Here is a 135,979-nt window from a genome sequence, read left to right as displayed (position 1 = left end):
GGGGGGGGGGAATACCATCTTGGGGGTCTGGGAAGACTGATGGAGCACTGGACAGAAGGGAATGGAGGACAGGGCATGTGGGTAGACATCTGGGGGAGGGCGTTCCAGGCAGAGGGAACAGCGAGGGACAGTGTTGGGGCGGCTTCATGTGCAGGGGGAGGGGTGGGGTGGGGCAAGGTGGGCAGGGGCTTCTACCCATGGGAGGGGCTGGGGATTTGATTCTAAGGGCCCTGCCAAGTCCTTGGAGGGTTTGAAGGGGGTGACCCGATCTCATTAGGTCTTCCCAGCCACCCCCCTGCCAGCAAGGAGCAGTGCCCCCGAATTGCAGTGGGGAAGCTGAGCTCTGAGAGCATCCCTGAGCAAGTCTGAGGCCTTTGTCCCAGGCTCTCGAATCTACCATTTGTGTGAGGTGGGGGTGTGTGTGCAAGCTACAAGCCCCTCCCCAGGGGACCACAGTCCGTTAACCTGGGGCTTACAGACTGGCTTCCACTACTCGACAGACATATTTAGACATTACGCCTGTGGCCAGAACCTTGCAGGGGCCAGTACCAGCCCTCCGTCAAGAAGCTGCCAGACTACGGAGTGACAGAAACTAAACTGTGTCACCATCCGGGGGGCAGGTGCTAGGGAGGGTCTGCAGACAGAGAAGGCCCTGAGCATGACCCGTGGCCATCAAGGAAGCCATCTAAGGCAGGATGCCTACTGAACCCTAAAAGCCTAATAGCGCCCAGCCAAGTCAACTGTTAGAAGGGGCCTGAGGGGTGCAGAGGGAGCTCCAGGCAGAGGGAACAGCACACAGGGAAGCTCAGAGGCAAGCACGCGCAGGTCGTCTGAGGGATCCCAGATGGGTGGGCCTGTCATGTGGGTTGGTGGGGGAGCAGTGATCACAGATGAGCCCAGAGAGGGCAACCCCTTCCCCACTCTGGAGCTCAGTTTCCTAATCTGTTCAGTGGGTGATCAGAAGGAAGCAGGAGACCAAGGACGGGAAGGGGCCTCGGGCTGGTTGGGCAGGTCCCGGCTGGCCCACTCGTCCCTCCTGCCTTTGTCTCAGTGTGGGAGGCTCTGATCCAACAGCCCAGACCAAGAGAATGGAGATACAGTTCTGTTCTCATCCTTCTGCTCGGGCCTCTCAGCTAAGCACATTTACAAAAATTAATGACAATATTGCTTTATGTCCTTAAGTTGCATTTTCTTTGGATTAAAGAAAGAAGTAGAGGAAAAGAAGGGAGGGAGGGAGGAAAGAAGAAAGAGAAGGAGGCAGGGGAAGAAAAAGATTTGGAGATTTGGCTGTCCCCGGGACAATCCTGTTTCAGCCCCAGTCCCCAGCATCACACAGGAGGGGCTCAGGAAAGGAAGGCTGCCCCGGTGAGCGGTGAGCAGAGGAGGCAGCAGGGAGATCCGGCTGGAGGTGTGGTCCATGGTCTCAGGACAGACTGGTAGATCCTGGTATCCCACTTGGCCCAGGGCCCCTTCCAGCACTGCGGCTTGGCATTCTTGCAACAACACTGAGGTATGAGGTGATGAGTGCCTACTCTGTGCTGGCCTTAGACTGCATGCTTTCCATCTGTCATCTGAGCATGGAGAAGCAGGCATTACTGGCCCCATGTCATAGGTAAGGAAGCATGAGGCTCAGAGAGGAGTAGCGACTTGTCCAAGATCACCGAGCTGGCAAGTGACTGAGTCTGGATTCAAATCCAGGCCTCTCTGTCCCCAGGACCTGTATTTTCAACCACGGATAATATGGCCCCTATAAGGGACCAGATTAGGGGCATGTCTTTGAAAAGAGAAGAGCAACCAAATGGAAAAGCTGGAGAACTCAAGCAGTTTTCCCAACATACCGCAAAATTCCTCTCTGCCTCTAAAAAGTCCTGGATTCTCTTAGGGCTTCAATATGTTCATCTGTGAAATGGGCCAATAACCCTGCCTGGCCTCCGCCCCATCTAATGTGAGAATCCTGCGGGCGGGGCCCAGCCTCATGAGTGTGATGGCCGCTCCTGATTCCCTGAGAATCGGCCAGGATTGGGGGTTCCAGGAGCAGCTCTGCACAGCTCTGTGTAGCCCGACACAGAGAGAGAATCTCCAGCAGATTCCCCGTTGAGCACAGAGCCTGACGCAAGGCTCGATCCCATGACCCTGAGATCACAACCCCAGTCTAAATGAAGGGTCAAGACACTCAACCAATGAAGCCACCCAGACACCCCAGCACAGCAGTTTCATAGCCTGTATAATCTTATGTAGACGCGGCCGGAATTATCACTACCCTGTCCACCTTGTAGTGAAGAAATCTGCAGCTCGGAGAGGCAGAGTGGGGTGCCCCAGGTCACCCAGCTGCCAAGTCCCTCGCACCCCGGTCTTAGGCATTCCAAATCTCTGTGGCTTCGCACACAGCTCTGTCACGTGCTCTTCTACAGGCTTCTCCGCCAGCTCAGGTCCCTCTGGCCTCTCCAAGGAGTCCTCCAAGCTGCGGGCTTCCCCAGTCAAGCCCATCCGTTTTTCTTCTGGGAGACAAGGAAGGGGATCGGGACTCTCGAGATGGAATGGAAAGCAAGGAGCAGAGTGACAGGGCGATCTGAGCACCTGCCCCCTTATCCTCACGTGGCTCTCTGGCAGAGGTCTCATGACGGTTGCGGGGTTGGGGTGACAAAACCCATAGGACGGGAAAACTTAGATCCGCAAAAAGGTGAAATGGCTTAATGAAGGAGCTAGGACTTGAACCCTGGCTTTCTGACTCCCAGTGTCATCCCCTGGGCATTGGAGGGGGCCGTACTCAGAGAGCTGACTGTCATCTCAGTATTGATTTGGACTTCTTGTCCAAAATGATTAGCTGATGCTGACAGGAGGGTGTGATGCAGGCCAGGAGTGATCAAGGGCAGGGCATGGTCCCCAGCATGATGATGTCATCTATCTCTGCCTCTCCGTATCAAAGACAGCAACTTCTTAGGAATACAAGCAGCAAGTGGTTTGCTAACACACATAAAATATGGTTGGGAGGGCACTAGGTGAGTAAAACTAAGCTTTAAGTCTGACTTCAACAAATATTTATTCAGATCTGAATTGATATCAAGAAGTAACAGAGAGACGCTCTGATTGGATAAGTGTGGCCAAAGCTCTAAGAGGTTTGCTACATTCCCTTATTAATGACTCGAATGGAGGCACGGGGGAGGGGGGACAGCTATTTATTCATCTAGGATAGACAAGGCATCACATAGGGGGTCTTTGGTCATGAGCAAAAGAAAAGGATTCTGATTAAAGAAAAAAGTGGAAGGAAATTTAGTGGAAGGAGAGGGAGTAGCTCAGAGAGGCAAAGGCAAAGCTTGGAAAGGCCACCACCCTAGGCAGCTCCAGGATCTTAGAAGGGAGAATTGATGAGCACGACGCTGCTGTGGGTGGTCCATGAAGGAAGGACAGATGCTGAGCAGTTAATCCAACGGAGAACCCTCCAGGTGGCTAAGATGTTGGCCAATACCATCCAAAGTCCCAAAGAAGCACCTGCAACTGGCAGGTGGGACTGGACTGAACAAGAAGTCATTTTGCAAAGGTTAACTTCAAATTCTTCCTTTGCTCTGAGAACCCAATCTAGGTTGGGGCTATCTGGCATCCCGTAACCTAGAGACAAGATTGGAATTGCTCTTTCAGAACTTCTAGAAGGAACCTGCAAATAAATTTGCACAGGAGTGCAAAGACAGAGATGATCAAGGAGCCACATTGGCATTGTTTCTAGAAACAGAATGCAGGGGATAATACCCACCATTCACTAGGGACCGGTGAAATGCATTAAGCCGTTATGAATAAGGCAGTTCTTTTTTTTTTTTTTTAAGATTTTATTTATTTATTCGACAGAGATAGAGACAGCCAGCGAGAGAGGGAACACAAGCAGGGGGAGTGGGAGAGGAAGAAGCAGGCTCATAGCGGAGGAGCCTGATGTGGGGCTCGATCCCATAACGCCAGGATCACACCCTGAGGCGAAGGCAGATGCTTAACCGCTGTGCCACCCAGGTGCCCCTAGGCAGTTCTTTTATGATTATGTGGAAGAATCACCAGGAAATACGATGTTAAGTGAAAAGTGCACATGCAGGGCATAGAGGAAGTCGTCATATGTGTGGAGGTTGGGGGGTGGTGCAGATTCATACGAGCCCGTAAGTACCGAGAGAATCCACATCGCACTGTCACAGTAGTGGCCTCAAAGGAGGGGACTGCACGTCTGGGCAGACAGCAGGAGGAAGACTTGTTTTTCACTGTATATCCTGACATGCTGTTTGAAAATTTTCTGTGCATGTTTAAAAAACAACACATTTTATGGGGCACCTGGCTGACTCAGTCAGAGGAGCATGCAACTCATGGTCTTGGGGTCCTGAGTTCGAGCCCCACATTGGGTGTAGAGACCACTTAAATAAATAAAATTTTTAAAAAATAATAGATAAATAAATAAACCCTTTTATTTGGACTGGTTTTATTTATTTATTTATTTATTTATTTATTTATTTATTTAAGTCTTTATTAATTTCACAGAGAGAGAGAGATCGCACAAGCAGGGGGAGCAGCAGAGGGAGGCAGAGAAGTAGTCTCTCAGCTGAGCAGGGAGCCCGATGCAGGGCTTGATCCCAGGACCCCTGGATCATGACCTGAGCTGAAAGCAGAAGCCCCACTGGGCACCGCACTTGGACTGGTTTTAGAGTTACAGAAAAATTGCAGATACAGCATGGAGGGTTCCCCTATACCTGTCACTCAGTTTCCCCCTAGTTACCATTCATTACCCTTGTCCATTTGTCAAAACTCAGAAATTAGGGATGCCTGGGTGGCTCAGTCGGTTAAGTGTCTGCCTTTGGCTCAGGTCATGACTCCAGGGTCCTGGGATCAAGTCCCACATCGGGCTCCTTGCTCAGCGGGGAGCCTGCTTCTCCCTCTCCCTCTGCCTGCCACTCCCCTGCTTGTGCTCTCTCTCTCTGACAAATAAATAAAATCTTAAATAAATTAATTAATTAATTAATTTTAAAAAACTCAGAAATTAACATTTGGCACAATACCATTAATTAAGTCACAGAAATTATTTGGATTTTACCACTTTTCCACCCATCTCCCTTTTCTGTATTAGAATTCCATCTGGGATACCATGTTGCATTGAGTTGTCTTCATGGTCTCCCTTTAGTTGGTGAGAGTTTACTAGTCTCTCTCGCATTTCATGATCTTGACAGTACTTTTGAAGAGTACTGGTTACGTATTTATAGGATTCGTGCACATATATATATATATATATATATTTTTAAGATTTTATTTTTTTGACAGAGAGAGAGACAGCCAGAGAGAGAGGGAACACAAGCAGGGGGAGTGGAAGAGGAAGAAGCAGGCTCCCAGTGGAAGAGCCTGATGTGGGGCTCGATCCCATAACGCCAGGATCACGCCCTGAGCCGAAGGCAGACGCTTAACGACTGAGCCACCCAGGCGCCCCTCGTGCACATATATTTTTAGGATTTTATTTTCATTAAAAAATTTATTTATGTATTGAGAGAGAGAGAATGGGGGAGGGGCAGAGGGAGAGAGAGAATCTCAAGGAGACTACTCACTGAGGATGGAGCCCGATGTGGGGTTCAATCTCTTGACCCTGAGATCATGGCCTGGACCGAAATCAAGAGTTAGATGCTCAACCAACTGAGCCATTCGGATAGCCCTAGGATTATTATTCTTATTTTTTAAAGATTTATTTATCTGAGAGAGAGAGCGAGAGAGCTGGGGGAGGGACAGAGGGAGAGAGAAACTTAAGCAGACTCCGTGCTGAGCATGGACCAGTGTGAGGCTCAATCTCATGATCCTAAAATCATGACCTGAGACAAAACCAAGAGTTGGACACCTAACCAACTGTACCACCCAGGCTCTTGCCCCCAGGATTATTTTTAAAGATATTTATTAAATACAAGAAGAAGGAGGAGAAGGGGAAGAAGAGAGAGGAAGAGAGAAACAGAGAACAACAGACAAGAGATATGGAAAGAAAGGAAGGAAGAGAGAAAGAATGAATAAATGAAAGAAAGAAGAGAAAAAGAATAGAAAGATTATGGGGTTTCTCTCAAAAGAGAATTTTGCTTGAGGCAATAGTGGATGTGGCCTTCAAGAAAGCCACAGTGATGCCAGTCTGACCCAACAGCTCTAGTCACCTGGTTCCTGGGCTAGTCTGAACGGATGTGTTAAGATTTGTCTCTGTGATACTGCTCATGATAATAGATGCAAAAATCCTCAACAAAATATTAGTAAATCAAATTCACCAGTACATTAAAAGGATCATACATCATAACCAAGTGGGATACATCATTTTAGCGATGCAAGGATGGTTTAACCACCACAAATCAATCACCCTGGTACACCACATTAACAAAACAAAGGATAAAAATTATGTGATCATCTTAATAGATGCAGAAAGAGCATTTGATAAAATTCAACAGCCATTTATGATAAAAGCTCTCAACAAAATGAGTATAGAGGGAACATACTCATACTTCAACATCATAAAGGCCATATATGACAAACCCACAGCTAACATCATACTCAAAAGTGAAAAGATAAAAGCTTTTCTGGGATGCCTGGGTGGCTCAGTTGGTTAAGCATCTGCCTTTGGCTCAGGTCACAATCCCAGGGGCCTGGGATTGAATCCTGATTTAGGCTCCTTGCTCAGTGGGGAGCCTGCTTCTCCCTCTGCCTGCCACTCTCCCTGCTTGTGCTCTCTCTCTCTGACAAATAAATAAGTAAAATCTGGGGGGGGGGGAGCTAAAAGCTTTTCCTCTAAGATAAAAAATAGGACAAGAATGTCCACTCTCACCACATTTATTCACCATGGTATTGGAAGCCCTAACCCACAGCAATTAGGTAAGAAAAAGAAGTAAAAGGCATCCAAATTTGTAGGGAACTAAAACTGTCACTACTTGCAGATAGCATGATATTATATGTAGAAAATCCTAAAGACTCCACCAAAAGAACTACTAGAACTAATAAATGAATTTGGTAAATTTGCAGGATACAAACTTAATATACAGAAATCTGTTGTTTTTCTATACATTAATAATGAACTATGAGAAAGAGAAATTAAGAAAAAATCCCATTTACAATTGCATCAAAAAGAATAAAATACCTGAGGATACATTTAACCAAGGAGGTGAAAGACCTGTATTTTGAAAACTATAAGACACCGATGAAAGAAACTGAAGATGAAACAAACAAATGGAAAGATACATTATACTCACAGATTGGAAGAACTAGTATGGTTAAAATGTCCATACTACCCAAAGCAATCTACAGATTCAATGCAATCCCTATCAAAATACCAATGGCATTTTTTTCCATAGAACTATAACAAAAAAAAGTCACAAGAATGTAATGTACAGCATAGGGAATATGGTCAATAATGTTGTAATAAGTTTATATGATGCCAGATAGTAAGTAGACCTATGCTGGTGATCATTTTGTAACATATAAAAACATCGACTCATGATCTTATACACTTGAAATGAATATCATATTGTATATGAATTATATTTCTATTCTTAAAAAAAAGAATTTTCTCTGTGGGATGACAAAGAGGGCTCCTGGCAGCTCCAGTCTTCCTAGTTCTTTTTTTTTTTTTTTTAAGATTTTATTTATTTATTTGACAGAGAGAGACAGCCAGCCAGAGAGGGAACACAAGCAGGGGGAGTGGGAGAGGAAGAAGCAGGCTTCCAGCAGAGGAGCCTGATGTGGGGCTCGATCCCAGAACGCTGGGATCACGCCCTGAGCCGAAGGCAGATGCTTAATGACTGCGCCACCCAGGCACCCCTAGGCTTCCCCAGTACTTATTGCCCACAATCTCAGAAGCAGAGAGGGCCACTCTGTGGCTAATTTTAGGTTAAAATCCTGGAGAAAGCACTTATTGGCTGAGCTTGGGTCACATGCTCATCCCTGAGCCAATCATTGTGGCCAAGAGATGCTGCACTCTCATTGGCCAGCCAGGGATAGGTCTGTCCCTGGACTGATAGTAAGGGGGGTTGCACTCCATGAGCTGCGCTAGAAAACATTTTTAAAATGCACCGTGTTTTATCGCTTTCTCATGCAGGGGCAGGAGTCCCACGCCCCTGGGAAGCCAAGTAGGCAGGCTCTCGCATCCCTGATGTGAGCAGGTAGGGGCTACTGCCTTCTATGTGGGGCCCCACGTGTCTACTATTATGGGTCTGCTGACCTGTGTGCCTGCCGTCATCAGAATCAGGCTCAACACGCTCCATCCACGGAAAGTCCCAGCCTCCACTCACCCCTTGTGCCTCCATCTCTTCTCTGTCACCCCCCCCCCCACGCACACACACCAAAATAAAAATTAAAAGTTAAAAATGGAGTGTCTTGTTTGGAATCTTCACCACTATAGAGGAAAGAGCTTGAAGATTAATAGCCAATAAGGAACAGAAATGTTGTGTCATAGGACCACTATATTTAAATAGATTCTATGTTTTTCCAGTTGCGCATAATGCCCTAGGGAGGAAAACTGATGAAGGCCATTGAAACTTGTTTATAAGGTGTGATGAGATCTTTGGCAGAAAGGCATTGTGTAATCCCATGCAGAATGATCAATTTACTGATCAATTTAGTAAATAGTACAAGCACAAAAGCACGGAATTGTCAAAAATTTAAATGCAAACTGGAAATGAGGTTGATGACCATTATTGTTGGGAATTTGGGTACCGAGTGATGAAAACCCAAGTCAACCAGCTCAAAGAGGAAAGGGAGTTTATTAGAGTGGTGGGCATTGCTGCATACCTCCCCAGCATCTGTTCCCCTCCCATAACTTCAGCCCCCAGCTCCAGGGGTGAATTCCTCACCTCGTGTTCCCCACAGTTGGCTTGGGAATGAGTAGGCAATCCAAGTTCTTCTGATCGTAGAAAGCCTTGAGTATTGGTTTGCCGGTTGGGAGAAAGAGATTGCTTCTGGGTGGTGTGGCTACAGATGTGAGACATCGATCTTCTACAGCCAATTTGGAGCCAGTCAACACACCAGCCAAGGAAAATGAGGACATGCCTAGGAGACATATGGCATATGTGAAAGAAATGGAGCCAGAACCTTGATCATACTGCACCTGAAGCCCTGACTCTGGAGATTGTAGTTAAATGAGATAATGGATTCCAGTTATTATTTAAGCCACTTTTGAGTTTGTTTGTTTGTTTGTTTGTTTGTTTGTTTTTAATCAGAATAGCTCCAACTGATGATTGGCTTGTGTGCTAAAAAGTCCAGAGGGAAAGCTTCAGGTGTGGCTGGTTCAAAGTGTTCAAATAACGTCAGTAGAAATCAATCTTTTCTCTCATCTCTGTGTTCCCTTCATTCTCAGGCTGAGTCTCCTGGTGTGGAGCTGCTCTAGCCTTGCATCCCACTAGCTCAGCAACCTAACGGGAAGAGAAGCTTCCTGTCTTTCAATGGTTTCTACAAAAACCCTGGGCTTGATTCTTTTTTTTTTTTTTTTAAGATTTTATTTATTTATTTGACAGAGATAGAGACAGCCAGAGAGAGAGGGAACACAAGCAGGGGGAGTGGGAGAGGAAGAAACAGGCTTCCAGCAGAGGAGCCTGATGTGGGGCTCGATCCCAGAACGCCGGGATCACGCCCTGAGCTGAAGGCAGACGCTTAACGACTGAGCCACCCAGGCGCCCCTCTTGTAATTTTCTATGTGGTGTTTCAGTTTCTGCTCCTGTTCATGATTCCTCTCTGCCCTTTTAGACTTCCAGCTCCTAGAGGGGGAGTAGCTTCATCTCCGTATCTTAATAAGTACTGCTAACATCCATCCCGGGCTGATTAAAAAACAAAATTCAACCGAGTAAATTTAGAAGATCTAACGGACTTTATTAAATGATTCATGAATTGAGCAGCACTCTGTCTAGAAGGTAGAGGGATGCTTCAGAGGAAGTGTAGAAAACGGAAGGTTCTTATAGGGAGGAGGGTGGAACAAGAACGTTACAAACAAAAGAAAGGGTTGTTCCAGGCAAGACACCTTTCCTTAGGGGGAAAGATGGGGGGGGCGGGGGGGCTCTTATTATTCAGATTACTTCATCTTCCTTTGGGAGGCAGGGTGGAGGGTCCCTGTGACAGATTATCTCATTGGTGCTTATCAGAAAATTCCTTTTTTTTTTTTAATTTTATTTATTTTTTTGACAGAGAGAGACAACCAGTGAGAGACGGAACACAGGCAAGGGGAGTGGGAGAGAAAGAAGCAGGCTCCCAGCGGAGGAACCCGATGCGGGGCTCAATCCAAGGACTCCGGGATCACGCCCTGAGCCGAAGGCAGAGGCTTAACGACTGAGCCACCCAGGCACCCCCAGAAAATTCGTGATTGATAGGTTTAAGACATTTCTGGGGTACCTGGCTGACTCAGTTGGGGTTGTGAGTTTGAGCCCCACGTTGGGCATAGAGATTACTTGAATATATATATATGTATATATATATATATGTATATATATATATATGTAGTGTTATCCTCTTCCAGATATATATACATATATATATATATACATATATGTATATATATATAAAGACTTCTAATTCTGGAAGAGGATAACACTACAATTATGTTAGGTATTAAGCCCTGGCTCGGTGACTTGGCCTCACCCAAGTAATGCCATTTAGGGCCTGTAGTTTCTCTTTTTAAGAGGGTTTACAGTTTCCAAAGCATTTCCTCTTCTGCTTTTTCATTCTGAACCAAAGTGCAATCCCATAAGGTGGGAAGGATTCAGATCAGGAAACTGAGGCCTCGGGGGAGCAGTGACATGGCCAAGGTCAAGCAGCAAATCAGTGGCTAAGAAGTTAGCTGTTTCTAGCTGGCCAGTTAGCTGCTGGCTAAACCGTTCTGAATCTAGAGTTCAAACCTTTGGTGAAGACCCCTGGGACCTCCTTCTGCTCCTTTACTAGGTAATTCTGTTACAGGATTTCCTTTCCTTTAGTGCCTGGCGTCACACCGCTTCCAAAAATGAAGACGTAGTCCAGATCGAGCGTGGTGGGCAGCAAAGCAAAGTTTATTGAGCGATAGTTATTGTGCAGTAGTACAAAGCTCCCGAAGACGGAGGGGACTCGAGAGGGTTGCCACCAAAGTTTTAAGTCTAGGGGTTTTTGGGGGGCTTGTCGGCAGGCTGTTTTAATCTGAATAACCCTCCCTGCTCCTGTCATCCAATCAGGTTTTTGTCATCTACCTGGTGGAGGGCTCCTTCCAGGGTGGTGTAAAATCCTTTTAAGGGTGGTTTCCTCTTAGGGCGGGAGGGAGGGGGTAGGGCTCTTGTGCCCGCCTGCCTTTCTTAAGACTCTGCTGCATTAATTCTTTTCATTCAGCATGCCCTCCTTCCCTAATCCCAGACTTCCCCTAGCCGGCACAGCCATCTCGATGCTTCTGAAACACCACTCTGACCGGCCCCAGTCACTGCCTCACTATGCATCTGGAACCAACCTCCAAATCCCAGTGAAAGGACTTTACCTCCATTTTGACCTCAAGCGTTCTAACTGATTAAGTTCTTTCCACCTTATCTCTTACCTGCAGCAAAAGACCCCTCAAAGCATCTCCTGAGGGAACCTGAAACTACCCCCTCAAGCCATAAGGACTGCCCTGAGCTAGCAAGACCCCACCCCCAAGACCAGGACCGACCTGATCTTTACTGCCCGCCTGCGGGACCCACCGACCTTTGTCCCACATTTTCCTTACCTAAACCTGGAATTATTTTCAGCACTTTGGAGACAGTCTTTGAGAAGCTAGTCGTCTGTCTTCCTGGTTTGGCCTCAATGAAATAGATTCCTTTCTTGTTTGACCTCCACTCATCTCCCTGCCTTTGGATTTTGTCAGCGGTGAGTGGTCGAACCTGGTCTGTTTGGGACCCCCGGAGCCAGGTGCTCGTGCACCCCTGCGCCCCAGCCCTGTGCCCTGGGACTGCTCTGGGTTTAGGCACAGTGTCTGGCTTATCCTGCAGCTTCCTCTCCAAGACTACCTCCACGCTCTGGACCATATCTGGGTTTGAACCCCAGCACGGATGTCTGCTGCCTCTGTTTTCTCATCTGTAAAAGGGGAGTAGGACTGCTGACCTTAAGGGCTCATTGTGAGGGTGAACTGAGAGAGGGACCATGAAAGATGGTGAGGTGCTTCACATCGCAAAGCAGGGCGGGAAGGAGAAATGACTTGGAGGAATGCAGGAATGTCCCTCCAATGTTGCACTTGGGTGGTGGGCTTTCTGCCTCAGGGGGCTCTCCTCCACTCCCCAGCCTGACTCAGTCTCCTGCTCTCCAATTTACTTCCTGGTCTTTGCTTAAGCTCATCCTTCTCTCTCTCAAGTCTATGTATGTATGTATGTAATCTCTACACCCAACGGGGGGCTCGAACTCACAACCCCAAGATCAAGCGTTGCATTGCTCCTCTAACTGAGCCAGCAAGGCCCCCCTCATTGTCTCTTTATCTGTATCCAGGTCTCTTCCCAAAGTTTGCACTTTTTATCTCTGTGGCTACACAGACTTGCTAGCTGGGTGGGAAAAGCAATGGGCTCTACACGCAGAAAAATCGGGCCTGGATGGCCAAAGCCCTGGCATCTCTCCAAACCTCAAATTCTTGTCTACAAGATGTGGACAATAAGACTGCTTACCTTGTGGGGCTGTGGTGAGGTTTCAGGCCAGCCGCTGTTCAGTGTGGTACCATCGAGCCACATGTGGCTATTTAAGTTCATTAATAAAGTTAAATAAGGTCTTAAAAATTCAGCTCCTTGGGTCACAGCAGCCACATCCCAAGTGCGCACACGTGGATGGCACGGCTAGAGAACATTCCCATCGTTGCAGGAAGGTCTATCAGGCAGCACTGACTCTGGATAAAACACTGGAGCCCACACTGGGCACCCACAGAGTGTGGGCATAATTCCTCTGAAGTTGCAAACTCTGAGAGCAGGGGCCGGGATTTCATGGAAAGCTCTCCTCTCCCAGAAGGTCCAGCAAAGAGTGAGTTGCAGCTTACAGGGAGTGTTGGACTGATTGAGGGCCTTCTCCTAAGGAGGGGGGCAGGCCAAGTTGAAAACAGGGAGCTCAGGCTCCTGCCACAAGGCTTAATTCACTCTCCTGGTGGAGAAGGGACATTGGGCAGTGGGAGGGGGTTGCACACCATGGGGAGGAGTTTCTAGCATCTGGAACTAACATCATTGGACTTTATAGAGGAAAAATGGCCAGGTGGCTTTACAGCTGTGTTAGTCTCTCTCTCTCTCTCCCCATCCCCCTCCTCCCCTCTCTCTCCTTCTCTCTCTCCCATTTTCCTCCCCTTCCCTCTGTTTCTCTCTTCTCCCCTTTCCTTTCATTCTTCTATTTTTCCCTGAGAAGGGAAGTCTAGATCCCAGCTTGGAAGAACAGAAGGGAGGTCTTCATCTATCGGGCTTCTTCATAAGGACGAGGAATATAAGACTCAGAGAAGTGCACTGACTTGTCTAAGGTCTCTTAGTAAGTGAGGACAAAATGGGACTCATGGACACAGCTGCCCTGAAACCAGAGCTGGGCAGAGTGTTGATGTCACCCGGGGCCTCCTCAGAACACAGGCAACAGGGATGGTGCTGTCTGCCAAACCAGCGAGCCCTGAACCATAGCCGACTCTGCTGTGAGGGGTTTCTGCTGACCCCAGCCTGTCTGGAGTAGGTTAGTCAGCTGTGAGGTCCCAGGAACCTCTCCAAGGTCTGCCTCTTGTCCAGCTTTGTCTTCGTCTCCTTTTGAGCCTTGCACAGAGCCTGGCACATAGCAGGTGCCTCGCGGGCACTCGTTGAACTCAATGGAAGGGGCATTTGCTGTTGCTCCTGTGAGTTTGAGGACATGTGAGGCGGTGAGTCTGTAAATTCCTCACGTGAGGATGACGGTGAGCCAAGGGCTCCACATTTTTAGTGTAAGGATCCCTCTGGCAGTCTAGCAAAGCCGATGCATCCCTTCGCAGAATAATTTTCGAGTGTGTTTTATTGAAGTATTAACACACATACGGAAAAGTGCACCCATCTAAAGTATACTCAGGGAATTTTCACAAAGCGCACACACTCCTGACCCCCGGCACTCAGCTCAAGAAACCGAAAGTGACCAGCGCCCCAATAGACCCTGGCCCCTTCCGGGCTCCACCTCCTGAGAGAAGCCCCTATTGGAATAATGTTCTCAAGCGCATATTGCAAGGGTGAGAACGGAGTTTCAGCGCTGATAGAGCGCTCTGTGTCCGTGCCTGGGCGTAGTGAGATGGGGTGGGGGGAGAGTTGGGGGGGGTCTGAGTGAAGGCTGCCGAGTGCGTGGGTTCAGGTAGGAATTTGCCAGAGTTTGTGGGCGGTTGGGGGGGTCGTCGACATGCGTGTGTGGAGTCTAGGAGGGGATGCTTGAGGGATTCGGCGGTAGGTCGTGGGGCACCGCGCGAGCGCTGGGCACTCTGCGTGGGGTCGTAGGTATGTGGGGGGGAGGTCGCGGGGGCGGGGCCTCGGCGGGGGCGGGGCCTCGGCAGGGTGGAGGGGCGGGGCCGGCGGGCGCGCGCACGCAGCCGGCGCGCCCCCTCCCGGCGGCCATGTTGGTTGGTGTGTGGGTGTCAAACGGAGCTAGACACGGCGGTGGTGGTGGCGGCGGCGGCGGCGGCTGCGGCGGCTCCGCAGGCTCCGGTCGCTCCCGCCTCCCCAGCGTTACCCGCGGCCGCAGCCGCGCACCCAGGCAGGCTCGGAGGAGCGGAGGTGAGCCGGGGCCCACGAGCTTCGGGGGGCGGGAGAGGGGCCCCAGGGCGCGGACCCTCCCCTCCCCAGGGCGCGGACGCTCTGTCGGCACGGCTCCCCTCCAGTCAGCCCCCCAGAGCATGCACCCCAGCTGCCCCAGCTGAGTCCCCACCTCAGGTGGACCCCTTTCTTTCCAACCAAACCCCGCCCCACGGGCTGGAGGACGGCCCCCTCCCCATCTGGATCCCTCTTTCCGCTGCAAGGACCCCCCCCATTTCCCTATCGGGGGGTTTTCCTTTTACATCCTCGGAGTCAGGGGCTCCTCTTACTCCCACTCCAGATCCAGGAGCCCCCTCCAGGCCCTCATCCTCTACCTTTCAGTTTGGAACAACCCCGCCCAACCTCCCCAGAGCACTTTCCTCCCCTCCTCGGGCCAGGCGCCCCTTTCCTCCCGAGCCGAGCCCGATCTCCCTCCCACCCCCATGCACAGCCCAGCCCCTGTTTCCTCCAGGAATCGGGGGAGGGGTCTTCTCTGTCCAGGATCCCATCCTGTCCCCTCCTCTCCTTCGGGCTGGAGCGGGGCCCTTTTCCCTCCCCAGGGACCAGGTTCTCCCTCCCCACCCCGACCCCCACAGCACAGCGGGGACGGGGGCGGCAGAGCCTGGCTCCAGCTGCCTTTTGTTCCGCGTGGGATGGCAGAGACCCCGCCCGGCGGTCCCGTTCGGCTAATCCGGGTGGGTGAATGGGTGCGTGGGGGCCGGCCTCTTCAAGGAGACCCTTGCTCTCTCTCCCCTTGGGGCGGCTCCCCCTGAGCAGAGCGCGTTGGGAGAGGCTGGCCCTTCCTAGAGGAGTCTGTGCCAACAGGTTTTTGTTTGCGACCTGAAGTTGGCCCAGTGGCTTTGGGGGGGCGCGGGTAGGGAGTGTGAGGGCAGCTTACTCTCGCCAGAAACCCCAGCAGGGGCCTGTGAAAGTCCATTCCGCCGCCCAGTGGCACGGCCTGGGGTCCCTTCACTGTTTTGTCCTGGGGACACATCTGAAATCTGTGCTTTAAAGAGAGGACGAGGCTTGACCATATTGGGGTTCAGATGGGGGACACTGAGGTCCAGAGATGCAGTTATTTGCCCAAGGTCATGCAGTGATATTGTGTCACTGCCAGAGCCAGAAGCTTGGTCTCCGGGGTGCTCTCTCCACATATCTTAGGATTTTTTTAGAGAGGTGCTCAGGATAACACCCCCTCCCCCCTTTTATTTTTAACATTCACACAAGATAATGGGCAGGAAAAGATGTGAAGTATGAGTTTTTCCTTTCTACCTCCAAAAATGCCCTGTGAAAGAAGAGGTTGGAACAGGAGGTTAAAACGATTGAAAAAGGTGACTTTTAATTACCCCCCCTCCCAATTACGTAAGATAATGAAGATTTGGCAGAAAACATGTACATCTTGGTAGCTCTAGATACCAGATGATAGGTGCTGGCAAAATCATATACTGAATCCTGCACAGCAGTGATTGAGTTTGCACTGATAATTAAGTTTTCATCTGTATTTAAATGAACCTCAGAAGGGACCACGGTTTTTTTTCTGACTTGTTCTTGTTCCAGTGATTGTATTTGGGATGAGTGGTGGTGTTGGAGAAGCGACCAAGGTCTGCTTTTTTCTCTCTCTGTATTTATACTTTTATATTTTTAAAGCTTACTGGTTTCTTTAGTTTTAATATGGGTTTGGTCATGTTACCCCTGGGCTTTTCTTCTGTAAGCATCGAGTGAGATAGATAGTGGCTAGTAAAGAGTTGGGTAAAGTGCAAATTATTCTAAGACATGATTCAGGATTGTATCCCACAGGGCCCTGGACCAGGAGCAAGTTTGGATGGTCCTGTGGGATGTACTGATATCTCCTGGTTTACACAGGCTTTTTTGCCTCCTTGAACCTTGAGTTTGACAGATGGGGAGTTTGGTGGAGAACTCTCTCCCAGCCAGGTGTGTTGTGTCAAACACGGTGGCCCATGTGCGAAACGTAACTTGCAAGTGGTGAAATCTAGCTTGGTGTATGCAGCCTTGAAAATGGCCCATCTCTTGTAAAAAAGCTCTTGTAGAAATATAATTGATGCCTCTTAATCTAACTGTCTTCCATGGTAAGGTGCAGATTTCCTAAGAGTTGGGATTCTGGTAAGAGTGCTTCAAAAATAGATGAAGGGTTTTTAGGACTTCGATTTGTTTTAATGGCTTGGGTCTCCTTGAACTTAAAGAGTGGGCTTGCTTTTTTTTTTTTTTTTTTTTAAGATTTCATTGGGAAGAGGGTTGCCTCCAGTTCTTTGTGGACTAAAGTGCCAAGAGATTTTCATGCATGGAACTGTCATTTTCATACCCTTGGGAAACACATTAAAGTTTTTAAGGCTTTTTGGCAGTAGTTCTTCCAGAACCTTCCTGTCGGATTGATGACTGTGGTGGTTGTCATTTCATGGCAGGAGTCCCTGGCCATGCTGAGCCTTGCAGAAATGAAAGGGCTTGCATTTGGGGAACTTGAAGTTGGGGGGATATGAGGAATTTTCTAGCTCAAACCCCGCCCCCCATTTGTCTGCTGAACTTTCTATTCATGTGTTCAGTTTAAACAAACGTCTTCTGTCAAGCCTTTGCCGGCCAACGGCCACCAGTGTTAGGGTCCCTCAAACTCTTCTCTCCAAGCCTCACCTCCCCCAATCTTTTGGAGCACTTAATCACATGGTGTCTGTATATGGAGCTCTTGTGGCGCTGTGACGTCTTCGAGGCCAGTCTTCGTTTACTTCTCCAGCACCCTCCTCAGTCCCTGACCCGTGGTGGGTGCCCAGTACAGGTGTGGGATGTGAGTGAGTAGTCTGGGGGCCGAGGAGCAAACTTTCTTGATCATCTATTACAGGCTTCCCTGTTCTGTCTTGCTCTTGCCAAAACCACCAGCAGTCCTACCTCATATGGGTGTGTCATGTTACATGACATGTGGGTGTCATCAGCCACAGGCATATTATATATTATCCCTCTTCTGCAGTTGAGGAAACTGAGACCGAGAGGCTTCAGTCACACAGCTAGTAAGTGATGGGCTGGGATTCGAACGGGTTTGTTGGATTCGAAAATATTCTTAACACCTGCCAGCTCCTTTGAGAAGCCAAGTCTCACAGAGATGAGGAGACTTCCTTCAAGGCAAGTTGACAGTGGACTGAGTGCCGTGGGATGATGTAACTAGGGCTGTCGAGGGTGGGAGAGAGCACATTTTGTTCTTGTCAGGTGCATTGTGAAGTGACTGTTTATGTCCATCTGTTGAGTTTTTGAAGATTGACAAGCGTTCTGATAACTTTGTCAATGGAATTTTCTTTGGTCTGATTTAGCTTGTCCAGGATGCCTAAAAATAGAAACTTAGAAAAACAAATAGAGTGAAATAAGTGTCAGGGCCCTTAAGTCAGTGTATTCTGTGTAACCCATCTATGGACTTTTTCACTAGATCTATTTTCCTGTCATGTGGTTAAGTTTTTTTATGTCTTGAAATGCAAAGTTGTGTCAGCAGACTTTTTTTTTTTTAACGTAATTTCATTTTGTCTTCATATCAACATATAACATAGGAAAACAACAGGGGCACCTGGGTGCCTCAGTCTGTTAAGTGTCCTACTCTTGATCTCAGCTCAGGTCTTGATCTCAAGGTCGTGAGTTCGAGCCCCACATTGGGTTCCACACTGGGCGTGAAGCCTGCTTGAAAAACAACAACCAACCAACAACCATGTAACATGGAGTTACTCCACTCAACTGTGAGTGGAAAAATGGAGGCCCAGAGAGGTTAAGTAACTGAGGAACTGGCACAGCCAGAAGTCAAACCAAGATCTGTGTGATTCCCAAACCTGGCTTCCTACCCCAACAGGTCCTGTATAAAGACCTTCAGTGTTAGGTGTACTCATTTAAATTATAGGGTAAACTTGTGATCTTGAAAATCTCCACCAAGTCTGTGTAGAAGGCTAGGAATGGTGAATGAGATTACTTTTTTCTAACCTAGGATCTGTGAGAGCGCTGTGGGTTGAATGTCAAGAGTTTAATGAACCACTTGAACTGACAGACGCCAGATTTAGGGTTAGATTAAAAAAACGGCCTGCCTCCTTTGAACCAGATCCTCAACATTGTTAAAATGCTCCGTGTACATGCATTGGATTCTTCCTGGTGACTCATTCCCAGCATCCCCAGGTACTGGAACCTTTGTGCCTGGGCACCGAAAAGCCTTCCTATGGGTCAGGGCTGCACTTTGAAGCGCCCTGGAGACAGAACAGGTAACTTCCTTCTCTCTCGATTCAAAGCAGTGCTAGGCAGCGGGTGCACAGAGGGCTGTAAATGAAGGGACTCCCTCCCCCGCTTCTCTTCATGGCAGCCCCGCTGCTAAATGGAACAGGGAAAAAGCAGGCTCGTCCTGAGGGATGGCTGACCGTCTAGGGCTGATGCATGATGTGGATTTAAAAGCATCTATAATTAATCACTTCTGAGTGCAGGCTTCATCCTTCCTCTCACTCCCACCCCTCTTAAGCTAATGTCATCGTTGCATCCCGGTGGCTCAGGAGCGAGGGCACCAAATGGTACAGACAATTCGGCTACAGAGGCCATGTGAGAACTGGCTTTGGAATCAGATGTGGGTACAAATTGGTCTCCTGGCTGGGTGTCTTTGAACACTCTCATCACTGAGCTGCGTTTTCCTCGTCTCTGAAGTGGGGCTAATAATAACCATCTTGCAGAAGAGACTGGTGTTTCTCAGACTCCAAGTGTGCGTTGGAATCACCCAGAAGTCCTGTCAGACACATTGCCGGCCTCCATCCCCAGAGTGTCTGATTCAGTAGGTCTGGGGTGAGGCCCGAGAATGTGCATTTTCAGCCAGTTTCCAGGTGCTACTGATATTTCTGGCTCAGGAACCAGATCTGGGGACCCTGGCCCAGAGGACTGAATACAGAGGGAGTTCCTGACTGTTCTTGGACACTCAAACACAGTGGTGCTTTTCTGCCCCTGAAATGCGCCCGAATTGCTCAGAAGATGATGGCATGACCCTTGGGAAGGGAGTTTGGTTTGTCAAAGAGATGTTTTCACTTTTGTTCTTACGTGATCAGAATTGGGACTCTGGTCCCAGGCATCATCACTGTGTGAGTTAGTCGGGATGTGTTCCTTCATGAAGGGGCTGTGAGACGTCAGTGCCCTACGGAGGGGCAGTAAATCTAGGATTCTGTTAGAAAAGCCGGTTCGTCGTTCCCACACATCAACAAGATGCCCACTGTCAGGGCTTTTTAGAAATGCAGCTGAGAAAGGGCAGGGCACCGGGCCGCCTCCCGTGAGGCCATTAGGGATGGCCACTGGTGTTAATGGAAGTCACTCCTCCTCCCTCCAGTGGTTCAGATTGATCTAATATTCTTTGGTGTTTACAGTGGGGGGGGGGAGTTGTTTTCCACCAATAGTAATCATCAGCTTGTCCATCAAAACCAAACCTGTGTGTGTGTGTGCGCGCGCGCGTGAGAGAGAGCTATGCGTGCACCCTGACAGTTTCTGAATGTCTTCTGTGGGCCAGGCCATATGCTACTCTTTTTAGGTATAATATTTAATTTAATTTTCATTATGATCCTGCAAGGTCACTATTTCTCTTTTTGCATATGCGAAAGCTAAGGCGCAGAGGGGTTCAGCAACCTGCCTCAGGCCACACAGCCAGTAAGTTACCCCAGCTGGTATTTGCTGCCACCTGTGACAGATTCAAAACCACAGTTTTTCCACTACCTCACTGTGCAGCCGTGCCAGGTGCTCCCATTGCCTTGCTGCCCCCTCAGCACCCCGGGAGGTATGCATTTCACAGATGAGCAGACTGCGGCTCAGAGGGGTTAGGCTTGTTCACGTGCAGCCAGCCAGTCCCATACCTGTCGGGTTTGGGAGCCTCATGAAGCCGTTTCTGTGACAACCCCTCACCTCCTCGTCGGGGCCACGGAAGGAAATTCAAAGACCTCAGTCTGCCTGGTTGCATACAGCAGGGACCTGGGAGGACCCCAGCTGGCTTGGCTGGGGAGGAAGTCTGTGTGGGCTGGGAAGGGTTTTTGTGTTTGCAAAACTGTGTTAAAATAATTGCCCAAATTGCTCTGAGGAAAGGGCTCATTTCTTTTTTACTCTGTAATCGTGAAGCTCTGCACATTGGCTCTGTAAACATGACACGTGGGAATTAAGGACTAAAAAAATATCCCGGTTAATGCTGTTGTTAAAACGTGATCAGGTTCCTACGGAAGAACTCGATAGTCTTAAAAAGTTCTATAAATAAAAATATAAAGTGTCTCCTTCCTCAGGAGGCAATTAACACATGACTTACAGCAACTGGGTGATTTTTCTGGTCTTAACAGGGTATGTGGAGGTTGGGGTGTGATTACTTTCCCAAGGTTTGCAAATTGCCTGCAGCTCCCAAGCCAAGGAATGGTAAACAGCTATGTGTCAGTACCTGCCCTGCACGCTCTCTCGGGAGGCCCTGGAGGTTTGGACTCAAATTTGTTGTTTTGTAAACTCTTTAAGGCTGAGGGGAATAAAGCGTGAGAGCTAGAAGTTGGCTATTCAGTGTCTGCCCCCTTCCCCTCCTGCCTCCCTCCCCCCAAAAGTCATAGCAGTGGAGGACTAGTGACGGCCTGAAAAGTCAGATTTTTACTTGAAAGCGACCTCTCCGTGAGTGCCTGTTTGGTATCTGTTGCTGTCCTGGGGTATAATGACTGTACTTTGGGTCCAAAAATTTGGGAAACACATGACAAGGGGAATAATTTTGATGCCACTTTATGAGAGGCAGTCCAGTTGATGTAGATGTATGGGCATCAAATCAAGGACGATTTCATGACATTAGAGCAGAATATTTGAGGTTGGTGTTGGCCTGGAAAATATGCAACATGTGGTCTCTAGTCAAAATGATGGGTGTAAATGAAATGCCATATTTCCTGCCACCGATTGAGAAGACAGAGTTAACATTGGTGAGACAGTTGGTGGTTTGCTGAGCTGTGATTTTGATTCTTTGTCAGGGCATCGAGAATGGAGAAGAATCTGGAAGGGTCAGGGAAGATGTCAGGGAGAAAGTAGGATTTGAGGTGGACCTCAAAGGACCGGGAATAGGGTCCGGGTACAGAAGACAGACGGGAAGGCATTTCAGATGGGAACAGCAGGGGGCAAAGCTTGGGGTGGGCTGGGGCACCCGACATACACAGAAGCAGTTCTGCATGGTGGATGCCTGCTGGGAACAGTGAGGACTAAGGTGGCCGGATGGCCATGGCCTCTAATGAGGCAGCGGCCCTGGGATTTGGTGGTGTTGGCAGTAGGGAGCTCAAGTGTTTGGGGAGGGGCCCTGTGGCAGGGCCTGACCGGGCAGGTTGGTGGGACTGGATAGGTCGCAGTTCCAGAAACAGCACAAGGTGCGTGTCAGCGCGAAGGGAGGTCCTGGAGCCCGGGTCTGTTCAGGGAGAGGCAGGTGCCCTGGAGGCCCTGGTGCTGGCTGGGAAGTGTGGATGGGACAGCCTGCGAGCCTGCAGTTTTTATCCTTGGCTGCACCTGGAGGTCACATGGCCTGGAAAGCTTTTTAAAAATGCTGGTGATGGGGCCCCACCCCAGACCACGGAGGGAGAGCCGGTAGTTTTTTTTAGAAGTGCCCCAGATGATTTTCAGGGTTTGTGTGGGCTGACAAGATGAACTGTGTGCGCAGGGGAGCCTCTGGGAGTGTCAGGGATTAGAAGGTGGGAGAAAAATGGGAGCCAGAAGCCTGTGCAATGATGAGATATGGGGTGTTGGGCCCTGAGCTACTGTAGAGTGACTGAGGACCAGCTCCGGGAAAGAGGGAGGGGGCACCAGAGAAGGAATCGTGCCAGGGAGTAGTGACCCTGTCCGGGGCTGCTGAGTTTGCCTTTGAGCTCCTTTGCCAAGGGGGGCTGGTGTAGCCCAGAGTATAAACCACGTGAAGGCAGGAGAAGAGATTGTGCCCCACCCATTTGGTAATCCTCCTTCCCCCGGATTTTCAGCCAGGCCTACAGAGCAGGCACAGCGGGTTTTTACCTGGTCCTTCGAGCCTGCGAGCCAGATTCCTTCCTCCGCCTCGAGTTGTAATGAATGCAGCAAACACTACTTATAAACCTTAAAACTACATTTCTTCAAAGTAATTCTATTAAAGATAGTTGGGGTCTAGAGTACCCGATTGAGGCAGATTCACTTTGTTAGTCGAAGATCAGAAGGAGAGTTTTACCCGGTGCATTTAATGCATATCACCGTATAATAATTTGTGATATTTTCAGAAAAAAATTAGCTTATAGTTCAATTCCTTCCATCTTTAGTGTTTATTGAGCACATATGTCCTAATGCCCTATAGGTTGGGGATGCATGGGTGATGAGATGTGAGTTCCTGCCCTTGAGTAGCTCATGGTCTGCAGAGAGTGGCTCTTGACAGAAAAGTAATGGCAGCCCAGGGAGGGAGGTTAAAAAGTGGTATCAGATACCGAGAGTGAATCGGGGGGTCAGAGAAGACTTCAGAGCAGATGATAGGTAGGTAGTCTTGAAGGAAAAGTGGGAGCTCCAGGGGACACTGACGAGAGGCCTTGGGGCCAGAGAGCAGCGCTGTGCTCAGGCGGAAGGGGCAGGGGCAGGGGCAGGCTCGGGCTGAGCATGGCGGGTGTGGAGGAGGAAGGGCTGGATATGCGGCTGAGCGGGGCTCTGAGTCGGGACGTGGCTTTCACACAACCTTTTGGTGGTTGAGTGGGCAGTGCTCTGGTCCTCCACTTTGCCTCTGATCAGAGCAGCTCTGCTCCTCTCTGAACGTGGGAAACTAAAAAGAGGTCCTTTGAAAAGTGTTCCTCTGCTGTTTAAAAAAAACCCAAAGTGATCTCATTGCTGTTGGTGCTGGGGAGTCACTGAGCAAGAGAGTGCCCTGTGGGCGGCTGGCAGGGAGGGCCGGGAGGCTTCCCCGGGAGCTAAAAAGCCCTCACGTCTCTGTTTGCAGAAGAAGTTGAAGTTGAGGTTTCTCACCCCTTCCACCCTCTACTTAGGCCAGTTTCTCAGGTCCTAGGGTGAGGTCTGGGCCCCGTCTGCATCTGTCTGCGACTGCAGTAATGTGGCTAACAGGTCGTTGGGAATGGAACTCCTTACACTTACACTCAAGCAGCTCTCATTTATTTATTTAGTGAGTGAGTGAGTGAGTAAGCTTTATGCCCAAATGGGGCTTGAACTCATCATCCCGAGAGCAAGAGTTGCATGCTCTACCCACTGAGCCAGCTAGGTGCCCCAAGCAGCTCTGTCTCTCCAGAAATCCCTGGAAAATTTTATGAGCGGGCTGTGAAGATAAGGGACCTAGTAGTTAGTTAACCCTGGGATGCGTGTCAGAGAGCTGTGCCAGGCTCTGTGCTGAGTACCCAGGGGATGCGCCGCCCGCAACTCTCTTTGGAGTAGACTGGACAGAAGTGGTCCACGTGCCCCATTCGTCCCGCAGACGTGTTTTGTTTGGGCTGTACTGTCCTTTTTAAAAGAATTAAAGTGGGTCGCTGTGTTAGTTTCCTGTGGCTGCTGTAAACAAGCGATCACAAACGCAGTGGCTTAAAACAGAAGTCCACCAGTTAGAATTCCGACACAGGTCTCAGGGGGCTAAGATCATGGTGTAGCCAGGCCTGTGTTCCTTCTCGGAGGCCCTGCGGTAAGATCTGTTTCCTTGCCTTTTCCAGCTCCTGGAGGCCGTCCACGTTCCTTGATTCGTGGCCTCTTTTGTCTTCAGAGTCGCAGTAGCTAGTCCTGTCCTCATACCGCATCACTCTGACACTGACATTTCTGCCCCCCATTTCCACTGTTAAGGATTCCTGCCATTACGTGGGGTCCACTGGATAATCCGGGCTCCTCTCCCTGTTTTGAGGTCAGCTGATTAGAAGACTTAATCCCATCTGCTACCTTAATTCCCCTTTGCCGAGTAACTGGGATTAGGATGTGGACGACTTTGGGAGGCCATTATTCTGTCTACCAGAGTCGCCAACATGAAAATCAGGAGATCTTACATAGCAATCTCCAGACTTGGAGCTTCATTGACAAATCAGAACACTTGGCAGCCAGGGGCCTGCACTGTTGCCTGGCAACAGTGGGTCAGCGCCAATGTCGGCGCCATCTCTGGATGGGGTTTCGTGTGCCAGTTCTCCGCAGCCCCCACCCCTCCCATGATGCCTCCTCATTTCCCTTCATTGCCTGGGCCCTGCTCTGGAGACCAGGGCCTTACACAGCGTTAGTCACGCTAGCGTCTCGGGTTCAGGGTGGTGGAGCTCGCCAACCTCCCTGTTTGATGCCCTCCTCGTTGCCCTCCCCGCTTTAGACGCTTGTCTCACACCCTCCTCTGCCTGGCACACACCCGCACCTCCTCTCCATGCCCCCCTCTGTCTGACCCAGGACTCTACATTCCAGAGCATCTCTGATGCTATTTTAGGTGGTATTGTTTGTACCGTAACTCCTTGTCTCCGGTCTTCTCCTTTCCTGGCACCCAACACTAGTATGTTCTGGTGCCTTCCATTTGATGTCTTGCATCAGCATTTATGAGAAGCAGGTGTGTATGATGCACCACAGAGCAGTAGCCATCACAAGTCAGGATCACATGACAAACATTTAGTCGAGCACCTACTACAGGCCATGGACTTTTCTAGATACTGGGAACACAACGGCGGTGGGGGGGGGGATACCTGCTTGGCCTCCCACCCCATCTCATTCTCGAGGAGGAAGGAGGAGGAGGAGGAGAAACAAGTGGACAGACAATTGCAATTTTAACCTATTGCATGTGGCGAGAGCCTGGCAGCATCCTGCTTCCTTGGGGCTGGGAGGCGAGCTCTGTCTGCGGTGGTGGGGGTTCCATAGCTCTGTTAAAGGCATTTCAGTGAAAGATTTCCTTGTTTCCTGACCCTAGCTGATAGCTGAATTCTGGGCGGGCATCTTGGAGGCCTAGATAATGTGTTGGTTTGCAGTGTGAAGGACGAGGTCAGATGACTCCATGTGTTGCTGCCTGGCAGTGTGAGCTGGGGCTCTGGGTCTTCTCTGAGGAGCCCTTTGTGTGGCCTCTTGGGGATGGGCCTGCCCGTGACCCTAAACTGTGGGGCGCAGGTGGAGGGCACCAGGTGGAGCCACCAGAACTTGACAGCCTAAGGGCTCCAGTACTTCTTTCAGCTGTTCAGAGCGTTATCAAGAATATTGAAGATTCGGGAACTACTTGAAAACAAAGCAAAACTTTTCATTATGGAGAACTTCAGTCATATAAATACAGTTCAGTGAGCTTGCTCCTGTCTAGGATCCTTCCCCCGCCCTTGGATTATTTCAAAGCAAATCCCAGACTGACTTCCCAGATAAGTGCCTCGATACGCGTCGCTAGCACTAGTACGGACTCTCGGAAACATGTTTGTAAGAGAAGACTGATCACCAGCCATCGTAATTTTGATTTTTGAATGCTCTGGGGTTGAAGCTGACTTTCTGCACGTGTGGAATAATGATCCATCTTTATACAAAATCTTAATGTGGGTTGAATTTTATTAGCACTTCTGTTGGGACAAACGATATTTATTTTTTTAAGGTTTAATTAAATTAATTAACTAATTCATTAATTTGTTTATTTCGGAGAGCAAGTAAATGTTCACGTGCAGTGCAGGGATAGGGGCGGAGGGAGAGGGAGAGAAAGAATCCCAAGCAGACTCCGTGCAGAGCATGGAGCCTAGCGTGGGGCTCGATCCCACAACCCTGAGAACATGACCTGAGCCGAAATCAAGGGTTGGACGCCTAACCGAGTGAGCCACCCAGGCATCCCGAAACAATGAGAATTTTGCTATTTTAATGTTTTTATTGTAAAATGCATGTAACACAACATTTACCACGGCTAACCATTTCACAGCATTAAGGAGTCAGTGGCATTAAGTACATTTACTCTGTCGTGCAGTCATTACTGCAGCGTAGTTAAGAGTTTTTTCATCACCCCAGAAGAAAACCTGTGTCCATTAAGCAATTGCTCCCGTTCCTCCCTCCCCCAGCCCCTGAAAAAGGACCAGTCTGCTTTCTGCCCCTCGGATTTGCCTGTGTTGGCGTGTCATGTGCACGGTGTCTTATGTACATGGCCCTCGGTGTCTGGCTTCTTTCCTTTTGCACAGCGTGTTCCAGGTTCAGCCATGGGGTCACCTGAGTCATTCCTTTTTATGGCTGAATAGTATTCCATTGTGTAGCTGGACCACAGTTTGTAGATCTGTTCATCTGTTAATGGACATTTGGGTCGTTTCCACTATTGGTGATTGCGAGTACAGTTACCACTTTACCCTGTCAGTGCTTCCTTTGAAATGTGCTGATACGACGCATGGATTGAAAAGAAAATGTCACGAATAAGGGGGCAGGAGGGTGGTTACGTATTGAATCTGTTGATTTTAACAACTTAACAAAGAACTTCTTCCTGAAGTAATTGTACGTAACAGAAAAGTCTACTATGTGTAAGGGACTCAGGGGTCTCTTCTGCTATTTTTTTGGTTTTGGTGGCTGTGCGGCCTGCTTACCAGGCAGCCATCTGGGGGGGGGGGGCTGCTCTTAGACCTGAGAGACCACAGCTGTGGATCTGAGGGTGGGCGGTGGCCTTTCTCTGCGTTGGCATTGAGGGAAATGCTTCACTCGGCCCCTCCTGTGTTATGGGGACAGACTGAGTGTTCCTGGTGTTTTCATGAGTCACTTCCTTTATTTCTGTACCTCAGTAAACAGAGTCTGTGTCCTTGTGTTGTCATGACAAGGGGCTGGAGTTCCGGGTGGCAGGTTAGGTACGTCGTAATGGAAAACGAAGTGGATTTAGTAGCGTATTGTATATGTAGACTGATTTTAGTTAGGCTTTTACTTCTAGCGAGGAGTTAGAGGGCAGCCCTGGGAAGTCTGTTGCTGACTGGTGGGTACCCTTCGCAAGGGCTGCCCTGTGGGGTGAGAAGTGGCACGGGCTCTCGTTGCATCATGCTGTGTGTGTCCTCTGGAGGGTGTCAGGGAGGCGTTCATCTCAGGTCCCAGGACAAGGAGGAACTTCTGTGAATCCGCTTTATTTCTATCTTGTGGGCGGTGTGGATCCTCTTTGCTTTGGCCATCAGGAAGCTCAGCTCAAAGTCAGTCGTTCGTGCTAGCTCTGGTGTGGCCTGTACTTTGGGTTCTAACCCAGCCTCCCCCCTCCCGCCCCTTTTCTTTCCTTATTGCCTGGATTTCTTGCTTTTCATTGTGATCTGGGTTTCTCTAAGCCAGTGGTTCTCTACTTGGGTCCTATACTTTGTCAGAATCACCTGGGGAGCTGCTTCTTTTTTTTTTTAAATGCCAGTGCGCATGCCCCACTACCTTGTTTTAATTGTTCTGGGAGGGGGCCTGAGCCTAAGTATGTTTCCAAAGCTCCCCAGAGATTCACATGTGTGGTTGGGAACCTGCCTGCTTCATGCCATTTCACGATTGTTGAGCAAACAAGGCAGGGATAAATAGACAAAAAGGATGGAGTCTGGGAGGACAGCCTACCCCAAAGTAGGGTGGTTTCAGCTCAGAGAAGCTGAGTAAAAAGGATTATGTGGCTTCCAGTGGTTTTCCTGCGGGTGGAACCAGTGGGAAAGCTCCGAGGGACTTCTCTCTGTGGCCAGCACCACAGAAGCCTTCACTCCTAGGCCAGGGTTGGGAGGAGCCGCTGGAATTTTACTCTGAAGATCTCAGGCCTGCCTCGGGGGGAGGACAGCTTTGTAACCAGGGCTTTGGGGCCATTCAGGACTCACGTCCCATGCTTGGGACCTAGTTTGTGCTTAGTTCTGATTGTGTCTCCGTCTGCTCTACCAGAATAGACTATCTGCAATATAGTATTTCCAGGCTGGTTTTCTTTTTTTGTCCTAAGTCTCGGAGAATGTTTAGGGTGCCTGTGTTAATGGTCATCAAGGACAGTTTGGAAGTGGGAAAGACCAAACTCGAACTTAACCTGTGGCCTTGTCACTGTAGCCGCTGTTAGGAGTTTGGTTTGTTTTCTCTAAGTTGTCTGTTCGTTTAGTACCCAGGGCCCAGAGCTTTCCCTTGAACGGCCATGGTGGGAAGAGGTCAGCACTTCCTGTGATTTCTTCCTTCCTCCCTCGCTGGGGGTGGCGGGGTGTGCAGCCCCCAGAGGCGCCGGGAGCCCACGAGGGAACTGTCTGCTTTGCCTGATTGAGAGGGATGATTAAGGTGGCCGTGGAGGGGGGGCGCTGCTGGTGCTGAGATGGGGAAGCGTGGACGGGAAGTGGTCAGCAGGCAGGTGGACTTCAGAGCTGAACAGGGGAACCAAGGACCAGGAGCACTGCGTGTACTTCAGAGCCTACCAGAGAGGGGCAGACCTGCCTCTCTGGGCCTCAGTTTCCCCATCTATGATGTGCATGAGAGAGTAGGCCTTCCCTATGCCTAACTGCTGTCTTCCATTCTTGGGGAAGAGCAGTGGTCAAGTTGGCAGCTGCTTTGTTTGCTGAATGTGTCTTTTCCCTTTGGTGATGCTGAGCCCACAATGAGATGTTGGTGAGGTGGGTGGCGGCCTGTTCTTACCACACCGTTGACTGCCTTTCTCTTCAGAAGTCCCCAGAAGAGGACACAGGCCAATTCCGTAGGAAATGTGTTTGCCTGAGGTTCACCAGCTCACTCTGATTCAGCCCAGAGAGTGGGTCTAGGTGGTGGGTCAGCTGGTTCAGTTCACGGAGACCCGTGACCTGTCAGTGTCTGGTCATTTCCCTCCGGGGCCCTCGGCATTGGCGCCTCATGGGGACAGGCAAAGGGGTTAGGTGGTCTCCCCCCGCTGGGGGCGGGTTCCTGATTCTCTGCCCACCAGTGTTACGCACGCCTGACCGGTTACTGAGCCAACCCCAGTGAGAAGATGTCCGCTTTCCCACAAGACTGCCTATCCCGGGAGGAGGGCAGGCCCTGCTCTGTGCTGCGTCCTGCCCGGGGCCTGGTGGTGGCGGGTGGCATGGGACAGACTCGTCACTTTGAGGTTTGCATCTGTGTGCTGCATCACACTACCCGCTGGTGGATGTATAAGGAATCTTTTTGATAGAAATTTAAAAGCTATTATGAAGGGGTTTTTTGTTGTTTGTTTTTTTTTTTTCAAATTGGAAGAAGGAAGTCCATTTAAAATTTGGAAAGGAGAAAGTTGTCTTCTTTAAGAGACAAAACTCATTCTGTAACCCCCGGCTTCTGAATCGAGCTCTCAGAAATGAGATTTCTAAAAAAAACTGCCCTGTGAGGCTCACGGAAATATGATTTAAATCGGTTGGGCTAAGGTTGCTGTCCTTCCGGGGAGGTCGTGTGGAAATACGGTTTTGCTGCTGTTGTCCTTGAAGACGAGAGAGTGCACTACCTTGTTGATTGGTCGTCTTTTGAGCACTGAGTCACTTCAGAGGGAAATTTCCAGGCAAATGAGTATCACCCCTTTGAGGGCCAAAGCCTGTCCTCACTTGCAGGTTTTGTTGTCCGCTTGTCCCATTAGTTCCCCAGGGACAGAGCCGGCTGGGCCGAAGGTGGCGAGGAGGGCTGCTGGCGGGCAAGCTTGCTCACTGATGGGTCCTGAGGTCAGGCCTCCCCTCGCCCTCGAGTGCCTGGAGGAAGAGTCCCTGTTCTCTGCCACAGGCATGCAGGGCCCATCCCTGAGTGGCCCGCGTGCTCTCTTCTGGCCTCACCTCTCCCTGCTCTCCTCTCTCCACTTGCCATGCTGGGGACGGAGCCGTTCATTTTGCTCAGAGTGCACTCTGCCTGCCGCTCGCCACCTTGACCGCCACCCCCTTGCCGGTTCTACACCTGGGCTTCCATTGTAGGGTACAGGCTGTGTTTCCCGGCTCCCCATGGGGCGTGTCACGTGAGCTGTCTGCAGACTGGGTTCTGTCCGATCAGTCCGCATCCCCCAGCACTCCGCTGCTGCCTGGCTGGGAGCTGGGGCTGAGGACACCCTTGCTGCACAAGTTGTGGGGCTCATGGCTTCTTGTTCTTCCCTCCCTTCCCTTTGCCCCTGGTGATCGGAGGGAGACCTGCTCAGGGCCATGCATGGCGTGGGGTAGAGGTGAGAGGGTTAGGAGAGGGGAACAGGGATGGGGGGGTGGGGGTGCATGGATCTCTGGGCAGTGCAGGGGAGAGTGCAGGTCAGAAAGGGTATGGACAGCTAGGACAGGCCACCAAGGGCCATTTGCGGCCTTCCAGGTGTGGAAGCTGCAGAGCCTGGGAGAGACCGCTGCTGGGCTAGCTGCTGGTGCCTGCCCTTCAGCTTTCCTCTGTCAGTACTTGGAGAATCGTCATCATTCTCTTTCAGCTACATGGTATTCCTTTTTTTTTTTTTTTTTTTTTGGAGGAACAAAAGGGGTTTCTCTTGTTTTATTTTGTTTTCAGTCCCGTCCCCTATGCAGAGTCATTCAGGTTGTTGGCGGCATCATGTGACTGCGTCCAGGAACCTTACTGTACATCGTTTCCCACACGTGCAGGTGGGCCTGAGGGTCGCGTCCCTGGGGGCACAGGCTGGGGCAGAGGGTAACACGTCTGTGGCCTTGATAGGTTTTTGCCGACTTGCCCTCTGCAGGGGTGGTCCCATTTTGTATTTCATCAGCAAGTACGAGTGCCCGTTNNNCTACAGCCTTGCCAAGAGAAGGTGTAGTCAGATGTTTGGATTTTTGCCAACCTGACAGGTGTCAAAAGTATCTCCATATAGTTTATTTTTATTTTTGTTTTTTTGTTTTGTTTTGAAGATTTTATTTATTTATTCAACAGAGATAGAGACAGCCAGCGAGAGAGGGAACACAAGCAGGGGAGTGGGAGAGGAAGAAGCAGGCTCACAGCGGAAGAGCCTGATGTGGGGCTTGATCCCATAACGCCGGGATCACACCCTGAGCCAGAGGCAGACGCTTAACCGCTGTGCCACCCAGGCGCCCCATGTATTGTTTTGTTTTACTGGCTGCTTGAAGTTTATTTTCCACTTGGCGCAAGGCACAGGGTTACAGGGTGTCAGGAAGGCTTGCGTGTGGCTTGGATAGTAGAGTGGGCTTCTCTCCACTTCCTTTTTGGTGTTTTGCTATTTTGATATAAAAGAACCCAACTGCTTCTGCTCAATGTAGTTTTAATTTGCATTTTTCTGAAGTGTGAGCCGATCATGTCATGTGTTTAAGGACGGCTTATATTTTTGTGTGGACGCTTCTTTTCCCATTTTGAGGGGGGATTATGGCTTGTTTATTTCTCAGTTTCTGTGAGCTCTTTAGTCTGTTGTGTTGTGAGTTGTAAAGATTTCTCAGGCTAGGAATTATTTCGATCTAGCCAGATTCTCTACGTATCTCCCTCCCAACGCCATCTCCTGCGTTTAAAGATTCAGACTGTGGCTTGGGACAGAGTCTGGTCTCTGTTGGGACAGAACAACCTTGGCTTCCTTCCAGGATTTTAAGTAAATTGACCACAGACACGTTTTCAGCATGAACATACAGTAGTGTGGAAGCAGTTCAAGTCTGTATGGGGCCGAGCCACTTGATGCCGTGGAAACAACCAGCCCCTCACGTGTCTGGCCTGACAGAGCAAAGGCTTACGTCTCCTCATGCTGTGTGTCCGGTGTGCGTGGTCGTCGTCGTCACCCAGGGGCCCAGGCCACTGGAGGCACCGTTTGTGGTGGTGGTAGTGGTGTTAACGGCTTTATTGATACATCACTTACATACCGTGTGCAATCCGCGCAATAAAGTTCACTCGTTCGAAATAACAGGTCAGCCGTTTTTTGTATATTCACAGTCGTGCAACCGTCAGCATAATCGTATTTTATTTCCTCACTCCCCGAGACACCTCCTACCCGTTGAGCAGTCATCCCCTCTCCCATCTTCCGTCAGCCTCTGGCCGCTGTCAGCCTCCTTTCTGTCTCTGTGGGTTTGCCCGTTCTGGACATTTCATATAAATGGAATTCTACAGTATGTGACCTTTTGTGGCTGGCTCCTTTCATTCAGCGTGTTTTCAGAGTTCTTCGTGTTGTAGCACGTATCTGTACTTCATTCCTTTTAAGGCTGAGTAATATTCCATTTTATGGCTACACCGCATTTTATTTACCCATCGTCTGTTGACGGACAGAGCTGTTTCCACTTTTTGGCTGCCGTAAGCAATGCTGCCGTGAACGTTGGTGCACAGGTCTGTGCGTGGCCACGTTTTCCTTTTCTCTCGTGTACCAGGCCTCCGCCATCACCCCCATTTGGGAAGGGAGTTTGGAGAATCACACACTGGCTTTTAAAGCGCTTGACAGAAAAACGCCACACGTCACTTGTAGCACATTTTATTGGCCGATGCCATGACTGACCTTAGAGGGGGTGGGAAAATGCAGAAGGGCTTCACCTGGAAATACTTGGCGCGTCGCACTCAGTCCTACAGAAAGGAGCCATGGGCATTCGTGGGACCCAGGAGAGCGAGTCCGTGGGGACAGGTCAGGCGGGAGCTCCAGGGTAGAAATTACCTGGAACTTCGGGTCAGCCTTGAGAGCTGGTCAGTGAGAAGACCTCCGACCCTCCCAGGAGCAGCCTAGGAGTCAGCGTGCGATGCTGGTGCGGGAGAGGAGAAAGGCAGCCTCCCCGGAGTAACCTCCAGTCGGCCCAGCTTTAGGCCTGGGTTCGTCCCGAGTGTTCACAGGTGTTGTGGCTCGGTGGAGGGGACGCAGACCTCACCCCAGCTCACGCTCCCTTCTCACCTGTAAAAGGGCTCCCCTGCAGAATTCTGGCACACAGTAGGCACGGAGTAAGTTAGAGCTGCAGCCGAGCCTGCGGTCGCCGAGTGGCCGTCCCCTGGCCGTCCCCAGGCCTCTGGTTCATGGTTTTCCTTGCGAGGCATAAATGTGCTGAAGGACTGCCCTGTTCTCACGGCCTGCTTATCCCCAGGGTGGCCGAAGGAGGAGGAGGTTGGTGGTATTGACGTGGCCGATGACTGTTCCACAGCGAGTAAACAGTTCTTTCTCAGCCTGTGGCGCAGCACATTTCTCAACTGGAGTGTGTTCTGGGCCCAGCAGACACGGGGCAGATTGGTGTGCGCCCTCGGCCCTCCGTGCTGGAAGCGCACCCATTTATTATTTTTCTAAACAAATCAGGACAATGGCAATGTAAGCATTGTTTGAACAAAAGTGTTTGGCTAATGGAGATAAAACCAAAAGGAAAATAACAACTTTAATTTCTTTTTGGCTTTTGTGTTTTGACATTTGGCAGCATACTTTAATCTTTGAAGAATTGAAAACGTGACATGGTTTGCAGACTGCTGTTTGTTTTTGCTTGTTCAATTTAGTGTGAAATTGACTCAAAAATCCCCCCCCCCCAACTTGGTCCTGTTTTACTCTTCCTCTGGGTTGGGGGCAGGTGGGCCTGCTGAGCATGTGGGCAAGCGTGGAAACCAGTAGAAGCAAAAGCTTTCACCTCAGTTCTCACAGCCTATGTCTTGTGGTATCTTGCGGGCTGCTAGTCCCATTTTCCAGAGAAAACCGAGAGTCAGTGAGGGGACCAAACAGTGGTGGGGAGAGCAGCCATTTTTCCACTCTGCCGAGCCGTTATTTCCAAACTACAACATCGACAGGTCGTGTTTTATATTCTGTCAGAACATCTGGAGGTTTGGCGGGTGTGGGGGGGGTACGGAGAGGAGCACAAGATGGGGGGGATGCGTGTGAGCAGGTGGGGCTGGACTCGGTGCCCTGTGGACTCGTTCATTCCTGTAGCAGATGTGTGCCAGGCGCCGTGCCAGGCCCTGTGAGGCGGGCAGCAGTGTGGAGACAGTCGGGGCCTGTGTCCCCCGAGAGCTGCAGCCCAGAGGTCGTGGGAGGAAGGAGGGAGAAGTGGAGGGAGAGCCGGAAGCCCGGGCGGGCAGCAGGTGGCGGACCCTCCGGCAGAGGTTCCCTGGTGGAAAGGGGAATTGGGGGCGATGGACTGTTTGGCCCTGGGACTGGGGAGGAGGTAGCAGGTGCCCCAGAGGTTTGGGCCATGATGCGGCAGGTGTGGGAAGTTCCGTGTGGCCTCCCTCGCCAGGGTGTCTGAGCCACTCGTTGCTGTCATTAGGAGAAGGCCTGGTTCTCCCGGTCGCCCACCGCTGCTCGCGGCACCCGAAAGCATGCTTCTTGCCACATCCTCCGGACTCTTCTCTGTCCCTGTTGGTGAGCATCATTCCCTGAAGCTCTCCTCCCCCGCGCTCGGGGGTGCTCCTGTGTCTCCTCCCCCCTGCCCCCCGCACTTGCTGGACTTCGCCCAGTGACTGGTAGCCTCCTTCTGAGTTACGTCCCATTCCCTGGTCTCCCCTGTTCCCCCCAGGTCCTCTCACGTGCCCCTTCCAGAGGAACATGCAGACCCCAGTACCCTCTCCCCAGCCCTCCGTGCCAGCTGCCACTCGGCCTTCTTCATGCTTCATGCCTGTTTGCCAGCACCTCCAGCTACATTTGGTTGTTTGAAATAAAACTACCGGTTCTGCCTCTTTCCTTCTCCTGAAACCTGTATACCTTCCCACCTTTGTATTCTATTAAGGGTGCCTCTGTCTTCCTGGCTACTCCCACCCCCACCTGTCGCAGCCCGCACTGACATGTGGCCGTCAGGGCTTGATTCTCCTGTGCTGTGTTTCTGTCTGAGGTCTCCTGCCCTGTCGTTCCCTGCTGCACCCACATTCAGGCCCCAGTTCCCCTCATCGCCTCCCTTGGGGGTTCTAAGTGGTCTTCTGTCTCTGTCACCCTCCCTTGTCCCCACCCTGGCCCTCTCACCCTGTGCTGCTTCGTTAGGATTCCAGAAATACTCCTCTGACAGCGTCATTCCTCTGCTCCCAAACAAAACAAAAGCCAGCTTCCGTAGCTTCGCTCCAGCAGTATTTCCTAAAATAATTTTAAGTGGTGCGCAGTTGAACGTTACTCATTTTAATAGTTACCTTAGAAATGCCTTACTACTGTGGCAGTGGAGAAAGTTCAACATTGAGTTACCATGCGAACCAGCAAGTCCACTCCTCAGCGTATGCCCAGGAGAGCTGACACATACGTCCGCGCACACTTGGACACAGATGTTCATAGCAACACTATTCATAGTAGCCAGAAAGGGGGGAAAACAACCCAGACGTCCTCCAACAAAGTAGATAAATAAAACGTATATCCATACAGTGGAAAATTATTCAGCTGTAAAAAGGAATGAAGTACTGATATGTGATGCGACACGGATGAACCTTTAAAATATGTAAGGTGGAAGAACAAGACACAGGACAGAGGTTGGATGGTTTCCATGCATATGAAATGTCTGGAATGGGCAAAGCCCTAGAGACAGAACGTCTTAGAGGCCAGGGGAAGGGGCCGTGGCTAGTGACTGCTAACAGGTACAGGGTTCCTTCTGGGGGTGTTAACCATGTTCTGGAATTAGCGGTGGTGGTAGTTCAGCTCTGTGAATATACCCAGTTGTAAGTGTGAACTGAACACTAGAAGATGGTGAATCTTATGCTCTATGAATTGTCTCTCGAAAACGAAACAAGCAAAAAGGTACTCGCCCTTCCAAAACGCCATAGCAGTGATCCCTGATTTCATTATATGTTATTGAAGTGGGTATTTGAGTTTAAAAGTAAATGGATTTTTAAAGTTTATTTTTTATTTATTTTTTAATTTTTAAAAGATTTTTATTTATTTGTCAGGGAAAGAGCACAAGCAGAGGGAGAAGTAGGCTCAGCCCCCTCTGAGCAGGGAGCCCAGTGTGGTGCTCGATCCCAGGATCCTGGGGTCACGATCTGAGCCAAAGGCAGATGCTTAACCGACTGAGCCACCCAGGCCTCCCAAAAGTAAATGAATTTAAAGAAAAATGGTAAATGGACAATAGTACCACGCACGTATAGTGGAAGTTAAATGAGACAGTTCCTTTTTTTTTTTTAAAGATTTTATTTATTTTTTTGACAGAGATAGAAACAGCCAGCGAGAGAGGGAACACGAGCAGGGGGAGTGGGAGAGGAAGAAGCAGGCTCATAGCGGAAGAGCCTGATGTGGGGCTCGATCCCATAACGCCGGGATCACGCCCTGAGCCGAAGGCAGGCGCTTAACCTCTGTGCCACCCAGGTGCCCCAAATGAGACAGTTCCTAAGACCATCCCTTGCACACAGTAAGTGCTCTGTGTTAGCCATTATTATTATTATTATTATTATTATTATTATTATTATTATTATTAGGGGGATATGGCAAAATCTTGAAAGTGAATAACCACAGTTGGCAAATCCAGATTTCGTAGTGTGCTGAATGAGGCCTTGCAGCCTCTGCCATCCCGCCCGCCCCCCACGGACTCCGCACTCCCACACACCCCGCTGTCTCTCCGCTCCGCCTGAACAGCCTTCTCCCTCCGTACCCTTGCTCGTGCCTCTCATTCTTCAGCAGCATCGCCTCAGATACACCTGACAGATCCCACAGCCCGTCCTGACCTGGTTGGAGCACCCAGTGTGCAGTCCGCCTTTGCTCTACCCCCAGCCCGGACCAGAAACCGTGTCTTGTGCTTCCCTAACAACCCGCCTCCCTCCCCTGGCCCGTGGGCATCGTTCTTTACACACTGAGTGTGTGAAGAGTACTTGTTGAACCTGGTATCTGCTCAACCGTGACTATGTCTGCTCTGTAACGATAAAATGAGATTGTAAATTTGGGCAGCAAAAATATTTTTAAGATCTGCAGAGAACTTTTGCGCACCCTGTGAGTGAGCGGAGCCGTTCTACTCTCAGGAACATACTCTGGAACAGCTCTGCACATGTGCGCCAGGAGACACACAGACCAGACTTCAGACGTCTTCATGATGGCAGGAATTTGGAAGTAGTTCAGATGTCCATTGACGGGAAAGCGAGTGGGTACATTGTTACATAGGAACATGGAATGGGTGGACCGCAGCTCGCCATACGGAGCAATGCGGATGAGTGGCAGTACTGAATGACAAAAGCAACTTGTGGAAGACTGTATATTATTTGCTTTTAGAGCAGTTGTGGTAAAATGATCTTTTTTAAAAAACGAGGGACTGAAGAACCCAGAACCCGAGCTGTGTGCCTGAGGTGGAGGAAGTAGGGAGGGGAGGGACCCCTGTGGGTGGGCATTGCGGTCATGCCCTAGGCCTTGAGGAGAATGGGGGGGGGGGTCACAGGGGCTCCTTTGGTTTGTGCCTCACATGTGCTTTGCACTTAATTCTTTCATGTGCATCCAATAGTACATAATAAAAATTTAAGCAAACAAGAGGAACAGCAAGAGGACATCAGGGCTGGCTCAAGCTTTTTCTGGGGCTAACTCTGACATTTAAGAGTTAGAAGGAACATTTCCTCCTAATATATCCAGTCAGTATTGCAGAGTAAATAAAACACTGGGAATGTCTCCAGCAGAGGAGGAAGGAGGGAAATAATATTTTTATTCTGTACCAAAAAAGGAAGTTTACCTTTCAGCATTGAGACCCAGTCTTCTCTGAGTGGTATTTCAGATAATGACCGCAATTTCAAAGGAATAATGCCGACTTCTTAGGTTTCAAGTTGATGTGACTCATTTAGTAGGAGACGTGGTTATAGCCACGGAGACATCATTTCTTAAGGATGTGAGTTCTGAAGAACACATTTTTAAATTTGAATTGTATTTTATTTATTTATTATTATTTATTATCTTTTAAGTAGGCTCCACGGTGTGGAGCCCAGCTCAGGGCTTGAACTCACAACCCCGAGATTAAGACCAGCACTGAGATCAAAGAGTCAAACTCAACCGACTAAGCCACCCAGGTACCCCTAAAGCACATTTAAAAAAATAGTTTTGGAGTTTCTGTGGTATTTCCTGGACTGATTTCGTTGTATTGCGAGCCTGTGGAACCTTACACATTTCAAGGGGAAGCCTTTTTTGAAGAGCATTAAGACCCCTTTCCTTGGTTGGTCATGCTGGTAGGAGCTGGGAAGGCCAGGGACTGACCCTGGTACAGCGTTAAACTGCTCTGGGCCTCTGGCCTCGGTGTCTGCATGTAGGTGAGTCCTGAGGCCCTTCCAGCTCCAGCACCTTTGCCCCTGCTCGCTGGCGTGGTGAGCTGGCTGGGAAGAGGACCTCCAGCTGAACGGGGGTTAGGAAAAGAGCTTTTTTTCTGCCGTCTTCTGGCCTCTTCAACATGTAGCTGGCCTCTTCAACATGTAGGAAGAGGTGCCCTGCTAGACTTGCAGCTTCAGCGGGGACAAATTCATCGCTGTCATGACTTGGGGCGCTGGATTGTCTGAAGCCAGAAGGAATCCCAGAATGGGCCCAGATGCCAGAGGTCTGGGATCAAATCCTGGTGCTAACCCTGCTGGCACTGTATCTTGGGCCAGTTCCCGAGCCTCTCTGTGCCTCAGCTTCCTCCTCTGTAAAATGAGGGTGATGATAATCGCTCCCTCTAGGGCCGTTATGAAGATTTCATGAGGACACGTGTCTGGTCTTAGAACATGCGCGGCATATGGTCAGGCCTCAGTATTTGCTGGCTTCTCTTAAAGAGCCTCTTTTCTGTTGCTATTCTGAGGCTATTCTATGACAGTTACTAGTCGGAGACCTTTCTTGGAAATGCCAGCCACAAAGGGGATGAGCTGGAACGGTGACTGTGTTTAACAGGTTGTCTGTGTGGTCAGGAAAGAGGTAATTATGGACCTGCCTACCCTGGTGGACTGTAGCCACCCAGCACACTTTTCACCAAGAGGCTTCTGTGGGCTTTCCTCTCCTGCTTTGGAAGTCCTTTTTGAGTTGTCCTTAGGGACATGCCAAGTAACATCCTTATAGACGTCCTCCCCTCAGTGCTGCCAGGGAGAGGAAGGAGATACTTGGACACCGATTATTCGCCAGTGTCTCCCTAGGCAGCCGCTCACTGCAGCTGACAGGTGAGCTCATGGACCGGCCTCGGGTCTCCCAGCCGGAAAAGGAAGGATGTAGATCCGTATGGTCGGAATAAGAAGCCCCTGTGGGGTCCGGGCTCAGGTGACTCTCCGCTCTCGTGGGGTGAGCATCCATGAAGCTCCAGCATGGCAGTCCCTGTCCCCAGGCGGTTTATCGGTGGGCAGTCAGTAAGTGGAGGAGGGCAGCTGTCTTGAACTCCTGTGATAGTGAGCAGAAAGGGAAACGGGACCTGGGAGAATGGCCCCCGGAGTGTTGTTAACTCTGGTGGTCTCTGAATAGACACGACCAGGGATAATTTTTAAAGTTTTCTTATTGGTTGCCCCTGTGTTTACCCAGTGCTCGCTGCGTGCCAGGCTGTGTTCTAGGCACAGAGGAGAGCGAGGTGAAGATAGGCAGGACCCTCCTCTCACAGAGGCCAGGGGGGCACAAGAGATAAGCAGGTGCACAAACAAGAAAATGCCCGGTAGAGAGTGGGGCCCTGCTGAGAATCGAAGCTGGTGACGTGACAGGGCGACTGGTGGTTCTGGGGAAGCGATGTGTAAAGTGGGCTCTGAGTGAGAGAGCCCGTCCAGTGACGGTCACGGGAAGAATGCAGGCAGAAGAGGCAGCAGGTGGGTAGAGTGTGTGGCAGGGGCTGGTTTGTGGCACAGAGGTTTCTCTGAAGTGACAGGGAGCAGATTGTCCCCATAATGAGGACAATGATTGGAGAAGAGGGTACAGCACGCAGTGGCACAGAAGAGTTAACCTTTGAGTCTCATCCTTCCCCAGAGTAGCCGGGTCCAAGTTTAGGATAATTTGGCTTCTCCTTTTTCTCCTTTTGCAGAGGTGAGCCTGTCCTCTGGTCTCTGAGGCTCTGGCCTGACCCCCTGGCTGCTTGGGGTGGGGGTGGGGCCCCAGGCCCAGCCTTGACGGTCTGCCCACGTCTGCCATCACTCCCTGACGTCTGTGGAAGTAACTCCCCCAGCTGCCCACAGAAATCTGCCTCCTTCCTTCCTAGCCATGGCGAGGGGAGTCCGGTAGGCCTCCCAGAGCAGCCGGTGGAAGGGTAGAGGTGAGCAAACCAGTCATTTTCCTCCTGGCTTTGCTTTTGTACTGATGAGGGTGGAAATACCTGTTCCATTTCCCTCAAGGCTCCTCTTGGCAAGCATCTTGAGCTCCTTTTGAGAAAAGCGTTAGGTCACTGCTTTGCCTGAAACCAAGTCTGTGGGGTCCTGGCCGAGGGGACCTCTAGCCCACCGTCGCTTTGCCTCTGCTCTCTCGCTGGCTCCTCAGGAGATGGCGGCAGCCCAGGACTTAGTGCCATCACGGTGACCAGCCAGGGCTAAATTAAGCCCGAAATCATGGGAATTCTAAATTTTCCCATGCAGCTCTGCATTTTTTTCAAATGTCTCAAGCTGGAAAATTGTACTGGTCAAAGTGTGATCCACAGCTGGGCCTGCCCCATGGTGTGGGGTGGGTGTGGATAGCCGTCAGAAGCCCCCGTTCTGCGGTTCGCAGTCCCTGGGTGGCATTTCGGTCTGTTATTAGTGGATATTTCTAGTAGCAGAGTCACGGCGTGTTAGAAATAGAGACTCTCTAGCCCAGGGGTCACATAAAAGCTGCCTTCCTGGGAAGAGGGAAGGGTTCTGAGGGCTATGCTTCACACTTCAAAAGGCCCATGGGAAGCCCTGCTGTTTTTGCCCGCCAATGAGCCCCCCATAGACCAAGAGAGACATCTGCCACGAGGCTTGTGGCCAGAATTCTAGCCCGGCAGTCAGTGACCTATGACTGGGGCTGGCCAGAGCTTGGGCTCCCCATGACACTATGGCAGGGCATTGAGCCATTTGTCAGAAGGAGGGTCTTGGGAATTGAAGGGTTTAGGGAGAGCATCTGGTCTGCCCCATCATTTTAGAAGCGAGGAGCCTGGTCACTGGCTTGCTTGGTGCCTCAGAGTGGTCACAGCTCTGGACCTATGTCCCTCGTTTCCTATCTCCTGATTCTGTGTGTCTACAACACCACATTGTTTGCTTTCTGGCGTGATTTTTTTAAGAACACTGTCCATGATTGGTCATTTGCAAAACTACTTTGAAGAATAGAAGAGAGGTGGGGAGCAATAAAGAATTCTTTTTCCATATATGTGATATTTATGCATCACCTTGGTCCAGCCGTCAAGGTGTCTGATCCTGGACCTTGCAAGAGAGGCACAGCTCGACACACCCTGTCCCTAAATCAGGGAGTGAAACTAAGTGGCTGTGTCAGATGGCCAGCGTGCAGCCAGAATGACCAGAACAGGTCTCCTGACGCTGGTTCCCATGATGCATACCTATGTGTGTGTATGTATACATGTATATTTATATTTATTAAAAGGCTTTGCTTTTCTGAGAGAGAGAGAGAGAGAAAAAGTGTGTGTGTATACGCTAGTGCACAGCGGGGTGTGGGTGGGGGAGAGGGACAAGCAAACTCTGCGCTGAGCGTGGAGCCCAACACGGGGTTTGATCCCATGACCCCAAGATGATAACCTGAGCCAAGAGTTGGACGCTCAACCGATTGAGCCACCCAGGCGCCCCCCTGGTTCACATGATCTTTAAACATTTCAACGCCTATGTAATGTGCACCCACAGGCTGCTCTTCTCGGAGACTCCGTGCTCGGGGCACGTTGGTGTAAAGAAAGGTGAAATTCCTCGTGTTCTCGCTACTTCTCCTTTTGGAACAATTCAGAACACATAAAGTCGCAGGAGGGTGTCTCACTTGTTCTAGTGACTGTCGGATCCTGGCAGAGGCCGCGGAGCAGGCTCTTTGCTCTTTGTGGGGGGCCCTCCTGCCTCGTGGGCCACCTGGAACTGCCCAGCATGGGGGCGGGAGTGTATAACCTCCACCTGGTGGTAGGTTAACAGACACCTCCTCGGGGTTTTCCTCCCCAAGAAGGGAGCGAGGAGAGGTGCGTGGGCAGTTTAACTTGACCTGCTTTATCGTTTGGAAGTCAAGTCTAAAATGTTTGTTTTTCCTCCGAATCCTTTTAAGTATATATATGAATTCAGTGGATTTTTTTTTAAGTCCCACTTTTTGGATGGTGATATAAAATTTGATTTCTGCATTCAGTTAGTGAAGAGAACATTCTTTTTTTTTTTTTTTTTTTTTTTTTGGCAGAGTGTCACCGTTTTTCTGGTGAATGTGAAGGGTGGTTTTTTTGTTTTTGTTTTTGTTTTGTTTCTTCCTTTTCGTTTTTCCCCTCTGCATGAGCAGTGGCTGTTAGGCTCTGAGTTACTGCTAGCTTGGCTGAAGCAGACTCATAATAGTGCTTTCTCTTTTGGTCTGAAATGATTACTGTGGAGAAGAATGTGGCACTGTCCATATTGTCCTAACTGGACCGTTGTCTTCTGGGAAGCCAGCTCAGTTTGGTCATGTGAGCTGTGGTCTCAGCCACCCCCTGACTAGGGCTCCTTGTGATGGTCGTGGTACCCTTTTCCCCAGTAGGAAGATGGAGATGTTTCCTCACTCATGGATTGCACGCAGAGGAGAACGAAAGCCAGCTAATCAAGGCTTGCAAAGTGTTTCACAAACTTAGTGTTTATGTGTGTCATGCGGTGACACCATGGCACTCGCTTCAGAATACCCGGATGTCACCACAGGAGCTTGGTCAGAGCGTCGCGTCCCCTCAGCGCTGCCCCCCAGGGGCCATGTGTTGGGAGTTTGAGCAGTCTCCCCAGGAGCTTCTGGTAGGTAGCAGGCAGTGGGCCACACTGGCGGGACGCCGCAAGAGAGGGGGCAGCACCCCTTCCCACAGCTCTCCCTGTCATCTGCCCGGAGGAAAATGGAGTACATATGAAGTCACGAGAGGCCGCCAGGCACAGATAGTGTGAGCTGTCATCTGGGGTGATGATTTCCTGATTGGTTCACTCAGTGACATTTATTGATTTTGACAGGACTGTCACAGTCAATATTGGTTGACCCGTGACTGGTTTTGGGGAGTCGGGAGAGGTAGTTGTTGCTCTTGCCTCATAGCTGGTCTTGACCCCTGACGAGGGTCCCGGATCCCTGAAAAGGCACTGCCAAAACCTCCTCGGGGCTGTGGCGGAGACGGCAGCGGACAGGGTGAGTATCCTGCCTCGCGTCACAGAAGCACAGGGGCCGAGAGACCTGCGGGCTTTGAGCAGGGACCCACCTGGGCTGCCCTGAATGCCGGAGAGGGCCTCCTCGTTCTGTCATGATTGGGAACTCTATTCGGAAGGAATTTCCCCACCCAGTCCACAAACTACTGGAGCACATTTGGATGGAATTCTTCTTGCCTCCAGGGGCACCACTCTGGCCTTGGAAGTTTTTGTTTGTTTGTCTAGTTTTGTTCTCTTGGCTCTTTCATTCAGCCTATTTCCAGTCTCCAGTGTCTTTTGAATTCTGGTTGTGTTTTCAAACGTGCCAGAAGGTTTTCTTCCCCGGCTTGCCCCCTGCAGAGGTGATGATCCAGCTCCCGATTTATGGTCACCATCCTAAGCCGCTCTGAAAAACAGTGATGGGCAGACGTTGGCTGGGATGTCTGCATTTTGAGGAGTGACCAGCCTCCCTGGGAAGGACGCAGCTCCTGGGTCAGCCTGAGGCGACAGGCCAGGTGTGAGCGAGGAGAGTCTGGTTGGTATCATTCTGCTTCCACCTGAGGCCTGCTCGGAGGCTCAGGGTGTCCCCCTGGCCGTACTCTGGTGTTGGGCTGCTCTCAGGCTCCTGGCACGGGACACATTGCTGTAGGTCACGGACGACCACGTTGGCTCTGGCTGCGGAGATGTGCAGAAACGGCTTCAGGTGCAAGCGGACCCAGAGGTTCCAGCCATGTGCTGTCTCGCTCCTTCTCCTTCCCTGGCTCGTTGCTTTCTTCGGCGTCGCCTGTAGACTTAGGGAGTCCCTGGGCCTCTGGTGGCTTCTGGCAGCTCGCCCAGTCCTGATCTAGCCACCCGGGGTGGGGGGGTGCTGTGGTACTCTGATTGGGCCTGCGCCTGGCCGCCTCCCCCATGGAAGACCAAGGATCTTTCTGAGACAAGGGGATATGGATGTTGCAAAGGCAGAGAGAGAGGATTAAAGAACCTTTTCTAGTACTGGGCCTGACTGTAGAAAAGTGAGTGGTTTCCTTCCATACGGGAGAGAGACTGTGGCCTTTGATGCGGAGTCTCTGGAGCCCCCGAGGGCCTTTAGGAAGGCCTGACAGAAATGCGCATTGCCCGTGGGGAGAATTCTCCAGGCCAGCTGAGATGTTCAGTTTCTTCGCAGTTTCTTGGATTTTATCAGCTCAGTGAGGTTACTAGCGGTCGTCGGCGTTTATCAGAAGCCTCGATTCCTAATAAAATGAACGATTACTACAGTTTTGAAACAGGCCATTCAGGGCTGAGGCTGGGGGGGGGGAGGTGGGGGCCCCTGGTCATTCCATCCAGGGAAGTAAATGGATTTCCTGCAGCTCCTGTGCAGAAGAATGTGTTTGCTTTGAATAGAAATCCCAACCTGTCTCCATTCAGAAAATATTTAAAGTTGTAATGGAATTGTACAAACGTTATCACTTGTAATGAAATAGTTCTGAGTAATTTCTGATGATAGAATTCAGGTGTTAATGTTTTAATTTTTTTAATTTCTTATTAGAGCACGGGTGGGGGGGGTGTGGAGAGGGAGAGAGAATCTCAAGCAGGCTCCACGTCCAGCACAGAGCCCGTGTGGGGCTTGATGGCACGACCCTGAAATCATGACCTGAGCTGAAATCCAGAGTTGGACGCTTAACCAACTGAGCCACTGAGGTGCCCCTAGAACTCCATTTCTGAAGGCATTTCCAGTTACTGACGCTCTGATGGCTTTTGTCCTTAGTTGTCAGTATGTCATTTATGAAAATGAGCCCCAGCCCTTCTTCTTTTTTTTTTTTTTTTTTTTTTTTGCTATCTTGGTCTTAAACCTTTAACAAAGTGTATTTTCTCCCCTCATTTTGGCAGCCCCCACTACCCCCCTTCCTCCTACCTCCCCCTTATCTGAGCAGAAGCTCCTTCGTAAATGGTTGAATGTTTGGGAGCTGATCACAGCTTCCCAGGCTTGAGTGAAGAGCCCAGGAGGTAACACATGGTCCTGTGCTGGTTCATTCAGGCTCAGCAAGCTGGCAAGGGAAGAAAACTGGCAGATTGAGAGGGCGAGTTCGGAAGGCGGAGCATGCACACAGTTCCGAAAAGCAAGACCAAAACAAAACTTAGGTTCTGGAAATAGCACAGGGTGTATACTTGAGGATGGAGTGTGTTCAGGCCTGGCTTTTGGGAGCGAGTGTCAGATGTTTGCTGGGAGAGGAGAGGTTTAGGTGTTGACAGCCCAATCCTGAGGTTGAGGGGGAGAAGTTTTAAAACGGGAAGAGCGAGGTCTGAGGTCCACGTGGACAAGTGCAACGCAGCTGCCTGGGAGAGCCTCGTGCACGCACAGCCGGGCCTGTGGTCCTGCCGCCCACTCTCGTGTCCCCGGCTTCTCTCACGGCCGGAATTGGAAATGTCAGTCTCCAGAGTCCCCAGTGAGGTGCATCACCCAGTTGGCCTTGAAAATGGTTTCGTGGAGGCGCCTTTGGTGTCCTTTCTCCTATCGGGAATTTCTTCTCCCCAGATCTCCCCATTCTCCCGTGTGCCCATCCTGAAAGCCGCTCTCGTCTATAGCTTTAAGAAAATGGCAGGCAGCCATTCAAATTCTATAGGCTTTATATATTTTTCTGACTGTAAGCAATGTTTTATTACCTCTTTCCTTCTTCTTAAAGCCTAAATATTTCAAAGAGACTGCTAACCGATGTCTTTGCAAGTTGAGCCTCTTAGAGAAAACCCCTGCCTTGGTCTGTGCCCCGGTTTCTCAGTTGTTTGGAGTTCCTTTCTCAGCCTCTGTCTGGCAGGGCAGAGGGCACTCCGGGACTTGATCAGAGGAATTGGTGCCTTTTCTTTGCCAAAAGGCCCAGGAGGCTTGGTGGATGCCCTGGCTGGGCCTCATGGCCTCTCCCTGACCTCTGCCAAGGAGAACACTGGGTCCAAGGTGGCTGGACTAGAAGAAAGGCAACAGAGCCTGGGGCATCGTTTCTCCCTCAGGAAATCGTTTTCGTTTTTTTCATTCTATTTCCAACTGTTGGAGGCCTTTTCACCAGGAGGACCATTTGCTGTCATGCTTTTCGTTAGAGCTGCTTCCTGACCTGGAGGAGGGTGGCCGGGGACCTTTCAGCGGTGGATCCCAGCCCCTCCTGCTCCTCAGAGGGTGGGCCGGTCGTACCTGCTGGGCACCAGCTGGAGTGACAAGTGGAAGTGCCCGGCGGCCCCTGGCACGTCGTAGGGCCCCCGGGCATTAAGTACACCTGAATGTGACTCCCGATTCGGATGAGTATTTGCACTTCAGGCCAGGCGATGTTCATTAAAAACCAAAAGTGTTCTCTTTCTGCTGCCGGCCGCAAATGTCGCTGTGAATGAAAAACCGAACGAAATCAAATGTGCAGGTCACCGTGAAAATTTTTATCCCTGGTCCTTTGACAGGCTTTAGAGGATTTCTGAGAGCTGGCCAGATCCGTGGAGAGGCGCAGCATGCCTGCCTTCTGCTGAAGCCCTGTTCTGTGGCTTCAGATGGAGACAGAATTCTTGGCATATTTGAGGCTGGAGAGAAGGCCTTGTCAGCCATAGAAGATGTATTGAGTGTCACCAGGATGAAATTTTATGAGCTGTCGCTTATTTGTACGGTCATATGTGATAAGTGATCACTGCGTTTCCTGCGGCTCTTCCTCTCCCCCCCCTTCCTGACCACTTTTGTTTACTTATTTTTTTGATATTCCTTTTTTTTTTTTAAAGATTTTATTTATTTATTCAACAGAGATAGAGACAGCCAGCGAGAGAGGAAACACAAGTAGGGGGAGTGGGAGAGAAAGAAGCAGGCTCATAGCGGAGGAGCCTGATGTGGGGCTCGATCCCATAACGCCGGGATCACGCCCTGAGCCGAAGGCAGACGCTTAACCGCTGTGCCACCCAGGCGCCCCTATTTTTTTGATATTCCTGTTGCGGGTCTGAGGCTTCAGATGAGGAAGGAGGGGGCCATGCATTGTTTCTCTGGCAGAAGTAACACAGCAGCTTGGTGGAGAGGAGGGCCACTGCAAGAGGAGGGAGGAGGTGGCAGCAGCACCGGCACCCCACCCCCACCCCCCACCCCTCATGATTTGAGGTCCTCAGGTTCCTCATCTCTACCTTAACCTGGAGGGTTTTCATGAGCATTAAGTGAGGTAGAGCCTGGCCCAAGGCTGCCTGGGCTCCTCCACAGCCAGAAGAGCCCAGAATCCATGAGAGACTATGGACTCTGGGAAACAAACTGAGGGCTTCAGAGGGGAAGGGGGTGGGGGACTGGGATAGACAGGTGATGGGTATTAAGGAGGGCACGTATTGCATGGTGCACTGGGTGTTACACGCAAATAATGAATCATGGAACACTACATCAAAAACTAGGGATGTACTGTATGGTGACTAACATAACATAATACAAAATTATTATTAAAAAAAAAAAAAAGAGCCCAGAATCAGCCCAGCAGCAGGGAATGGGGGATGGGCAAGGGGCGGGCACTTGCTTCGTGTCCAGAGTCTAGCTGTGCTGCTCTGTCTTGGGCAATCCCTGAGTCTTCTGGACCTCAGTTTCCCATTTCTATAGATGAGGAATAATCTGCGTTACCACTTCCTCCCACCCCTCGGGTCTGCTCAGCTTTGAAGACATAGTGGGAGTTACTTCTGGCAGAAGCTCCTTCCTGTGCCTGCCTTTGCAGCCTCCGACAGCCAGCGGAGGTGGTTGTCATGGCTTTGCGTCCTCAGATCCCCTGCGCTCGCCTCTATCCCCTGCTGGACTGTGGCCTTCCTGAGGACAGGGACACTGTTTTTATTCTGTTTCGTAAATTTATCCAACAGCATTTATACCCATGTCAGGTGCAGTGCTGGGTGCTGGGTAGTCACTGGTGAACAAGACCAAACTCATGGACCCAAACCGACCGTCAGAGGTGTGGACCTCACTCAAGCTCAGTAAATGTTTCTTCTCTGGAGAGAGGGGATTTGGGTTTGTGGCGGAGGGCTTAATGTGTAACCCTGGCCTCAGTTTTTTCCCCAGCCGGGTGCTGGAGACTTTGAAAGCCCTGGCCTTGGCTGTGCTCTGCAAGAGTAGTCGGAAACCTTTAGAGATCCAAAGTCAGGAGAAAGTGTTCACAGAAAATGTCCTGGGCAGGTAGAAGCACAGTGGACCCAAGCCAAACGCTGAACAATTTTAAAGGCATAGAGAAGGCATTTCAGGGGCACCCGGCTGGCTCAGTCGGAAGAATATGTGACTCTTGATCTCAGGGTTGTGAGTTCGAGCCCCACGTTTGGTGTAGAGATTAGTTAAGGGGGGGGCATAGATAGGCATTTTTTGGATAAGATACACCTGAAATGAGAGGCTTTCTTGCTCCTGCAGACAATTTAAAGTTTGTCAGGACCGACTGCCCCCAGTGTTAGGATCCTTCTGCCGCTGCGTGAAAATACAACCGACAGAAGAGCGATGCTAGTGGAAGTGTTTTGAAAAGGAGAACCAGAGTTATAGTGTTTACTTCTTGTCTGCCAGAGGCTTGACCTCCAGTTTAGATTTTATTCACATTAACTTGTAACATTGATTGTGTTGTAATTTTGAAGAGAAGGTGGGTCTCTTCCCTCCTAGGCTGGCTGGAGCGCGTGCGCTCATCCCCGCCCCCTGGCCCCGCCAGACCTTGTACCTGCCTTTTACGGAAAGGGCTGGGCGGGGGCCTCCTACTGTCTCGGAGGAGCTCATGCTACAGGGAGTGTGTTTCTTTCTTTCTCTAGGTCATGGCTTCTGGCTTCTCGGACCTGAGGCTCCAGCCGAGGAAATGACTGTCAGGGATCTGGCTCCACGCCTGTTACGGAGACTGAACCTTCACAGGGCGAGGACTTGCCCAGCACAGGAACGTCTCTCTCTCTGAAGGGCTTTCTTTACATTTGTCACAAAGACCGTAAAAATGGCGACATCATCTATCAGACGGCAGATGAAAAACATTGTGAACAATTACTCGGAAGCTGAAATAAAAGTGCGAGAAGCCACGTCCAACGACCCGTGGGGCCCGTCCAGCTCCCTGATGACCGAGATTGCCGACCTGACCTACAACGTGGTGGCCTTCTCGGAGATCATGAGCATGGTGTGGAAGCGCCTCAACGACCACGGCAAGAACTGGCGGCACGTGTACAAGGCGCTGACACTGCTGGACTACCTCATCAAGACGGGCTCCGAGCGGGTGGCCCAGCAGTGCCGGGAGAACATCTTCGCCATCCAGACCCTGAAGGACTTCCAGTACATCGACCGCGACGGCAAGGACCAGGGCATCAACGTGCGCGAGAAGTCCAAGCAGCTGGTGGCCCTCCTCAAGGATGAGGAGCGGCTGAAGGCTGAGAGGGCCCAGGCTCTCAAAACCAAAGAGCGCATGGCCCAGGTCGCCACGGGCATGGGCAGCAACCAGATCACCTTCGGCCGCGGCTCCAGCCAGCCCAACCTCTCCACCAGCTACTCGGAGCAGGAGTACGGCAAGGCCGGGGGGTCGCCGGCCTCCTACCACGGCTGTGAGTAGTGGAAGCGCTCCCCACCCCTTGCCAGACACTGCTGGGTACAGACACGGCAGCGCCGGGTGACGGGTGGGGGGTTGCCCTTGGGCTGAGCCAGAGCTCGCATCTGTCCTCCGTTTCTCCGCTTTTGGCAGCCTGGACAACAGTGTCGGTGGTCTGCACCCACTTACAGTAACAGGGGGGCGTTTGGTCCCTTGGCTGCTTTGGGTCAGGGGCCTCAAGACCCTCTGCTGCCCCGTGGTCCGATTCAGTACCCGGGGCAGGGCTGGAGCCGAGCGATTGGCCTGCGGCACAAACAGTGGGGAGTTGACCGCATTTCGTATGCAGGAGGAAATGAACGTTCCTTCTTGAGAGCCTTGTTTCTTTAATCTCCTATTGGATGTTGTTACCATGACTGGGCTGCCGGTTCGCTGTCCTTCAGCATCACGGGAGGGAGATGGGAGGTCTCTGTCTCAGTGAAAGAGGGAGAAGGCAGAAACCTCTGCAGGTGTCAGTGTGAGCGAGGCCTCCGCTTTCAACATGGAGATGAGAGCGCTTGGTGATTGGCTTGCATGGCTGGGTCTGCGCTGGGTGGGGCCGCTCTGTTTTCTCATTTTTGCATGCGGGATTCCACGGGGTCATTGCCCCACATTTGGACGAGATTTCAGGGAAGAGAAGTGGAGTTCAGGGCCTGACAGAAGCTGGTCTCTGTGAGCCGTGTGGGCGTCCTGGGCATTCACTTAAAGTGGTCCCGGGAGCGGGCACCCCTGTGCTGTCCAGTGTGGTGTCGACCCGGCGGCCTGTGGGGGGTGGGGGTGGGGGACGCACACATTGTATCTTCTGGCTAAAAAAACAAAAGTGCAGGCCCCCACACCCCCTTTCTTTTTTGGAATCAGTAACACCGTGTCAGCATAACAGCACATTTTTTTCCTTTTTTTACGGAGGTTGTCACCTGACAAACTCCCGTTGGTCCTTTTGAGTCAGTGGCTGTTACCAGGCCACAGTCTACCGTTTCCTGCGCGCAGGCTTTAGTTTGACACCGTACCGCCACCAGCAGCGTTTCGAGAAATGTGTCAGCTGGGAGATTTGCGGACCAAAGTCAGACTTCCTGCCTCTAGGAATTCCAAATTCTTATCAGTCTTGGAGAGGTTAGCATTTTTCTCTTCCCAGTGCTAGTTATTGTTGTTTCCCTCCCAGTTTAAACTGCTCTGTTGAAGCAAAGGTTGTGACCTTCATGAAACCACCCGAAACGGAATGTGACCTCCGTCTCCGCCTGGGCCAGGTTGCACTAAAAAAATGAAGATTGCCCCATAAGGAGTGAAGTTGTCTGCTTCTCTCATACAGCCTCTCCCTGCCCCAGAAAGGCCTGCTGTGGGTTGAGTGGGTCTCAGGCTGCCTCTCTGGGAAGGTGGCAGCATCTGCTGTCCAGCCACGGGCAGTTGCCCTGTGCTCTGCAGACCTTCTGCGGTCATTTTTCTCAAGAAGCCAGAGGATACAAAGCAAGAGCTGAAACAGCGTCCCATTCATCGATAGCTTGTGGGACGGTCCAGGTGCCGGAGCCGGGGGTCTGGATCAGGCCCCAGTTGCGGGTCCTGCTGGCTTCTGCCGGGCTGCCGGCTGCTGCCACGGTCCCAGCTCTCAGAGTTTCCGGTTCCCTTGGACCTTGAGCTTGAGCTGCATGTGCAGGGTCAGAGTGTGGTCCGCAGGCTGTTCGCCACCTCAGCGCATCGGGCTTCTGCCTCGGCCCGCCCTCTGCCGCTCCCACTCCCTCTAATGGCGTGTCTCTCTCTGTGTGTATGTGTGTGTGTGTCCCTGCCCGACAGCACCCGAGGCCTCGCTGTGTCCCCAGCACCGCGCAGGGGCCCCGCTGGGTCAGAGCGAGGAGCTGCAGCCGCTGAGCCAGCGCCACCCCTTCCTGCCGCACCTGGGGCTGGCCTCCCGCCCAAATGGTGACTGGTCCCAGCCCTGCCTCACTTGTGACCGCGCAGCCCGAGGTGGGACGGCGGTTTGCTTTTCTCCTTCCTAGAAATGCTGGGCAGCTTGCTGGGGGTGTGCTTATTGGGTCCAGTACAGCCAACTCTCTCCCTGTCTCCTCCTGGGCCTCTTGGTCCAGCCTCCCGTGGACCCAGGGCCCCTGTCTTCCTTTCTCGCTAGGTGCTCCCCTCTAACCATCCTGTGTCACTTGCTAGAAGTTCTGCTGCCATTTGGGCAAGGCATGGGGTGATTGCCCATGCTTTCCCTGTGTCCCCACGCCCTGAAAAATTGGAGGGCGTTCTGCTGTTGGCCAGACCCAGGTGTGGTGGGGGCCGGACACCACTTGGCTTGTTGAGCCAGAAAGGTGCGGTTTAAATCTCACAGTGCCGGGCAAAGCCGAGGGCCTCGGTGGACAGTTGTTGAAAGCCATCATCCTTGATGCAGTGATATGTGCCTTGATGAGGACAAAATGGGATTGTTCTTGCTTCTCAATTAACTGCCGTCCTTCCAGAAATCCCCATTACCGTGGTAAACAGAGAGTTAGCTGTACTGTCAATTCTAGGTCACAGTGTTAGAAGATAACCTAATTCAATGGGTAACTAAAAGTGGGGCTTCTCTTTTGACTAATTAATAATGTATCCTGGTCAAGAGTCTACAACTGTTGCAGGTTAAACTGAAAACGGATTTTTTGCTGTTGCCTACAAGAAAATGTTCTCAGTCTAACCCAGCCCCCAAGTGGGGCCCCACTATAGAGAAGAAAGCTGTCGGTTCTCTTCTGCTCTTATGAGAAGGGGCACCAACGAAGAGCCTTTGTGTGACTTCCCCGATAAGGTGGCCAGCCTTTATTCAGCCCTGGAAACAGTTCCCATTCATTCATGCCTCATTAATATTACAACTTGTTTGACTTAGGTATGTGTGTGATCACTGTATTTAGCTCTGGGATCTGTTCCTTTGTGCTCCTGTCTTCCCCTCACAGTTTTATATGGGATTTTATAAGGAGGACCAGCTTTGCACTGCAGAGAGTGCAAAAGGTCACAAGTGTGTTTTGAAAGATCATCCAGAGGCCCTTGCGTTACACACCATTCTTCCACCAGATCTCGGGGGCTGTTCTCAGCAGGTTCCCAGTGTTCCCCAGGACTCCGGGATCCAGTCAGTAACTGGGAAGGTCTGTTTTGAGTCTTGGGCCCACTGGTGGCAAGTTGGCTTTCCTGGGACATTTGCATATTAACCTCAGGCCCACCCGCCTCAGCTGCTGCCTGCGCCCCCCACCCCACCCCCGCCGCTGTGGCCGGGACCACACCCTGTGCCACCAGGCCCCTCTTGCTCCCATCCGGTTCTTCTTCACCTGGATGCCTCCCCTGCACACAGGTCAGGCGGGTGGATCCAGGTACACAGCTCTCGTAGATGTCTCTTCTCATTCGGCTCTGGTAGAAATGAAGGATCAAAACGGGGAGGTCTTTTTTGACAATTTCTCGTGTCCCAGAAGAGTTCTGGGTAGAGTGTTAAACATGGTGTCAACATTTTGTACTTCAGCTGTTGAGCGTGGACATCCCTCTCTGTATCTCACACCCCGCCCGCCCTGGAGGCTGTTGGGGGGCACCCCTGGCCCCTGATGGCTTTCTGTTCTTCCTTAGCACCTAACCAAGTGTTCATTGTAAGGTAAGTGCCGAATGTATGCACACTGGCAGATCTCCTTTGTGGCAGTGGAGGAGTCAGACGGACACCAGCCGTTCCGGAAGTGGTCTCGTGAAATGCAGGCTGTGATACAGGGGAGACGTATCTGAGGGGCACCCTTAGGACCCCAGGCCCTGCAGGGGAGGCCTGGTGGGCACGGGTGCAGACTCGGCGTGGGGGAGGGAGGCAGGCTGCTGAGAAAGCCCCTTCATGGGAGAGCAGGCGCTGTGGGGAGGCTCCTCACGCCTTGGCTGCTGTTCTGACCCACAGTAATCATGATGATGTTTGAGGGGACCTTCCTGTCATGTACCATATCCATCTGATCCTCCCTGTGCCTCCTCCCTCCCGTTTACCTCCCACACACCTGTAGATCTGACCTTAGAAACATCTCAAATTCTGTCCCTTCCTGTCTGGTTCCATGACCTCAATTCAGTGTCCGCTTTCTGATTGGTTTCTTTGCTGTTAGCCTCTCCTATTCGTGTCCACCTTCACCCTGACAGATGATACGCTGCCCCTGGGTCTTGGAGAGCTCTAGATTCCAGGCATCTCCCAGGATCTAGTTCACAGCCTTTGACACAGCAGACAATGCCCCTGATGGTCCTTGGCTGGCCTCTGTCAGCTAAAGTGTGCTCAGGTCTGCCTGGAGGGCAGTTCCCAGGCGCTCTCTGTGAAGCCCGCCTGGGCTGCACTGTGGCTCCCGTGTTCCCTTGTTCACTCAACAAGTGTGTATTGAGTTCCTGTTTTGTGCCTAAGTGCAAAGCACAGAGCTGTCTGCCCTGCTCATGGGACAAAAGACAGTAAGCCTAAGACATGATCCAGCATGTTATAGGACGAGTGCTCTGGAAGACAGCAGACAAAAACCAAATGACCCAGTTGAGCGTGAGGAGTAGGGAGGGTGGTCTGCAGTGTTAAGGAGGGTGTCTGGGTAAGCCTCGTTGAGAAAGTGATGTTGGAGCAAAGGTTGAAGGGGGGGGTGAGGAATGCGCTGTGTGGAGGTTTGGAAGAGCATTCTAGGCAGAGGGTGGGAGCAGCATTGCAAAGGCCCTGAGGTGGAGTGTGTTCAGGGGTGTTTGCAGACGAGGAAGGCGGCCAGGGTGGCTAGAGCTGAGTGAGGCACAGTGCTGGAGAGGTCAGGGCAGGGGTATGGCAAAGGGCAGGCCCGGGGAGGTGGAGGGCGGTTTCTCAAACTGCCTCTGGCGGGGAGCGGCTCTTTCAATTACTGATGGGCTCAGACTGATACTTTTGTATCAGTATTTGGATGTTGAAGCAACGATTGCTCTAAAGGTTTCTAACTACTTTCTCTCACTGTGCTTTCTCCTCTGGCTGTGTACTGGACGGGGAAACTACCCGCCTTATCCAGGTGGGTGATGGCGGGGCTCTGGAGGTCTGGGGGGTTCTTAAAGGAGAGCCAACAGGCTTGCTGGAGGACTGGACGGGGGGAGAGAAGAGTTGAGGACTGCCAGCTGAGCCACTGGGAGATGGGTGGCTGTGAGTGGAGCAGGTCTGAGCGGAGGCGAGGTGATGTTCTGCACAAGTCAGAGTGTCTACTGAACACACAGGTGGAGGTGTGGAGAAGGTCTGAGAAGTCTAGGTCCTGGGGGAGAATTCTGGGCTGGAGAAGCGGTCACCTCTTTGGCCTCACCTGGCATTCACGTTTCCTGCACATTCTTATAATCCCTGGTGCCCTGGCTGCCCTCCCAGACCAAGGCTGGGCCCTGGGCTTGCCTCACTTGGCTGCCCCCCATGATTCTGGCAGGTAGTTGGTGCTCAGAACTGCTGTGTGCAGGGGAAGCTGTGGGGCCCAGGGAAGGCCTTTCGGGCTGAGAGGTTGGAGTTTGCCAGAGACCACAGACAGGGCAGGTGGCTTGGGTGGAGCCAGGTGTGAGCCACCTGCCTGTTACCGACCCCACCGCCCACCCCGGGCTCTGTTCTCCCCTCCTACATTCGGTGGGGCTGTTCAGGACATTCAGCAGGCTATGGAGAAATTGCGGAAGTTCTTGGGACGGTGGGAACCACATCAAAGGTGGCATGGTGGGGGGAGGGGAGGGAAGGGGGTTAGTCCTTGACTCCAGGTGGAGACCTAAATATAAGATTGCCACTGTCCTTTGTCCTGCACGCTCCAGAGTCAGGGCTGGACCTCCCACTCCCCTCATCTCTCTCCTGGGTTGGCCTCTGTGGATGGAGGCTGGTGAGGGAAGGAAGGAGCGCCCAGTCCGTCAGCCCCCAGAACCAGGGCCACGCTTGCTTTGCTACACGTTCGGTGCCTTGGATTGCTGGGTGGGAGGCTAACTGCCAGCGTTCCCGTTCTTAGAAAAGGAAAAGAGAAAGGAACAAGGAAGCCAGAGAATAGACATCCTCTTTGCCCTCTGGTTACCTCACATGAATCGGAACCCACCTGAAGTCCCAGAACCAAAGTGGGCAGTCGCGTGCTTGGTCTCCAGTGGCCGCTGCCATCTGCGACCAGGTCCTGGGCTGTCCTGATGGATCCGCTGTCTTGGTGACCCCTTTGTCCCTGTGGCTGGTACAGAGCAGTCATCTGTGGTGTGGCTCGGCTCTGCTCCTGGGAGCGTGTGCGGACCTCCCTCAGGCCAGCCCTTCTTTTGGGCTGGGCACCCCTCACGCAGGGCTGCACCCCCTCACACGCTGTGGACAATGATTCACCAAGTGATTACTAGAGATTACGAGCATTTCATGTATTTGTCCTGCTTCGGTCTAGAAAGGATTGGAGTTGGTCTCCAAAACACACACAGTACCAGAGGATTAAATAGATACAAGGAATTGGGGCAAAAGGAAAATAAAGGTGAGAAAGTAAGAGAAGGCCAGACTCACACCTGAGTACCGGACATGGATCCAGATCTGGCTTTGAATTTCTCAGCCAGCAGCACCAAACAGAACAGTTGCCCTTGAGCGGCTGGGCAAGAGTCTAGGATCCAGAAGAGGTGCAGGGAGGCCAGGCGCTCCCTGTGCGAGGGGAGGGCGGGCCTGAGAGCAGCCTCTGCTGGGCTTCGAGGGGAGCCCCGGGTCCTGACTGCGTCCCCACAGCAGGGCCGCCCAGCCAATCCTGAGCCCCACTCTGATGGCCTGGCCTGAGTCCAGGGGAGCTCATGGTGTCTCAGGGTGGGGGGACGGCACGGCTTCCTCCCTCCCTCCACAGTGCTCAGCCCTTCCTAAGCCCATTAGGAGAGTCTGAAAGCTGCTGTGTGCACCGTTTCACATGTGTATTTGGGAAGAGCCCAGAGGCCTAGGCCTTCCCAGAACTCTCCAGGGAAGCTGGTTCTCCACAGCAGGGAACCTCAGGGGGAAACCAGAGTCACTGGGGCCCCAGTCCTGGCAGCCAGACTATGGGAGTGGAGCTGGAGCGTGTAAACACCTGTACACGCACAAGAGGACGTTTTAATGCGGATTAGGCAGCCGAGAAAGGGAAGCCTACGTAGGTAAGCTGTTTGTGAAAACTTGAGGATGTGGGAATATATGATAACAATATATTATTCCAGCGTGTCCCTCCTGGGGAGTGGACTTGGAAGGAGCCTAGGTCAGCTGAGGCCTCCTGAGAGTGTGGGAGGGGGAGGGGAGCAAAGCTCCAAGGTGCGGGGCTGAGTGACACCGCCCAGTAACCGGGTGGGGGGGACACACCCAGGGCTGCGAGGGCGGTGCTGGCTGACAGCCAGGTAATTGCCCAGTTTCAGGAAAGGCCAGGGACAGCCCCCGGGTGAAGAATGTTCCCAGCCCTCAGGGGCGTTTCACCTGGTGGCAGGTAGTTTTTCCAGTGGGATAGACTAGGAATCTGGTGGGAGATGGGGTCCATTTGACTTCCCCTTTGCTGGGGTAAGCGTGTTCTGTAAGTCATGGGACCCCTGCACCTTAGGCAGGCAGGCAGCCCCAGGGGCGGACAGCATTAGCTTAGTCTGGGGTTAATCTCTTCAAGTGCAGATACAATCACAGACAGTAATGGCAGTAGTCGGAGGAGGTGACCGTGTTACTGACAGCCTGTCTGAGGGTCAGACCCTGAGCGTGGTTATTCTTGCCCTGAGGGCTGGGTCCTTAGTGGGGTCTGAATGTGCCTGGTGAGGCTGCCGCTCAGGTCAGTTGCTAGAAGCAGCCAGAAGGCGGACCCATCACCCCTCTGCTTTCCCCTGTGACTGGTCCATCTGCTGCCCCCACTTGCCCGAGGACACAGGTGGGGCACGTTGTTGATAAGGACCTGGAGATGAACTTACCCAAGTCCACTCTGTCACAGTGGTAAAGCTGGAATTCGAACCTCGGTTTCCCACAACTCTAATACTCCTACTTTCCAACAAAAAAGTGATGTTTAAAGCGTTCTACAAAATAGGTGAACAAACTACGCCTCGTGCAGTTTTAAGATTGTATGGCCCATCTTACGTAATGCTTTTTTCTTTCATGGTTTTTAAAAGCAGGGAAACCTCTTTAAACTGTTACGTAATGGGGACCCAGGTTTTAAGGAGCCCCTGTGATTGTCAGCGTAAGATGGAAACACAGCTCTCCAAATTGCTGATTGGGGATTGTTGGTGAAGGGTCAGTGTCGACCTGTGCCATAGAAAGTTGAATTACGAGCGCAATATTTGTATCTGTCCATTTGTCTCTAAAGCCACCTTTGTAAGGGGCGCCTGGGTAGCGCAGTCGTTAAAGCGTCTGCCTTCGGCTCAGGGCGTGATCCTGGCGATCCGGGATCGAGTCCCACATCAGGCTCTTCCGCTATGAGCCTGCTTCTTCCTCTCCCACTCCCCCTGCTGTGTTCCCTCTCTCGCTGGCTGTCTCTCTGTCACATAAATAAAAAAAAAAAAAAAAAAACTTAAAAAAAAAATAAATAAATAAAGCCACCTTTGTAGTGCAGGTAAACAGAGTGTTGTCTGTAAGCTCTCAGTAAGTGGAGTATGAAACAGGGAAAAGGAGGTTTAAGTCAGGGTCGGTAACAGTCACGCGCTGTGACAGTGTCTGAACCACGGCTGCCCAGTGGCTGGTTTCAGAGAGTCAACCTCAAGGGGGCATGTAAAAATCATGTAAGTAAAAATAAGAAGGAGGCTCTAGAGACAGATTTCCCTTGGTTTGGGAAAAGAGACCGTACCGTTTACTTACAGTCTCTGCAGATGATGTTGCTCTCTCTGATTTTGTCTTCACAGTATGTTTTGCTATCTGAAATTATCACTCACTCTGTTTTCTGTGTCCCTGCACGAGAACGCACTCCAAGAGCAGGAGCCGTGTCTGTGCTCAGTGCCCAGTGCCTGACCCGGGAGAGGGGTTCAGTAAACAGTTACTGACTGAATGGATGCTAAGTAGGATTTTATTTATTTGAGAGAGAGATTGGGATCCAGCACGAGCAGTTGGAGGGACAGAGGGAGAGGGAGAAGCAGACTCCCCGCTGAGCAGGGGGCCTGATGCGGGACTGGATCCCAGGACTCTGGGATCATGACCTGAGCTGAAGGCAGGTGCCTAACCTACTGAGCCACCCAGGCTCCCCTGAACAGATGCTGAATAAACCTTAACTTTTCTTTTCTTTTCTTTTCTTTTCTTTTCTTTTCTTTTCTTTTTCTTTCTTTCTTTCTTTCTTTCTTCTTTCTTTTTCTTTTCTTTTCTTTTCTTTTCTTTTTTTTTTTGTAGTGTTTCTATGTGTTGTGCTCCTCTTTCTTGGTGTCTGCCCAAGCGTGAGCCTTAGTCTCTTGGAAATTCATTTTATGGACTTTCCAGGAATAAAGAAACACTTTACATATTTGTGCAGGTTCTTGATGCTTTAACGTTGAGTTTAGCAACAGTATAATTTGCAGTCGCTGGTTTTTGTTCAGTAATAAAATGCTGTTCCTCATTTTGCCAGCTGCCTTTTCTCTTGTCTCTCAGCCATCTGCCCTCAAGCTGGCTGCCTAGGAGCTTTTAAATGTCCCGGCATGTCCCAGAGCCTGGGCCACACGTCTGACCAGTGACGTCAGAACCCCTGGGACGGGCCCAGGCTTCACAGTGGGCGGAAGTTTCTGGTGATCGCAGTGTGCGGGCGCCACTCCTCCAGTGGTCTGTCCGTGTCAGCTTTTGTCGAGCTGAACCCTTCTGTTCCTCCCCTCTCTCCATCTGATGCCCAGTAGCAGTGCCCTTTCAGAAAGTTGCAGTCAGCAGGCGATACTTGGCCTTTCAGCGGCTCGAAATTGATGTTGCCAATTGAATCTGTGTCCTCCCGCTGACTGCCAAGCGGGGAGCTTAGTCCAGCCACGGGGAGTAACCGGCCCCCTTGAGACCAGCTCACTCGGTGGCCCACCTCTGCAGTACTAACTGGTAAGCCCAGTGTGGACGTGAACTAAGAAACTGCTGGTTTTTTCATTATAAAAGTACTATGTAGAAAGTAACAGAAAGAAGACAAATGTCCTATAATCTTATTTCACAAAAACGGCTGTCCTTCACATGTTGGTGTATTTCTTTTTGGACTTTTTTCCAACCATTTTCTTTTCCAGGATTGCATACTCACTAATGCAGCTTTGCATCCCTGCTTTTTTGTCTCATAACCTTGTAACGGGAGCATTGTCTCCCTTCCTCCACCACCCTGTAAACATTTTAACAGCTGCACTCGGCCTTCCACTGGGTGGGGCTTCCTAGCTCATCCTGGTCTGATGCTGGACAGGCCTTCACTCCTCTTGCTCACACCAAACAGCTCAGCCGTTTTTGGTGCCAGGGTCCCTCTACCTGGACCATGAGCATGGGAGGTTTCGAGCCCCTGGTTGGTGCGGTTTCATTGGGCCATCTTTCCATGGGCAAAGCACACAGGTTCGTAACTGGGAAAGGAACTGAAGGCCAGATCAGGACCCACATCCCCAAAGAACAGCTGACAGATCTGGATCACACGTCTGAGTAGTGTTCTGTGAAAATAGAACAAATCTCATGCTTTGTATTATGCAGACAACAGGACAAGATACAAGTGACATTTACAACCACATGAAATTTGCAAAGCACATTTTTCAAAACATTAAGTTTTTCACTTGCTCATTTCCTAAGTCCATGTGGGCCTGGAGCAGCGCTGAGTAGCGAGGGGCTCACAGCCACTGAGGCCTTGCCCTTGGTGGGCTTCCAGTTTAGAAGAGGCAGACGTATCTAGGGTGCCCCAGGTGTGGTGTCTGGGAGGGGGCTGGGAGGTGTTTCAGAGCAGCTGGCCATCGGGCTGTTCTCACACTGCGCCTGGTGCGATGAGGCAAGCTCGCGGAGGGCTGGGCGGTTGCCGCAGGGATCCCTGTGCAGTGGGGGCAAAAGAGGTTGCCCTTCAGCTGGCCCTTGCTCGGAATTCCCATGAGAAATAGGACAGGCAGTCTGATCTTTTCACCCACCTTTCTGTGTGCATTTTCCATGTCGCTGCATAGTCAGCCTTAGTTTTGCAGGTTAAATCTTGGGTAGATTACTTAACTTCAGCAAGTTTAAGTCTTTGAATTGGTAAACTAAGGGTAAGGATTGTCTCTCCTGGATTATCGTGTCAATTACCAGTGCTGACATACGGTTGCCCGTACGCCTTGCACAAGGGAAATGCTCCCTAAGTGGATCACTTATCGTTATGATCAGAGTTGTTGTCAGGTTCTCACCAGTGTAAATAATGCCGCGGTAAACTTGGTTGCAGAAAGCTTGCTTTTAAAAGGAGCCCTTAGATTCAGTGTAGATTCAGTGTAGAGTTCCCAGCAGTGAGATGAACGGAAAAGGTGTGCGGACATCCTTCTGTCTGAAACATTACAGGTGCCTTCTGAACAGAGCATGCCCGTTTGCGGTGTCCCTAGCTGTGGAGGACAGTGCTCAGTTGAAGGCCGCAGAACCTAACGTGGGTACTGCAGTTGTTTTTAAGATCGTTACAAATTTATTTTTTTTAAGATTATTTATTTTAGAGACAGCGTGCCCACACGAGGGGGGGAGGGGCAGAGAGAGGGAGAGAATCTCAAGCCCACTGCCCGCTGAGTGCAGAGCCCATCATGGGCTCGATCTCACAACCCTGAGGTCATGACCTGAGCCGAAATCAGGAGTCTGATGCTTAACTGACTGCGCCCCCCAGGCGCCCCAGATCATCACCGATTTAATAGATGGAAGTTACTATCAGAATACTCACTTTAAAAGAGAGAAATTCCATCTTGTCGACGTTCATGCCTCACCCTGGGCCTGCTTTCCTCCACGGGGACCAAGTGGGCCTCCAGCCCAACCCCCCCTCTCACCCCCGAGCTCCTGCCCGGAGAGCTGTGGGCGCCTGCAGTGCTCTACCCAGGGAGTGACTCTCAGCACGACAGGAACGACGAGACCCCTGGGAAAACAGTAATGAGAAAGGACCGCTCCTTCCTGCACCGCACAAGCTGGTGGTCCAGTAATGGAGAGCATTTAATCTGCAGCCCAGAGAGAACAGCACAAACTTGCCCTTTTATTTCAGACAGAGGATGGGCTTTGAATCCTGCAGACAGATAAAAGGACTGCCTTTTGTCTCTGCTCCGCCCTCCCCCAGCTCTGTCTCCAGCCCGGCCTGGACAGGAACGTGGCCATTGTTTTGGCCGTGCCTCCTTCTGTCCCGGGTTTCGGCTTCTGCCTCTGAACGGAGGTCGGCAGCACCGCCGTCTCAGGGTACTGGTAAGGAGCGAATGAAGTGCGCCCTTGGAGGTCACAGCCGTTGCTAGTTTTTACTGGACACTCAACTTGAAAACGAGCCAGCAGGTGTTTGAACTCTTGCTGTGTGCCTGTAATGAAGCTGATGTACCCCTGCCTACGTGGAGCCTTGGGCCGGGCCAGGTCAGGTCGGGAAGATGGCCGGACTGCAAACAGGTCCGCGGTGTAGAATGCATAAGTACGGATTACAGAGGGGCAGACGAAGGCTGCGCGCTCCAGGTGCCAGAGGTGGTGGGAATCGAGCTGGCAAGAGTCCTAGTGGACCATCGGGGAAGATGTGCTTGAGAAGGCAGCATGGGAGTGGACGCTGGATGAGGAGTTTCTCTTTCCCATTTGAGGAACAGCGGGAGGGGTACAAAGGCAGGAAGGAGCTGGAGGCTTCTGGGAACAGAGCGGAGGCCGGCAAGCTGGGGTGCCTGGGAAGAGGGTGGGCTCGTCAGCAGCCTCGGGGAGTCAGGTCAGTCCTGGAGCTGAAGAGCGGCGGTTCCTTTCCCTGTGTGACGGAAGTGCCCAGGTCCGTGTGTACAGGCAGGTGGTGGGAGGACCCCGAGGTTGCACGGGGAAAGGCTTTGACCAGGCCGCATAGAACAACAGAAACAGATTGTCTCACCCGTCTGGAGGCCAGAGGTCCAAGATCAAAGCATCGCCAGGCCCACACCCTCTGAAACCTGTAGGGGAGAATTCGTACTTGCCTCTTCCTAGCTTCTGTTGGTGGCCGGCAGTCCTTGGTGTCCCTTGGCCTAGCAGCTACGGCACTCCAGTCCCTGCCCGCCCCCCCCCCCGCCCCGTCCTCCGTCATACGCAGCCTCCCCTTGTGTGTGCGCACGAGCACTTGTGCTTGCACCTGTGGCTCTTCCCCTTCTTGTAAGGACACCAGTATTGGATTTAGGGCCCAGGACCCTGCTTCAGGATGACCTCATCTTAGCTAATTACATCTGCAGTGAGACCCTATTTCCAAATAAGGTCATGTTCTGTACCAGACTTCACCGGGGCTTCTTGAGGGACTGAGCTCTGCCCGAGGCACCTACTCTCAGTACTGAGTCTGCCCCTTGCATCGGCGGCATCACCACGCCCTGAGGCCTGCTTCGGCTGTGAGCTGTGGGCCAGGCTGGGCAGGGTCCACAGACACTCTCCTGTGGCCTCAGGCTGGGCAGTCCAGAGCATTTTCAAGTATAACAGAATCTTAGTTCAGTATATCCTGAATCCAGCCACTGCTCCCCTCCTGCAAAGCTGCCATCCTGGCCCTGCTCCCACCGTCGCTCCCTACGACCCGTCAGATTGCATCACCGCTCTGCTTAGACCCACACCCGCCGAAGCCCCTCCAAGGGCCCCGAGAACCACCTTGGCTCTTCCATCATGGCCCTTTGGGCATCCTTGTCCTCTACCAGCCTCACAGCCTCTGCCCTCCACCCCAAGTGAAGCTCCCACCTACTTGGCCTGGCCTCCTTCCCCGACTCAGGCCTCTGCTCCAGTAGCTCAGAAGGGCCTCCCCTGGGGCGCCTGGGTGGCGCAGTCGTTAAGCGTCTGCCTTCGGCTCAGGGCGTGATCCCAGCGTTCCGGGATCGAGTCCCACATCAGGCTCCTCTGCTGGGGAGCCTGCTTCTTCCTCTCCCACTTCCCTGCTGTGTTCCCTCTCTCGCTGGCACATAAGTAAATAAAATCTTAAAAAAAAAAAAAAAAAAAAAGGGCCTGCCCTGACCTCTGCACACAGAGCCAGCTCTCCTGCCCTGGAAACCTCCCCCCCACTTGCTTTATTTGCATATCGTCTCTCCTTACCAGTGCACAAGCTCCAGGAGAACAGGGACTTTCCTCCGATCTAGAGGAGTGAGGGTCATGGTGTCCATTGAGTGTTAGGACTGAGAGTCTACCTTTAGGGTGCTGGGCAAGCACGGGATTTGGCCCTGAGACTTGCCTTTGAATTCTGCTCTCTGTGAACGAGTCATTTAGCCTCTCTGGGTCCTAGTTACCTGCCCTGTGAAAAGGGTCATAATAAAAAACAAGGCCATAAGGGTCAGACTTTGTCTCTCACTGGCTGAGTGACCTTGGGCAGGTCACTTCACCTCTGAGCCTCAGCCCTGGTCTGTCAGTTGGACTGAGGGTTCATTGAGATCCTAGGGAGAGCTGTAGGAGTACCACGTGCCAGGCGCTGGTCCAAGCGTTTTCCACAGATTAGGTCTTTGGATCCTCACCAACTCTAGGAGGCAGGTACTCTGTCTCCATTTTGCAGATGAGAAAACCGAGGCTCAGAGGATTCCCTGCCTAGGCCGAGGTCGCGTGATGAGAAGTGGCAGAGCCCAGATCCGAACACAGGCATTCAGACCCGCTCTCCACGCTGGGCTGCGTCTCATGTGGAAAACACTCAGCCCAGGTCAGGCTGCAGCCAAGAAACGCAGCACACACAGCAGGGATAGACGTGCTTCCCCGGGGGTAAGTGTCGGAAATGCACGCCCACGCATATCCACACGGAGTAGGCATTAAACGGTTTTCTGGGTAGAATCACAAGAAAATGTCAACAGCTGTTTCCTCTGGGGAGAGGGATGGGGGCAGGATGAGAGGTGTGGCTCCCACTTCCTTTTATGCTGAAGCGTTTAAAAATAAAGTTACGGGCATCATCACGTTCCACCCGTAAATGTTCAGTATGTGTCTCTTCGTGAAGGGTGGGTGACAGTGCCCTCATCACACCTCACAAAACCCACAGCACCAACGCCAGCCGGTACCCAGGCCCCATTCAAGTCTCGTCTGTTGTCCCCAGCGTGTCTTGCAGCTGATTCCTCTAAACTGAGATCCCCTGAGGACCACAAGTTGCATCTGATCATCCGTCCCTTCGGTCTGTCTGCAGCAGATGCTCTTTTTCTTGTGATCTTGGTATTCCGAGAGACTAGGCCAGTTGTCCCATAGAGCGTCCCTTGGTCTGGGTTCGTCCGTCCATCGCACTGTGCGGTGTTTGGCGCCGTCCTCACCCTGTCGTTCTGTGAACCGGGAATCCATCTAGAGTCTAGATTGGAATCAAATCAGAGATTTTGCCCGAACTGTCTTGGGAGGTGGGTGATGTCATGCGACAGGCAGAGGGTGGCCACAGCTTGGGGACCTGTAGTTTGTCAATCTGTTGTGAAGTCACACACACACACACACACACCCTTTGGTCTGAAAGTGATCAGAGTGTGGTGGTATTGGGTACACTTCTCATCTTACACCTTTTTGGCTTTTCTAACCATGTATTTATATTTTTTCTCTTTTAATGTTACCTGGGGTGATCTGAACTTACTTTCTCATAATTTGCCTGATTTGAGTGAAAGCAGCCTTTCCCGCACCTCCCTGTGAGGAGGGGAGATGAAGATCTGGAGGTCTTCTGTGGGAACAGGTTTTGGAGGCTCGGCTCTGGCCAGACTGCTGGGTGGGGGTGGCCAAGGTTTCATTGCTGACTCCGGAAGTGGTCCATGGAACCACAGGAAGATGTCACCGCATTGAGAAAGATCCAGTAAGTGCTTCGCTGCAGTTTGGTAATGAGGAAGGAACTTAGCTGGCCGGGGAAGCGGTCACTGGAGGGCGGAAGCTGGCCCTGGGCTCAGTATCCGCTCCCTAGCTCCTCCCTCGAAGGACCACGGCCCCAGTCCCGTTCTCACAGAGGGCTAGGAGGGGCCAGGGTACAACGGGGTACCTATTCACGGCTGCTGCTGTGTGAGGTAGAGAGGGGGAGTGCCAGCCAGCTCTAGCCCCTAGGTAACCTGGGGGTCATGGGATGGGGCAGAGAGCAGTGACCTGGGGCAAGGCACATTTTCCGGGGAGAGCCAACAGTGTGTTGGGCGCCCGTGACCCCTCCCACAGACCCCATTTGTCTGCATTTCACAGATGTGGATACAAAAGCCCCGAGAGCTCAGGCCACTTGGATGTGGTCTCACTGCTAGGAAGTGGTGAGGACAGGATTTGAACCTTGGCATGCCTGTCTGCTCAGGATTGTAAATGGTGGCAGCAGTGTTTAGATCCAAATGGGGTCTTCTCGGGCCCCCGAGGCCCAGCGACCTTCCATTCTTCCCAAAGTGTCAGCTGTGCCTTGTGCGCCCAGCATCGGCCAGGGACACGTGGAGACCAGGTGCTCACCTTGTGTGGGGCTCACAGACCAGAGAGCTTTATCAGAAGTCACGCTGGTCACCACACAGAGCCTTTTGCTGGTCAGGTCCTGTCCCACAGTGTGTGTTCCCTTTAATCGATGTGATTGCAAACACTGCATAAGTGCTTTCTAGGAAAATAGCACAACGGCCCGAGAAGAAGTGATTTCCTATTTTCCTGTTACCTTGACTGCTTCGATTTCTTCTTTCACAGTTGCCCAAGATTGGCCAACCGAAGCATGTTTGTTAGAAATCTTGCAACCTTTGCTCTGTAGGAGCACATTTGGGAAACGAGGTCCTTCCTGAAGCCCGGGGTGTGGGCACGCACACTCGGCCTGGCACTCCCCGGCACGGCGGGACGGCGTGAATGCCAGACGCGCTCGTCTCCCTGCACGGGGAGGTGTGTCTTGGTTTTCCCCTTAGCTTGTGTTTGGAGGGAGTAGTTGGCTTTTACAGGCTTCCTCTTTAACCTTTCCCCTGGGCCTTCTCAGCCAGGATAACAGGCCGGAGGGGATAAAATTGAGGCCTAGCCAATGTTTCTAATTCTTGGCCACAGCAAGTGAGGACTTTTGAGTTCCTCCAGGTGGGATCCGTAGTCAGAAAGACGTCTCAGTGGTAGGAGAAGGGTGATGGCGCCTTTGCCGCTCTGCTAGTGATTAGCCTACACTCACAGTTCCTAGTCTTCCCTCCGGAAGGTGGCGGGTGCAAAAGCCTCGCTCGGCCACTTGCGTCTTCCAGGGGTCCCTGTGAACTGTGGACCTGCAGCCCCTCTGAGCCGGGCAGGCTCAGGTGGCCACAAGGGTGCGTTCAGGCCCATGTCACAAGCACGTCTGTGTTCACTGTCATGTACGTGGGTACAGCGGGCCCTTTGTGGGGCCGAGATGCTGTCACTGAGGCAAGAATGTCTCTGCCGGAGTCGTCCCTCACAGCGGAGACCGCTGTGTGCAGCTCAGCTGATACTGGGGCCGGTGGCTGTGAATCCTGCCATCTGCAGAACTGAGCTGTACATCCGTTGACAAAAACCACAGCATTTAGGGGAATACCCTTTGTCTTTAATTTCCACATTGATGTGGTAAGCTATTTCCGTATGTGCTGGCTACACATTATTCGACAAGCGTCAGTTACGGCAGACAGGGACGGGTACATTTGCATTTGAAGCTAGTCTGGCCTTGCAGATGTGCCGAAAGGCTCAGAGGACAAGGGAGGCTCATTTCTCTAGAAGGTCCCTGTTCAGAGCCCCTTCCCATTCATCCCTGGCCGGCCTGAATCGGGCCCTGTGCCGGTGTAGCCAAGTGACAGCTTTCCCTGCCAGGATGGGGCTCATTTTTCAGAGCCCTGTTTCGGGCTGTGGGATGGGATACGGGTCGTCTTTATGTACTCCCCATTTCCGTGTGGCCGTGAATGGAGGCTGCCGAATGTGCCGTGTTCGTTACACACAGGGTTCTGTGAAGCGAGCTTCCGAGATGATGGGGAAGGAGGCTGGGAACAGGCAGGCAGCCTGAGTGGTCAGCAATCTGTGTGGGAGCCCCAGCCCGCTGAGAAGAGTGCTCCGGAACAGTTCCCGAAACTGTGCGGCGTCTTTAGTCTGCAGTCTGGGTGGTGATAGGTACCCTGGCTTCTAGAGTACAAGAAAGCCCGAGCAGACCTAAGCCTTGGGATTGGCACAGGGGAGGCTTCCGCACAAAACCTGCGGCAACAAAAATGTACTTTTGTCTTGGTGTGTTAATGAATCAGATTATTAAGGTGGACTTGACATTTTCTTGCCATCTAGCTCTATTTTTAAAACAAATACTTTGGAAAAGGTAAATGTGATATTATAAGTAGGCTGGGATTCAACTTGACTTTTCCTTTTTTCTTTCTTTCTTTCTTTCTCTCTCTCTTTCTTTTTCTTTCTTCTTTGTCTTGTTCATGTGGCTTAGAGTAGATGTGAGGCAGTTGGTTGCTGGCTTTTTTCCCCCTGGTTCTTTGAGTTGACAGCAAATCATACAAATACACTGTACCTCACGACACAGGACTGTTCTGGATGAACTCTTCAGAGCTGTATGTTTCGTGCCTTTGTCAAAAACACTGTGACAAAGCATCGCCTTTCAGTCTCCTGCCCTGCCCAGCCCTTTGCCCCTTGCAGCCTTGCCTGGTTCTCCGGTGACCCTAACTATATCTCACTCTCTTCTCCTGTTTTGTTCACAGTAGCGAGAGCCTCACCGACTAGAAACCTCATCTTTCAGGAATCATTCCTGACCTTATTTGCTTTCTCACAGAGGCAATCCTAAGAACAAGTTCAGATTGGAGCTTTAGGCAGAAGCAGCATGTGGGTGGGTGAGTCCTGATGATCGGGTTTGCTGGAATGGACCTAATGAAAGAAGGAAGAAAACTGACACACAATTAGAGCATTTTCGAACCACTACCCATCTGCCATGAAATTGAATTCTCCCATCTGTCTGTCTGTCCATCCATCTCTGCGTGCTTCCATGCATCTCTGTCCAGTGGGTATTTGCCAGCCACTGGATGTAATGGGGAGAAGACAGGCGTGGACCTTCCTCAAGGAGCGTACCTTCTGGCATGATCTACCAAACTGCAGGATAGGGGGAGTGACCAAGGAATTGGCCGGGTGAGCTGAGGGAATGGCGTGCACGGAGGCCCAGAGGGAGGATGGAGTGGGGAACCGTCGGACACAGTGGGGCCTGGCTTTGACAATTTCAGAGACACTGTGGACCCTCTCCTGCGGTGGAGGCAGAGGTGGCCCCGTGCTCCCAAAGTTTCACGTCCGGGTTCTGAGACCCCCTACACTCCCTGATGCACAGAACATTCCAGTGGCCGTGTAAGCCCCCGCGTTTCCCGTCTGTGGGGCCCCGCCCGGCGTAAGTGTGAACGCGTAAAGATGCCTTTCCGGAATGCTTGTTGCATCAGCCAGGCGTTCACATCTCATCCCTTCAGTAAAACTGTCTTTCCAGGAACTGCTTACAAGTGTTGATACTAGCTAACTACTTACAGCAAAAAAAAAAAAAAAAAAAAAGTTTTTCCCAAGTCAGTGTATAGTTTTACGTAGAAAACAAAAACTTTCAGGGTTGCTGCAGACACATTTAGGCTTCAGTTCCACGGTCTTTGCCACCCTGAGATACAAAGTGAGATTCTTAAATGTTGGTGGGAGTCTTGAGTGAGCTGCTTGGCCCACAGATGCCCTGTGCTTGTGTGAGTGACACTCTTTGATCCAGCTGTTCGAGAGCAATACCTCTGATCTCGTAAAAAAAAAAAAAAAAATTAGTTTCTCTCTTGGAAGCAGTGCAGCTCTGAAGTGAAGACGAAGGTTCTCATCCTCTTGAGGCCAGACCTGCGGCCTTGCCCCCAAGGCCTCGCCTTGATTGTGCTGGCCGCACGCCTTATGTCCCTGAGAATGCCCGTTTGGTGTTAACTGGGGTTTAACCCGGACATACTCGCAGAGCTTGCCTGGAGGGCACCCACGTTGTCGGGCTTTGTGGGTGGGAGATGGGGGCGGGTGTGGTCTGACCAGGTCACCGTGAGCACGAGCCTGTCGGGTGCACGCGGTGACTTTGCCTTTCCCCCCACAGCCACTTCTCCACGGGTGTCCTCCGAGCTGGAGCAGGCCCGGCCCCAGACTAGCGGAGAAGAGGAGTTACAGCTGCAGCTGGCGCTTGCCATGAGCAGAGAAGTGGCCGAGCAGGTTGGTGCCAGGCAGGTGTGATTGCTGGCTCGGGCTGGGGACTAGGGGGGCGTGGGCAACAGGGAGGGACAGTGACAGACACAGGCCCTGGCCTCAGTGTTGCCCGAGATGGGACGTGGCGTTGCCACCACGGTGTTCTTGCCACCCACTGCCAGGGGGGTGAACTGGTCAGAAGTGCTTCCCAGAAACACTTGTGTAGACACAGCCTCGTGTCATGGTCCCTTCGCACAAGCCTGGGTGTCCGCAGCCCCCTCCGTGAAGCGCGTGTGGGTGATCAGTTGGGCTCAGCCCCCCGGGGAAGGCGGTTTGGTAAGACAGATCCACAGCATGTGAATGCTGGAAACAAAGCTGGGAGGACAAGCTGCAGGTAGGAAGAGCCCTTACTATGTTCCGATGACGGAAGTGTGTGGAGTTTTAATTTTCTTTCAGTTCCTGTTTTTCTCTAATAATCACACGTTACTTTAACTTGGAGAAGGAGGGAAAGGCGTATTGGAAATGACCTTTCAAAGCTGTCGTCCCTTTGGTCCCAGCGATCAGGTCTGTCCCTGCTGACCTTGGGTTAGGGAGGGGAGACGGAGTCAGGGAGCACGAGGCCCTCGAGGTCATGTGCCGAGACAGATACCAGGGATAGTTCCACGGCAAGTGCAGAGGTGGCTGTCCCGGCATGATTTGTGTCGCTCTCACTGGAGACATCCTTAAAGCTCAGCCGTGGTGGACAGCTTCTCTTACAGCCCCTCTGTTCACAGCAAGAAACGCACAGCCATTAAGCCGTCCCTGTGGATGCCTGGCTCTGTCACTGACGGACAGCCCGGGGACAAAGGGCAGGAATGCAGGGGCAGGATGGACAGTCGGAGCCCATTCTCGTGCATAATTCATCTCTGTGATTTATCACTTTATAATAAATAAAACACAACTGAATTTCTAGTTTGTGATAATGTAAAAGCTTGGACAACACGGGCTTCTGCATGTGGTGACTTTGCCTTAAATAAACATGAATTAGATACAGGTGACCCGTGAACAACACAAGTTTTGGGCTGTGCAGCTCCACTTAAGTGTGGATTCTCGTCGGTACATATGGTCCTGTAAATCTATTGCCCCTTTTTTTTTATTTTCTTAACGTTTCTTCCCTCTAGCTTACTTATTATAAGAACACAGCATAATCCCACATACACAGAATGTACACTCAGCGAATTACTCCTGTTCCAGTCAACAGTTGGCTCTTAGTAGTTAGAGTTTTGAGGAGTCAGATTCATGTGTGGATATTGACCGATGGGGGTTCGTTGGTGCCCCTAACGTCCGTGGTGTTGGAGGGTCAACTGTGTAATGAATCGGTTGTTTGAAATCCTAGCAGTAACGTGCAGCGGTAGGTGATTTTCACCCTCTTCCTGATCCCTTTCTGGACTCTCAGGCTTTTGTATTTTATAGGGAGACGTGGTGCTTCTATACTTAGGATTATAAAGCCATTTTCGTTTTGAGGAAAAAAGCATTTCAGAATTAGTGTTCCCTTTCCCCAACTTGGCAGTGCCTGTGCCCCCTTTGCTCCCCCGTGGGACTCCCAAACCAGGGAAGCCACACAGGTGGGGGGGGGGGGAACGAACCCTCTGGGCTACACTCGAGGGATAGAAGAATAACTGTTCTCCGGGTTGTTTTCCGATCTTCCTTTGCAATAATGCGTACTCTGATTTTGTGCGTCCTGTTCCTGGCCGACCTTGCTTTGTTCTGCACAGTGATGTTATTACAGTCCCATTGTCCTCTGCAGGAAGAGCGCCTCAGGCGGGGTGACGACCTCAGATTACAGATGGCCCTAGAAGAAAGCCGAAGAGACACAGTTAAGGTTCCAAAAAAGAAAGAGGTAAGCGCCCCACCGGAGAGGTCAGTGTTAGAGACGGTCCCACTGCGGTGACCCGCAGAGTACGGCGCCTTCTCAAGTACTCCTCCGTGATGAGCATGAGTGAGGGGAGGGCGTGATCGAAAACACCCCCGCCTGTGCGGTTAACTCCCAAGGCTCTCCAGGGACCAGCCCGAGAGAAGATGGGCACGGGCGAGGGGCCTCCGTTCCCCCACCCCCCGTGAACGGGCACGGTCTAGCCGTGCGGTCAGGTGACTGTTATGCAAGCCAGGTGTCCCGTGCTTTGGAACAGATTCCTGGCACAGGGTAGGGCTCAGTAGTGCTGGGCTTCACTGCCGTCGTCAGCCTCACTGGTGCCAGGCTGCCTGCGTGGGGCCTGAGGTGACCAGGACGTGGTTCTGCTCCCAGCAGGCGCCTCCAGTCACAAGTCAGGCCCCCCTCCCCTCACGGGGCCGGGGTTTCCGGTGGTCTCCCAGGTCATGGTGCCACGGGGTCCCTGACAGCAGCTCTGGTGGCTGTGGGAGTGGGAAGGCAGGGCAGGGCCTGGGAGAGGGGGCCCTGGATGATGGCTGGCAGCTGAGGGGACAGCATTCTGGAGAGGGGCTGCAGCCGGGGCACAGTCTAGGTTATCCTGGAAAGCCCTGGGAGCTGTTTGCAAGTGGGTGGGGCATTGGGCCCAAAGTAAGCAGCTCCTGGTGGGTAGATCCGGGGCTGGAGTGGGAAGTGGTTCTGTGGGGCGGTGGGCTGGGTGGGGCAGGAGATGGGAGGGGGTGGGGCAGCTCAGTTTCCTCTTGGCCCCGCCCAGAGGGCTTCTAGTCCCAAGAGGCAAGGACGGTATTTATGGCTAACGTGGATATTTGCTGTTAACTGTAGCGAAGTAAAACCTGTCCCCTTCTCTTTGTCTCACAAGCATGGCTCCCACCCACAGCAGACCACTCTGTTGGATTTAATGGATGCCCTCCCCAGCTCAGGCCCTGCTTCCCAGAAAGCAGAGCCCTGGGGCCGGTCAGCCTCAGCTAACCAGACAAACCCTTGGGGCGGGCCGGCGGCCCCAGCCAGCACTTCAGACCCCTGGCCACCATTCGGTAAATACCCGCCTCATTTGTCTCCCGTGCCTGCCTGCTGGATGTGTGAAGGGCCGTAGGGCCAAGCTTCGTGCTCTCTGTCACCCGGTGGAGGGGGGAGTGGGACAGGTCTTTGGCGGTGAGTGCCCCAGGCTTCTCCAGTCCCCGGCTGTAACATCCATTTGGGTCCTCCAGACGACTGTGGTACAGTGCCCTCCTGTTTTGAATGGTTTTCTGCTTTGGTAGAGGGAAAGCTGACTTCCTCTCTGCTTCCCACACGCATCAGAAATGCCTTGTCCCTCCTCCGGGACATGTGTCTAGTCTCTCGGCCTCAGAATTGCACCCAGCACCCCAGGTTAAGAAACTGTAATACGCAGCATGAAACCTGTCAGTCAAGTTGCCGTAATTAGCCAGCAATTAGGGTGTGTGTGCTATGACGGCTAATGAAAATGTCCATTTGCTATCATTCTTCTTACTTGTTACTTACTGCAACAGTAAGTTCATTGACTAGGCTAAGTGGATATTTTAAAGTTCTGTTTAATGCCAAATGTGAATCTGTGGGAGGAGGTTTGCAACATGAGTGTGGCACAATCAGTTTAAGCTGGGTAGAAATCTTGGGCGTAGGGTTTCCTGATCGCTGGACACAGGGCTTGGCCTGCGGGCTTGGTGATGGCTTCCAACCCAGCCCGCTGCTCTGGGAGGCTCCCTCTGGGTGTTCCGAGCCCTGCCAGCCACGGTTGATCTGTCTAGGAACTTGCAATTGTCAATCTTGTGGCAACTTGCCTGTATCTCTTTGGGGTCTCTGTTTCCCCAAACTGGAACCATCTTCTGTATTCAGCTCAGTTCCCTGGATGTTTGTCGAAGTGTACCAAATGCCAGGCTCTGTCCTGCTATCCGGGGACCCAGACACAAACAGGTAATGATCCTGCATTCACGGTCCTGGGCGGGTGTGGGCAAGATGGGAATACCAGCGTCCTGGGATGGGGCTTAGTTCAGGAGGCTGGTGGGCACGAGGCAGGTAGGAGGCTGGTGGGCACGAGGCAGGCATCTCGGAGGAATCTGCAAGGAAGAGCAGGTGACCAGGCCACAAAGAGGCAGGGGTGTTCCCAGCAGAAGGCTGGGCTTGTGAGAGCCTGAGGGCATGCAGTGGTTTGGTGGGTGCAGAGACAGGCCATGGGGATCAGGGGCATGGGGTCAGGGTCCTGCCCACTCGGGGCTTGGCAGCTGTGTCCAGAAGGCCGTGTCAGCGCCAGATATCCTTTGGCGATGCACTTGGCTTTGGGGACCTGGGCGGGTCCCCAAACTCCCTTTGTCAGGAGCCCTCCGGGCCTTGGGGCAAACTGGAGGCCAAGTGGCCCACAGGTCTCGCCCACTGAAAGCCAGTAGTTGCACAGCGTCCAGGAGCTTGGCGGTTCACGTGGCTGTGGCCTGTGTGCTGTGGCCCCGGGGAGTTTGTGGTCTGAAGTCTTGCTGAGCATACATGGGGATTGCGAAGGCAGATCTTCTGGAAATGCCCACCCGGGGCCCTTTCCAGACAGTGGCTTTGACTTTCATGTTAAGTCTGAAAAGTAGTTCTTTTCGTAATGTGATGGCGACCTTGAGTTGTGGGTAGGACGTTCTTCAGGAAAGACTCGCAGTCCCTTTGAAAGTTGTGTAATGGGTCATTAGGCAGATGGGACGTTTTTCTAGTGCCCAGGAAAGAGTGCAGTCACCCTAGGAGCCAGGTGAGTTTAAGATTATGCTGAGTCAGTGGCTGATGGGACGTGGTTGGGGTGGGGCCTGGGGGTAGAGGGCGGAAGATAGACTTTCACTGTCTACCTTTTTTTACTGTTTGACTTAACTTACTGTGGATATATGTTACCTGGCCAGGGGAGACCAAATTTACGACTTTGCAGTGAACAAGGTTAGCTCCTCCCTTCCTTTGGCTGGTGGACGGTGCTGTGCCCCGGAACTGGGTGTCTTGATTGAGCCAGAGACTTGACCTCCTAGGGTGCTGGGGAGTCTCCTGGTGGGTGAAGCGGGGCCACCTCCAGCTGTCGGGGTTGTCACACAGCTGCACACAGCGGAAACCAGGAGCCAGCCAGAGACACGGACAGAGCCGAGGAGACGCAGCTGGCGCCCAGTGGCCGCCGACTGTCGCGTGGGGATGCTGCTCCATGGGTGGATGGTTCAGTAGTTCTTAGCCACTCACGGTGTTGTGCAACCGTCACTACTAATCCCAGGACATTTCCATCACCCCAGAAAGAAAACCCGTTCCCACTGAGCAGTCATTCCTTGTTGCCTCTCCCTCCAGCCCCTGGCCACCACCGGTCTACCGCGCTCTGTCTCTGGATCTGCCTGTATCTGGATATATCCGATACATAAGGAAGTCAGACATGATGTGGCCTTTGTTTCTTTGACTTAACAAAATGTTTTCAAAGTTCATCCATGTAGTAGCGTGTGTCCCTACGTTGTTCCCTTTTTTGGCTGAATAATATTCCATTTTATAGATAGACCACATTGTGTTGAACCATTTAGAAGTTGATGGACATTTGGGTTGTTTCCACTTTTTGGCTACTATGAATCCAAATTTTAAAAGAGAAGATTGAAACCTAGATTTTCTAAATCTATTTTTATTTTTATTTTTTTTAAAGATTTTTACTTATTGGACAGAGGGAGAGAGCGAGCGAGCACAAGCAGGGGGAGCGGCAGACAGAGGGAGATAGAAAAGCAGGTTCCCGCTGAGCAGGGAGCCTGATGTGGGGCTTGATCCCAGAGTCCTGGGATCATGACCTGAGTCGAAGGCAGACACTTAACCAACTGAGCCACCCAGGCGCCCCTCGAAATCTGTTTTTTAAATGTTGACAGTGAAATGAATTTTAGAAATTGAGAATGTGGTTGGGGCTGATTGAATATATCTACAGGTGGCCAATGTGGTTTGTGGACTGCTAGTTTGCCATCTCTTGCCTCTTGCCCAACCTGGAGGCCTCTCCTTGGTTCTGACGCACTTGGCATTTTAACCAGTGACTTGGAGAGAAAACGGGACACCAAAGCCCAGAGAGGCTGTTCCTTCCTCTGGGGCCACACAGCAAGTTAGGGGCCGGTTCAGTGCTTATGGCACCTAATCCTGGAATCGTCGTGCCATCTTGGACTGCTGCAGAAGCCTTCCGTGGCCGAGCATGTCCTGTAGAAGTCACCGAAGATTCTGGCATTGAGAGGTGACCGGTGCTAACATGTTAGCTTCTTTGCTTCCTGGTTTTTCTGGGTACTTGTTTGTAATAGTTGAGGTCGTATTGTATATACAGTTTTGTAAGTAGACAGAGGTATTTCCGTTCGCACCATGTGATGAGCATCTGCAGGCGTCCTTAGAGGCTCCGGTGGGGCAGTGCTGGGCTGGAACACTGTCACCCAGCAGCCGGTGGCCGTCCCCGGGGGTGGTGGAGGTGGTGGCGCCGTTGTGGCGCTCCACTTCCCGCAGCCCCGCAGGAGGTGGCCTCGCAAGCAGCTCCTGAGTGTGCGGGAGCGTGGTCACAGCGCCTTGAATCTTCCCAGCCTGCTCCAGAGCGGGACGCGGTGTCACACTTAGCGACTGGTCTCTCATAAAACCTGTTCGTGTGTGTTTTCTGGGCCACCCCGCTGCCCAGAAACACGTTCATAAATTTGAAAACTTGAGAGAGGCTCCGCCCAAGCCCTGATAGTTGCACCCTCTGGATGAAAGGAGCACTGTTTTGAAAGCCGCTGTTTGTAGCCAGCCCTGCCATTTCCAGTTCCTTCCAAGCAGCACGGGGGGCCTCTTGGCCAAGTGGGCCTTGGGAGGAAGTGCCGAGGGCTGAGAGGAGGGCCGTCGGAGCCCGCCAGGTCAGCGGGGCACTTCCTCCTCTGTTCCAGACACACAAAGCAGCCACCTGGTAAGAGAGGGGCCCACAGCCCAGTGATTCAGAAGGCCTTGGCTGGCGCAGGCCCGCTCGCTGCCCAGGCCGGGACAGAGGCCGGCTTCCGCCCCAGTGGCAGCAGGTGGTGCTGCTGGTGTCTTGGTGACCCCCGCCACTCAGTTCTGTGACCCCGTCATGTGACGGCCCCCTGTGCACATGAATATTCATGTGTGAGGCTTCGGAGGAGCCCGGCTGCCGGGTGAGGGGCCCCGGAACACGTGCTCCCTATGAATGGGCCCACAGAGGAGGAGGCCGGAAGCCGCTTGATCTTTCTGCCCTGGGTTCCATCCTCCTTTGCTCTCATTCACTTGCGCTTTCAACAAGCATTTATTTATTGGGGTTGTGGCGTGGCCCGGGCCCTGTCGAGGACGTGGAGGACAGAGCACAGAGGCGCCTTGCAGCAGAGCTACTGTCCATTCATGGAGGAGGAAAGCGGAACACCGGGCCCCAGTGGCTGCGCTGTCGGCCGGTGTTCACTGGGGGGTCGTCTGCCGTGTCAGCCCCGCCACTGCCTGCTTTCCCACAGGCGAGCTTAGGTGGGCAGTCAGCACCCGTGAGAAAGCCCACATAAGCCACGTTACCTGACTTCCCCGGGTAGGTTTGAGGAGAGTGAGGGGCCACGGTGTGTAGCCTCCCGTGACTCCTGGCCCACCATGCAGCAAAAAGTCAGCACGGTGGCCTGAACGCTCATAGGTCCCCAACCTCCACCCGTAGACTGGAAGCCTGACGCAGCTCCCCGAGGCTGAGCTGCTTATCCATGGTCGTCTGGATGACTGGCCAGGGTTTGAACCAAGGGCGTCTTTAATCCTCAAGAGCTCTCTGAGCAGGGACCGTGCTTTACCATAAGCACGGCGGCAACATGGGCGGGGGTGCTTTCTAGGCCAGGGCGTGCTAGGTTGTAGGGTTCTTGGCCGTGCTGTGGGTTTTGTTGTTTCAGCGTATTCTAAAAGGGAAGCAGGGCCCGTTGGAAGTAACTGAGGGGTCAGAAGAGGCTCCCGAACAATCAGGGTGGCGTTGCACAGCAGTGAGGGGCTCTGTGTGGAAGCCTTGCCTGCGAGCCCAGGATGATGGAGGCTCGGCGTCATGGCCACTGGTGGGGGAGGTGTGAAAGTGCGTGCAGTGTACACAGTTTCGGCTGTCACAGCGTTCGTGTGGAAAGAGCGTTTCCCGAAAGATCACAGTATTTTGTTTTGGCTCTTAACTCTTCTGTGTTTATCAGTTGGGGGGGAAACTAGTGTGTTCAGACCCTTGTTGTCTGAGAGAGGGTCGGGATGCAGGAGCAAACCCTCCCTTTGCGTATGGCACGGCAGGGATGCAGTTGCTGAGGGGGTGCCTGTGTGAGGCCAGGAGGGTAACGGCTGAGGCCTGGGGCTGCCTGGGTTCCCGTGACCTCCTGATTCTTTCTTTTTACTTTGTGTCAGCACGTGATTCAGATGTCATGCTTGGGAAGACACGGTCCCCCCGTCCACAGGACTGCCTCACCCCGTCCCATGGTCACCGGCTGCCCCTGACCCCCATGCTGATTGCAGCAGATACATTCTTGTTTCTCTCGCAGAGGCAGGACTTGGGCCTCAGCCTGCTGAATGCTGGCCAGATGTTGCGCGGATAGAGCAAGGTGACTCCAGGGACCATGTGTGGGTGGGAGGCAGGGCTGCTCCCCGCCGGGTGCCTGTGTGCCTGAGCTTGCCCTCCGATGCTGGGCCCCCACTTCCGAGAAGGCGTAGCCGGGCGCCTGAGTGCTGCAGGAGCTCAGTGGTGCTCACACGTCCCAGCTGCCCATTCTAGTCACTTGGGAGCTTCTAAGAATCCTGATGCCCGGGCCCTCCCCAGAGTTGGTGTATGTGAAGGGAGGAGACGGTGTATTTTCCTGACATTCCTGCAGAGATGCCTAAGGACAGCCACCACTGCAAACCACTTCTGGTGGCCCCTGAACGGCATGGTGAGTGAAGCACTGCCAAATCTAGGCGCTGGTCTCTTCTCCGCAGTCCTGTTCTCTCCCAGACACTGTTTCTACCACGTCGTTCGCTCTGGTGGAGATGCAGAACCGAGGCCCTGTGAGGCGCTTTGTTGGGGCAGAGCAAGGGCCTGTCCCCACTGCGATTCCAGCCGGGACCAGTGTCACGTCCAGCAGAGCTGGGCCTGGGGAGAGCAGTTGCCGTCACGGGGAGGTGGCTCTGTGTGCGATTCTGCGAAGACCAGGTGGAAAGGTCAGAGCAGCTTCTGGAGGGAGGTGGGTGTTTCTGGAGGCCTCTGGAGGGTTGTGGGTTTGAGGCAGCAGCAGCAGAAGTCCCTCGTCCACACAGGAGTTGACAGGCTTACGTGTTCCAGGGATGGTGGGAATGAACATTGCAAGTCAGAATCTTCCTTGGCCGGTGTCCAGCTCACGGCGTTGCTGTGGTTTCAGTGACAAGTCTGGGAACTAGCAAAGGCAGCCCTGTCCTCCCCTTCCCTGTGCCCCTCCCACTCGCTGTCAGCCAGAAGTGAAAAGACAGTGAAGGTGGCAGCTGATAGAGGCTGGACAGACCAGCTCTGAAGCCACTCAGCATCTCAGGGACCAAAAGAGATAAAGCCGGCACAGTAGAACACCTAGCAGAGGGTTCATGTCCCTGAAAGTCAGGGACAGTCCTACCTGCATGTCCGTCCCTGCACGCGGCTGCTAGGGCTGCTAAGGGGCATGCCTGGGAAGGGGGCCCAGGGCCCTGAGTCCTCCTGGAGGCCTGGGGAGCATCCCTTGGTCTTCTCTGAGACTGGCAGTCACCACCCTTCCTGCTGCCCTCTCTGAGCCTCGGAGCTCAGCCAGGTTGTCCCAGGTGCTACCCTCCCACCTGCAGGGGTGGGGCTCACCTGTGCCCTGCTGGAGATCACAGCCCAGGGAGACTCTGAGGCAAATGAGTGCTCTACAAGAAAGCGGAGCGATTCCAGGAGTTAGTGAAGGCAAGAAGAGCAGGAAAGATGCAGGGACTTGGAGGCCCAGAGGCAGGAGGCGGTGGACATGCCCTTGTGTGCATCTGGGGGGCAGTGGGGACGTCAGTGTGGCTGGGGAAGCACAGAGGCAGAATGAGGACATCTAATACACATTCTCTTTGGAGTTCCAGGAGAGTTTTAAGTTTGAAAAGAGTGCGATGGAGGGTTTTTAGGCTCGCGGCAAGGAGCCGCTTCTCAGATACAGGAAGCCTCGTGAATCGTAAGCGGGATGTAATAAAAGAAATCCCCACCCGGGCGCATGGGCAGGAGACTGCAGAACACCGTAGGAGAGCATCCTAAACCCACAGGGGTGGACAGTCCGTGCAACAGGGGCAGTAGGCACGCTGGCAGCTGACGTCTCAGCAAGGATGGCATGTCCTGAAGGCCCGTGGGATAAGGTCTTTGGGGGGCGGGCACTGGAAGAAAACCCATCCGTCTTGAATTCCCTCCCTAGTGAAATCCTTTCTTCCAAGAACGGTGGTGAAATGCATTTTAAATCTTGAAACACCAGCAAAACCACCGTGGTCCTCCAGGATTCTGTACTCACTGAAGGTATTCTGCAAGAGGAGGGTAAGATGCAACCTTACAGGTTAATAGATTGATCCCAGCTTCTACTCGAGGCTTGGGGGTTCGGGTTATTCTAGCTCTAGCCAGGAGCCGGCCAGGAACCCACTCAAGCAAGAGATGCTGTAGTGCCCGGTCACTTAGGAAATGACAGGGCTTTCGGGAATTCCGTGCCAGGAACGGGGTGCAGGGACCAATCTGCAGCTGGCACGTGACTTCACCAGCAGTGAGAATGGGACGCAGTCCGGGCAGCACGGCTCACGAGGTGCTGGATTTGTTGTTCCCAGGGTCTGGAGCACACCCATTCTGAAAAACTCACAAAACTTGGATCACATGCTGGGCATAAAGGCTAGCAGCCTCAACCCCTTTCTGGAAATTGAGAGCACTGGGAACACATTTTCTGACCACAATATCCTCAACAACAAAAAGAAAACTAGAAAAACTCCTTACACTTGATACTTGAAAAACACTCCTGAAATCTTGAGTCAAAGAAGAAATGACAACGCGAACCAGAAGTGTGGAGAACCAAAAATAATGAGGTAAATAGTTTTATTTCAGAAGTGCTGGGGCACCTGAAACAGCGTGAGGGGAAGTGACAGCTTTCGGCGTTTACATTCGTAGCGTTGCCACCAAAATAAAGTGGAAGAAATGAAATACAGATAGGAACAGAAATTCGTGCCTTAGAACACAGACACGTGGTAGTATCCACAAAGACAGATGCGGGTATTTAAAAAGAGTAATAAATAAAACAGACAAATTTCCTGGCAGGATTACTTTTAAAAAATAAAGTGGGGGCGTCTGGGTGGCTCAGTCTGTTAAGCGTCCGACTCTTGACTCAGGGTCTTGACTCTAGACTCAGGGTCTCAATCTCAAGGTTGTGAGTTAAAGCCTCATGTTGGGCGTGGAGCCTGCTTAAAATAAAGAGGAAAGACACAGATGCTATGAGGAGTGAAACACAGGAACATAGTGCCAAGATTGCCCGTGGAGTAAGAGGCTATTTGATCAACTGTATGCTTACAAACCTGAGAACTTAATTAAGGCTTAGAAAGAAAACTTAGCAGAGCTGACCAGAGCACAACAGAAAACCCCAAAATAGGGATAGTGCTGTAATCATTAAAGGCACTGAGTCAGGACTTAAAAATCCTCCCCACCCCACAATCCACCCAGAGGGCTTTACTGGCAAATTCTAACACCATTCAAGAAACAATTCCACCTTTATACAAACTCCTTCAGAGGGTAGGAAAATGGGGAGTGTCCCTGCTGGTTTTACGGGACTCGCATAACCTCAACACCAAAACCAGACGGGACGTACAGGGTGAGAACAGACCTGCCAGGCCACCCTCAGTTACGAGAACAGACGCAGAAAGCAAAAGAAACAATTGCAAATCCAAACTGAAAAACACACAAAGAATACAGTACCTCGTGAGAAACTTGGTTCGCCCAGAGCAGGTCCCGAGAAGACCTGTTCATGTGCCATATCACAGACCAAAAGAGAAAAACCATGTTGTCATCTGAATAGAGCCCGAAACCGGTTGGTAAAATGTATCAGCCATTCATTGCAAAAGTGTTAGCAGACTTGGGGTGACGAGGTGTTTCCATGACCTGATAAAGGGCTTCTAGAAGGAAGAAAAGCTGGAAGTGGTAAACGCAGCAGCTGTAATGTAAAATGGATCCTGAAGAGCGAGACAGAGACACTGACTTAGCACTCGGGCTTTGTGTTGGGTCCGGTGGTCCCAGCCAGCACAGGGAGACAGGAAAAGGGAGGAAAAAGCATAAGGACTGGGAAGAATTAGGCCATCGTCGTTCGCAGGTGTTATGATAATGTACATAGACTATCCAAAAACTTCTCGTGTGACTGTTAGAATGAAGGGTATCAGAATTCTAAGAATAAATAATTTGCATGAATTTTAATTATTAGACTTGAGAATTTAAAAAGATTGCTGGCCCAAAGAATCAGTGTATAAAAATGGATTTTTTTCTTCATATGATAAACGAATAAAAATGAAATTTTAAAAACACACCAGTCTCAGGGCACCTGGGTGGCTGTCAGTTAAGCGTCTGTCTTTGGCTCAGGTCATGATCCCAGGGTCCTGGGATCGAGCCCCGCATTGGGGAGCCTGCTTCTCCTCCCTCTGCTGCTCCCCCTGCTTGTGCTTTCTCTGTCCAAGAAATAAAATCAAGTCCCTAGAAATAGATTTTACAGTTGTATGAAGGAATTCCTTATGGAAACAAAGGATAAAATAAAGATTTTCACTGAAATCTTTCACTGAAATCTTCACTTAAATTTTCTCTGATTTCTTTTTCTTTCACTTTAATCTTTCACTTAATTCTTTCATTGAAATTTTCACTGAAATCTTGCACTTAAATCATTCACTTAAAGAAGGACTTAAGTGAATGGAGAGATGTCCTGTGATTTTGGTTTTTTGGAAGACTCGCTATTACAGTGATAACTTCAAACTGATCTGATATTCAGTGCAGTTCTGAACAAAATACCAGCAAGGTTTTTTTTTGGTAATTTTTAAAAAAGATTTTATTTATTTAGGGGCACCTGGGTAGCTCAGCTGTTAAGCGTCTGCCTTCGGCTCAGGTCATGATGCCACAGTCCTGGGTTTGAGCCCTGCGTGCGCTCCCTGCTCTGCGGGAAGCCTGCATCTCCCTCTCACACTCCCCTTGCTTGTGTTCCCTCTCTCGGTGTCTCTGTCAAATAAATCTTAAAAAAAAAAAAGATTTTATATATTTGCCAGAGCACAAGCAGGGGGAGCGGCAGGCAGAGGGAGAGGGAGAGGCAGGCTGAGCCCGGAGCCCGATGCGGGGCTCAATCCCAGGACCCTGGGACATGACCTGAACTGAAGGCAGACGCTTCACTGACTGAGCCACCCAGGTGCCCCCCCTGCAAGGCTTTAAATTTTTTTTTTTTTAACTTGACTGACAAGATTCTTGTTTTAAAATGATTATGGAAGAGCAAAGGGCCGGAAGTAGCCAGAATACTCCCAAGGAACAAGAGCAAGGTATCAGGTACCAAATAGCAGTTATCATTATAAGAATATCTGTGAGGATAATCCAGAAAGCCCCGGGCTGGAAACAACGGGGTCAGTGCATCAGAACGGAGAGCCCAGAAGTGAATCTGTGACCCCACAACTTACAGCGGAGGCAGCAGTGTGTGCTGGTCAGTGGGGAGAGAGTGGCGCTGTGATGACGCGTTCGGCTAGGAAAGCACGAAATCGAATCCATGTTTTATACCATATGCACCAATCAGTTGCTAATGGAGCGAATCCGTGACCGTGTGAGGCGAACTGTGAGTCTGCTAGGTGCTGCTCCAGAGGAAGACATTGAGGTGTAGGGAGGGCTTTCCTGAATGTCAGGAAGAGCACAAATTAGAGGGGAAAGTACCGACGGGTTGCACCCCCTTCAATCTAAGAACGTCTCAGCTCATCAAAAGCTACTTTAAGGAGAGTGAAAAGAAGAGCCACACATTGGGAGGTAATTGCTTTGCTTTTGTAACCTACGTGAAACAGTATTCAGAGCGTGGTAAGAACTCTGAAATCAAGAAGAGAAAGATAAACACCCCCAAAGGAAGGCGGAGAAGGACCGGGACAGGCTCTCGACAGGAGAGGAACCACGGAAGACCCGCGAACACGACAAGAGGCACGGCCTTGGTGAGGAACAGCGAGATGCAGATGAAAGCAGCCGGGTGACCGTGCACACCCGCGATTGGCATGCGTGAAAACGTGAGCGTGAAGCATTAGGTGATGGCCAGTTGCTGGAGCACCGGGACTTGCGTGCACGTGGCTTGTGCCTTATGGGACGACTGTGGGGAGAGCACCCTGGCGTCACTCAGCCGAGGGGAAGGAGCCGTGACCCGAGTGCGCCCGGACGGGAGAACGACAAAGGCAGCACCACAGAAACAAACCCAAGCCAGTACCTTCAGCAGACGGATCGGCTGTGGTTCCTCCCTGCTGGGGTGGAAGGTTCTAGGCCGGTGAAAGGGAACAGGCTTCAGCTGCACGTCAGCACGGGTGAGGTCTCCCAAATAAAATGTGGCGTGAGCAAGGCCCGTCACAAAGAATGTACAGTGTTTCTGTTTGTGCAAAGTGAAGAAAGTAGCACAGCTGATCGGTAGGGTGTTTAAAGGTACCTCCACGGAGTAGAACCAGAGGAAGGACCAAGGGAAGGGCTAGCACAGAAGTCAGATTGGGTGGCGGGTGCCATGGCGGGGCATCGGCTGTGACCGTCACAGAGGAAGGCGAGCCATGGGCCACGTGTGTATGTGTGCACTTAGCGTGAGTAACGCCCGCGTCTGCACGTATCGGGTGAAAGGTCTGCGCGACAGATCGACACCTTCCGTTAGGCGCGCTCGGGTGTTTCGCCCTTCTATAAAAGGCCAGCTGTGAACCCCTAAATTGATCTGTCACTCGCTGTTGGAAAACATCGGCTAGGTGCATAGGCGTTCGTTGATTATTCCTCTCCTGGTCGTCCTCATCTGTTTTATTCGCCCTCTGTCAAAAGCAGAAACCACTCAAAGCAGGTGGGGACGGGGCCCGGTGGGGCCTGTGGCTGGAGCAGCGGGGGCCTGGGCAGGGCTCGCTCTGCGGAGGAGGCCTGTGGACTGTGGGGAGGCGGGCTTGAACCTAGCTCAGGGACCTCCGTGTGGGACCGTGTGTGGCAGACATTTGGGAGAGTTCTCAGCTCTGTCCTGTCCGGTACCTTCCCAGTAGTCTGGGCCCAGCCCTCCCCCCCCCAGGGTGGGAACCCCAATGGCTGTCGGCCCTGGCCTTCAGTTCGGTCCAGCTTTGCCGGCCTGGGACAGCACCCTTAGGGTGGCCGCCTGTCCTGACATGGGGCAGACCCGGGTGTGGCTCACGTGGCCCAGTGCCCTTTCCTTTCTCACCCCAGCTGCCCAGAACTTTCTGAGGACGTAGCTGAGCCTACCCTGCCTTCCTACAGGTGCCAAGCCAGCTGCCTCCGTCGACCCGTGGGGCGTGCCCACGGGCGCCAGCGTACACTCCGGCCCCAAGGGCTCAGACCCCTGGGCGGCCCCGCAGCAGCCTGCCCCCAGCACTGGGAAAACAGCGGACGCCTGGGCCGCAGCCTCGGCCGCCAAACCCGTCTCGTCCTCTGGTGAGACCTTGCTCTGCCCAGGCTCTGAGAGCCCCTTTGGGTGCATAGCCCTCCCGTCCTGGCTTCTCGGCATGGGACCTGTGGGTTTGCCTGCCCTTGCTACCCTTGTCACCTGCAGCCTTTGTCCCCAGCCCCCTCCCCACCCAGTGCCACAAGCCCACTGTGAAGGGTGAGCTCACAGGCCTTCTGAGCCCCTGTACCTCTGTCCAGAGGGAGCTTCCCGAGGGGGCCTGGGCAGGCTGTGCTCTAGGCACTCCTTCCAGTAGCTTCCTACAGGTGCTCTCCAGGTCTCCCAACTGGCTCAAAAGTCTCCCCGTGCATTAGCCCCTCCTTCAGTTTGGTGTGGGGCTGGTGGGAGCAGTGGCAGGCAGACACCCCCACACGTGTTCTGGGAGGCCAGGATCCTTGGCCCAGCCCCTCCCAGGCCAGCAGGTGACCCTGAGCTGTCCTCTGGCGCTCAGTTCTCCCCCATGATCGGGGGTAGAGATCCCTCCCCTGCCTGCTGCCAGCACCCCCACCCCCCGGCTGTAGACCGGCAAGCAGAATCATGGGGAGGTCGTGGTGTACCCACAGTCACCAGCCTCTTGTGTTCACGCAGGGGCCTTTGATCTCTTCAGTAATTTGAATGGTACAATTAAAGATGACTTTTCTGAATTTGACAACCTCCGAACTTCAAAAAAACCAGGTATGTGAAGGTGGTCGTGGTTTCCGTAACGTTCCGTGCGTTCGACCGGTCCAGTTACAGCGCAAATAATAGCTTTCAGAACCTCTCAGCGTCCTGCATTTGCTTTGTGTTTTGGTCTTGGGTGCTGTAAGTGGCTGGTTGCAGGAATTCACACATCAGCAGTGAAAAGTCACGCGGTGGAGATTTTCTCTCACCCTCTCCTGGTGTTGGGCCCATGCTTCCTGTCTCATTCACCTCTGCGTCTCAGCCCTGCTCCCGGGCCCCTCGTGGTTGCCTGCGCAAGCCCCCTGCCCTGGCCTCCCCAGCCCAGCCTGGGCCCCCACCGCCCCATCTGAACCCCTGCCTCCATATGCCTTCCTCCTCCCAACTTCCCACTCCCCACGGTGCCCCTTGTGCAGACAGCCCCAGCTCTGGCCCTGGACAGGGCGTCTCTGCCCCCACTTGATCACCCCAGGCTGTGGCTCCCACCCAGCACCTGTCAGAGCCCCCTCCCAGTGCCCCTGCAATGGCAGGGCCTCAGGGTGGGGTCAGAGAGACCCGGCCGGGAGAGGGGGCGGAGGCCAGAGGTGGGGGGCAGAGCCAGGCTGCCTCTGTCCATCTCCCGGCCACACCTCCCAGCCACATAGAGCAACTTCTCTCCTTTCTCTTCCCTCTCTCTGCTTCTCCCTGTGTCCTCCCACTCCCTCCTTGTCACCACCTCCTCCAGCAGCAGCCACAGGCCCGGCTGGCCCCCATCTAAGGTCCGAGCAGCCTGGCACCCTTGACCACCCCTTGGTCCCCTCTCAGCTCAGGGGACCAGAGGCGACTTAGAACGTGCTGCTTCTTGGGGTCTTTCTTTTGCTGCGTTAAAAAAACAAAATTCCACACGTCTCCTCTGCAGGCGGAAGTGCAACCTAACGGTCCTTGCCCACCCGTGTGCACCTCAGCGAGGCAGCCATGTGGTCTTGTTACATGGACGGTCCTTCCGTGCACTTGCAAGATATTTACCCCCAGTTCTAGAGCTGTTTCCACTGTAGAAAATTTGGAAAGGTTTATGGAAGGAACTGGAACTCTTCTTCTGTAATCCTCCCTATCCCAGCCTGTGTTTGACTTCTAGCATTTTTTCTGAGCTCTGTTTACACGGTGGTTTTTGTTCAGCTCATACTGTCGGAAAGCATCAAATCCTGACTCCCCCCCCCCCCACCGCCGCCCCCCGGAATAGCACGTTGAAAACATTTTCTCGTGACGTTAAAAATTCTTCAGAAAGTAGTCCGTAGCTGTGGGATACTTTGTATTGCTCAGCAAGCACGGAGTTGATCTTTACCTTTGGGAAGGACGTTTTAGGTTGACGCAGGATTTGCTGACGTAAATAACTCCATGGTGAACATCCTCATGCTTGGGTCCCCGTTCCCGTCTCGCACTATTTCCGGAGACTGGCTTCCTAGAAGTGGGATTGCGGGGTGCAGAGCATGACCATTTTTAAGAACCTTTACCCCCCCCTACCCTGCCACATCGCGTCTTGGCAGAGCACTGACATTGCCATCGGCCTGTCTCAGGACACCCTCTGTTGGCTGAACTTTTAACTGGCTTTCTTTTCTATCAAGAAATTCATGTTCATTTTAGAAAATTGACAGTGAAAACACGAAAAATGTCCATTGTCCATGCCTGGCCCGCAGCCCCAGATACCCTCCTAACGTTTCTGGAGGATCGTGCCGTCCCAGCTTTGCCAGCTCTGCCCTTCCCGCGACGTGATACGGCTGTCTTCCTCGTCGTTAGGCCTCCTGTCCCTGCGCTCAGTTTGGTTACATGAACGGGGGTTCTGGAAGCTGCCCTGTGGCTGACTGTCCCCGGCCGCGTGTGCTGGAAACAACACTGCGGTGAACATCCCACCTTCGGCGTGGCCACGGAGCTTACCCCCGGAATGTCTGCGTCGCACGGGGCGCTCCTGGAGTTAGGAGCATCGGATGCCGCTGTCTCGGGGCCCCAACCTCGGTCCTCACTGTGCCCCCGTGTGTCCTTGTCTTGTAGCTGAGGCCGTGACCTCTCCACCATCCCAAAACAACGGAACTACAAGCCCCGACCCCTTTGAGTGCCAGCCCCTGACCACTGCCTCAAGCAAGCCCAGCAGCGCCCGGAAAACACCGGAGTCCTTCCTGGGCCCCAACGCAGCCCTGGTCAACCTGGACTCGCTGGTGACCAGGCCAGCCCCACCGGCCCAGTCCCTCAACCCTTTCCTGGCACCAGGTACGCTCATTCCTGGGGCTCCCTCTGTGTGTCTCCCCTTCTTGAGAACGGGTTTGGGGCAGGAGTTAGGCCCTGATCTCTCCGGGGCTTTTCCTGCCGTGTACACGGGCACCACACTCGGAGGCATGCCCGGAATTCTTGGGCCTCTCCAGGGCTTGGGGGACGGGCGAGAAAGCGGATGTGTGGTTGGGGGATGGGTGGAAAACAGCCCCTCCCCTCAGTGGAGACCACTGAGCAGAAGTTGTCCCGGCCCTGGTGCCCTTGGCCGGGAGACCCTCCAGCAAGCACCACTCCTTGGTCAGCTGGGGAGGGCAGTGGCGGGGTGAGGAAGAGCTGGGGTTTGCTGCCCAACATTCCCCTTTCGGTGGGGGGCATTTTCTAGGGGCCTACAGACCCTCAGTGTAGCCATTCAAGGTTCCAGATTCTGACTTCCCAGGGCTGGGAACTCTGCCCTCCCACAACCATACCCATCCCCCCCCCTCACTGCCAGGCTCTGTCTAAGCCTCTCCCTCTGGGGAGCGTCCCCCGCCCTGATTGCCCAGCAAGGCCTTGGGCTCCCCAAGGGCCAGGATGTGTCACATTCAGTCTGAACTCCTCCCTCAGACAGCAGAATCTGCTGTCCGGGGCCATCGCCCCTCACAGGACCCTGCAGAGAAGGAACCCAGGACTTAGAAGAGCTGAGGGTGGGGACCCTAGGGCAGAAGTGGGATGTGGAGTGCCTGCCCAACCCTGTGGTCCTGAGACGGGCGAGGACACACGTGCTGCTTGCTCCCTGGGTGGAGCCAGGTCCGAACCCAGTGTCTCAGCCAGGCTGGGCTTCCCCCCCCATCCCCCCCTGCGCCCCGCCATCCCGCCCCAGGGGCTTCTGCTGCCTCTGAGCTGGCCGTGCTCTGGCGGGGCTGCTCTGCAGGGTGACGAGAGGGGCTGGTGCGGGAATGCCTCCCCCGGGTGGGATGGAGAGCCAGCAGCCTCTCCTGGCGGTGACTGCGACTGCCCCTCAGCCGGTGGCCTTTGTGCTCAAGGGCTGGGCTGCCCTGGGGACCGTGCTGGCCACTCTCGGGTGTTTTGGCAGACTATCAGCAGACGTGTTTGCTAAAAGCTGGGGGAACAGGCTTTAGGATGCGTGATAAATTCTGGAAACGCCGGATAAGACAGAGCTGCATCTGCTTCTTGACTGCAGGGCTTCTCAGAGCCTTTGTTACGTCAGCCCTTGGGGCCCAGGGTCCGGGGTGGAGACTTTCAAGCCGCACCTCTTTCCCGGACACCTGTGGTCACAGAGCTTGGCAAACAGAATAAGGGGGCGGTGCCAGCTGTTAGTTGCAGAGGGAGTCCTGGGGGGCCGGCCCCGGGCAGGCACACGCCTGGCACTGCCTCATTCAGCCTTTGTGACTCCGGACGAGTCCCTGGGCTTCTGACAGCCTCCGTGTCCTCGTCCCCATGCCGGAGATGCAGCCGGCGGGCGTACGTGCCGTGTGTTGGCCGGCGCCCGGGCTCCGCGGAGCAGCAGGCATGGAGAAGCACCCCCGCCCCAGAGGGCAGATGGGGGAGCGTGCGTGCTCCCGGCTGCCACCGTCTCCCGCCCTCGGACTTGGGGATGGGTGTTCTGACTCCAGCCACTGCCCCTCCTCTCTCCCAGGTGCAGCCGCGGCCTCGGCCCCTGTCAACCCCTTCCAGGTGAACCAGCCCCAGCCGCTGACGCTGAACCAGCTGCGGGGGAGCCCAGTCCTGGGGACCAGCTCGTCCTTTGGGCCTAGCCCAGGTGTGGAGTCCATGGCCGTGGCCTCCATGACCTCCACGGCCCCACACCCGGCTCTGGGGGCCAGCGGTTCCTCCCTGACGCCACTGGGCCCCGCCGCGATGAACATGGTGGGCAGCGTGGGCATCCCCCCCTCGGCAGCTCAGGCCACCGGCACAACCAACCCCTTCCTTCTCTAGTGCCCAGGCCTGGGACCCACCACAGAGCGAATGCCCAGAGCCTCTGTGCCTGAGGACGCCGAGCAGGGACTCTCGATTGTGGAATGGTGTCCGAGCGTGGGGGGTGGGTGTTAGGGCTCTCCGGTTCCGGCTTCCTGATAAAAGGGTTGTCTTCACAGCCCCGACACTCAGACCCGAGCCGCGGCAGCTCTGCTAGACGTCAGACGCAGCACGTGGGTCTCCGGGCCTTCCGAGGCTGCCCGCCCCTAGCCCGCTGCGGGGTCGCCTCTCGGGGTCCTGGTCCTGGTCCTGGTCCTGGAGGTTGGCTAGCTCTCTCCGGGGCCTGGGACGAGGAGGCGGGAGTTGTCAGTGTCGCCCTGGCCCTGAGCCTCAGCCTGAGGGCCTCTGGGAGGCCGCCCGGCCCGGGCCTTGGGATGGCCGCCGTGTCTCTGCCCCCCCACCCCCACCCCCAGTGCTGGCGACATCCCAGGCGGTCCCAGGTGTGGACGGAATGAAGCACCGGCTCCATGAGACGCTGACCTTTTCGGGGAAGTGGTTGTGCATATTTTATTTTCCTTTGACTCGTGTGTGAGGTCAAAGTAAACACCACCGCCGTGGAACAACTCTTGAATTAAATCCACTAGAGCAAGCTTTAAACTAATCTGAGCATAACCCTGCCACGTGGCTCTGTGCTTGTATACGTTTGCACATAATTTGTTTAGTACGGTTTCATATTTGAGTTTGCAGAATTATCTAATAGTCTTTTTTTGGCTAATATTTTTATAACGTGGTTCTTATTTAACTGTCTAGTTTTGATAGAATTTACCAGGTCTGGCTGAATTAAGATATTGGCACGTGTCACGTGAGTGGTTTAAACCCTCTATTTATGGTTTTAACTCTAAGAAAATTTAAATAGGAAGAGACAAAAATGCCTTATGAAAAAAAAAAACTAAAGCAAATTCTTATTATAGGGAAAAATACGGGAATTTGATTACACAGAAAAGATGATGTTTATTTAAAAAAAAAAAAACAAAACCCACGACAGCAACAACAAAAAGCCTCCAGTTGCCTTTTCCCTCCTTTTACTCCCTTTTTTGGTGACTCACCAAACGGACTGACCTGCAGCCTTTCGGGTTAGACCCTGAGACAGGCTGCTTCTCTTACTGCTACACCGACATCAGGTTAAAGAAGAATCTAGCGGATAAACGTACCTCCCCGTCTTTACCGGCTAATTCCCCTTCGTAACTGAAGGCACGCACGGGTCAGCAAGCACTTCCGTTCCCAGTGGAAATCTGAAACAGAAGAGGCGTCTTGAGCCTGGTGTGTCCGTGATCTCCTCTGTCTTAATCCGCACTCAGGGTAAGGATGGGGATGGCCTGGAGATGGCGGCGCCGGGGGGGGCGGCGGAGCTTCTGTGCCCACGGCTCCTCGGGGCGGCCGGCCTCCGGGCCGAGACAGGTAAGCGGCCAGGGCCGGCCCTGACGCACCCACCTGCTAACTCCAGACACACACTGCAGACTTAAAAATAATCATCTCTTCTTTTGGAGTGGAAGAAAAGAAAAAGTCATTCTCACAGAGATTTTTAACAAACATGCACTAATATTACCTCCCTCTCCCACCTTCCTCCTTTCCTCGCCCCACCCACCCCTAGAAGAAAAGTATGAATTCATGAAAGAGAAAGACAAGACGTGCTTCTCCCCAGGGAAGGGACACCCCCCCCCACACACACACACCCATCCTGCATCCGGTCAGGTCAGCTTGCCTGTGGGCGTTCCAGTCTTGCTTCCCACTGTGGACTTCTCTGCCCCAACGCCAAGGGCAGCCGACCCCCCTGGTGTTCCTCCGTGCCCCGCCCCCCTCGCCTGTTCCAGGGGAGATGGGACCCGGAGCAGGGCCCAGGCCTGGAGGTGCGCAGGCGGCGTCCGAACGGCCTTCTCCAGCCTCTGCTGTTCCTCATTTTAAAAGCTCACCCGTGCTGCTCCCCACGGCTGTCCCCCGGCCCGAGGAGCCACCGCCCAAGCTCCGGCCATGTCTCCACCAGGGCTGGAGACCTGGGGCTGGACCGCGGGCTCCCGCCTGGTCTGGCCTCTTCCGACCTAGGGGAAGGTGGAGACAGGGTCGGGCCTAGCAGGTCGCTTCCCGGGGGAGGTGCTTTCACTCACATGGTGCGAGTCCAGACCCCTTCACAGGCCAGTAGACCAAACCTGACTACTGGGTCAGTGATCCTTTCACAACAGTCAAGAGCCCTTCCTGACTTGACTTGGAGGCCCCAACATTTAGCCACTGGGCCGCCAAGGCCCCAAGAGACCCACTGCGCCCCCCCACCCCCGGGTCCCAGGCCCGTCCCAGGCGCCTTGTCCCTATTGCCTGCTGCACTGATCACGAGGCCACCGGTCACTGCCACGCGTGTGGTGCACATGCCGTCGTGCTCCCTCCTGACGGGCACTGTGGTAGGGGTGTCACCCAGCCGTTCTCTCAGTCCCAGGGGCCGGTGGCTGGTTTTGAACTTGTGTTGACTCTTGATACTTATTTACTGTACAAATATAATTTATCATTTGTATCATGATGCGGTTTCTGGCTGTGTCTCTCCCTCACCCCCATCCGTACCGGTCTCCCACCGCAGGCAGGCGGGCAGGAACCCGTCCTCGCGCCTGCATGAGCCTCTGCAGCTGCGGGACAGGTGGCCTGCAAGGGCGTCAGTGGGTGCGCCTCCCCACCCGCGGACCGGGGAGCCTGTGGTCAGAGGCGGCGCGGCTGAAGGACAGCCTCCTTTCCGGGCAGGGCTGGAGCAGGTGCTCCGACAGCAGGGGGGATGCGTGGCATAGGCTAGCATGGGGTGGAGAGGGCCGCCTGGGGCGGGCATGTGGCTTCCCTCTTGTGAGGACTCCTCGCTCCAGCCTCTGCTCTGGGGCAGCCTTGGCCTCCTGAAGTCCACTCGGAGCAGGACTCCACAGGGGCCTGGGGAGGGCTTGCCGGAGTCAGAGCAGCAGGGACTGCCACTCCCCGGCCTAGAGACGGCTGCGTGTGTCAGGGTCCTCTAGGTTACGCTGCTTCACGGACCGCTTCTCCGTGGCTTCGCAATACTGGTTTACTTCTCACAGAGCCCACTCCCTCCACGGGCAGCTTGCCGTGGAAGGGAATGAGCGAGCTGAGTGAGGGGGAGCGCAGGCTACCTTGGTGCCCCGGGGGACGGGAAGTGGGTTAGGGTCACACGCGGCTGCTCTCTGTCCCAAATGGCCTTCCGCTCACCAAATACCGATTTCATTCTACACACAGAGCGTATGCCTTGCCCCAAGGAAGGCATCCTGGGGTTGCTTCCAGAATCACAGGTCACACGTGGTGGTCTTGGGCGACAGTGTTTGGGGGCGGTTCATTACACAGCAGCAGATAACAGGCACGCACGTTGATTCTTCCTTGCTGCCTTACCCCATGCTGCTTTCAGCTTCCTGGTAGCTACTGTTGGGGCCCTTGGGGATAATGTGGGAGTGTAACCCCCTTACATCTGATACTTAACCAGGTGGCTGCGTTACTTGTCCCCGCGAGAAGTTTTTACGAGGACTTGAGTGCCGGAGCGTTTTTCCTTCTCTCTTCCCATTTCACTTCTAGACAGTTTCCTTTTCCAAACTTTCGATCCCCCCAAAGTTTTGGATTCTCTGTTTCTGTCATTTCGGCTTGCAAACAGGCCCTTTCTTTCCTGAGCTCACTGCTTTCCTGTGCTAGCTTTCCAAATGCAGCCGACGGCAGCCGACGCGCCCCACGCATCCTGTCGCCCACCCCTGCCTGCCCCTGGAGCTGGCCCACCAGGCAGGGGACCTGCCTCTGCCACGTTAGCACAAGGATCTAGTTCTGTGCTCGCCTAATGGAGCTCTCCTGCCATCCACCCTTTTCTCTGTTCTTCCTGCCTGTCACCCACCTGCTAAGCCAATAGCCCATACGCTTGGTTTTGGTTTGGGTGACAGTGGAAACGCACTCCTGATTTCCAGTTTCCGTGTCAGACTAGAATGCTTTGCAGAAACCTCCCCCAAACTCTCTGTGGCAGAACACGATAAAAGTCGTTCATCAGCTGCCCAGTGGGGATGTTCCTGGCTCCTCCCTTGCCGTGTTCTGTCTTCAGACTGTGGCGTGCAGGTGCCATGGGGAAGGATGGAAGGATGGACCACGGAGTTTTTAAGTGGGTCAGACCTGTAAGTGCAGAACAGCCTTTCAACTCACCTTTCTTTGGCCAGAACTACTCCAGGGACCCACCTGTACACAAGGGGCCCGGGGAATGGCCTTTGGAGCACACAGCGTCCTCACCGCGGAGGACAGAACGGACAGTGGGGAGTGAACTGGGGGCCGCCCTTGCCTGTTGTTCATGTGGGTGGTCCCAGATCTCCCCCCTGCTCCCCGCTTCCCAGGCACAGAGTGCCGTCAGCCTCCCAGGTTTCCAGCCTTGTCCTGCCTTGACCGGGAGAGGCGTGCGGCAGCTTTCCGAGGTGATGGCAGCATTCCAGACCCTGACCGGGCGTCGGGCACGCACTGGCCACAGCTCCACGAGTAGTACACCTGAGATTTATGCATTGCGGTCCACATCTGGGTTCCCTCGAGAGACACAAATGACACCTAGGAACAAATACGACCTCCAGTCATGGACAGGCATGCCAAAACGTACGGCGTCTGCGGTTTATTTGGAAATGCACTAAAGCCAGGCCGGATGGAAGGAGGGATGAGAACCCAAGTATGGGAGGAGGGCACGGGCGGAATCCGGGCGGCTGGCTGATCACGGTGACCTTATTTGCACCTCATAGGGAAATGTCGATGAAAGCGCACGATGGAACAGAACGAGAAGGGGGTGAAGCGCTGTCGGAGGGGCTGGCGGGCCACGCCTAACGCGACAGGGGTCTCTGGGCAGCGAGGGCCCAGAGGCCAGGAAGGACTGCTGGCAGGGGCCCCCAGGAAAGGAACCAGCAGCAGGGGAGGGGCATGCTCGGGTGCCTATCTTGGAGGCAGTACAGTCACTGGTAACAAGACCTGGCGGTGGGATGGGTGGCTGGTGAGGGGCGAGGCCAAGGTCATCGCAGGGGAGGAGGCGGGAAAGGGACGGTGGTGGTGTCCAGAAGGGCGGAGAAGCAGCCCGAGGGCGAGGTGGTCAGGTCTTCGGTGGGTGTCTCGGAAGCTGGGACGGGGGAGGTGGAAATGCTAGTGGGGGTCCGGACGCAAACCTCGTCTCTAGGCCCAAGGTCCACGGGGCAGGGCAGCTGAGGAGGGCTGCGAGGGGCACTGTGGGCTTCAGCCCAGGACCGAGGTGGAGGGAACTTTCCATTCAGAAAAGAGGGTGAGAATCACAGGAATGTTGCTGACGCCAGACCACGAGTTGCAGAGCACACAGGGAGCCGGGGGTGCCCAGAGAGCTGAGACGAGGGGCGGAGCAGGGGCAGCTTGGTGGGGTCGTAGGGCAGGCTCCACCGGCAGCCAGGACAGCGTGCGGGAGCGAGGCCGGTGGTCATGAGGCTGGGCGGCGGGGGCCTTGTGGCTCCCCTTGAATTGGGCTGAGGTGGTGCCGGGTGGCGAGGAGACCGGGCAGGCTACGTGTCCCGTCCCCAGGCGGGGGGCAGGCTGGGAGGGGGACTCCACAGCAGTGCCATGGGGACCTGTGCTGGGAGCTGGGCTGCAGGGGTTCCCTCTCCTCTCCTGCTGGGAGACCAGGAGCTGGAATTCCAGCAACTTCCGGCTCCTGGGAGGATTTCAGCCCCAGCAGGAGTCTGGGCTGCGGGGTTGGGGGCCTCTCCCTGCGACTCCTACAGATCCGATTCTCCCCTCCTTGCACAAGGGCCGGGCGCTCCTGAGCCCCAAAAGCCTCTTCGTCTCCCTCCTGTGTTAGGCAGGAGTGCGTGGAGGTGAAGGCAAGGCCACACAGCCATGAGTGGGGCTGAACCAGAGCTCACATCCCAGGTGGCTGTTGTGGTGTGCCTCTCCGGGCTGCTTCTGTCCCCAGGGACCTGCTGCCAGGGAGTGGGGGGCGGTGCCAAGGGGAGGGGAGGCAGCTCCAGGCCTGGCTTCTGTGAAAAGGTGATGCTTTATTATATAAAAATCTCCCCCGCCTGCCCCCACCCCCAGCCCCTGAGGCTGCACGTCAAGCAGATGGATCCGGGGCCAACTCTCCAGAAGGACAGCCCCGCGTTCTTGGAACGCCGCCTGGCCTGTGCGGCTGCGTGGCCAGATGCCGTGGCCGGGTGGGTGCCTTCACCGGGGGAGGCCCTGGGGCGGGCTGGGCCCTGAGGCACGCTGCGTGTCAGGAGGCCCAGTGTCGTAGCCCAGCTTCCTCATGTCCTTGGTCACCACGTTGAAGAGGAGAGTGACAAAGCCCTGCGAGCGGACGCGGGTCACTGGGGAGAGAAGGGCAGCGTCAGCCAGGCTGCTCGGGGAACGTCTCTGCCCCAGCAGTCTCTCCTGTAAAATGGGAACGACTGGCTGGCCCATGCCCCTCCCTGGGAGGTACGGGGGCTGCACCAGGGACCGACAGACATGGCAGACCCCCCCACTTTCCAACCAGGCCCAGGTGGGAGCCACGCTCTGGGGAGAGACCCGGGGCTGCTCCCGAGGTCCATCTGTGCGCCCGGCAGGCCCCTGGCTTCCACCCTGTTTCCTGGGGAGTCCACTTAGTCCCTCCTGGGCTCCAGCTCGCCTGTGGGGTGGGGGTGGGGTCGAGGGCATCAAGCTTTACCTTCCCGGCCTTCACCCTGAGCCACCACCTTGGGGTCTGTGTACTCGGGCCGCCGTCCCATGAACCAGCTGGGGAGACGGGAGAACGCTGATGAGCGGATCCTCGGCCCGGCTATCCCTGAGCTGAGACAGGGGCTCTCTCCCGGCATCAGAAACCGGCAGCCCTCCTCCAACCCCTGCCCCAGGGCCAGGCCCTGGCAGAACCTTCCCACGCCCCCTCCCTCTGCCGGGGAAAGGGGAGGCTGGGTGCCGCGGGTGGCATCCACGGAGGCCCGGTGGGCTGCCCCCAGGCGTGTGGTGCCCTGTGCCCCACCCCTCCCCAGCCGCACGCCAAGCTTTCCCAACACGATCACCCATGGCTTTGAGGGAGATGTGGGGCTGGGGGCGCAGTGGGAGCCCAAATGGAAATCCCAGAAAGGGGGCAGCAGCTGGGGGCGGGCAGTGTGACCCCCCAGGGAAGGCAGGCCCCGTCCCAGAGTTCGATGTTGGCCCCCTTGGGGTGGGCAGAGGGGCCAAATCCGGGCCCTCCACTTTCCTCTCCATAGTGTGGTATCCAGGACAAGTGACTTCTCATCTCTGACCCTGAGCCCCAGTTCCTCTCAGCCGTCCCCAACAGTACCCAGCTCACAGGGCTCGAGGTGAAACATTCATCCTGTCATTGAGGGTTCTGCTCCCAGGTTCACGTGCTCTAAGGACGGGCTTGCTCCGGGGTGTCGGCCACAATCCTCTAACCCCACAGTCACAGGCGAGGGGTGTGGCCCTCCGCTCCCCCCTCCCCACATGCCCGCTGTCCACCTGCCCCTCCCAGGAGCCCCGCTCTGTAAAGCCCCCCCCCTTCCAGAGGCTGAGAGCAGTGCGGTGACCTGCCCCAGGCCACACACACAGAGGTGTGGGCTGGACGCACAGGGGTGCTGTTCCAGCCCTCCTGCTCCAGGCCCCACAGCCCGAGCCAGGGCAGCGCTCGCCTCCGACACACCCACTCGAGCCTGAAACAATCTAGGTGCACATTCCCGGCCGGTGGGCCAGGCAGATGTGGGCGTCAACCCATCCAGGAGCGCCTCCACCCTGCACTTTGGGGGTCCTGCCCCGGGGAGGCCAGTGATGCAGCCGCGGGACAGGGAAGGACGCCCCTCGGTCTGTCTGTCTGTCGAGGTTCCCGCGTCCCCAGAGCAGGCTCCGCCCTGCCTTCCGCTAAGTGGCTGACCCGGGAGGGCCCCAGCGAAGACACCCTCCCCCACCAGCAGGCCCTCCAGCTCTGCGGGGTCTCCCCTTGCTCCAGGCCACCTGACTCGACTGGTCCCCGGCCCCCGGGTGCCCACTGGGTACTGCCTGGGGGTGGGGCTCCGTCCTAGCTTACACTGGACAAAGCAGTGACTTCCCCCTGCTGTGCAGGCCATGGGGACAGCCAGTAAAGGGCTCCCTGGCTCCCAACCTCAGGAGAGGGAGTGGGGAGGGGGTCTGGGAAGCTAGGGTTCTAGCAAGGGCCGGATGGCAGGCCATTGCCTCTCTGTGCCTCAGTTTCTCCACCTTGCAGGCAGGGGAAGCAGCCACAGAGCCTGGCACACCCCACGTACTCCTACTCAGAGCCCCTGGAGCCTCTGCATTGCTCTCTCCTGAGTTCCACAGGGACGGGCTGTTCAGGGCAAGGGGGAGCAGCCAGGCCCGGGCTGAGGCGGGGAAGGACCCAGCGAGCTGGAGGAAGCAAGTCCGGGGGCACGCAGGCAGCGGGGAGGGCCCGAGGTCGCGGGGCAGGAGAACGCGGGGTCCCGCAGCACCCAAGCTGAAGTTAATCCTGAACGCAGAGATGGGCTCGATGTGTTTCTGAAGGCATGTGTTTCGGAAAACCATCTCGGTCGCTCTGGGAGGGCGAGGTGGGAGGCGCGTCACGGGCTGGGTAATGGCCCCAAAGATCCCAGGTCCTCGTCCCTGGAACTTGCAAATGTGACCTTATTTGGGAAAAAGACCTTTGCACATGTGACTAAAATAAGGATCTTAAACATGGGGGGACTGTCTTGGATTATCTGGGTGGGCCCAAAATGCTGCCACGAGTGTCCTTCTAAGAGAAGTGGAGGGAGAGGTGACACACAGGGGAGGGGGTGACATGTCAGGTCACACACGTGACCACAGAGGCAGAGACTGGAGTGACGGGCCCCGAGCCAAGGAAGGCTGCAGCCACCAGAAGTTGAAAGAGGCCAGAGGCTCCTGGGTGGCACAGCGGTTGGGCGTCTGCCTTCGGCTCAGGGTGTGATCCCGGCGTTGTGGGATCGAGCCCCACATCGATCGGGCTCCTCCACTATGAGCCTGCTTCTTCCTCTCCCGCTCCCCCTGCTTGTGTTCCCTCTCTCACTGGCTGTCTCTCTCTCTCTGTCAAATAAATAAATAAAATCTTTAAAAAAAAAAGAAGTTGGAAGAGGCCAGGAACAGTTTTTCCCCAAGAGCCTGGTGGGGGTGGTGGGGGGGTGGAAGGGAGCAGGGCCCTGCCGGAGCCTTGATCTCAGCCCCCTGATTCTGACTTTGCACTGTGAGACAATACATTTGTGTCATTGAAGCCGCTGAGTCTGTGGTCGTTGGTTACAGCAGCCCCGGGAAGTAATACAGGGCTGAGTGGAGGAGGGCAGGCGGGTGGGCTGAGCAAGGGCTGGCCTCCACGGACGGGGTCCGGGAAGATTTTGATCAACTGCCTTCCATCATCAGACCTTTCCCCAGTGTTGGGACTGCAAGCACACGCCTTGCTGGGTGGAGACCACCCCTGCCCCAAGCTGCTAGCCTCAGGCACCGGCAGAACACCCAGAAACTTCTCCAGCACTGAGACCCTTTCCTCCCAGGGACCTGGCCCTGGGACCCAAGCTTTCCATGGAGCTGTGGGGCACAAAGCGGCACAGACACCCCAGCTAGGACAGCGGCACGGGCTCTAAGCCCTTAACCTTCCCATACCCACTGATGGGCCCAGCCCCCATTTTCGGACAGTCTGCGGGGTGGGTGTTGTCCCCTCTAGCTTACACTGGCCCAGGGCACCTTCCCATCGTGGCGGTCTCCCAGAGGGGCTTCTAGGGGCGGCAGGCACCCAGATTCTCCCCTCCAGGCCTCAGAACTCAGTGAGGCTTCCTCGGCACAGGCCCAACACTGTCCCTCTGCCCTGTAGGGCTCTGGCCAAGCTCGCCCCAAGACTGGCCAGGCCTACTTGTCAGCTGCCACCTGGGTACCCAGGTGGTCCTCCATTTCCACCACCCCCATCCCGGCTGTGAACGGAGGGCCCATTCCTGGTTGACCTGGTGGGAAGCGGTGGTGGCTTGCTGCCAAGCTAAGCGGACCGCAGCATCTCTCCCCAGCCCCGGTGGTCAGCCGGCCAGGGCCTAAGGGTCTAAGCTTGGGTGGATGTGGTCAGGGGCAAGAGGCTCCCTGCCTCCCTGGTGTCTCCCCCACGTTCCCCTTGTCACCACCTACCAACGACACCCCATCCTGGCTGCTCTAAACACATTAAGCCCATGGACCGTGCACTGTTTCCTACACCTGGAACGTTCCTTCCCCAGATCACCCACATGGGCCCTCACCTCTGCTCTAGTTTCCGCTCAGACATCACCTCTTCCAAGAGGCCCCCCACGTGTGAGGCATTTCCAACCTGATAGAAATTGCCCATCGGTGGGGCGCCTGGGTGGCTCAGTTGTTAAGCATCTGCCTTCGGCTCAGGGCGTGATCCCAGCGTTCTGGGATCGAGCCCCACATCAGGCTCCTCCGCTATGAGCCTGCTTCTTCCTCTCCCACTCCCCCTGCTTGTGTTCCCTCTCTCGCTGGCTGTCTCTAGCTCTGTCAAATAAATAAATAAAATCTTTAAAAAAAAAAAAAAAAGAAAGAAATTGCCCATCGGGAGGATGACTACTGTTCTGTGTGGCTCTTACTGCTGTCCCCTCCTGTGTCCTGCCTCTGTAATGTCCTATTACGTCCTGAGCATTTCCCCGTCTGACATGGGCTTTTGCTCTGTTCTGACACAAAGACCACAGAGCATAAAGGAGCACAGCCTTAGGCAGCTGAAACAGCAGCTGAAGGGAGCCCAGAGACCCGCTGACACCCCACAGCCCCCGCTTCCATGGGCCCTGACGACAGAGCAGTTGGGAGACCCGACGAGGTCACCCGGCACAAGTGAGGGGAGGACAGCAACAGCCCGCCCTCCACTCCGACTACTTGGGTCAGAAGCAGGTGCCGGCGGGGACGGGTAGAAAACTCGCCTTGAGGGGCGCCTGGGTGGCACAGCGGTTAAGCGTCTGCCTTCAGCTCAGGGCGTGATCCCGGCGTTGTGGGATCGAGCCCCACATCAGGCTCTTCCGCTGTGAGCCTGCTTCTCCCTCTCCCACTCCCCCTGCTTGTGTTCCCTCTCTCGCTGGCTGTCTCTGTCAAGTAAATAAATAAAACCTTTAAAAAAAAAAAAAGAAAAAGAAAAAGAAAACTCGCCTTGTAAGCCTCTGCAGCTTAGACGTGGATTCCGGAACAAACATGGGGATGGTCCTTTTGTGCCTGAAACACATATTTTCACGGGCAGATGTGCTGGCTAACAGGAAAGTGCGACTTTCCGAGGCTCCCGCGAGCAGGAGCGATCCGGCAGCACCAAGTCCCGGCTGAGGCCAAGCAGGCCGGCTGCCCACGTGCGCTGTGCACACGGCGAGTGAGCGCAGAAAGCAGCCGGAGTCCCCGCGAGTCTTGTTTCTTGTCAAGGCTCAGGAGGGTGCCGGGGTACAGCCCTCACACCTGCGGTCCCGCCTCACACTGGCCCCTCAGAAGCCTTGTCCCCCACATGTCCAAATCCTCCAGGAAGCCCCTGACGATTCCCGAGACCTCACCCCCGCTGCGGCCCCCTGCCCTCGTCCTGCCCTCCGAGCCTGGGGTCCTGCCGCTCACCGCCCCAGCCCCTCCACCCTCTGCACACGCCTCCCCCCACATCTCGCACTCTCTGTCCCGGCATCAATGCGCAGAACATCTGGCCGTTCTTCCGCCCTCTTCTACCTTCTCTAGGCAAACTCCGGTCCTCTGCGCCCAGAACACCCTGTCTATACCTTGTCACCGTGCTTAACAAAAGACAACTGCGTCTCTCCATCTGGGTCTACTCCTCTGGGGGCTCCTGAGGAAGGGCCCACGTGGTCACACATGATGCCAGCAGGGCCGGGCACATGGGGGCATCAGTGAGGGCTCAGGGGACAGAGCGGGGGAGAAACGGAGGAGGGGACTGAGTGTCTGAACTAACCCCAAACTACCTACGAACTCTGTCGCTGGACCCAGCCCGTCGCAGGAGGTCCCAGTGCTCCCTGCCGGAGCCTCTGACACTCCCCTCACCCACCTGCTGTTTGGGTGGCAACCTTGGCCTCACCAATCTGGGCCTCCTCCCAGATATGGGCTCTAGCTTCACCCCCCACCCCCCAACCCCAGCCGCCCAGGCCCCCGGGGACCCCAGTGCCCTCCCAGCCTAGCGGTGAAGTCTGTCCCAGGAAAAGCCCTGTGGGGGGTGCCCTGATCCTAAGTCAGCATGGCCCAGGAAGGGATGGACTGTGGCCCAGGGAGCCGGTCAGAGCCGGAACCTACCTGCCGGGTGAAAAAGGCACGTGCACCGCCCCGTAGCCTCGGACCACATCGTTCCCAAACACGTCTGGTCCATACACACTGAGCACGATCTGTGGCCCTTGGGAAGAACGAGACAAGGGGTCAGCAGGTGGGGTAACTCAGGGGAAGATGCAGGGCAGAGAACAGGAGCGGATGTAGGACCCCCGCCTTCTCCACTAAGGGCTTCTGCCGACCCAGGATCCGGGGAGGCGGGCAGGGACAGGGCGGGGGGTGGGGAGCCCGACCTGACGGCGAGGCCCCCTGCTCAGCCCGGATGCTGGGAGGCCCCGCAGATCCTGTACCTTGACAATACAGGGAGGGCCCCTGAAGGCACTTTTCTCCTCTGTTCAAGGCACAGGGACCCAGCTCGGAAGTGAGCAAAGGGGCCGCTTCTCGGGAGTGTCCTTTCTGGTACAGGTGTTCGGATTCAAGCGTACTGCACGGGCTCACAGGCCACAGGGGCCGGCTTTGGGGTTCTGCAGGGGGGTCAGAGCGAAAGAAAGACCTTCCACGCACTCTCCTTTAAATGATCCCCGATCCCACCTGGTCCCGGTAAACAAGGAGGAACATCGGGTCCTTTCACCGGGGTCAGTACATTCATCCCCGGAATGCAAGGGAGAAATCATGGCCCGGGGTGACAGGTGAGGCGGGGGAGGCCCAGGGAAGCCGTGCTGCCAGGCTGACCTGTGCCCTGTAGGACGGGCCTCAGGCATCAATCACCTCTCCTCCCAGCCTCTCGGGTCCCTCACCTCTAAGACACGGAGAGTAGCGTCTGACGCAGGACGAGGGCTCGGTAAGTGTCAGGGACAGGTCTGGGCCCTTCCCATCACTCCCCCTCTCCCGGACGAAGCCACTCTTCCAACTTGAGGAAAGTATTCCTTGAAAGGCTTTCCCACCAAAGAATGCATCCCAAACTTGGTACTTCGGTTTTACCCATTTTTAAAAAAGATTTTATTTAATTTTGAGAGAGAGCGAGAGAAAGAGCGAGTGAGCAAGCAGGGGGAGGCAGAGGGAGAAGGAGAGACTCCCAAGTAGACTCCACACTGAGCCGAAACCAAGAGTCAGACACTTAACCGACTGAGCCACCCCGGTGCCCCGGTTTTACCCATTTTCTTAAAAAAAAAAAACTTCATACAAATGGAATTATGTCGTCTGTCTCTTGGTATCCAGGTTCTTTCATTCAACATCATGTTTGAGATTCGTTCAAATTGTGTCATGTCAGGGATGTCACTCGTTCTCAGTGCCAGAGAACATTCTAGCTCTGGACAGACCGCGGGGACATGGTTCGCTCCAGTGCCGATGACATGTGGGTAGGTTCTCCTTGGGGGTCCCCAAGCGGCAAGGCTATGAGCTCTCTGCCACTCCCGTCCAAGCTCTTGCCCCACGCACGCACACATCTCTGCTGGGTTCGCGTCCCGGAAGGGAGTCGCACAGGGTAAGCAGACGCTCGGTCTGCAAAGAGAACACAGAGCGCTCTTCCAAAGGGGTCGGATCACCCCCCCACTCCCACCAGTCACTGGAGTTCCCATCACGCCGGGGGTCCTCAGTCTCCCTGGCTGGAGTCCTTCTGCTGCGTGGGCCGTGGGACGGCTCACCGTAGCTTCCCTTTGCGTTTGCCTTCACTGCAGTGTTTCTTAGTAAAATAAAGACCTTGCTCTGCTTCCTGGTCACTCCAACATCCTCCTTTGTTGTTGCTGTTTTTTTAAAGATTTTTTATTTATTTATTTGACAGAGAGAGAAAGAGCACAAGCAGGGGGAGCAGCAGAGGGAGAGGGAGAAGCAGACTCCCCGCCAAGTGGGGAGCCCGACGCGGGGCTCGATCCCAGGACCCTGGGATCATGACCTGAGCCGAAGGCAGACGCTTCACTGAGCCACCCAGGCGCCCCCGATGTCCTCCTTCATGCAGTATCTGCTCAGTCTCCGGCCCCGTTTCTACCAGATGGGGCTTTTCCTTGTTGATGTGCAGTGTGCGTGCGTGTGAATTCCGCGGCCTGTCTTTTCAGCTGTCATACTGTGATATTATTGTAAAGAATGTCTTTTTTAAAAATATCATTTTTGAATCACTTTTTGTGCACGAGAGAATACATATTCTATTTATTTTTATACAAAAAAGCCACTGGTTTCTGCCTATCTCCTAAACAGCATTCATGACGATTTATTATTTCTAGTAACTTATCTGCAGGTTACTTTGCAAATTCTACGCACATAATGTCACCTGTGAAAAACGATAGTTTTGGGGATGCCTGGGTGGCTCGGTTGGTTAAGTGTCTGCCTTCAGCTCAGGTCATGATCCCGGGGTCCTGAGATTGAGCCCCGCGTGGGCTCCCTGCTCCCTGCTTGTACTCTCCCTCTAATAAAAAAATCTTTAAAAAAAGAAAGAAAGAAAGAAAAGAAAAAGGACAGTTTTATTCTTCCTAATTCTTATATCTTTTGTAGTGGCAACAAGGAAATCTTTCACCATTTCACTTAGAAAAGGTGATGTCTGCTCTAAGGTTTTTGTAGAAAGCCTTTATCAAATTAAGAAAGTTTCCTTCTAGGAGCGCCTGGCTGGCTCAGCTCTTGATCTCAGCTTAGGGGTTGTGAGTTCAGGGCCCGCACTGGGTTCCACACAGGGCCTGGAGCCTACTTAAAAAAAAAAAAAGTTTCCTTCTATTCCTGGTTTGCTGTGTTTATCATTAATGGATGTTGAATTTTATCATGGTTTCTACATTTATGGGGATGATCGTGACTTTCCTTCTTTTTAAAGCAGTGAATCACGATGGTGGATTTCAGATATTATATAAGCTTTGTATTCCTGGAATAAACCATTCTTGTTCTTATCCCTTTTACATCCTGCTAGATTTGGCTTATGAATATTTTGTTTGGGAGTTTTTGCAACTGTATTCACGGTCTGGAATGATCCAGAGCTGGGCTGGTCCCACTTCTCCCTTCCTCCCAGGGTGCGGCAAGCACTTCGAGGTCTCCGTTAAAATTGCAGGGGTCTTCCTGATTCTTGCGTCCTTAGCCCAGAGCAGCTGTCAAAACCTCAATCAGCCTCTCGATCACCTCTGCTTGAGTCGGCAAATACTCTTGGGGCGATGTGAGTGGGATCACGTTTCTAGATTTCTATATTCTCCTGGACTGTGGCCTGGCAAGTCTCTAATACTTTGCTAGCTCTCTGATACCTTCGAATAGTTGTGTTTTGTTTTTGCTTTTTAATACTGTATTGGCCTCTATCTCAGCAGCAGGAGACTGGTCCGTAATCTAGTGCCCTGTTCCAGGAAGCCTATGGAAGCATTCTTACTCGTGGATAATGACAAGGAGGACTGCCAGGCAGCCCCTGCTCCAGACCCCCTGTACCCGGCAAGCCTCGGCCCCAAGCCGCATGCGGCACAAAGGCCCAGACTGTGAAATCAGATGGACCTGAAATCCAGTCCATGTTCCGCTGCTAGATAAAAAGCTGAAGGCAAATGATGTTACTTTTTGGCATCGGTTTCCTAATGTGAGAAAAGAAATGGAGAGCAATCCGTCCACCACATAGGATTAGGAAGCTAGGCTGAGCCCACCCGGGGCGAGTATTCACAGCCCCCCTGGAGCCGACCCCGGGGCTTTGCACACAGTAGGCGTTTATTAAGTGAGACTGGATGAGAACTACCAGGCAAGGCAGCCAGGAGACACTGCGAGCAAGGAGGGCTGGGAAGGAGGTCAGAGATGGCAGCGGGAACGGCCCAACCAAGGCTCAGAGGGGCGACTCAGGGGTGTGCCCGGCAGGTGCGGGTGGCACACGACACGTGATGGCAGGCTGAGGGACTGCGGCGGCCCCCGACCCCGGGCTCTGCCCTCCCCGGGCATGGAGCCACCCAAGGCAGCAGGCTGGGGCGCCACCCGATTCGCTCCGAGCTTCCTAAAGCTCAGCCCCACCGCCTGTCCACGAACTGGGGTGGGGGTGGCGGCGGGAAGCCGAGGGAAATGGCCTGGTGGCAAGACAGCACCAAGGGCCGAGGGGACGGGCAGAGAGGAGCTGCGAGCGGATGGCCCTGGGGGCGCCCCCCCCAACCCGGGTGTCCCTGCGGGGCCCCTGCACACTCACAGCCATAGGGGTTGGTGCTCTTAAAGGTGACGTCGATGGGGAAGTTCCACACCAGCGCTTGCCGCACATCCTGGCTCTTGCATGTGATCTGTGAGATGCCCTCCTCCAGGCCCTGCGAGGACGGGGACCGCGACAGCTGGTGCCCGGGCTCCGGCTGCCACCCTCACCACCTCCTGCCCACACACTGACGTGCGCGCGACCCGAGCTCCGAGGGACTGGAGCAGCTCCCAGGCATCTCCAGGTTTCACCTCATCAGGGCTGGCCGACCCGAGCGCGGCCCGGGCACAGGTTCTCACCCCCTCGCCCGGGGAAGAGGCTGCGGCTGGCGGTTTCTGCTTTTGTCACTGCCCCCCCCCCCGGAGGTGCTGCATTGGTGCCCGCACACGTGCCAACTTCTCCATCGGGCACCAACGCCCACTCTACGTCTTCCTCCGCCCACCAACCCATTCGTAGCCCCCCGGCCGGGCTGAGCCCTGGGAACAGGCTGTCCATACTCTCACTCCTTCTCTGCTTTCCTTTCGAGAACCCACTCCAGCCGGACTACAGGCTCCCACTCTACCAAAGTGTGTTTGGCGAGTAGCACCAGTGACCCCGGCGCTGCTGGATCTGTGGACATTTCTCTGTCCTCAGTTTCCCCGACTTGGCCGCAGCCCTGGACACCCTCCCTCTGCGTGGTTTCTGGGACACCGTACGTCTTTGGGGCTTTCCTCCTCACGGCAGGGAGGGGAGCTCGCAGTGTTGCTCTGGCCACTTCCTTTCCAGGCGGTCTGTCCGTGGCTGAGTCCCAAACACGCGTCTCCAGCCTGGTCCTCACGTCCAGCCTCCAGAGCACCACGGCCCTGCCTCGGCTGCCCGCCCTGCACCTCCGCCTGCCTAGCCGGCGGGAACCCCAGCCTGAACACACGCCAGGTGAAGCTCTGGAACATTCTCCCAGACCTGCTCTATCCAATCTTCTCATCGAACGGCAGCTCCGCTCCCAAGCGCCCGGACTGAGAAGCTTGGTGTTATTCTTAACTCCTCTCTCGCATGCCCCACTTCTGTCCAAGAGGAAACCCTGTTTCATAGCTCCATAGGGAGCTATGGAAAACACGAGGTGGGTCACTGTCTCTGTTCCAGACTCTCTGAGGGGGTCCCATGTCACCCTGCGTGAGGCTGCGGTCCTTACTCTGCCTGACAGTGGCCTCCACGGGGCCAGCCCTTCTTCGACCCCCTGCTTCAGCCCCAGCCACGCTCCTGCCTGCTCCTCAAGCGCACAGGCACGCTCCCGCCTCGGGGCCTGTGCGCCTCTGCTCCTTCTGCCTCCAAAGCTCTTGCCACAGACTTCCACGTGGCTCGTCCCCTCACTTCCTTCAGGTCTTGGCCCAAAGTTACCTTCTCAGGGAAGCCCTCCCTGGCCCCCTTACCTAGATTCCAGTTTCTCTCTATCCTCCACACCTCCCTTCCTGACTGTACTTTCTCCTCGGCACTTTTTACTAGAACATACTAGAACGTTAGTACTTATTGTCTGTCTCGCCCCACAAGGATGTGCGTGCCACGGAGACTGAGACTCTCGTCTGACTGTCTGGAGGAGACAGATTGCTCCAAGGCAAGTCTTGCAAGGAGAGCTTCTATTCTGCCTTCTGACTCCCCAGAGTCCTCCCCATGGGCTAGGAGAGGGGCAGAGGGTCTACGGCCCGGCTACGTCCAGGCGGCGCACACATTCCTCTTCACTGCCGCGCCCAAGTTCCCGGGACAGAGTGTGTGAGCGAGCGTGGCTTTGATCGGGGAGCCCGCCGGGGGCTGCACTCCCCACTCCAGCTTTACCAGGAACAAAGTCATGTTTGGAACCCCCTGAACTCGGTGTCTAGCTCTCCATGGGTTCTGAATTGGGAGCAGAAGGTGGACACCTTCAGAAACCACATCAGTCATGGAGGCTGTGAGTGAGGGGGCCCGGAGCCCAGCTTACCGCCGTGGGGGCCCAGTCCTGGCCGTACACAAAGCAGTACTTGCAGTAGAGCTCGTCGTACTCCGGAAACTGTGGGAAGAAACACACACGGCTTCTGTTCACGGGACCTGCGGTGAGGCCGACGCGTTGGCTGGGTAAGGGCAGCCGATAAGGATTCTGAACACCAGGCATCTGGCGTGGGGTCTAAGAAACAGCCAGGGATGAGGACACGGGGTGCAGCAGAGGGGCTGGGGCCCGAGATGTGGGAGTCCAAGGGACAGTCCCAGGCTGCTACCGCCCTTCAGCCTTTGCCCGGGCTCTGGCTTCTGTCTGGCATGCCCTTCCCATTCCTCCATCTGGCAAACTCCTGTTCGTCCTTCAAAACTTACCTTCCAGGGAGCCCGTCCTAACTTCCAGGCTGTTTTAAGCGCCCCCCCCCCAACCCCTATCCTGGCTCTGTCAGCCCCTGGTCCTTCCCTCCACCAGAGCTTTGATGGCTTGTTTATTTCTGTCAACCCCCATTTGACTGTGAACAGGGAACAAGTGTGATGGCGTTTTTGTGTCCCCAGTGCCTGGCACAGGGTGGGCACAGAGGAGATCTAAGGGAATGGTGCCGAAGTGAAAGATGCTATCAGGACATGAAGGATACTCAGGGCTGGAGCTCAAGGCCTGGAGAGAGGGAGAGACCCAGAACTGAGTGGGAGGCGCAGTGAGGCTGGCATGGGTGCTGGCAGTGCAGAGAGAGGTGATCCAGCCCAGCCAGGGGCCCCTAATGGGACAGAAGAGAAGAGGGGATGGCAGTCGTGGACACTAGGCAAGGGGCAGGTGGACAGGGTGGGAGCACAGGGGTACAATCTCGATGAAACAGGAAAGCAAGAGAGACCCAGAGCTTTACCCAAACCATCTCACTTAATCCTCACAATAATACAATAAACACCATCTTCCAACAGCCTGGAAGGGTAATGCAGCAAAGTTCTGGCAGCAGGCACACCCGGGTTCAAATCCCCGCTTTGCCACTCCCTTTGGGCAAGTGTTCCCATCCGTAAAATGGGGATGCTACTAATACCCACTTCACAGGGTTGTTGTGAAGACTGAAAGAGCAGTGCTGGGCGCCAAGTCTGGCACAGAGCGAATTCATGGTGAACATATCTATGTATATATATAAATATGACAAATGGTTCGTATAAAGTGTAGGGGAGGGAGAGTAGCGTCCCCTTCTGTCCGACTGGACAGACCCTCCCTGGATCTTTCCACCAGCACCATCGTTGGATCAGATTCACCAGATCACCTCCACTTTAACCCAAATTCAAGGATCTGAGGGTTCAGAGTGCACAGCGCTTGAGGACCGAGGCCCAGCGTCCCGGTAGCAGTCTCGGCTCCTCCCCCCACACCCGCATTAGGCTCCTGCCCGAGACTCAACGAACTGGACACGATCCGAACCAGCGTGCCCTCGGCACTAGCTCAACCTCTCGAGGTCTGTTTCCACCCGCGCACATCGGGGCTGAGGATTCGCAGCCAAGCCTCTCAAATGCTGGTTCCCCTCCCCCGCCTAACCGAGGGAGACAGAGGCTCCGAGGAACGACGCACCTCTCCGGGGCCACGCAGCAGCCCGGGAGGTCGCGCGATGGGCCCCCGAGGAGACTGGGGGGAGGGCGAGCAAGGTCCACGGCCGCTCACCTGGGCGCTCTCCACCTGCCCGTTGACCATGAGTAGGAAGACGCTAGGACCGGCGGCCGCCATGGCAGCGCTGGGGGCGCCAGGAAACGACCCAGGCTGCGCTCTGGGTTGCTAAGAGGCGCTAGGTTGCCCTGGAAACCGACGGCGTGGCGCGTGGGACATGTTTCTTGGGACGGGACCTTCGCTAAAGCAAGCGTGGGTGCGGCAGTGCGCAGGCGCAGCCAGAGGAGGCCGCTCGGGGCGGGTCCTTGGAGGGCGGGACTCCGAAGCCCCACCCCTCTCCGGGAAAGCCGGGGCTGTCCACACAAGCCGGGCGGAAGCGTGGACCTGTTGTGTGGAGCCTAGCTGCGCCGCGCGATCCGGTTACACAGCCGGGAGTGTGTGTCCTCTCGACCTCGGCCCCGCCCGCCCCGAAGCGCGGAGGCGCTCCCTGACTCAGGCCGGCGGGAAGCCAAGTGATACAGGTGCCCTCCGCCACGAGATGGCGCTGTGGCGCTACCGGGAGGACGGCGGCGGGGGCGGGCGGAGGGGGAGCCTGCGGGGCGCAGGTGGACCGCCACCGCGAGCTGGAGGTAACGCGGGCGAAGGCCACGAGCCACACCAGGGGTGGGGCCGCCCGGGTTCTGGAGAGTCCCCAGCTGGGGCCCAGCAGCTGCCTGCGTCAGGTCAGGGGATGCCCCCTTGGGGCTTTTGAGGCCCCTGCCCCCCCCCCAAAGTTTATTAAACAAATTTGGGAGGGACCTCAGAAAACCTTTGGTCCAAGCCACGGCTCCTTAATGTGAAGGGGGTTACACTGAGGCCCACGGAGGGGCAGTACCTGTCATTGGTCATCCAGCCGTCGGAAGAAAAGTGAGCCAGAACCCAGGGCTTTGCCAGGTTAATGTTCAAATAACAGTTACTTCCTGGCCGCCCCGAGGAGGTCAGAGCTTCTGTTAACACATCGATCCCGTTCCTCTTAGCGCTCATATCATGGTTTATATTTGCACATTTATTACTGTCATGACTCAGGCAAATGCTTGCCTCCCCTCCCCTAGACAGCCCGCCTGTTCCATGAGCCCAGGGGCCATGCTGATCTTGTGTTCTGGTTGCCTGACACATATAGGAAGCCCTGGTAACAGTGTTGGATGAGTGAATAATTGAATACATCGCCTTTACTCAAAAGGGAGCAGATTCAGAGAGGGGAGGTGGCTGGGCTACGGTCACAGCAGCAGGTAAGTGGCTGGATTCAGGGTTCACACCCAGGACTTCACAGGCTAAAGGCCTCACTGCCTCCTCTGTCTGGTCCCGGGCCAGACCCAAGGGTGTAGACTTCTGCAGGGACCCCAGGTCCTGATGCCCAGCAGCGGCCAGCTGCTAGCTTGAAAGCAGACCAGGGGACTCCCTTCAGACACCAGTGCAGGAGAGGGAAGGGGCCAAAGCCAGCCCGGACCCACTGACCACTCCCCGAAAGGTGAGCAGAGATAACTGATCAGGGGAGGGGGCTGTGGGCAGCCAGGGTTCACACCTCTGACGGGAGATGCTGAGGCTGGGGAGACCAGATGGGTGGGGGCCCCAGTGCGACAACACACAGAGTCAGAGCTTGTGTGGGAGTTGTCTGCCTTTCCAGGGACTTGGTTGTATTCCCTTCCCCCACCCCTCACACCCTGTTTTCCAGTTAAAATGCTTTCTCTCACAAATTCTACCGCTCTTTCCTACTCGTGGCTTTTGAGGCTCAGCAGTACGCAAAAGTCAGTTGTCAACAAAATGCTTGTGATTATCAAATAACCAGGGGCTTTCAGTAGTTTAAAACCCGGCTGTGTCAGGGGCGCCTGGGTGGCTCAGTCGCTGAAGCGTCTGCCTTCGGCTCAGGTCATGATCTTGGGGTCTTGGGATCGAGTCCCGCATCGGGCTCCCTGCTCAGGAGGGAGTCTGCTTCTCCCTCTCTCTCTGCCTCTCCCCCACTAACCAACTGTGCACACTAGCTGTCCGGCTGGGTGATATGGAATAGGAGACCCCGGGTAGGGTGGGACAGTGGCCAGGCCTAGTTCTCCCAAGTCTGGTAGCATCAGGAAGGACTGCAGGGGAGGGGGCATCTCGGCCTGCTCAGGGCCCAGCTAGAATCCTTACCGCCGGTTCGGGTGGGCCGGCGGGAGCCTTGGTGCACTGGGAGCCCTCAGGCAAGCTGACGCGCAGATCAGGACAGTCGGGGTGGAGGTGAAAGGCGTCTTTGCAGGTGTGGGTGTGCAGTGGTCTCAGCGGGACACTAGCAGCTGTCGGGGTGGGATGCAGGGATCTGCTCGGGGAGGGTGCGGTGGGGGGCGGTGGGGGGCAGACCCTCAGCCAGGACTGATATCCAGCAGGTTTGCACCATTTCCTGCCCTGCCGGTTATTGGCATCCTGCAGAATTTCCCTCCCTGCCCTGAACGTCCTCCCTGAGAGTCCTCCCTGAAACCCCCCTCTACTAGGGCTCCATCCTCCCCTGCATCCTCACAGTCCTCCCAGGGAAGCTTTAAGCCTGGGTAGGGGACCAGGAGAGTGCCCAGTGCCGGCCACTGGGGCTGGGAGCTGACTCAGGCAGAGCAGGGTGTCCGTGCTCAGCTTCCCCCCCTGCATCGATCGGCTGGCCAGAGCCAGGCTGTTCCCTGGGGCTCAGGGACCCTGGGGATTACTGCTTCTGCAGGTGCCCAGGGCTCCCTGGCTGCCTGCCTCGCCTGGTCCAGCGCCCCCTGCTGCCCTCAACCGTCCCAGGCCTCTGCTCCCATCTTGTGGAATCCACGTCAAACACTTGGGCCCAGCAGAGCTCCCAAGGGGGGTGGGGGGTGGGGGGGAGGAAGGGTTGGGACCGGGTGGCCAGAGGGACAGGCTGCACAGCACTGCTGAGAGATGGTGGCCTTGCCAGCAGGGCCAGGGCCAGGCCACCAGAGCCAGAGCCCTCCCACCCTCCTGGGGACATGCTCTAGAAGTGTCTGGGCCCAGGGTCACCCTGAAGTGGGACCGAGGCCAGCTTAGAAAGCAGCAGGTGGTGAGTCTGGGGGCATCCCTCCTGGAGCCCCTCTCCACCACCCTCCCAGGCCCCCGCACCCATCTACCAAAGCAGCTGGTGCCCGTGAGCACCCCCTCTCGGGAGATGAGGGCCCCTGCCCTGGTACCAGATGTCCAGGAAGATGCTTGCCTGCCAAGGCCACGAGGCCGGGCCCTTCCTGCTGCTGTAGGCCTCAGCCAGCCTGGGTCCCGCACCTCAGGAGAACGAGCCTCACAGCTCCGCTCTGGGGCCCCCGGACTCGGGTAGCCTTCCTCTCTTTCCTATCTGGCACCCCGCCTTTCCATCCAGGCCCCCGCTAAGGTCTGCAGCCCCGGCTCCTACCTCTCACCCCTCCAGCTTGAAGTCAGACTGCCTGCCGTGTAATCCTGGGCGACTTGGAACAAGTTGCTTAACCTTTCAGAGCCTGTTTCCTGGTGACACCCAGGGGTTCATTCTCAGGATTAGATGTGATGATGTAAGACTGAAGCTCGATGCATTTTTAACTCTTCTTATTAAAAGCAGCTCTTGGAATACTCATGCCTTTTCCTGCTCTTCCCTCTGTCCAGCATACCATCTCCTCCCTGCCCACCCAGAGAACTCCTATTCACCCCTCAAAGCCCACCTCCGTGAAGTCTTCTCTGGACTCCTCTCCCAGCTCCTCACCATCTTCCTCCCGGGAAGATTTTATCACCTTCCTGCCCAGAAGCTGGTTTTCGGTAGGGTATCCAGCTCTGCTTGCTTTTCTCTCAAGACAGGGAACTCACTCGTGACTAAGGCAGCTGGGTCTCATTTAGGTGCCCCACGCCGTCCATCTGGTCACACGCTCAGGATCCTCAGAGGTCAGGTCCCATCTACATGGAGCTCCTCCCTGCAGGCTAGACGCCCCCCCCCCCACTACCTGTCACCATGTCTGTCCCACACCCAAGTTCCTGTTACTCGAACCCAAGTCTGGGTTACCAGTTTTAAGAGAATGTGGACTCCCAGCCCTCAAGGGATGGGTGGCCCCGCTCGCTCCCTCGCCCCCATCCCAGCCCCCTTCCCGCAGCCCCTCACCAGAGAGCAACTGAACGAGCACAGGCAACATTTATGCAGCCGGCCCTGGGTCTCTGTCCCCGCGGGGTCTGGCCTCCTCCCTTTCACCCCAGGACGTTGAACCTCTCCGGCACCCCCTCCCCACCACCCACACAAGGCGCACGTTGGTGGGCAAAAGGGAACTGGTGTGGGGAAGAGGAAGCTTCTATGGCCCGGCTGGCAGGGGGCAGGTGTCCCTCTTACAGACCCAGGCCCATCCGGGTGACTCAGGCGTCTCAGGTGACGGAGAGGGTAGCTGGCCAGAATCCACAGCAGTGGTGACACTCCCACCCTCCCTCTCCTGACACCCCACGGAGCTCTGGGGCGCCCGCATCGAGGGTCCCCCGCAGCAATGCCACAGGAGCAGTGCTCCAGGGCAATTGAGGTCCAGAGAAGTGACTGACTTGGCGAGATTGCTGTGTTGGAGGCCAAGTTGGATTCAAACCACTGTCTGTGCGACTCCAAGTCTCCATATCCTTCCTCTCGTAGCCCTTATCGCTCCCCCTTCCTGGCTCAAGCTCTCAGCTCTTCAGTGGAGGGGCTGGACAGATGGGGAGATGCAAAGGCAGGCCCTCCTGCGGCTGCCCCGCCATCCCCTGCCCCCTAGCCTCGCAGTACTGCACCCCTGCACACACACCGCCTTCTTACAAAACCCATGTATTTATGTTTCGTTCAGGTGGAATTCACGTAAACAAAAATAACCATTTATTTTAAAGATTTTATTTACTTGAGAGAGACAGGGCATATGTGCACACACACGCGAAATGCAAGGGGGAGGGGGGAGGAGCAGAGGGAGAGGGACAAGCAGGGCTCAATGCCACGACTCTGAGGTCATGACCTGAGCCAAAGTCAAGAGTCTGGACCTCAAGGTGTCCCCTCCTTCAGCCTGCCTTTTTCCTGTGCCCCGCCCCATGTTGGTGCAGGGGCTTTCTCTGGACCCCTCAGCCCCTCAGCACAGCCCCACCATGAAGAAGCTGTGGTCCGACTTGTCTGGACCACACTGAGAACTCCATGAGCGCCCATGGAGGGAGGGCACATTAGAGCCCTTGTCAAATGACTGCATGAGCGAGTGAACGACTGGAGGTCTTTGGGGGACACTTTAGAGGGCGGGGCTGGAGGCTTAAGGACCAGGGCTGAGCCCTCAGATTCCAGCCAGAGAGAGAGTGTAGATTCAAGTTGGGGGGGCAGGGAGAAGACTCAGGGACCCCAGCCTCCAGCAGCATGACAGAATAATCAGGTCTGGGTCTCGGGCAGAGCCCAACCTAGAGAGTAGGGCCCTCGGTTCCCATCTTCAGCCTGTCTCCCATTTTTAGTGTGACCCTGGGTAAGTCATTGCCCTACTCTGGACCTGTGTCTGCATTAGTAAGAGAAGGGCAATGCCTGGACTATCGCATTCTCCTGTTGAGATGTTTAAAAGGCTGGGGGAATCCCTGGTGTCTCTAAACCTGGCTCAGGAACAGGGCATGCTCTCTTAACCCCTTGAAGTTCAAGGGAGTGTCTGGAGTGGCTTCTTCCAGGAGTTAACCAGTAGAGGGAGCTGTAGAGAAGTGAGTCAGTCAACACTGGGTTCTAATCCAGACTCTGCCCCGCAGTAGCTGTGTGAGCTTGGGCTGAGTGCTTCGGGTCCCTGAATCCCGGCTTTCCAGGTACCTAGCAGGACGTGGTAAATGGGAACAAGGGTCTCCACAGCGAGGGTGATGATGTGATTGGAGTCCATGTTGCTTGTAGACAAAGTTGACTTGCTGGCCAAATTCTGGAAAACACTGTAAGTCTTTAAAAACCCATTCATCTCTAATCCAGGGGTCTACGCAATGGCAGCCAAAGCTGGGCAGTGACCCGAAGCGTGCCAGGAGTTCACGCAGTGGGCACGTAGCATGCCAGTTAGGCTGCACGGAACAGAAAACTCAGCTGGGGCTTAAAGACATCGAGGTCTTATGTCTCGAATATCCAGACAGTCCCGAACAGACTGCATGGGCTCGGCTCTGCCATCAGGGACCCAGGTTCCTTCTATCTGCCCACTGCACCTTCTTCGTATGTCATTTTTGTTCTCGTAACCACCAGACGGCCGATTCAGCTCCTGGGATAGTGCCGTGTTCTGGGCAGAAGAAGGAGGGAAAGACAAGGGGATTCTTGACACGTAGGATGGGACACCCTCTACAAACCGCTGATTGGATGAGGGCTTTCATACACAGCCCGTTAGCCAGAACCACATCACGGGGCACGTCTAGCTGCAAGGGAGTCTGGGAACTTGAGCATTTCTCTGTCCAGGCTCCCCAGGACAGGACAGCAAGGGACAAGGCAGTCAGAATGAAGGTTGAGTTAGCCAATTCCTCACTTCCATGAAGAACCGTTCCTGCTTCTGTGTATCTTAACAAGCACATCTCCACTTCCAATTTCTGTTTTCCTCCTCTGTTCAAAGGCGTGGCTGCCACAAGTTACTTTCTCTGCTTTAAGAAAACACAACAGTTCAGGCGTGGAAATAAGCAAGGGAATAAGGGAAGCTGCTTCGCCTCCGGCAATTGTTGAGGATGGGGGTGGTGTTTAGAAGACCGAATAACCCTTGCAGCGGGGTGCCGACCCATGCCAGCAGATGCCCAGTTGATCAAAACTATGCCCAAACCAGCCTGCCTGGATCAGACTGCTTTGTGCCTGCAGGATACCAGGCTTGGCTACAGGCGTTTGGATTCACAGTTGCCTGAAATCCTGCTGCTTTAAAGACGGCTGGAGGGCTGCCTGGGTGGCTCAGTCGGTTAAGTGTCTTCCTTCGGCTCAGGTCCTGTTCCTGGGGTCCTGGGGTCCTGGGATCAAGCCCCGCATTGGGCTCCCTGATCAGCGGGGAGTCCGCTTCTCCCTCTGCCTCTGCCCCTCCCCCCTCACTCATGCTGTCTCTCTGTCTCTCAAATAAATAGATAAATCTTAAAAAAAAAAAAAAAAAAGACAGCCGGAAAACTTTGTCATGTCTGGTGAATTTTCAGGTGACACTATGTGGGTCAAAAAAAGCCTGTTGGTGGCTGGTGAGGTTTACTGTGTCGTCTTCGAGTGCACTAGCTTGTGGGAGGGGCGGCAGGTGCCTGTTGCCCTTTGTGGGCCTGGACACCACTCCCCACGCCTTCCCTGTTCCCCCACCCCGCCCCGGAGCTCCAGCCGGGAGGGAGCCGGGTGGGGAAGGGAAGAGAAGGGAGAGAAGAGCCAGGAGACGGTGGGAGAGGCTCCCTGGCAAGAGAAAGTGCTGAGAACGAAGAGAATCTAGGATGACATCACTTTTAAATGGACCAGAGTCACCAAGGCTGGGAAAAGGGACAAAAGAAGGATGATTTTTTTTTTTTTAAGGTGTCCCAGATGACAAAGCCACGTAAGTGTCTCCATGCTGTGCTGGAGAGGAATTCTAAGCAGAGACTTCCTCTATTTCATGAGAATTTGTGATTTTAAAAAATGCTGTTAGGGGCGCCTGGCTGGCTGAGTCAGTGAAGCGTCTGCTCAGGTCATGATCCCAGGGTCCTGGGATCGAGTCCCTCATCAGGCTCCCTGCTCAGCAGGGAGTCTGCTTCCCCTCTGCACTCCCCCCTGCTCATGCTCAATCTCTCTCTTTCATATAAATAAATAAAATATTTAAAAATTGCTGTTAAAGAATAAATCCAACAAAATGTAATTTGATATTGTTTGTGGCTCTTCTTGACAGATTGTTGAAATTAAACGCACTGAAAGGGGGAAAAAACAAAAAACAAAAAAAACCTGTTTTGATAACATGTAAAATCACACTGTAACCTGTAAAAAAAAAAACAAAAAAAAAACAGGAGTTATGTTTTTACATTCTATGAGGCCGATAAGTACTTCTGACAGTTCTAGGATGTTCCTTCCTCATAGCCACAAAATGTTTTCCCCTCTGAGAAATGGCAGGGTGAATGGGGTTCCCAGTGCCATGTTTTAGGGGCTGTAGATATTGCCAAGGACTTTCCCATCCGTTCAGCTGCCTGGCCCCCCACTGTAGTCCTGGCGGTTGAAGTTAGTAGCTCCCTCTCGGGGGGACAAAGCCACGACGCTCAGAGATGGACAGGGCCTCACCAGACTGCACAGCGAGGTGGGAGGGGGCTGGGCTAGAATCCGGCTCCGCCTCCGGCTGGCTCCTTGGGGGGCGTGGCCTCGGTGGGGGCGGGGCAATGAACCCCTACCACCCCAGGCTCGCGGGCTGTTGGAATTGCCCCCACTGAGCATAAAAACTGAACAGCAAGGTCATGAGAGCCTAGTTATGTCTCGTTCAGTAGGTATTTACTGAGCAGCTCCTGTGTGCCAGGCACTGAGCTGGGTGCTTGGGATGATATTGAAAACAAGACAGACGCACCCCTTGCCCTCATTGATTGACTTTCTGGGGGGGGGGGTAGACAACTCAACAGGTGTTCACAATGGTGTGAGACAGGGATAAGTGCTAGGAGGGAAAAATAAAGTGGGTAAAGGGCTGGGGGTGAGCACTTCCAGACAAAGCACAGTAGGTGCAAAGGCCCTGGGGTGGAATACACTGGAGGAACAGAAAGGCAGGCTGGAGCCTGCTTACGCTGACTTGCAGTGACTCACTAGAGACAATTATGCGCAACTCTGCCTTCAGGGATGTGATGTCGGTAGCGTGAAATCAGCCACAGAGGGAGTATTAACACCATGGAAATCGGCAAATGCTAAAATCAGGGCTTTTGATTTAAAAAAAAAATTTTTTTTTAAGTAGGCTCCACACCCGACGTGGAGTCCGATGTGAGGCTTGAACTCAAACCCTGAAATCAAGACTTGAACTGAGATCAGAAGTCGGACGCCTGACTGACTGAGACACCCAGGTGCCCCAGGGCTTTTGATGTTTTATATTTTATTTTCATTTTATTTTTTCCAAGAACCGCCTCACCAGCATAGCACTGGGGGTAGGAGATGGGTTTAGAGAGCTCACCAGGGCCTCAGAAGGGGTGCAGGGTTTTGACCTGAGGAAGGATGTGAAGTGGCCTGGGTTTTACCAGAGTCTCCAGCCAGCATGTGGGGAAGAGACCATGGGTGTGTGTGTGTGTGTGTTGAGGGGCCGGGGGGGGGGCGGTGCTGGGAGGCCAGGGAGGAGGCAGATGTGGCCATCCAGGTAGGGCTGGAAGATTTAGGAAAGGAAAGTATTTGATGTATGCAGCATTTCGGACACCCATAACCAAGCAGCAAATCTTTGCTTACCTGAAAGTCCAAGGTAACTGGTGTCCCATGTCTTAGCTGCAGCCCTACCTAGGGGTGCCAGGCAAGAGAAGGCTGTCCACAGCTGCTTCTGGAAGGCTCACTGCCCAGTCCCTGGGAGAGAGCCTCGCCTGTGGCCATTCCCCCCTCCTGGATCCCCACCAAGCTCCCTGTGACCCAGCCCGCACTACAACCAACCCCGGACCAGCACACATCCTCCAGCCGTTTCCTCCAGCTTTCCCCAGCAGATCTGACAGAGGACACTGGGCAGGGAGCAGATCCCAGATGGGTGACCGGGGTGATCTGACAGGAAACAAGATGAGCTGTCATCCACACCCTGGACTCGGCCTCAGGCCTCAGGGAAGCGAGTCCCTCCACCTCCCCTCCCTTCTTCAAGAGGGGGGCGTGCAGGCCGGTGATGGACTTGTCCTCTGGGAGGACGAAGCTCCTGCGGGGATATGAGCTGATCTATGTTTTCCGAAAGATCTCTCCAGCTGCTGTGCAGGGACTAGGGTACAGGAGCAGGGGAGGAAGCTGAGAGGACAATGGGAGGCAAGGCTGGTGGAACTAGGCTGTGAGCAGGAAAGGTGGTGCTTCTCCTACTCCAGCTCCCCGACTCACTCGGCTCCAGCTCCAGCTCCCTCCCTGTTTCTCCACCACACCAGGGATACCCCTGCCACAGGGCCTTTGCACTTGCCGTTCCCTCTGCCCAGACTGCTTTTCCATCAAATCTCCACAGGGCGCATTTCCTCTCCTCCTTCAAATCCTTGCTCCCACATCACCGTCTCTGTCCGGGCTTCCCTGACACTCTATTCAAAATTATACCCCCCTCTCCGCCCCCATCAGTCCTTCCTACCTCTGTCCCCTGCTTCATTTTTCTGCGTGGTGCTTATGACCTTTGAAGACACTGTATAATTGAGTCGATTTACGCTGCTGCTCTCTTCCAACCAAAATCGGAGCTCCTCAAGGGCAGAGATTCCTGTCTGTCTCACGGCCCGAATCCGCAACCCGGGAATGATGTCTGGCACGTAAAGAGGCTCCGTATCAAGCAGTCAGTGACCGGAGTACGGATCTGGGCCTGTTGGAGGTGGTAGATCGGGGGCGGGGGGGGGTTACGGGTGACTTGCAGGTGCCTTCCCTGGATAGAGGTGCCATGTGCTGAGATGAGGAGCCTTGGGATGGGGAGCTGGTGAGCGTGGGGTGCGTCACAGGAATTGGGGGGCTTGTGGGGTGTCCGTGGGGAGATGTGGGGAGCACTGGCTGTTGGAGCTCGGGGAGAGGGCTAGACTGGAGCAGGGTTGAAAGTGGTCAGTGCAGAGATCTCAGGGAGGAACAGAGTGAGGAGGGGACACGGGCCCAGGCTGAGGCCTGAGATACCAACATTCTGGGGAAGGACAGAAGACCAGGGGAGGGGAAATCAGGAGAGGCAAGTTGCCACGAGGTGGGTATTCCTGATGACATTCATCCTGGGATCCGTGGCAGACCTGGGATCTTTCCGAGGACGGAGCAGATACAATTCTCCATCCCACACCCAGGGCAATCACAGGCAGCCCTCAGGAATGTTCTGGGCTGGGCAAGGTCAGCCTCAGTGTGTTTGCCCAGGCACTGGGTTCCCCAGGGACCACAAAGGATGGCGGCCCCAACACGGGGACTCCAGACACTGTGAGAGCTGTGACGCTATCCCCCGCCCCCGACCCTAGCATCCCCACCCAGGCCTGGGCAGGCCAAGTGCTGGAAGCCGGGATGAAGAGGGGTGCCCAGAAACCACAAATGGTCTCAAGCGGGAGTGGTCTGGCCATGAGATCAGCCCACCCACCCAGGCCTTTGGAAGCCAGGAATGGGAACTTGCTGGCAGGCTTCCTGCCCTCCCCTCCACCCAAACCACGGTGAGCTCACAGGCCAGTCTGGGGGAGTCCCTCTCCTCTGGGGGTGCGGGCATGCAAATACCCCCGGCCACACTGAGGTCTAGCTCTGTCCCATCCTGTGTCCCGGAGCTGGGCCCCTGACAGCAGCCCCCTTGTCCCCCCTTCCTGGTCCCCCAAGTCTGGGAGTTGACAAGCCTGCCCCGCATGGCAAGCCTTTGCCTCTCTGGATTAAGCATGGGTCGCCCCAGGCTCCCGAATGCAAGGCACTTCCAGGCAGAAATCGTCCCTTCCGGCGGGGGGAAAACAAAACAAGACGAAATCAGAGAGGGAGACAAACCACAAGAGACTCTTAATCTTAGGAAACACACTGAGGGTTGCTGGAGGGGAGGGGTGGAGGGATGGGGTAACTGGGGGATGGGCATTAAGGAGGACACTTGATGTAATGAGCACTGGGTGTTGTATGCACCTGATGATTCACTAAACTCTACCTCTGAAACTAATAATACATTATATGTTAATTAATCGAACTCAAATTTAAAAAAGAAAAAGAAATCATCCCTTCTGATTTTCCCCATGACCTATGGGGTGGAGGCAGCTTGTCCTGGCCACTGGGTGCTGAGGCAAAAATAGACCAAGTACAAGCACTGGCGGAAGGAAGGGGTGTGTGTGTGTGTGTGTGCGTGTGTGTGTGTGTGTGTGTGTGTGTGCAAGCCCCCATGCGTGTCCCACAGCTTGCATATCCATGCGGACGTATCCCTGCGTGTGTATTGCTCCTGTGTGGATGCATGTGTCCCCGTGCCTCCGTGCGTGTGTGTACGTAGCAGTGTCTCTGTGTTTTGTGAGTCCCTCCGTGTGTGGGTACGAGCACGTCTGTGTTTCTGTGAAGCTAAGTGGATTGGGGGCACATGTGGGCACTGGGGTCTGACTGCTAGTGCACACGCGTGTCACGGTGTGACTGTGCTTGGCCTGGGCTTGGCAATGCTGGGTGGCGATCGGAGGGGCAGGCCGGAGCTGCCACCCGGCACGTGCTCACACCCAACCCTGCTTGTCGCCGGGGAGACACTAGGCTCCGGGCTGTGTGTGGCCTTGGCACCTGCTACCTTTTGGAAAGAGCACGGGAGTCCCGAAGACTGGGAGAGATGAGGAGGGTGCTCGCACTGGGGAGACTATGGGCCCCGAGTTGGGGGATCTCGGCCCCCGCCCAGGCTGCCAGCCTTCAGGGGCTCCAGAAGAGCCTCATCTTGGTCTTGGGGACTAAGACACCTCCCACCTGCCCTTGTGACCAGTAGATCTGGCTTTTCCCCGTTTACCTATGAGCTACCTACTCAGTATCCGCTCTCCACTTCTTTCTTTCCAACAAACCCCGATTTGTGGGGCAGCAACGTGCCTCTGGACGCACTGGATTTCTGAGCCTCCCTTGCCGCGGGGGATGGCCTATGACATGGTTCTAAGATGTAAGTGCACGTCTGCTGGGGGCTACCAGGAAGGCATTTGTTCTCGTGATGATGGGGGACGGATATAGCACCATGTCCTTCTCCCTCCTTTATTCTGTCTGGAACATGAATGTGATGGCTGGATTGCAGCAGCTGCCTTGCAGTCATGAGTTAAGGGAGGGAAAATGTCATGAGGATGATGGCAAAGTAAATACAGCCTTAGTCCCTGACAAGGTAAGCCAGGGTCAACAACGTACTTTGGATTTCAGGGTGCCTGGGTGGCTCAGTCGATTGAGCGTCTGACCCGGTTTCCACTCAGGTCGTGATCTCATGGTCATGGGATTGAGCCCGCATCAGCTTCCATGTTCAGCGGGTAATCGGCTTGAAGATTCTCTCCCTCTGTCCCTCCCCCAACTTGTGTGAGTGCGTGCGTGTGTGTGTGTGTGTGTGTGTGTGTGCGTGCTCACGTGCTCTCTCTCTTTCAAATAAATAAATAAATCTTTAAAAAAAGAATGCAAAGTATTTGGGATTTCTCATGATGAAAGAAAAATACATCTTCCTGTGTTAAGCCAGGGCTGGTCGTTTTCTGTTACTTGCAGCCTGGTGCAATCTTAATTGATCATTCCAGGTTGAGGGCTGGGAGGATGGGCCACCCTGTCTTCCCCACCCCCACCCCCACCCCCAGCTGTGGGGTCCTCTCTCCCTGATCAGAGTCCTTCCCAGCTCCAGCCGCTGCTGCCATTAACACCAGCACCCATGTTCAGATCAGGATTGGAATCAGTTATAATTTAGACCAGCTCCCCATTTTCAGTCTTGGAGAGACTCCTTCCTGAGTGATGGGAGACTAGATTGCTACCCTCATGACAAAGAAGGGGAGACCAAGCTTCAGAAGGGGCTGAGGCTTGCCTCAGGGGATTACAACTCAGTCCTTACCTCTGGTAAGTTCCATGGGCTCATAGAGGGAGTTCTTTTTTTCTTTTCTTTTCTTTTTTCTTTTCTTTTCCTTTCTTTCTTCTTCTTTTTTTTAAAGATTTTATTTATTTGTGAGAGAGAGAGAGCACAAGCAAGGGAAGGGAGAAGCAGGCTCCCTGCTGAGCAAGGAGCTGATGTGAGACCCCATCCCAGGACCCTGGGATCATGACCTGAGCTGAAGGCAGACGCTTAACCCACTGAGCCACCCAGGTGCCCCACAGAGGGAGTTCCCGCTCCCAGCTCCTGTCGCCCACCTATCTCGCAGGTGCCTGATACACCACCTTTGAGAACCGGCGGCGTCCTTTGCACGTTCATCCATTAAACTGGCCCCCTTCTTGGGAGGGAGCATCGTGCCTGTGATATCCACAGGCCACCCTGTCCCACCGGTGGCACCAGGCGCAGGAGGGCTTGCTGAGGAAAGCAGGAAAGGAGAAAGTGGAGGGGATCCCGCCGACTGCTCATTGCTTCCCCTCCAAAGAGTGGGGCCCCACAAGCAGCTTCTGTTGGCCCCCGTCAACATGGGTGTGAGCTGTGGTCTGGCCACACGGGCTTTCCCCGCTGCATGCCCCAGCCGCTCGCTGGGTGGCTGAACTGGATTACTCACAGCCGCCTGCGTTAGTCAGTGAGGTGTGTCTGTCTGTGCAGAACGGAAACTGGGTACAGGGTGTCCGGGATGCAGAGGCAGTCCCCCCCCCCATGCTTTGTGGCCTTGGGTCACTTTCTCTCCCCGGCTGAGCCCATGTTCTCAGTGATAAATTGTGACAGTGCCTCTGCCTGGAAGGGGAAGGTGAAGACAGAAATGTTCACACATCGAAGATGCGGCTTAAAAGAGCCCGGGCTTAGGGGGAGTGCGTGGGAGCAGGGACGGCTGGTCTAACACTTCAGAAGACGCCAGGAGCTTTCCTGGCTGTCATTTCTCAAATCCATGAAACAACCCAACCAGGGAGGTCTGAGCATCCCCACTTTACAGATGAGGACATTGAGGTCGGGGCTGTCCAGTCCTGGCTCCCTCCACGGCCTCTGGGTCCTGCAGAGTTCAGGCCCCGTCTCTCCTCCATTCTCCTGGCCCCTTTGGCTGGCCGACTCATGCTTGTCCTTTAGGTCCCAACTGAGATGTCCATTTGTCCATCCTTGACTTCCCCAGCTGGGCAAGAGGTCTCTCCGAGCTCCCCGGTATCTGACCATCCCCACCTTGTCACTTCTCACGGGGGACAGTGGCTGTGTGGGTAAGACGCTGTCTCCCCTGTGAGTGGGCTGGGACCGTATGTATCCTCATGGTGTTGACCCCAGGACACAGCTCAGACAATAAAGAATACCATGGCCGTGATGTGGCAGAGAGGGGTTCAGACCCAGGGGTTTCTGGTCCCAAAGGACATCTTTTCACTGTGGGATTGGAGGGGAGGCGGTAACACAGGATAGCAGTTTCTTCGGATGGAGACCACCCCTTGCTCCTCTAACTTCAACTACCCTTCTCTGGCGGCAGAGGGGTGTGGATGGGCAGGTCGTATCTACCCTTTCGACTGGCCCAGCGCCCAGCCCATCTTCCTAAAAGCACAGGTTTACTTTGGGAAAATGGCTCTCTGCTGCTCACAGTCTGAGGCGTTTGGCTGGGGCTGGAGTCCCCTCCCCCTTCCAGAGGAGGACAGGGGACAATGGTCTAGCCACCAGCACACAGCCACAACGCAGAGATATTGCGGGTTCTGCTCCAGACCGCTGCAGTAGAGCGAACATCACGACAAAGGGAGTCAAACGGGGGCGCCTGGATGGCTCAGTCATGACCTCGGGGTCCTGGGATCGAGTCCCGCATGGGGCTCCCTGCTCAGTGGGGAAGTCTGCTTGTCCCTCTTCTGCTGCTGCTCCCCCTGCTTGTGCTCTCTCTCTCTCTCAAATAAATAAATAAAATCTTTTTTTTTTAAAGGAATCAAATGAGTTTTGGGGTTTCCCAGTGCACATAAAGCTTATGTTCACACCATAATCTCTTAAGTGTGCAATAGCATTATGTCCTCAAAAGGTACAGAACTTAAGAAAAAAATACTTTATTGCTGAAAACTGCTCACCATCCTTTGAGCTTTCAGCGAGCCCTAATCTTTTTGTTGGGGGAGGGTCTTGCCTCAGTGCTGATGGCTGTAGACGGACCAGGGTGGTCGGGGTGCTAAAGGCTGGGGCGGCCGTGACAATTTCTTAAAATAAGACAGCAATGCAGTTTGCTGCATTGTTTGACTCTTCCTTTCCTTCTTTTTTTTTTTTTTAATATTTATTTATTTATTTATTTATTTATTTATTTATTTATTTGACAGAGATAGAGACAGCCAGTGAGAGAGGGAACACAAGCAGGGGGAGTGGGAGAGGGAGAAGCAGGCTTCCAGTGGTGGAGCCCGATGTGGGGCTCGATCCCATAACGCTGGGATCACGCTTTGAGTTGAAGGCAGACGCTTAACGACTGAGCCACGCAGGCGCCCCTGACTCTTCCTTTCATGAATGATTCTTTCTGTAGCACGAGATGCTGTGTGATAGCAAGATAGCCACAGAACTTCTTTCAACATTGGAGTCAATCCTCTCAAACCCCGCCACCAACATCTTATCAACTAAGCTCACGGAATATTCTAAATCCTTTGTTGTCATTTCAGCAGTCTTCACCAGGAGTACATTCTGTCTCAAGAAACCATTTCTTTGGGGCGCCTGGGTGGCACAGCGGTTAAGCGTCTGCCTTCGGCTCAGGGCGTGATCCCGGCGTTCCGGGATCGAGCCCCACATCAGGTTCCTCCGCTATGAGCCTGCTTCTTCCTCTCCCACTCCCCCTGCTTGTGTTCCCTCTCTCGCTGGCTGTCTCTCTCTCTGTCAAATAAATAAATAAAATCTTTAAAAAAAAAAAAAGAAACCATTTCTTTGCTTATCCCTAGGAAGCAATTCCTCATCCATTCACGTTTTATCATGAGATGGCAGCCATTCAGGCTCCATTTCTAGTTCTTGTTATCTTGCTGTTTTCGCCATATCTACCGGTACCTCCCCCACTGGAATCGCGATCCTCCAATTTGTAAAAAAGCGCATTATCCGTGAGGCGCAATAAAGCGAGGGATGCCTGTACTCCCTCCCCGGGCTTTGCCTGCTCAATGAGAGGCCACCCAAACCTTGCCTGGGACTACTGACTACCCCCATCGTCACAGTGGGGGGCCCCTGGAGGTTGTTGGAACAGTTACACTTGGTCTTGCCTTTTTTTTGAGACACACGTCCTCTCGGCCTCTTTTCTTTTCCTGTTTTTAAAATATGCAGGAAACCATGGTGCAAGCGAAATGATGAATGTCATCTGACAGTTGGACCGTGCTGGGGTGGGCGTTAGGGAATGGTGGGGACTGTGGTAAACTGGAGAGCCCATGCCCTTCCAGTGGTGGGGGTACTGCTCCGCTCCAACCCATTATTGCTATGTGTCCGTGCAGGTCTGAGGCTGACAGATCTTCTGGTTTTCTGGAAGAAACCAGAAATTGGGATTTTTATGAGGTATCTCCCTATTTTTAACATAGGCAATAATTCCAAGCTTTCAAAAAGCTCTTGTGAGTCATCCCCCCCTACTGCTGCTAAGTCTAAATTGGTACAATCTCTAAGGACCGAGTTTTGAGATTAATGATAAAATTGTAAGTGCGATATCCTGGAATGTGGTGCTTGGACTTCTGGATAGTCAACCAGCAGATACACTTGCAATGTGCACAATGAGGTGTTCAAGGTAATTTATTTCAGGATTGTTTGCGATGGCAAAAAGTCTGAATGCATCTAAATATCCCCCGATAAGAGATTATATTGGTAAAGGGACACTATGTAGTCATAAGATATAACACAGCAAAAGCCCAAGTGACAAAAGACCAAAATAGGTAAATTGGAATTCGTCACCATTCCAAAACTTTCAAATTTTAAAAACTTCTGTGCTTCAAATGATACCATCAAGAAAGTGAAAGGAGAACCCGCAGAATGAGAATATCTGTAAATTATATGTCTGATAAGGGACTTAGATCCAGAATATATAAAGAACCCTAGTAACTCAGCAATAAAAAGGGAAATAACACAGTTAAAACCAGAGGATTTGAAGACATTTCTCCCCAAAAAGACTGATGGCCAATAAGCACATGAAAAGCGGCTCAACATCATTTGTCATGAGGGAAATGCAAATCAAAACCATGATGATACGCCATTTCATGCCCCCTAGTTTGGCTCTAAAAAAATAAGGGGGGTGCACCCAGGTGGCTTAGTTGGTTAAGCGTCTGCCTTTGGCTCAGGTCATGATCTCCGGGTCCTGGGATTGGGCCTGTGTCAGGCTTCCTGCTTGGTGGGGGGGGTCTGCTTCTCCCTCTGTCCCTCCCACTGCTCCTGTGTTTCCTCTCTAAGTAAATAAATAGAATCTTTAAAAAAAAAAAAAAAAAAAGGAAAGTAACAAGTGTTGGTGACGGTGAGGACATGGAGAAATTGAAACCCTCAAATATGGCTGGTCAGACCGTTTAATTAATGCAGCCGCTGGGGAAAAGTTTGGCAGTTACCCCCAAAAATTAAACTTAAAAGTTTACCGTGTTTGGGGTGCCTGGGTGGCACAGTCATTAAGTGTCTGCCTTCAGCTCAGGGCGTGATCCCAGCATTCTGGGATCGAGCCCCACATTAGGCTTCTCTGCTTGGAGCCTGCTTCTTCCTCTCCCACTCCCCCTGCTCTGTTTCCTCTCTCGCTGGCTGTCTCTCTCTGTCAAATAAATAAAATCTTAAAAAAAAAAAAAGTTTACCGTATGACCCAGCAAGGTCGCTCTAAGGTTTAGATCCAAGAGAAATGAAAACATGTCCACACAAAAACTTGTGCATGACTGTTCATACCATCATCATTGATAATCGCCAAAACGCGGAAATAACCCAAATGTCCACCCACTGATGAATGAACCAAATGTGGTCTATCCATACAATGGAATGGTTTTGGTCTTAGAAAGGAATGAAGTTCTGATGCATGCAAAAGGATGAACCTTGGAGACGTGCTAAGTGAAAGAAATCAGGCAGAAAAGGTCATATACTGTAGGATTCCATTTGTAAGGAATGTCCAGAATGGGCAAATCCAGAGACAGAAAGTAGATTAGCGGTTGCCAGGGGCTGGGGAGGGGAAATGAGGAGTGACTACTAATGGGGCTCTTCTTGGGGTGAAGAAAATGTTCCAAAATTAGGCTGTGCTTGCACAACTCTTGTGGACATACTAAAAACCACTAAATTGTACACTTTGAAGTTTTGCATGAATTTTATCTCAAACAAGGTTTTATAAAAGAAAAAGAGTGAGGGTCCTCTCTGGTTATTGAGACTTACCGATCTTCAGGGAAAATGTACATAATTTGTTGCCTTGTAATATTTTAAGGAGGCTTTGGACAAGAATGTGTATTTATATTTGCTTGTGTTCACTTTGTAGAGACAAAGCAACCCCCTGGAGTTAGGACCAAGATTTTTCACTTAAACCTTCTTATAATGAGTTTTGAGCCAAATGAAACGATTTTCTAAGATTTTATTTATTTGACAGAGTGACCGAGCACAAGAGGGAGGGGAGGGGCAAAGAGAGAGGGAGAAACAGACTCCCTGCCGAGCAGGGAGCCCGATGCGGGGTCAGATCCCAGGACCCTGGGATCATGACCTGAGCTCAAGGCAGCTGCTTAACTGACCGAGCCACCCAGGCGTCCCAGAAATGACTTTTTCCTAAAGAAATGGTCAGTTGTATCAGCTGCAGCAGAGCTCAGTAATGGCAAGGACTGAAGAATGTCCGTTGGATTTGACTACAGTTAGATAACTGATGACTTTTCCAAGACAGAGTCAGGGCCGAGTGGGGGTAGAGGCAAAGCCCCTCAGTGTGGATTGAAAAGTAGATCAGAATCAGTTTTTGTCAGAGAATGTTGAATAGCCTGTAACTTGTATAACCAGCCTAGCTGAACTATTTATAGAGAATTAAAGTAAACATAGTTTAAGAGTCTCTTGGGAGATTTTGTTTTATTCCTGGATCAGACAGGACCATCAGGCAGCTGCCTACTCCGTCCCCCGAAAAGATGGGTTTGTGTCTTGCTTTTGCAGGCTGTCTACTTACATTGAGGGTCACCGCGGGCCTTATACTGCTTGTATTTCAGAGTTAGGGAAGACTGTCTAACTGTATCCCATTAAGGAAGGCCATCAGAGAAATACTTTCAGACCTCAGTGACAGAAAAAGTTCATTTTCCCCAAGTATGGTTTATTGATTAATATTCAATGCAAATCATATAACACATAATTTGGCTTTTTGCTCGCTGTGAGAAAAAATCAGAAACAAATTTATAGTTCAGCCTTAACTGAGGAGACCCATGTGATCTTTATACATCTAAATACTAGATAGCTGTTTTTCCAGAGGCTGACCTAATACTTACAAATATGTTTTTCCCTGGGTGTTTAAAAACGCGGTATCTACTTTTCCATTTTAATGTATGATCCCAACAAACATCTGAAAATATGGGAAAGGATTACCAAATACAAACTGTCACCATTAGAAAAGAGAAGGAACTTCTGAGCAGCTGATAATTTATCTGAATTCAGCGCAACGTATTAAATTTGTGAAAACTGAACTATACACTTAGGTCTTTCTGCGTGTGAAAAGTAAACAAAAACACAACAGTGTGGAATAGAAACAAAATTTTTGTTTAAAACAAAACTTCTAAAAAGTGTGTAGGCTTGCTAAAATTCATTTCTGGTCTGGAAATAAGGAATAGACCCCTCGATCTGGCGCTCAGAGTCTAAGTATTGGGTTCCATCCACCGGTCATTAATCAGGGCAAAGACCTGCAAAGCCTGCGTTCCTCTCCTTCTCGGTCTCCACACCTTTGCTTACTCGTGTCCCCAGCTCCAAAGCCCTTCCTTCTCTTCTCACTTGGTGGAAACAGCCACTTTTGGAGTGCCAACTGCAAAACGCTCTTCCTTACAGCACGACCTCGAGCTCCCTGCTGAACACCTCCTCCCCCCCCCCACCCCGGTTCCTACTGCCCCCCTCCCCCCGGTGTCACCGCGGCCTCCTCAGCGCTGGGCTTTTGAGGGATGGTGCTCGATAAATACTTGTTATTCCAATGAACTACCGGGCCCTGGAGTGGGGCAGAGCACCTGGATTCCAGGGTGGGCTCTGCCCTCTCTGGGATCGGCTGACCCGCCGGCTCCACGGAGGTGTAGAGGCCGGACGCCCCGCCCGCTATCCCCCTCGGGTCTCCGCGAGCCCACTGCGCGGGAACACTGGGACAGAGCCACCAAGCGGTGGGAACACGCCAGACACCTGGAAAACCCCAGCAGAGGCCCAGGGACGCCGGAAGCTGTGCGGCAGAGCAGCCACCGGAAGTCAGTGGAGGCTTCAGGCCGGACCCTCTAGAATCCCGGAGGCCCAGCGTCTCTGTGGTTGGGACGCATCGGATCAGTCTACTTGGGGTGGCGCATTACCAGAGCCGGGCTCCCGGGAACCGATCGGGAAAATGAGGGGGTGGTGCATAATTCCTCGGGCGATGGGGATTGACAGGGGACCAGCGGCCTAAAGGAGGGGCATTTCGTGAGCCGGCCGACAAGGTAACAGATCCACGCACTCAAGCCCCTCGGAACTCCCGGGACCGGCAGCAGTCAAACCCTTGGATGGCGGTGCGCAAGCACGCACGGGGGCGTTGCCTTCCATTCGCGCGGCGCCTGAGGCTGCTAGCGCGCATGCGTCAGAAGACTGCGCCGGGCCGAGAGCCTGCGAAGCGCCGAGCGCCCTTTGGGCGGCTCCCGCGGGCAAGCTGGACAGCGGCGCGCGCGCGCGCGGGCGCGGGCGAAGGCGTGGCTTCCTCTGCAGGTGGTATCGGATTGGACGCAGGAAGTCGAAGGGGTGGGAACCTCCGCAGAGACCGCCCAGCGATTGGCCAGAGGCTAGAGGGAGCGTGGTCTTGGGAGGCGGGGCGGGGGAACCGATGGGGCAGAGCGCGACGCTGAGGTGGTGGCGGCGGCCTTGAACAAGTGAGCGAGCGACTCTTGGAGTACCCCTCCACTGGGGACGGGAGCCCGGGGAGGCGGGGAGCGCCGGCGACTTCCGAAGGCCCGGAGGAGGCGTCGGAGTGAAGCGCCATTCGGTGAGTGTTGACCGAGAAAAGCTAAGTGCCCCGCCCCTCCCTTTCTTCCTGGCGGCGCCTCCCCCACCTCCCACCCTGCGTTCCACCCCGGACCTGAGCTCTGGGTTCCAAGTCCGGGTGTGGGACGACTAGTACGTGCCAGACGATCTCTTTCGCTCCCTACCCGGCCCCCATCGGCTTAGGGAACTTGGAAATTCCCTGGTCCTGTTCCCCAGCCTTACAGAGGGGAAACTGAGGCCTGGCGGGGGAGGCGGGCCCCTCCTCACCAGCGTCTCCACACAGACGCCATGGCCGAACCCCTGAAGGAGGAAGAAGGCGAGGACGGCTCTGCGGAGCCCCCCGGGCCGGTGAAGGCGGAACCCACCAACACCGCTGCCTGTGTAGCGGCCAAGAACCTGGCCCTGCTCAAAGCCCGCTCCTTCGATGTGACCTTTGACGTGGGGGACGAGTACGAGATCATCGAGACCATAGGCAACGGGGCCTATGGGGTGGTGTCCTCTGCGCGCCGCCGTCTCACCGGTGAGCTTCCCTATTGTGCACCGCTTACAGATGTGGAAGCCGGCCCCAGAGACTGAGAAACCTGCCCCATCTCAAGCAGCCAGGAAGGAAACCTGGGATCTAAATTCTGGTTCAAGTCAACAATGCTGGTTAGGTGCCTTCTGGGTGCCAGGTTCTGCGTCGGGCACAGTTCTCTGAAACTCCATTTCTTTAGAAAAATGACAGTCCCAGTTAGACCAGGGTGGAGATCCTGTTTTTGGTTTCTAAAAGAGAAATGTGTTCTGAAGCCAGAGACTGGTGCAAGGAATTGGTGGTGGGATGGGCGAGGTGTGAGATGGAGAGAGAGAGTGTAGGGAGGTAGAATGAGCACAGACGTTAGAGTCCAGACTCTACCACTAATTAGCTGTGCAGCCCCCAGCAAGTCGCTGAGCCAGGGTTTCGTCATCTCCAACTTTGAACCCTTAGTATCTGCCTCAGGATAGATGTGAAGGGAAAATCTGATCCGTCCATAAAGTGCTTAGTACAGAGCTTGGCACGTAGTAGGCTCTTGCTATATGGTGGTTGTTATTTAGTATATGGTAACTGCATTCTAGAAGAGAGGTGTCGAAAGGGGCTTTTGCCAATCTGCAGCTGTTCTGAGGTACCTCATGGTATCTGCCTTTTTCCTGCTCCCCAGGCCAGCAGGTGGCCATTAAGAAGATCCCTAATGCTTTTGACGTGGTCACCAATGCCAAGCGGACCCTCAGGGAGCTGAAGATTCTCAAACACTTCAAGCACGACAACATCATCGCCATCAAGGACATCTTGAGGCCCACCGTGCCCTATGGCGAGTTCAAATCTGTGTAAGGAGCAGGGATGGGAGGGGAAGGCAGAGGTAGGACCTGAAGTTTCCAAAGGGCAGCTGAACCTAATGTAAGGCAGGCTGGGAAAATTCTTGTGATTCCAGGACCATTGTCCCTTAGGGCTTTGCCGGGGACAATTGTGGTTGCTGGAGAAGAGGCAGATGTTACGGTTTTATAGAATCTTAGTATGTAGGATGGCCAGTGTAGGACATTCATACAATAACCGCACTCTTCTACTCTCAGCACATATCCCCGGTCAGTCGTAGAACACTTTCTTAAAAAAATGGGCAAGCCTTCACAGTTTTCCCCAGTCTTTCAGGCAGCCATACCAAACAATAGCGATGGCCCCAAAATTAAATCTATCGGCCAGTCCTGTTGTAGTTCAACCCCATCTTTTCTTTGATGGGGAAACTAGATCTAAAGAGGAGAGTGATTTCACTTCACTTAAGTTCATGGAAATGGAGAAAATCTAGAATCTTCATACCATGCCATTGGCCTCTGCGGAATGCAAAGCTGAGGCCGTTACCTCTCGAGCTGGGAGGGTGTAGTGAGCCTGGGGCTGGCACGTGGGCGAGGTAACCATGCCTGGCTTGTCCCCTGTAGCTATGTGGTCCTGGACCTGATGGAGAGCGACCTGCACCAGATCATCCACTCCTCCCAGCCCCTCACTCTGGAGCACGTGCGCTACTTCCTATACCAGCTGCTTCGGGGCCTCAAGTACATGCACTCGGCTCAGGTCATCCACCGCGACCTCAAGCCCTCCAACCTGTTGGTGAATGAGAACTGTGAGCTCAAGATTGGTGACTTTGGCATGGCCCGTGGCCTATGCACCTCGCCCGCTGAGCATCAGTACTTCATGACCGAGTACGTGGCCACACGCTGGTACCGTGCTCCTGAGCTCATGCTCTCGCTGCACGAGTACACGCAGGCCATCGACCTGTGGTCTGTGGGCTGCATCTTCGGTGAGATGCTAGCGCGGCGCCAGCTCTTCCCAGGCAAAAATTACGTACACCAGCTGCAGCTGATCATGATGGTGCTGGGTACCCCATCGCCAGCCGTGATCCAGGCTGTGGGGGCTGAGAGGGTGCGGGCCTACATCCAGAGCCTGCCACCACGTGAGCCTGTGCCTTGGGAGACTGTGTACCCAGGCGCCGACCGCCAGGCCCTGTCACTGCTGGGGCGCATGTTGCGTTTCGAGCCCAGCGCCCGCATTTCCGCAGCTGCTGCCCTTCGCCACCCCTTCTTGGCCAAGTACCATGACCCTGACGACGAGCCTGACTGTGCCCCACCTTTTGATTTTGCCTTTGACCGCGAAGCCCTCACTCGGGAGCGCATCAAAGAGGCCATAGTGGCTGAGATCGAGGACTTCCATGCACGACGAGAGGGCATCCGCCAGCAGATCCGCTTCCAGCCTTCCCTGCAGCCCGTGGCCAGTGAGCCCAGCTGCCCTGATGTTGAGATGCCTAGTCCCTGGGCTCCCAGTGGGGACTGTGCCATGGAGTCGCCTCCACCAGCACCACCGCCATGTGCCGGTCCCGCACCCGACACCATTGACCTGACCCTGCAGCCACCCCTGCCAGCCAGTGAACCAGCCCCTCCAAAGAAGGAGGGTGCCATCTCAGACAACACCAAGGCGGCCCTCAAAGCTGCCCTGCTCAAGTCCTTGCGGAGCCGGCTCAGAGGTGCCTTGCGGAGGCAGCGACTGGCCGGGGAGTGGGGTTGCAGGGGGGCACTCCCAGCTTGGACAGGCCACAAACTCTTACCTTCCCCTTGCCAACTTCTCTGCAGATGGCCCCAGCGCTCCCCTGGAAGCTCCTGAGCCTCGGAAGCCGGTCACCGCCCAGGAGCGCCAGCGGGAGCGGGAGGAGAAGCGGCGGAGGCGGCAGGAGCGAGCCAAGGAGCGGGAGAAGCGGCGGCAGGAGCGGGAGCGCAAGGAGCGGGGGACCGGGACCTCTGGGGGCCCATCCACCGATCCACTGGCCGGGCTGGTGCTCAGTGACAACGATCGCAGCCTGCTGGAGCGCTGGACTCGCATGGCCCGGCCCCCAGCCCCCATGCCAGCCCCAGCGCCAGCCCCAACACCAGCCCCAGCCCATGCCCCCGTCCCAACGCCCAGCCCAGCCCAGCCCAGCAGTTCTCCTGCTGGCCCCCCACCACAACCTGTAGGCTCCACCCCTGTTCCTGCACCGCAGCCCGCCTGCCCACCCCCTGGCCCTGCTCCCCACCCTGCCAGCCCTTCTGGGCCCGTCCTTGGCCCTGCTCCACTCCAGACTGCCACCTCTAGCCTCCTGGCCCCCCAGCCGCTTGTGCCACCCCCTGGGCTGCCCGGCCCCAGTGCCGTAGGTGTTCTGCCTTACTTCCCATCTGGCCCACCCCCTCCAGACCCTGGAGGGGCCCCTCAACTCTCCACCTCCGAATCACCCGACGTGAACCTGGTGACTCAGCAGCTGTCCAAGTCACAGGTGAGAGGCTGTGGAGACACCTGGGTCTGGGCCCTGGGAAAATGGGTTTGTGAAGTCCTTGCTGTTTGGCAGGGATGGGGACAGGAGAGGCTGTGGTGTGTCTCTATTCCGTGACAACTGAGTGGCAGGTGGGGCTTTACCTCTGAACTTGTCCTCTTGCTCTTAAAAGGAGCACAATGACAATGAACAGGTTG

At 53.8% G+C, this 135,979-nt stretch overlaps 3 protein-coding genes across 9 annotated transcripts in view; 2 read left to right on the top strand and 1 right to left on the bottom strand.

Moving 5' to 3' along the window:
* Positions 1-14,508: 14,508 nt before the first annotated feature.
* EPN2 (epsin 2) lies at positions 14,509-92,955 on the top strand. 6 transcript variants are annotated; one of them, XM_040630126.1, is made up of 10 exons: positions 14,509-14,684; positions 49,296-50,063; positions 69,985-70,097; positions 71,857-71,949; positions 72,857-73,031; positions 73,849-73,926; positions 85,394-85,567; positions 86,166-86,252; positions 88,260-88,475; positions 90,112-92,955. In XM_040630126.1, the coding sequence occupies exons 2-10, from the start codon at positions 49,469-49,471 to the stop codon at positions 90,408-90,410; spliced, it is 1,830 nt and encodes a 609-aa protein (XP_040486060.1). In that variant the 5' UTR covers positions 14,509-14,684; positions 49,296-49,468; the 3' UTR covers positions 90,411-92,955. The 6 variants fall into 6 exon arrangements, with proteins under 6 accessions (XP_040486060.1, XP_040486059.1, XP_040486062.1 ...); XM_040630125.1 differs by having other exon boundaries at positions 69,985-70,112; XM_040630128.1 differs by lacking the exon at positions 73,849-73,926.
* Positions 92,956-96,428: 3,473 nt separating this feature from the next.
* Positions 96,429-110,530, bottom strand: B9D1 (B9 domain containing 1). Of its 2 annotated transcripts, XM_040630123.1 has the most exons (7): positions 110,348-110,529; positions 108,692-108,760; positions 106,747-106,858; positions 102,660-102,756; positions 101,538-101,600; positions 97,093-97,160; positions 96,429-96,754 (listed from the first exon to the last, which is right to left on the bottom strand). In XM_040630123.1, the coding sequence occupies exons 1-7, from the start codon at positions 110,408-110,410 to the stop codon at positions 96,612-96,614; spliced, it is 615 nt and encodes a 204-aa protein (XP_040486057.1). In that variant the 5' UTR covers positions 110,411-110,529; the 3' UTR covers positions 96,429-96,611. The 2 variants fall into 2 exon arrangements, with proteins under 2 accessions (XP_040486057.1, XP_040486058.1); XM_040630124.1 differs by lacking the exon at positions 97,093-97,160 and having other exon boundaries at positions 110,348-110,530.
* A 21,290-nt stretch (positions 110,531-131,820) lies between these two features.
* MAPK7 (mitogen-activated protein kinase 7) overlaps positions 131,821-135,979 on the top strand; it is a 5,555-nt gene continuing 1,396 nt past the window's right edge. The window contains exons 1-5 of the mRNA XM_040630120.1: positions 131,821-131,983; positions 132,266-132,502; positions 133,158-133,323; positions 133,927-135,005; positions 135,112-135,785. Of these exons, the coding sequence (XP_040486054.1) occupies positions 132,271-132,502; positions 133,158-133,323; positions 133,927-135,005; positions 135,112-135,785 (2,151 nt within the window). The 5' untranslated portion in view covers positions 131,821-131,983; positions 132,266-132,270. The remainder of the gene's footprint in view (positions 131,984-132,265; positions 132,503-133,157; positions 133,324-133,926; positions 135,006-135,111; positions 135,786-135,979) is intronic.

Source organism: Ursus maritimus, unplaced genomic scaffold (genome assembly GCF_017311325.1).
Source record: "Ursus maritimus isolate PB19 unplaced genomic scaffold, ASM1731132v1 scaffold_14, whole genome shotgun sequence".
Taxonomy (NCBI): domain Eukaryota; kingdom Metazoa; phylum Chordata; class Mammalia; order Carnivora; family Ursidae; genus Ursus; species Ursus maritimus.
Note: the sequence above shows the minus strand (reverse complement) of the source record. Positions and strands in the feature narration are given on the sequence as shown.

Excerpts from the sequence above, each read along its gene's own strand:
- B9D1 (XM_040630123.1), bottom strand. The coding sequence starts at position 110,410 with ATGGCGGCCGCCGGTCCTAGCGTCTTCCTACTCATGGTCAACGGGCAG. Across the intron at positions 108,761-110,347 it reads GGCAGGTGGAGAGCGCCCAG|TTTCCGGAGTACGACGAGCT; the intron begins GTGAGCGGCCGT and ends TTCTTCCCACAG. Across the intron at positions 106,859-108,691 it reads AGGACTGGGCCCCCACGGCG|GGCCTGGAGGAGGGCATCTC; the intron begins GTAAGCTGGGCT and ends CCGTCCTCGCAG.
- EPN2 (XM_040630125.1), top strand. The coding sequence starts at position 49,469 with ATGGCGACATCATCTATCAGACGGCAGATGAAAAACATTGTGAACAAT. Across the intron at positions 71,950-72,856 it reads AGGTTCCAAAAAAGAAAGAG|CATGGCTCCCACCCACAGCA; the intron begins GTAAGCGCCCCA and ends TTGTCTCACAAG. Across the intron at positions 73,032-73,848 it reads AGACCCCTGGCCACCATTCG|CTCAGTTCCCTGGATGTTTG; the intron begins GTAAATACCCGC and ends TTCTGTATTCAG.